General features: G+C 41.8%; 2 protein-coding genes and 1 pseudogene across 2 annotated transcripts; 2 read left to right on the forward strand and 1 right to left on the reverse strand.

The window, feature by feature from the left end:
- The first annotated feature begins 30,806 nt into the window (after positions 1-30,806).
- Positions 30,807-107,095, forward strand: LOC120064758 (synaptotagmin-6-like). Its single transcript, XM_039015369.1, has 9 exons — positions 30,807-31,277; positions 32,535-32,735; positions 45,939-46,101; positions 94,296-94,716; positions 95,431-95,989; positions 96,197-96,317; positions 96,627-96,798; positions 97,429-97,579; positions 106,932-107,095. Exons 1-9 carry the CDS (start codon positions 30,807-30,809, stop codon positions 107,001-107,003), a joined length of 2,331 nt encoding a protein of 776 aa, XP_038871297.1. The 3' UTR covers positions 107,004-107,095.
- Positions 107,096-111,731: 4,636 nt separating this feature from the next.
- Positions 111,732-114,064, reverse strand: LOC120064759 (annotated as a pseudogene).
- A 3,512-nt stretch (positions 114,065-117,576) lies between these two features.
- LOC120064760 (probable G-protein coupled receptor 25) lies at positions 117,577-118,698 on the forward strand. The gene has a single exon (XM_039015370.1). It carries the CDS (start codon positions 117,577-117,579, stop codon positions 118,696-118,698), a length of 1,122 nt encoding a protein of 373 aa, XP_038871298.1.
- The last annotated feature ends 3,198 nt before the right edge of the window (positions 118,699-121,896 follow it).

Below are 121,896 nucleotides of genomic sequence, written 5' to 3' on the forward strand. Positions count from 1 at the left end.
ACAGACCATGAAAGCTCTTACAATATCGATGATTGCATTTCTCTTAAACAGGTTATAGGCTACAGGTGCACCACCAAGTTAGAACAGTAGGTGAAATTAAGAGGTGAAAATAGACCAAATTATTAGGGTGAGGCACATTGAACGCAGTTTGGGTCTTTGTGCGTCAAAAAAGATACATGTCATATAACACTATTTGACGCGTTAATTAAGATTTTAATTTGACACGTCAAATAACACAATTCTATTATAGAATGTGTGTGCTGAATTTGCACGTGCAAGCCAAGCGCCACCACTACTATCAGTAGCACTGTCAAATATGTACAAATAAAGTTAATAAACAAGCACACACCGGCCAGGAACGATGTGTTTACAATGCCGCGTTGGTGAAAATAGACCAAATTATTAGGGTGAGGCACATGGGCTACTAACAGCTTACTACACAACATACACTTAGTATTACTTTCTTAGCTACGGGATACATATCTCTCTGGCATCCTACATAATTTATGAAGCAGCATAAGACATTTTTGGACTGTGATGTGCTTGATGTGCTTTAACAGGAAAGTGGCGCGGCGGTCCTTCGTGGGCAAATTTTGTCATCAAAGAGAAAGATGCCGGATTTACAATTCCGAGTTGAATGACCGTTCAAAACATATTTTCCCAGTTTGCGCTGTTTATTCCCGACTTCCGAGGTGCAATGCTTGCAGTAAGCCAATGTCACCGATTCCTTACGAACCACTCATTGTTGAATTTGCGATCTCCAAATTGTTGTGTAATGTTTATGTCCAATGGCCGATGAGCACCGATACGTTTTATCTATATTTTCTCTTCATTATTTCTCTTCATATGACAAGGATTAAAAAGGATTTGCCAGTAGACTTGTTTCATGATGATGACTGCTAGCTAAGATTGTGAAAGTAAGATGTTGACATGATCAGTCCAATCAAAGCTACTGTACATAGTATAACGTGATTTGACATCATTTCTGTGGCCAATGACCTTGAGCTTTATTGGAAGGGCACTTGTAATATAACTCTATGGCAGGATCCAAAGGGCTGAAATGTTGAATTGTCTACCCTTTCTAAGGATTTAAGCTTGGCGATTGTGCATGGTCCCCATGAGTGACAGAATACTGAGCCAATCCCAGCGCAATGCTCTTATTTTCTGCTGGCCTGCCCCACCACCACAGAAAGCACTGAGCTAGGCTGAAACATCTGCATTTTGAAGCTGCCTTACTTAAGAAAACAGGTTTGTATGCGGTTTGTATGCGGCTTTATTAACTCAATTATCTATATATTTTTTTACATTGTTTGCAAACTGATATGTGACAAGTATTAATGCCAAAATAGCACGCAAAACAGGCACGCCCCCCCCAACAAAAATATACCAGCCCTGAATGACGGGTTGCCACAGCTCCCGACCAAGAGACTTTACCAGGATACATTCTGGACTTGTGTCTAGAGTTTTCCCTGGTCAGGTCTCATGTTCAGGAAAAAACATATGGATATATTTATGGATTGTGGTATAATGAATGAATTAATTAATGTGCTGTGGATACATAAATGCCAGCTGCAGTCTCACCAGCAGATGTTAGTGATTAGCAAAACTCTTTACTCCTCCTACATTTTCTCTGCATCTTTATCCAGTCCACAAAGTGACATCAATCCCAGTGCCCTGACGTCAGGAACCGTGGAGATATGGGAGAAGTCAAAGGCTTCAGGAAGAGGGAAATTGAGTTAGAGAGAGAGAAGGGGGGACAAGCCAAGGACACAGAGACCATGGGAGATAAAGCAGGGTAGATAAGGTTGAAACAACAACTCTGACCTGAGCAGGGAGGACAGCTATGTGTTGATACTCTCTGCACCCCCCTTGTACTGCTGCAGAGTGACATAGAACACAGAACCAGCTCTAGAGAAGAGAGGCAGCTCCTGTTGGCCAAAAATAGTAACTTTCACAGTTATTGGTTGTCTAGGGCCTAGAGGCTTTCCTATCAACGTGACCTGACCACACCCAAAGGGGCCCAGAGTTTTTCCTGGTCAGGCCACGTGGTCAGGAGAGAAAGTGTGGGCCCTAATCATCTCGACTCATTCCCATTACTTAACACTACCTATTTTATACTGAACAAATATATAAACGCAACATGCAACAATTTAAACGATTTTACTGAGTTACAGTTCATATAAGGAAATCAGTCAATTGAAATACATTCATTAGGCGTAATCTATGGATTTCACATGACTGGGCAGGGGCGCAGCCTTGGGTGGGCCTGGGAGGGCATAGGACCACCCACTTGGGAGCCAGGCCCACTTACTGGGGAGCCAGGCCTAGCCAATCCTCCCCACAAAAGGGCTTTATTACAGACAGAAATACTACTCAGTTTCATCAACTGTCTGGGTGGCTGGTCTCAGATGATCCCACAGGTGAAGAAGCCGGATGTGGAGGTCCTGGGCTGGCGTGGTTACACATGGTCTGCGGTTGTCAGGCCAGTTGAACATACTGCCAAATTCTCGAAAACGACGTCCTCCGGTCTCATGGTAGAGAAATTAACATACAATTCTCTTGCAACAGCTCTGGTGGACATTCCTGCATTCAGCATTTCAATTGCAAGCTCCCTCAAAATTGAGACATCTGTGGCATTGTGTTGTGTGACAAAACTGCACATTTAAGAATGGCCTTTTATTGTCCCCAGCACCTCTGTAATCATGATGCTGTTTAATCAGATTCTTGATATGCCACACCTGTGTCACGCCCTGACCATAGTTTGCTTTGTATGTTTGTATGTTTTGTTTGGTCAGGGTGTAATGTGAGTGGGCATTCTATGTTGTTTTGTTCAGTGTTCATTTTGCTTTATTAAAATATGGACACTTACCACGCTACGCATTGGTCCTCCGATCCTTCTTACTACTCCTCCTCAGAAGAGGAGGAGGACGAGCGTTACAGAATCACCCACCACAACCGGACCAAGCAGCGTGGTATTCAGGAGCAGCAGGTTCAAGACTCCTGGACTTTGGAGGAGATCTTGGATGGCAAGGGACCCTGGGTACAGCCGGGAGAATATCGCCGCCCCAAGGCAGAGCTGGAGGCAGCGAAAGCTGAGAGGCGGTGGTATGAGGAGGCAGCACGAAAGCGCGGCTGGAAGCCCGAGAGACAGCCCCAAAAATTTCTTGGGGGGGTCACACGGGGAGTGTGGCTAAGTCAGGTAGAAGACCTGAGCCAAATCCCCGTGCTTACCGTGGAGAGAGAAGGTCCGGGCAGGCACCGTGTTATGCGGAGATGCGCATGGTGTCTCCAGTACGTGTGCATAGCCCGGTGCGGTACATAGCAGCGCCTCGTATCGGCCGGGCTAGAGTGGGCATCGAGCCAGGTGCCATGAAGCCGGCTCTACGCAACTGGTCTGCAGTGCATCTCCTCGGGCGGTGGTACATGGCACCAGCTTACGCATTGTTTCCCCGGTTCACCAGCACAGCCCAGTGCGGCCCAGTCCACCTCGCCGCACTGGCATGGCTACGGGGAGCATTCAGCCAGGTAGGGTTGGGCAGGCTCGGTGCTCGAGACCTGTAGTGCGCCTCCACGGTCCGGTCTATCCGGTGCCTTCTCCACGCACAAGCCCTCCTGTGGCAGCTCCCTGCACTCACCCTGAGGTGGGTGTTCCCAGCCCAGTACCACCAGTTCCGGCACCACGTACCAGGCCTACAGTGCGCCTCCAGGGTCCAGTATGCCCTGTTCTTCCTCCCCGCACTCGCCCTGAGGTGCGTGTCCCCAGCCCGGTACCACCAGTTCCGGCACCACGTACCAGGCCTACAGTGCGCCTCCAGGGTCCAGTATGCCCTGTTCCTCCTCCCTGCACTCGCCCTGAGGTGCGTGTCCCCAGCCCGGTACCACCGGTTCCGGCACCACGCACCAGGCCTACAGTGCGCCTCGGCAGGCCTGAGCCGCCCTCCTGTCTAGCGCCGCCTGAGCCGCCCGCCAGTCAGGAGCTGCCAGAGCCGCCCGCCAGTCAGGAGCTGCCAGAGCCGCCCGCCAGTCAGGAGCTGCCAGAGCCGCCCGCCAGTCAGGAGCTGCCAGAGCCGCCCGCCAGTCCTGAGCTACAGCTCAGTCCTGAGCTACCCCTCAGTCCTGAGCTACCCCTCAGTCCTGAGCCGCCCCTCAACCCTGAGCTGCCCCTCAGTCCGGGGTTGCCCTCAGTCCGGAGCTGCCCCTCAGTCCGGAGCTGCCCTTCAGTCCTGAGCTGCCCTTCAGTCCTGAGCTACCCCTCAGTCCTGAGCTACCTCTCAGTCATGAGCTACCTCTCAGTCATGAGCTACCTCTCAGTCATGAGCTACCCCTCAGTCCTGAGCTGCCCCTCAGTCCGGAGCTGCCCCTTCAGTCCAGAGGCATCCTTCAGTCCAGAGGTGTCCCTCAGTCCTGTGGGCCCATTTGTTAGGGTTCCCAGGCCGGGGTCGGCGGCGAGGGTCGCCGTTCCTAGGAGGTCACAGAAGCGGACTAAAACTATGGTGGGTTGGGGTCCACGTCCAGCGCCAGAGCCGCCACCGCGGACAGATGCCCACCCAGACCCTCCCCTATAGGTTCAGGTTTTGCGGCCGGAGTCCGCACCTTGGGGGGTGGTGCTGTCACGTTCTGATCATAGTTCTTTTGTATTTTCTTTGTTTTAGTGTGGTCAGGGCGTGAGTTGGGTGGGTATGATCTATGTTTTCTGTTTCTATGTAGGGTTTCTCGTTTGGCCTGATATGGTTCTCAATCAGAGGCAGGTGTTTTTTTTTTTTTTTTTTTTTTTTTGGGGTGGATCAGCTTAATATTGCGGAAAGAATGTTGCTTCCAATGTAATTGTCTGCATCATTTCCAATCCCCCATATTTTTTTGGGTAAATATATATATCCATACACGCATGCATACATATATACATATATACATACACATACCTATATAGACATACATACTTTTTTAAAGAATATACCTTTATTATTATTCCCAGCAACCCTACCACCGCTCCCCCAATTGGAGTAAACTAATAAACACTTCTGCTTTTACCTTCAATTTATACATCTTATACCTATTTTACAGACACAGACTACTTTATAATAGTTCTCTCTTGTTTGTTCTTAGTCCTTCCTCTATTTCTGTTGTCCATCCAATTTTATTTCCACTTGTAACTGTGCTATTTCACAAAAGCTCCGCACCTATACACATTTCACAGATCCCGTATGCCCTACATTGTTTATCTTGTTATTAGTCCCACCCTTCAGTTCTACTCAACCCTTCCCATCTATCTTCCAACATCATCCATTTCGGATTTTTATTTGCCATATATTTTTCAACTGTGCTGTGATGCTTCACAAAAGATTTGAACCTTCCTATTCTCATAGCTTCTACAGATTGTAAATTAAAAATAAACATTTTTGCTAAAATAATTATTATATTATTGATTGATTGACTATGGCTTTTCAAATCCCCCAGTATTGCTATCTGTAGCGTTAGTTCTAGGCAAATGTTGCAATTCTTCAGCCATTCCTGGACCTGTGACCAAAAACGAGCTACATATGGACAATACCAAAATAAATGGTCTAATGACTCTGCCTCCTCACAGCAGAATCTACAGAGCTGGGAAGATTGTATACCCCATATATATAACATTCTATTAGTTGCAAGAATTTTGTACAATAATTTAAATTGAAAAATTCGAAGTTTTGAATCCGGCGTTGTTTTGCGTATCAATTCATAAACCATGTGCCATGGAATGGGTACATCGAACATCTCTTCCCAACTATTTTGCAATTTATATGGCACAGCTGTCAGTTTTTTGGTCCTTAAATGAAATTGGTATATGTTTTTATTTATCACACTTTTCTTTAACCATTTATGTTCTTTAATACAGGGCCGACATACAAGTTCCTTACTTTTTTCCCCTTCTACTTGCCTCTTCCATTTTTGTGGTAATGCTGCAATTAATTGGTTGTAATTTTGGGTAGAGCAGACATTTCCATATGTCTGTGTGAGCTGCATGTGTGACATAACTCCACCAGTCCTATTTATGATATCATTCACAAAAATTATACCTTTTTTAAACATTTCTTCGATAAATACAGTTTTTTTATCAATTACTATATTTGAATTTAACCACAATATTTGTTGTACTATTTGTTCCGTCCTTTCAGGTGGATTAAACTGAAATTGCAACCAACTTTCTAAGGCTTGTTTAAAAAATAAGGATATTTTGGAGATTATTTCCTTTTCAAACAACCGAAAGTGAGCAGGTGTAATCTGAATAAAGGGAAAAAGGCCCTTCTTGAACATAGGATGAGACATTCGTACCAATTTACTAGAGAACCAGTTTGGATTTAAGTATAACTTTTGTATGACTGATGCCTTTAGTGAGAGGTCTAATGCTTTAATATTTAATAATTTCTGCCCTCCGAATTCATATTCGTTATATAAATAGGCCCTTTTAATTTTATCTGGCTTGCCGTTCCAAATAAAATGGAATATTTTTTGTTCATATAATTTAAAAAGCAGGTCACTAGGTGTAGGCAAAACCATAAGCAAATAGGTAAACTGTGATATGACTAAAGAGTTAATCAGGGTGATTTTTCCACAAATAGACAAGTATTTTCCTTTCCATGGTAGCAAGATCTTATCTATTTTTGCTAACTTTCTATAAAAATTTATTGGAGTGAGATCATTTCTTTCTTTTGGGATTTTTATACCGAGTATATCCACATCTCCGTCAGACCATTTAATTGGTAAACTACATGGCAATATAAAATGTGTATTTTTTAGTGATCCAATACGTAATATGGTACATTTATCATAATTTGGTTTTAATCCAGAGAGGATAGCAAAGGTATCTAGATCCTCTATGAGGCCGTGGAGAGACTCTAGTTGTGGTTTTAAAAGAAAACATGAATCATCAGCGTACAATGACACCTTAGTTTTTAAGCCACGGATTTCTAATCCATTAATATTAATGTTTGATCTAATTTTAACAGCTAACATTTCGATGGCAATAATAAATAGATATGCCGATAGTGGACAACCTTGTTTTACTCCTCTAGATAGTTTAAAACTTTCTGAGATGTAGCCATTATTTACTATTTTACACCTAGGGTTACTATACATAATTTTAACCCATTTTATAAGAGATTCCCCAAAATTGAAATATTCTAGGCATTTATATATAAACTCCAGTCGTACTTTATCAAAAGCCTTTTCAAAATCAGCTATGAAAACCAGACCTGGTGTCCCCGATATTTCATAGTGTTCTATTGTTTCCAGTACTTGCCTTATATTATCTCCAATGTATCGTCCATGTAAAAAACCTGTCTGATTAGGATGAATAATATCTGACAAAACTTTTTTTATTCTATGCGCCAAGCATTTTGCTAGGATTTTTGCATCACAACACTGAAGTGTAAGAGGTCTCCAATTTTTTAATTGGACTGGATCTTTATATATACCACTTGGGTCCTGTTTCAGTAATAACGATATCAGACCTTCTTGTTGCGTGTCTGATAATCTACCATTTATATAGGAGTGGTTAAAACAAGCTAATAATGGTCCTTTGAGTATATCAAAAAAAGTTTTGTATACTTCCACTGGTATGCCATCCAGCCCTGGAGTTTTCCCATCCTTAAAGGCCCCAATTGCATCAAGCAGTTCCTCCTCTGTAATTTGGCCTTCACATGAGTCTTTCTGTACAGATGTTAATTTTACATTATTAATAGGAAAAAAATCCATACAATTAGTTTCAGTTAGTGGAGATGGAGGAGCCTGAAACGAAAACATATTCTTAAAGTACTTCACTTCCTCTTTCAAAATATCATTTGGTGAATCATGCGTGACTCCATCATTTGTAACAAGTTTTAATACATTTTTTTTGGTAGCATTTCTATATTGAAGATTGAAAAAGAATTTGGTGCATTTTTCCCCATATTCCATCCAGTTCGCTTTATTTTTATAATATATTACACTGGATCTTTCTTGAATAAGTTCCTCCATTTCTTTTTGTTTTTCCTCTAACTTATTCTGTGCCTCTATGGTACTGTTTTTATTGCTATCTAACTGTACTGTTAGTCCTTCAATTTCCTTTGTTAATATGGACTCTTTTGATCTAAATTCCCTTTGTTTTATAGATGAGTACTGAATTGCATGGCCTCTAAAGGCACACTTAAAAGTGTCCCATACAATAAGGGGATCTGCTGTACCTATGTTATGTCTGAAAAAGTCAGTTATAAAATCTTCTGTCCTAGTTCTAAACAATTTATCATCTAGTAGACTTTGATTAAATTTCCAATATCCTCGCCCACGTGGAAATTCTGTAAGAGAAATATATATGCCAATTATGTGATGATCCGACCGCATTCTGTCCCCTATCAACACTTTTTTAACTTTTGGTGCCAGAGAGAATGGTATAAGAAAGTAGTCAAGACGACTAGCTTGATTCAGCCTCCGCCATGTATATCTCACTAAATCAGGGTATTTAAGTCTCCATATATCCACTAATTCCAATATATCCATGACATTCATGATTTCCTTAAGTGCCTGAGGGTGATAGTTTGTAGTGTGATTTCCTTTCCGGTCTATAGAGGTATTTAAGACCGTATTAAAATCTCCCACTATAATAATAGAGTCTAGTGTTGCTTGTAGAGTTGATAAATTCTTATATATATTTTCAAAGAAGCTTGGATCATCATTATTCGGACCGTATAGGTTAACAAGCCATATTTGTTTATTGTCCAATAACATATTTAAAATAATCCATCTACCTTGAGGATCTGTTTGGACAATTTGCACATTTGGATCAAAATTATTGTTAATTAAAACCATCACCCCTTTTGAATTTCTTTGCCCATGGGAGAAATATATTTTGCCCCCCCAGTTCTTTTTCCACAAAACTTCATCTAAAACTGTTGAATGGGTTTCCTGTAAACAATAGATATTATAATCCTTCTCTTTTAGCCAGGTAAATACTGATCGTCTTTTCTTATTATCTGCTAAGCCATTACAATTGTAACTGGCTATACTTATTTCACCACTTACCATAATGAGACACACCTTTCATTCTTTTAATCAGAATATATTTTTGTAAACGTACTATTAAAAAGTAACATAATGATTGAGTGTCTATATAGTTGTACCATGATATTTGCATTTCTACTAAGTAAACCTCCAATTGGTCCCTACTATTCCACCCGCTAAAAGGCCTCATCTCGAGATGGCTTGTCATCCCAATGCCCGGTAGACCACCCTCGACCCCCTGTATCCCATAGCCCTGAACCGACTGGGATCCATTCTTTGAAAAGAGCATACAGTGCCATTTACCGAATTGAAGAAGATCAATTACCATATGCATTTCCATTGCCCTCACCTCGATTTGTATTATATATATCTGTGGATCATCCTCTATTGTCCCTAACATCTTTTACTTCTTCCTTCGCAACAGTTGTGGGATACACACATACACCCACACACACTCAGCCCTTACCCCCACACAACCATAAGCTCACTTTCTCAACAATTGCACCATCCCAGAGCCCAACTCAAGATGGGTCATGATTTACAAATGCACTTGCAGTTGCAGCTGCATGAGAAGGCCTGCAAGACCGCACAAAAAATTAGCAAAAATTGAGAGATTTATTTACCATTGTCATATCCTAGATAATGGAGGTCAAATGTACACCTTATTCCTGAAACACCCACAATACGGCCACCCGTCATGACCATGTCCCCACGCATCTCCATGCAGTCCGACTTTGATTTTGTGCCGCCAGGGCCACAATAATATACCCCCTCTCTGAATGTCCGAGTGTGACCCCCTCCCCATGGGTTACTGCAGCTAGTGTTGCCAGCACTGCCACTGCCTGGGTGGGGGCACCCCACCGGAATCCCCACCGGCTAGGTACAAGGTCGTCAAGGTTCTCATTAGCAGCTTTGAGAATTTCCTTGTATATTATGCTCTCCCTTTATGGGGCTTTGGCTTTGCAGGACCAACCCTGCCAAGCAGGCTCAGAATCTTGAGGGGGCAGTGCTGCTCTTGGTCTCTGACCTCATTTTAGCTGCATACAGACCGCTTACAGCGGGCACATAAAACAGTTAGGGACTTCTCCTTAGTATCTGGGTCATTCAGGTGGGTGTCTAGGGTATAGTGCCATGGACCGTACCATTAAAATAGGATAATAAATAATTAGATATAATTTATAAAAAAATAAATAAAAAATGTAGTTCTCCATGATAGGACAATAAATAAATAAGACGTATAATTCATTATAAAAGTATATCCATCATCTGAACAACATTGAAAGCCCTCTCATACCCGGCTCACAGCAATACATTGGCTCTGGGATATGCAACCATTTCATTACTCACTCACTCAACTTTCCAAACATAACAAATAAAATAAAAAAATAAACACAAACCATACCATCCACACATACTGTGCCTTCTGTTTACTTAGTTTTTATCTTCACTATGTTGAATTAGTGCTTGTGTGTTCAATTAGTTATATGTGAAGATTTATAGAAAAGCTATATTTTTTATTGTATTGTTACAATCAGTAACCGGGCTTGAATTGTGTTTATTTCCCTCGTCTATGAGAACTTTGTAATTTTTAAAATAACCATGGAGTAGTCTTTGTGTCTCTGAACAACTGGTTATCAATATATAGTTTATCAACGACGAGAGCTACTCGTTTCGCTTTTAATCTATTTTCTTTGAAAATTGGATACAGAACTTTGCGCCGTTCTGCAATTTCCTTCGGAAACTGATCATTCATGCCAATTTTGGTCCCAGCAAGTCTTTTACCCAGGCTTTTAACCATTATTTTATCTTTAAATGAAGCAAATTTGGCAACGATTGGGCGTTCGTACCTCTGCCCTCTCTGTCCGAAGCGGTGAACGCGTTCAAGTTGGATTTTGTCGATAACTTCGCGTGGAATCTGAAGCGCTGTAAGGAGGAACTCTCTAACTATAGATTCAGGAACTTCTCCTTCTTTTTCTTGGATACCTGTAAGTACCAAATTCTCTCTCATGGATCTAGTTTGTATGTCTAGTAAGGTTTCCTTCAGAACGGTGTTCTCCTTTTTAATTCCATTCATTTCGGTTTCAATCTTATTGACTGTCCCTTTTAGCGCGTGTGTTTGCTTCTCCAATGTTGCAGCTTTTTCATCACTCATCTCTAGGCTTGCCTTCAACTCTTTTATATCCTTACTAACTAATTCAAGTATACCCAGTTTGTCATTTATTGATTTTAACAGATCGGTTTCGACCTTTACCATTCCGGGTGGTGAGAATATTAAATCATCAGTGTCTGTAGAAGAGTCACGTTTTCGTTTTGTAATCGGTTCCCCTGTCTTACTCTCCGTCATGTTTGGTTGTTGCCTGTTTTCGTAATATTTGTCGATAAATGTCTCTAGTTTTAGGATTTGTTTTGTGTTATTGTCCAGATTGAAGGTTATCACTCACCAGATTAAGTAGTGCTAATATTTTAGTCTAATTTAGCAGATATTTCGAATATTATGTTTTATCTTGAGGTGCTCTACATAAATCCCTTCAGTCCGCCATTACCCTTACGTTACCTTTACGTCATACATAGGCAGGTGTTAGTCATTGTCTCTGATTGGGAACCATATTTAGGTAGCCTGTGTTCTATTGTGTTTTGTGGGTGGTTGTCTTCAGTCTGTGTGTCTGCACCAGATAGAACTGTTTCGGTTTTCACGTTTGTTGTTTTTTTATTTGTAGTGTTCTGTTTTGGATTTATTAAAATAAGATGAACACTAACCACGCTGCGCTTTGGTCCTCTCCTTCTTCCACCGAAGAAAACCGTTACAACCTGTCAGGTGGATGGATTATCTTGGCAAAGGATAAATGCTCACGAACAGCGATGTAAACAGATTTGTGCACAACATTTGAGAGAAATAATATTTTTGTGCTTATGGATAGTTCTTTTATTTCAGCTCATAAAACATGGGACCAACACTTTTAATGTTGTGTTTATATTTTTGTTCAGTATAGTATTCCCCTGTCTCCCTCCAAGTCCCATTGGAATCCATTTATTCAGTTTTCATTCAGCCACATTCATTTAATTGAATATAATCACTTAATGATTAGAATAGGCCATTTCTCCCCCTCAGGGTTCTTACTTGTCCAGCAAAACTAAAACCAGGAGTTGAGAATTGTTCTCAATGCTTTTATACAGACTAAAGTCTCTACATATAATGAAGGTTGCATACTGTGCTGAAACACAGGAATTTTTCCCATTTCTTATAAAATGTCTGTCAATAAATTCAGCCTTTTGGTTGATCTTGGTTAAAGTAATCAGTAGACTGACTTTACTTGTGGCTATGTTAACCAGACTTGCATGGTCATTTTGCGCTTCTGTGGGGGTTGCAACAGAAAAAATGAATTACATTGCATCTTACAGTCCTCCATGAATAAAACTTAATTCAACATTTTGATGGAATCGCTGATTTATTCACTCATACACTTTATATCAGTGACAACCAATAAACAGTCATGCATTCACATAGAGCTGCTAGAAATGGATGTGGATCTAATCCCTATATAACGGATCAGCGTATCACCTGTGAGCATACTCCAGTGGTTGCCTCACACACAGAGACAATAGAATGGTTCTGGACCCGGTTTAACCAACACACAGCCAGCCTGGTCCAACTGGTCCACTTCCCTATGGAGACGTAATGACCTCTGACAGACAGACAGACCGACAGTCAGACAGACAGATGGACAGACAGAAAGACAGACAAATACACAGACAGACAGACAGACAGACAGACAGACAGACAGACACAAAGATGTAAGTCTGAAAAAACTATTTACCTATTGAGAGATAAAGCACACATATGTAAACTAGTACCTACATTACCTGCTTTTGAGTGAGACTGGATTAGTCATCCTCAGAGTGTGAGTAGGGCTGAAGACGTTCACCATGTAAAGAGTAACTACTGGGATATTATCTCAAATAATCACATTGTCCAAAGACATTCTGTATTGACCTCAATTCATCTTATTGTAGCCTCTGTCAAGAGGTTTATGGCACAGGAGATGTCCTTGAAATTAAAGTTAAAGTGTATAGAAGTAGTCTTTGTTTACATTATTATTGTAAATTTCCCCTTGGGGTATGGATAGTAGGCTCCTGAAGGGTATGCCCCTCCAGTGAAATGAGGGATCTCCACATAGGGTGTGTGTTGGTTGATGGACAAGTACGCCAGACGGAACCCGTGTCCAGACCACCAGTAAGCAGGTTACGCCTGGAGGATCTCCTCATGAAACACATGACCACCAGTAAGCAGGGTACGCCTGGAGGATCTCCTCTGGAAACACATGACATAACAGTTAACATACAGTACCAGGTGTAATGGGCCCATCTATGTAGTATACAGACTATAGCGCATCAGTTCTTAGTAAGAATGATAAGAATGTTATGTCTCTACATGGGAACTTCATTTATGATGTCAGGCACTTTCAAGTACATCACATTCATATACATTGCATATTATAGATTGATTATTATTTATGAGTTGAAGTATAGTATATGACAAAATATACAGTATATAAGAAATGTCTATGTTGTTGTTTTGTCAGGTGGACACCAACAGGAAAGCACAAACGAGGCAGGCTAAAAATGACATGGCGACTAACAGTGGTGGCTGAGCTGGAAGAGATGGGTCTCTCATGGGATAGGGTGCAAGCTGTGGCCAAAGACAGACTCCATTGGTAGAAGATTGTTGTGGCTGTCACGCCCTGACCATAGTTTGCTTTGTATGTTTTATGTTTTGGTTGGTCAGGGTGTGATCTGTGTGGGCATTCTATGTTGTATGTCTGGTTTGTCTATTTCTGTGTTTGGCCTGATATGGTTCTCAATCAGAGGCAGGTGTTTTGCGTTGTCTCTGATTGGGAACCATATTTAGGTAGCCTGTTTTGTATTGTGGGTTGTGGGTTATTGTCTATGTCTATATGGTTGCTTGTGTCTGCACTTTCGTTTTATAGCGTCACGTTCGTTTTGTTGTTTTTGTAAGTTTGTTTATTGTTTTTGTCTTCGTTAAATAAATCAAGTATGTATTCATCAAACCACGCTGCGCTTTGATCCGATCCTTACTCCTCCTCAGACGAGGAGGATTACGACGTTCGTGACAGCGGCCTGTAAGTGTCGTGGAGAATCGTCTCAGAAATATAACACTCTTACAAGACCTTGTGAATTCAATATAGACTTTAATACAAATATATCAGAAGCCTAGATGGTCCGCGGAACACACCCTTTCCCAGAGCACTGGCTCTGTATTTATACACACACAGCATATGAGTCCATTCCACATGTTATTGAAGTTACTTCCCTCAGGTCATCTGCCACCATTATCTTTCAGTTCAGGCTTCCTGCTTGTTCATGCCCAATAACGCCTGTATCCGCTCTTGATTAGATTACAATGGTGGCAGGACCCTTTCGTGTCCTAAGAATGATATATGTACTATGTCTATAGTCCATCGGTTGGTCATTTGGCTGGCACCCTCCTTTGTTTGTCCCTCTGACCTCAGTATGTCCAGCTGTCCTATGCACTCATGGCCTTGCTTTGGTTTCCTGTCCTCTACAATAGACAATGCACTTAAATGTCGCCTCTTCCTCTTTACCCTAAGCATGTATGCATTTTATGGCTTTGGCCATTATGTCTGTTAATTCTTGGTTTCCTGTTCCCTCCAGCCTGTGGCCCTTCACTCATGTCTGCTAATCTTTGGTTTCCTGTTCTTTCCAGAATGGCAAATGCACTCAAGTGTCGCCTTCTCCTCTTGTGGTCTAATGTACACCTGTCTTTGCTCAATAGTGTCATATCTGTCTCTATATGTAACAATAACTACCACAAATCCCTCCTCTGGGGCTAATCAGTCCCACACACTATACTAAAAGGATATCAAGATGGTGAAGGTCAATACCAAAGATGGGCAAAAAGATTATCAAATGTGAATAAAGCATACAGGTTAACTGTGAATAAAGCATATAGGTCAACTGGACCAAACATCTCCAAACGTTAATACAGATAGGAGTAAAAGATCCAATTTGAAACATAAAACACTTACAAAACCCAACTAGACCAAACATCTCCAAACAATAACATAGATAGGAGTAAAATATCTAGTCTGTAAAAAATAAAACACTTATAATCAATCATTATATTGTGAAGAAGCAATGAGCATATAGTATGCCCACACATCCAGAAACTATCAGCTATTCCTTAATCCTGATTCTTTAACATTTCAAGATATAATGTTACTTGAGTTATATTACCACATTTACCTTTGTGTTTCACAACCATTCCTTTATCAAATTTACTAACTCCTGCAGTTTCTAACACCCAAATAGTTTATTCAATTAACTATAGTGTTTCCCACATCCATCCCATTATCTCCATAGCTGTAGAAACATTCATTTTTTCTTTTTACAATAGTAAACCTATCATTATGAGGATCATTCAATTCAGTTCTTATGTCATATGTTGCACATTCATGTTCTCCCAACATATTTTTATTTAATTCACTTCTGCCTTTAGCGTTACCTAATGCCAAACTGCATTCTATGTTACACAAAGGAATGTAGTATTTTCTCTGAATACATTGAACATTTTCCATTTAACACATTCTTCAAATGATGCAAGTTCAGGTACTATCAAAAGATCAGACAAAGGTGATTTGCTACAATAAATACAATTGTCCATTCTGTGTTTGTTTGCCGTATACTTAGCCCATTCATACCATTCATTTCCCACTAATTTCTCCAATGAGTTGTCCTTGTATAGTTCTGGGGTTAAAGCATCAGTTGGAGTTACATTGTCATTTTCTCGAGGCAGATTGTTAGTGTTTATCAGAAAGTTCCAAATGTCAGTAAAAAACCCTTCTGGTTCTGATGTCTCAGGTTTCTTTGTGGGTACAGTGGACTGCTTGGTAAGGGCAGTTGATGTTATCTTAGTGGTAGCTACTGTAGTCTTCACAGCAGCTGCCACCATTGTTGTTGTCGTTGTTCTAGTTGTCACAGGTTCTTCCTGTTCAGGTGCAGGGGTGGGATCAATTCTAATGACCGTGCTGCTACTCCCTTCGGTCACTGTTGTTCTTGTTATTTTAACTATATGTTCTTCACCTTCCACTGGTTCAATCTTGTTCATGATGAGCACCCACTCGTCTTTTTCTTTGATTAATGTCAGGTCACATCCTTTCGGGTCCCAAATGACTTCTCCCTTTGTTTGGTGATGTGTCCATCCACAGAGTGCAATCTCCGGTAAGGGTTTGGTCCTTATGATTGAAATAGACTTCAGTTCTCCTGCTTCTGTTATGAGTTGAGGTGGAACAGAGATTCTAACCTTGTCAGTCTTTTTGGATTGTTCGGCTGATTCCTCTCTTCTCTTCCTGCTTACACCATACTTCTTGATTGTGCGCGAGTCTGTTGTTTCTATACTAGAGTTCACTGTTACTTCTGTTATGTCAATGTCATTGTTCTTCTGTGGTTCTAATTTCAATTGTCTGTTAAGGGGACCATCCAAGAGCTGAAAAGTCAATTGTGGGGAAATCCCCATTTTCTTCAGCTTGCGGGACTTTTCCTCCTCTTTGTGGGGTCTCTCCTTCTGTTCCTTGTGAGGCCTCTCCTCCTCTTTCTTCCCCTGAGGCTCCCTCCTCAGGCCGGACTGGGCTTCCATCTGGAAAGGTATTAATTTCAGGGAAGAGATGTTCCCATTCTGTAGGTGGTACTTCGGGGTCCCACTGTGGAGGGTTTCCTTCAAGGAGGTCTGCCACAACAGGTATGTCATCAAGAGTAGCAGGCATGTTACTCCCTCCCATCCCTGGACTCTCTGGCCCCACAGGAGAGAATACTGGTTGTTCGCAGGTTCTCTCTCCAGGGTTGTCTTTCCTTCGTCTTCTTCTGGGTGCCTTAGGCGATGCACCTGTCGTATTTTGGCTTTCACTTGGTCTGCTGTTCTCTTGGCTCCTCCCTGGCGTCTCGATTGCTTTCGCTGTTCCTGCTCCTTCCGGGCTCCTGCCTGGTGGATCAGCATCCTCTGTGTCCTCATCTCTATATGGTTGTGTCCTTCTCTCTGTTGGGACTCGGGTGCAGTGGTTCAGATGGTACCACGTCTGGCTTCCTTTCACTTGGACGGCCGTTCTTGTTGCTTTGGCCACCTCGTATGGTCCTTCTCTCCTCGGTTGATCCCACTTCCTCCGGAACACTCAAATGTACACTAGATCTCCTGGTATCACTGGGAGAGGTCCTTCTGGTCCCCTTGGATCATCAAACGTGGAACTTCGTCCTGGTTCAGGTTTCTGCCTTCTTTCTGTGAGGCATTCAGACTTAGAGACTTATGGCCTCTGTTCTATGATTACACTATACATCCTCTTACTTCCATCACTCATCACACAACAAACTGACATTGCAGCTGAAGCTGGTGAACCCCTCTCCTTCTGGTTTCCTAAACATAAGACTTGGAAAGCAAAAGACAAAACATAACAGTATTAACAATGTTATGTGTTATGCATAAATATTGTGGCAAAGAAGGGGGTCGAGTGATAAATGGCAGATATGTGAGAGCAGAACTAATAAACGGGCTCTGCCCGATCACTAAAATGGCCACCCCGATCAGAACTACAGATCACAAAATGGCCGACTGCCAAAACTACAAGTCCCAGAAGCAAGGGGAACCCTCAGAAGGTGGAGCCGACACACAGATAAAGGGTCAAGAAAAACCAGGAAGAGGGAGAGAGGGGTGGAAGGATCTGTGAACCGTAGAGAAAGAGACAATAGATATTGGCTGGATTTACCGTGTATGAGCTGGACTGTTTTGGACTTACCTGTTGGCGTTTGGACCTGGACATACCGAGAACCCGATTCGTGTACCGAACCCTGCTATCCTTGACCTTGCCTACGACCTGGGTGGACCATGACGGAGAAACAAACACACAGGTACTGTCCTGTTCGAAAGAACTCTCATTCTGGGGTAATTTGGTGACAGTTTCCCACTTAATTTGTGACAAACGCTCATAACCTTGAAGAGGTTTGCCACAATATATTCATGAAAACTGAAATCGGAGACCATGACAATTCCCACTCTCTCTTCACCTGACTCTATGCCTCCAGGATACTTTTCTGCTGGACTTCCACAAAAATAAAAGCCCTAAAAAGCTTCCTCATGCTTCCACCCAGTCTTCCCCTTTCGGCCCCAGGTTCTGAGAGGTGTTCCCAAATCATGTCATTTTTTACTTAGTTTCCCATCTGCTCCATTTCAACTGATAAGCATGTGTATAACCTTAATCAACATTATCTCTTCTTGAAGTAATTCAACACTGTATATGCTTTCACATCAATTCCTTCAACATGTTGTTTAGAGTACAACTACCCGAACATCTATCCTTTTTCACATGATGCATTAACAAATAAAACAAGTAGCCCCCAAACTCAACCCAGTATGTCTACAGTGGAATCTAGTCTCTCTCTCTCTCTCTCTCTCTCTCTCTCTCTCTCTGGTTCCATGTCCTCTGTCATGGTGTTTTCAAGCTCACCCATTATTCAGCTGGACCTTACTTCTTGTGAGAATTATGCACCCACCAAAGAGAGACATGACGATCTTTACCACTGCAGGTGCTGTAAGAAGTATACCCCCAGCCTGGTGTATCTTGATGTACACTCAGTCTCCAGAATTCAGCCCAAGCCCTTCCATTTCTGGCTTATGTGCTGTTTTTTCCTGAGGACATACACACTAACACATGGGTTATTTCCTGACAACAGACTTTCTTCTTATAGCAAGATCACTAATTCTTAATTTTAAATAACAGCCCTATGTAAACATTCTGTCTCAAATACCTGGCCTCCTGCCACATAAATATTCATAATGATAGCCAAATTATGGTCCCTACAGCAACTGCTGTAAGAATAACATGTAATCAGTCAAGTGTCTTCCAGTTGGAAGAATATCCAATCATAACTTTTGCTCTAGTGTTCAAAATGCCACCACTTATTACTTTTACCATAATCTAGGTATGTGTAATGTTTAATTTACTTTAGAATTGTCCCTATGTTTTATATCCCTATATTTTACAAGGGCAACTGTCCTTCCTTTTCTGTGAGTTATCTCCTCTAATAATATACATCGTTTCTAGAAATAACACCCCTTCACTACCATAACCTTCATTTATGAGCCCCCTCATATCCCCAATGTAGTTACAGTTTTTCTAACCCATAACACATGAGTCACTACTCCTAATTTCCTTCCATAGTTTGATACATACTTAAACATTCTCAAATCAATTTTAGTCAATTTATAACAGTCCCTCCTCAGGAACGATATACACACTTATGTTCCTCAAAACAAAAATAAATTGACCAAACAAGAACAAAGAGAAAAATAAATTATAATAACTGCATATTTGCAATAAATTACCACTATTTGTAATGTAACTAAACCTGGGGAAACCGTCCATCCATTTTATTCTATGCCCATGTTATGTTGGTCTCTTTCTTCTTCATCCTTGGGTGTTATCGCACAACAGACTATACCTTTTATTCAATTACTTATATCATTACAATTTATCATTACAATTCCAATGACATTATAAAACAAAAGAAACAAAAACCTTTAATCTAATATTCTGTAAATTCTGTCAATCACCCTGTCTCAGGATTAGTTTCCAGAGCTTCCCTGGCCTAGTAAATTTAAACAGTTCTATATCCAAATCATAACTAAACGTTGTTTATAAATTGTCCAACCCAATATTCAGGATAACAGTCCTTAGTGCTTACTTTAACTCAAATTTGACCTTATCTATTCAATACACATCATCCCTTTTATAATTAACATTTATACTAAAAACTTTTAGTACCAGTAATATCTATTTTCCAAATAGCCCTTTTGTCTCTGTTTTTCTGTCATGAGTGGCCTGGTAATAAAAGGTCAGTACCCCAATCCCCTTTAGTCTTTCTTCTCCCAGCACATATCATTCCAGCATGTCTATTTTAGATACAGTTCACAGGTCATCAGACACAGTTGTCCCTCACTATTCAGCCGGTTAGGGTGGGTTTGAGCTCCACACACACTTGTTGTGGTGATAATCTCTCCCATGCATTAAAGCATTCTGACGTCACCTTCCATGATAACTCCCTTATTCTACTGGCGATCTCTGAGACGAGTTACAGATTATGTAGTTATCAACATAACCCTCGCAGAGACCCACACTTCAATAAACCCTTTGGAGTAACTGTCATCCCTTTTTAACATATATTTCTCTTTTATATGTAGAATGAACAAAGCACATTTGTGTATTTACCCAAAGACCATAACCCCAGGGAACTGATAATTTTATCTATGAACCCATGTTAAATCAAAAAATAAACCTATTTGAGTAACTAGTCAATTTAAGTTTACAACTCTTCATAATTTTCCCAGGGAAATAATAGATTTTCAAAGTAATTATACACTTTGAATAGAGACTGGTGTTTCTTAATCATTTTATAATTAAATCCCACCTGTTCCAACAATTTCTAGTGAAGTGGATCAGTCTTCATGGGAAATTCTTAGGATTTCAGGGCATTTTGACATCATTAAAATGTTTCCACTCCCCTTTCTTTAGAAACAACTTAAATACATTTTCAAAAACATTTCCATCCTTCTGCATACCCAATTTGAAACTGAATTGAAAAAACCCCTTCCAAAATAAATCCACTAACGCATATTCATTCCCAGTATATGGTGTGTACTTACTAGTGAACCATAGGTCAAGAACACACAGGAACTGGCCTCACTTATCCGGAACTCCATTTTTTGCCTTATCCAGATATTTTTATTTTTAAAGCGGCTGACTTTCTCTAACTGCTTTCCCCAGTATCGCAGTCTCCAATAACATTTTGACCAGAGAAAATTAAACCCCTTTTTTCTGGAAAAGAAAGTGTACATTTCGTTAACATTCACAATGTTACCTTTTAATCAGCAAGCCAATAGTATTACTTATATATTGATTTTATTCTATAAGCGTCTTAGCAGTTTCAGAGAATGACAGTATAGAATGTCTAACACAATTAAAATCCCCTTACTTTTACTTTTTTTCTTTATCATGCGATAAAAGTTTTAGCCATGCCACAAAACGCATAGTTTCTTCCTGGTTGGTTATCTGTATCTTACCCTTAGAAATTGTAAACATCAATATGTTACATTTTGCTTTTCCTCCAACTAATTTTACCAAGGTAGGGATTTCTCATATACGTTTATTTTCCGTCTTTTGACGCTAATAACAAATTATCCACGTATTTATCACCACTGAAACTATTGTTTCAATGTAAAATGATTCCAAGTGGGGCTATTTGTAAATCCCATCGGTACTTTACTAGAAGTTAGGTAAAACGTGATCTAATACTTCTTTCATCACATATAAACTGTAATCTCTATGAACCACTCATTGATCGATCAGAGACTATACACCGCCAGGTGAAAATTCCATTCTTACTAACCTCAAAACGATTAGTTGTTTGTTCTTTTGACAAAGATGCAAACGGCATTTCCTGCTACCGCACTAAGTTCCAGTGTCACCTTACACTCATTTTTCCCATACCCGATATTCCCCTTTGATTTGGATATGGGACTATCTTCTTACACTTTAGATATTTTCTATAGCTCTGCTAACCACTCGCACGTCTGCGAGGACGAGCAGAATCATATTTGTCCCCCATCGTAATGTATTTTCTGATGATAGAATGTTGACATCAGAACGCTGGTAAATTAAGCTTCTTATCATGGTTTTATGTGATTGTTCCAATTCCCAATTGCCTCCCTGGGGTGTTTATTTTATTTATCCTGTTTACCGGGTAATGTTGTCCTACATTATCCAGTTTGCTCTTTCATATTCAATCCGAATTCGGTAGAATTAACGTGCGCTTCTTTCAGCGACTCCATGGCTTTATTAAATCCGCTATCTCTCTATACTAAGGAGAAACAGTCCTTTTGTTTCCATGCTGTAACGGTTTTCTTCCATTGGTGAAGGAGAGGACCAAAATGCAGCGCGGCTAGTGTTCAAAATGTTTAATGAACAAAGAGACGATAATGTGAACACTATACAAAATACAAAATAACAAACGTGAAAACCGAGACAGTCCTATCTGGTGCAGAACATAAAGACAGAAGACAACCACCCACAAACCCCAACACAAAACAAGCCACCTAAATATGATTCCCAATCAGAGACAACACAAAACACCTGCCTCTGATTGAGAACCATATTAGGCCAAACATAGAAACAGACAAACTAGACACACAACATAGAATGCCCACCCAGCTCATGTCCTGACCAACACTAAAACAAGCAAAACACACAAGAACTATGGTCAGAACGTGACACATGCCACTATTTATTTTTTCCTAAACACTCCCATCGTATTATACACCTTTTATTTACTAATTTCCAAGGTAGAGCTACCCACTTTCCCAGATAATAATTCATTAGTCACATCACTTAATTTCTTCTATCAAAGCCTACTTTATAATGTCTGCAACTGTATTTCTGAATACTACAGATGACTTAATGTCTTATTCTAGTACATTACCTCAATTATTACTGTGTTTTTCCCTTTCACAGATATCATTACTATTCATTTGATCAGTTTTACTTATTCTATTTAACTTTATTCAGTGTATTAAATCCAATTTAATAAATTTTTCCGGGCCTCCCGGGTGGCGCAGTGGTCTAGGGCACTGCATCGCAGTGCTAACTGCGCCACCAGAGTCTCTGGGTTCGCGCCCAGGCTCTGTCGCAGCCGGCCGCGACCGGGAGGTCCGTGGGGCGACGCACAATTGGCATAGCGTCGTCCGGGTTAGGGAGGGTTTGGCCGGTAGGGATATCCTTGTCTCATCGCGCTCCAGCGACTCCTGTGGCGGGCCGGGCGCAGTGCGCGCCAACCAAGGGGGCCAGGTACACGGTGTTTCCTCCGACACATTGGTGTGGCTGGCTTCCGGGTTGGAGGCGCGCTGTGTTAAGAAGCAGTACGGCTGGTTGGGTTGTGCTTCGGAGGACGCATGGCTTTCGACCTTCGTCTCTCCCGAGCCCGTACGGGAGTTGTAGCGATGAGACAAGGTAGTAATTACTAGCGATTGGATACCACGAAAATTGGGGAGAAAATGGGAAAAAAAAATTAAAAATAAAAAACAACCAAAAAAAACAAAACAAATTAAAAAATTAAAAAATAAATGATATGATATGATATTTTTAATATGTGTTCTAGACTTCTATTTTGGTGTCTCTCATGCAGTTTTGTCACTTTATTCTAGACCGCCTAGATTTATTTTAACCACGTAGTATATTTTAGTTTATCTATATATTTTTAAATTCTTTCTTCCTACTTTGCATCCGTTATATACTATCCGTGCCTTCTTTAATACCTTTTTAATTATTATTATTATTATTATTTATTTTAACACCTATTGTATTCTTTGAACCTGTTATGGCTGCAGGCCGGTGTCGGTACACTTATGACAACAGCCCGTCCAAGTGCAGGGCGCGAAATTCAAAAGATATTTTTTAGAAATATTTAACTTTCACACATTAACAAGTCCAATACAGCAAATGAAAGATAAACATCTTGTGTATCCAGCCAACATGTCTGATTTTTAAAATGTTTTACAGCGAAAACAGCACGTATATTTATGTTAGCTCACCACCAAATACAAAAAAGCACAGACATTTTTCACAGCACAGTTAGCATGCACAAAACCAACCAAACTAACCAAGAACCAACCAAACTAACCAAGAAACAACTTCATCAGATGACAGTCTTATAACATGTTATACAATAAATCTATGTTTTGTTCGAAAAATTTGCATATTTGAGGTATAAATCATAGTTTTACATTGCAGCTACAATCGGAAATAGCACCGAAGCAGCTAGAACAATTACAGAGACCAAATTGAAATACCTAAATACTCATCATAAAACATTTATGAAAAATACATGGTGTACAGCAAATGAAAGACAAACATCTTCTGAATCCAGCCAATATTTCAGATTTTTTTAAAGTGTTTTACAGCGAAAACACAATATAGCATTATATTAGCTTACTACAATAGCCTACCACACTACCGCATTCATTCAATTCAACGTTAGCGATGGCGAATAAACCAGCAAAAGATATTAATTTTTTCACTAACCTTCATAAACTTCATCAGATGACAGTCCTATAACATCATATTACACAATACATATATGGTTTGTTCGAAAATGTGCATATTTAGAGCTGAAATCCGTGGTTATACAATGTGACCATGTAGCAATTATTTTCCAGAATCTCCGTATATGTTTCTGACACTCACCTATTCTGACCAAATAACTATTCATAAACTTTACTAAAAAATACATGTTGTATAGGAAATGATAGATACACTAGTTCTTAATGCAATCGCCGTGTTAGAATTCTAAACATAACTTCAGTACGACATGCAGCTTACGTTATTGCAAGAGAGCGCCCAAAATCTGGGCGCAAACTAAAAGTAAACATGTTCGACAGATATATGAAATAACATCATAAATGGGTCCTACTTTTGATGATCTTCTATCAGAATGTTGTACAAGGGGTCCTTTATCCAGAACAATCGTTGTTTGGTTTTAGAATGGCATTTTTCCCTCTCGAATGAGCAAGCAAAACTAGCCAAGTGGCGCTAAGCTCTCCTTCGTCACCAAACGCAAAGAACGCAACACGCCTAAACTCCCGAAAAAATGTCAATAATCTAATAAAACTATATTGAAAAAACATACTTTACGATGATATTATCACATTTATCAAATAAAATCAAAGCCGGAGATATAAGACGTCTATAACGAATGCTTTTCAGAAGCCAATACTGGTGACCTTTATGCGCTTCCTGAACAAAGGAATTCTGGGGTCATGTCATTCCAAGCTCTCTCTTTTGACCATAGAAATACCTAGAAACCCCATTTCACCTCTCACAGCCTATTGACATCTAGTGGAAGGCGTATGAAGTGCATGTATACTAATAGATATCAAGCACATTTATAGGCAGGCCCTGGAACAGAGCCTCGATTCAAGATTTTTCACTTTCTGACAGGAAGTTTGCTGCAAAATGAGTTCTGTTTTACTCACAGGTTTTAGAAACTTGAGAGTGTTTTCTATCCAATAGTAATAATAATATGCATATTGTACGAGCAAGAATTGAGTACGAGGCCGTTTGAAATGGGCACCTTTTATCCAAGCTACTCAATAGTGCCCCTGCAGCCCAAAAAAGTTAACACATTATCACGTCAATTTTTTATCCTTATTTATAACTTATTTTGCCCAATTTTTATCGATTTCGTTCCCTTTGTCTAGCAATAGTTAAGAGTGCCTCCCCTTAACCTTATTATCCTGTCTGTCACAGAAGAGCTGCGCAGTCCCTCCTCTGGACCCATGGCAAGACACACACAACCTGTTCTTCCTCTGTTCTTTCCGTATGTTCTAGTTTATTCTGATCTACTCATTTCACCACAGAGAATTCTCATTAATTCGTTTATTTTCATTCGTTCATACACACCCTTCGTTTACCTAAAACGACCTATAGTTTTCTCCTACTAAACTTAATTCACTTCCTCAACATAAGCCGGAATTATTCTATAGGATTTTTCACGCACACCCTTCGTTTATTTAAAACAACCTATAGTTTTCTCCTACTAAACTTAATTCACTTCCTCAACATAAGCCAGAATTATTCTATAGGATTTTTCACGGTATGACGAGACTACTGCCTAACCGGGTCAGCCTGTCTTCATACCCTATTCACCCACCCAATACTGGCCTCTATTCCGTATTAGAGCAATATCGTGGCGTGACCTACCGATTTACAGACCCCCGTTTAGCTAGACGGAGCGTTTTATCCGCAGGATTTATTTTGCAGTTGAATGCCGCAAAATCGGGTCAGCGTTCTTCCGCGTCCTATATATTCACCCGAGAAGACCCTCCTGCCATGAATATCCCACCCAAGCAGACCCCTTTCTAATGTTCCTTTTTAAAGGGCGGTATCGTGGACTTTCTAAATACTTATTTATGCAGTCCTCTATTCTTTAGAGCTGTATTCATAAGCAACCTGTCCAAGCTTTCCTTCTACTAATTTTATCGAAGAGGTATTAAAGGATTTTCTACCTACTTTATCTGTTTTGACCGTATGGGCAGACAGCCGCAGCCCCACACCGGGCCAGGCAACTCAGCCAGAGAGCGCAAACAACTGCACCAGTCCGGCAATTTATACAAACTTTCAACTATGTAAGAACAAGCTAACCTTTTTATAGTTGTGTGGCCACATTTGTTTGCAAGATTGTCCAAAGAAACTATCACCAGCCCGGAACGTCACTCCGTGGTCCCTGTCTCTCCTGGCAAAGCTCGCCAAGTTCTGTCGTGGAGAATCGTCTCAGAAATATAACACTCTTACAAGAACTTGTGAATTCAATATAGACTTTAATACAAATATATCAGAAGCCTAGATGGTCCGCGGAACACACCCTTTCCCAGAGCACTGGCTCTGTATTTATACACACACAGCATATGAGTCCATTCCACATGTTAATGAAGTTACTTCCCTCAGGTCATCTGCCACCATTATCTTTCAGTTCAGGCTTCCTGCTTGTTCATGCCCAATAACGCCTGTATCCGCTCTTGATTAGATTACAATGGTGGCAGGACACTTTCGTGTCCTAAGAATGATATATGTACTATGTCTATAGTCCATCTGTTGGTCTTTTGGCTGGCACCCTCCTTTGTGTGTCCCTCTGACCTCAGTATGTCCAGCTGTCCTATGCACTCATGGCCTTGCTTTGGTTTCCTGTCCTCTACAATAGACAATGCACTTAAATGTCGCCTCTTCCTCTTTACCCTAAGCATTTATGCATTTTATGGCTTTGGCCATTATGTCTGTTAATTCTTGGTTTCCTGTTCCCTCCAGCCTGTGGCCCTTCACTCATGTCTGCTAATCTTTGGTTTCCTGTTCTTTCCAGAATGGCAAATGCACTCAAGTGTCGCCTTCTCCTCTTGTGGTCTAATGTACACCTGTCTTTGCTCAATAGTGTCATATCTGTCTCTATATGTAACAATAACTACCACATAAGTAAGTAAGTATGATTGTACTTTACAGAGGCAGCATCTCTCACCCTCATATGATCAGTCTGACAGCCCGTTGATAACAGGCCCACTGCCTGTAGTGGTGAGACGTACAGGACCGCTGTACACACCCGCCTGGTAGTAGAGATTATTCTGAAAGATGTAGATCTGCCAAAATAACAGTGCCTATGTTAGTCAATGTGAATACAACATACACTAATTAATATACAGTAGTAGAGGATCCACTGAACCATGGGCCAAAAAATAGCATTTCTTTGGCTGCATTTGGGCCGTTGTGTCACGACTTCCACCGAAGGTGTCTCCCCTGCCTGTTCGGGCGGCGCTCGGCAGTCGTCGTCGCCGGTCTACTAGCTGCCACTGATCCCCTTTTCCTTTTCTGTTTGTTATGTCTTATTGGTTGCACCTGTTTCTTGTTTGAGTTTTGATTCAGGGCTATTTAAGCCTGTTAGGCCCACCTGCTTTTGTGCGGGCTTGTTCTCTGTTTGTCTAGGTTGGTTGCGTGTTATGTTCACTGACTGTTTGGTGTCCAGTTTTGGGTTGGATATATGTATTTTCGGCTTTCGTTTTTGGCGTTACTTTTGGATTCCGTAATAAAGTTCGGTTTTCCCCATTATCCTCTGCTCTCTGCGCCTGACTCCGCACCCACCACTCCTAGCTGTGTGACAGAAGCCCGCACCATTTCCCATGGAGTCAGCAGGAGCAGCTGCACCCCCTCTCCCATCCATGGAGGAGCGTGTCCTCCATCATACGGCCATTCTCCACCGAATCGGGTCAGCAATGGATCAGATGATGGAGAGAATGGACCGATGGGAGAGGAGTGGTCTCACTACCTCACCCCCAGCTCCTCCTCCGCCTGCTCAACCTACTCCTCCGGCGGTGCCCGGATCCATTCTTGCTACAGCTTGAGCTGTACCTGGCTACCGTTCATCCGACTCCCTCTGGTGAGGAAAGCGTGAGCGTCCTCGTCTCCTGTCTGACGGGTCGAGCCCTGGAGTGGGCCAATGCAGTGTGGAATGGCCCAGACTCTGCTAGGGACCACTACCCAGAGTTCACCCGGCGGGTGAATGGCTGTTTCACCTTAGACAGGAGACGAGGAGCGCGCAGGACTTCTCGCTGGAGTTTCGGACCTTGGCCGCTGGAGCGGGGTGGAACGACAGTGCCCTGATGGACCACTATCAGTGTAACCTCCGGGAGGACGTCCGCAGGGAGCTAGCTTGTCGGGACGCCACCCTCTCCCACGAGTAATTCATTGACATGTCGATCCGACTGGACAACCTGCTGGCTGCCCGCGGGCGTCCAGAACGGGCCCTGTTAGTTCCACCTCCTGGCCCTCCCGCTCCAATCCCTATGGATTCCGCTGGTGCCGATAGATCAACCCTTCCCGTGCACTCCTTAGATAGCCGACCATTAGGGTCAGGGCTGGTCAGGGAGGCCACGGTTCCACTGGACATGGTAACGCAGGGGGATAATAAGGAGCGGATTAGTCTCTTCCTTATTGATTCACCTGCGTTTCCAGTGGTGCTGGGGATTCCCTGGCTGGCTAATCACAATCCTAAGATTTCATGGAAACAGGGGGCTCTCCAGGGGTGGTCAGAGGAGTGTTCAGGTAGGTGCAGGTAGGTGCATACGCAGTATGTCAGTCCAAATAGTTTCCATTTATAGTTAGCATGGATAGAATGATAACTCAGTCAGTTAGCGGCTGGTGACACATATTTGATATTCTTTAAATAGAAGAGATGCATTGTGGCGTTTTCAAGTATTTAAGAGTAAAACACACATACCCCAAAGAGAAACTGTGCCAGATTTTAGATTGGGTGAAATAAGCCCTTCCGGAGCATAAGTGTTTTGATTTGTTTGGCTTAGCTTAGTCCCATCTGAATTAAAACGTCCTGTTAATAGATCAAATATATTTCTTAGAGCAGAATGAAATCAGTCCATGGAGACAAATCAGAAGTATGTTCCCAGTTTTTTCTTTAAATATTCCTCAATAAATGCACTGACTGTTACATTTTAGCTACCAGATGCATGTTGTAAGCCAGCAGAATATACTTCTGGTCTGGTGACACCTGAAACTTTGTGTCCTGCAGATTCTTTCAAAACAAAAAAAGATAAAAATGAAAATAAGAAACGTCAGTAGGAGTGATTATTCTTTCAAATACAAGTTGACACCTGTGGGAGACTGGGGGTATGGATATGTATGATAAAGCATATAAGCCATCCAAGCTACAAGATCCATCAGTCTGTCAATCAATCACTCTAGAGCAGGCCTTTTGTTTGTGGCGTCTGTACTCACTAGGATGCTGCCATCCAGCAGAGAGACGGTTAATGTTTAACTCAGGTTGTGTTTCAGGATGTACCCTTCCCTGGTGCGAAAGGCCACCACATTATCTACAGAGGGTAGATAGAGTAGAAGCCAAGTAGTGTTGAGACTGGCAAATAGACAGAAAACAGTGTTGTGGTTTAAATATGAAAAGCTGGTTTAAGATTAAGCCTAGATGTGGACTTAAAAAGCACTTTTGTTGAAGATTTTTTTTTGAGAATGATGTTTAATCCAGTTATGGAGGTCCAGTCTTAATCTAGGTCCGGGAAAGCGTCCTGATTCTCCTGAAGTAAAATAAAATATAAAGTATCTTATTGTGAATCGGTCAGCATAAGAGTGTCTGCTAAACAAATAAACTGTCAAATGTAATGAGAGGCCATTGAACTTATGACAAATATACATGTTGTTACGGATACAAGTGTTCTGTGTGTATCCTGTGTGTATTTCTTTTCTCTCCTTCTCCCCTACTCACAGGTGACAATAATCATTCCCCAATCAGTCATCAATCAGTCGCTAATCAGAAGACACCTGCTCCTTTTCCCTTACCCAATCACAGTCCATTTCCCTTGGTTTAAAACCCCTGTCAGTTGTTGTCTCCCCAGCTCAGCTCAATCTCTTTTGTAAATGCCTTCTGTCTGTAGATCGCTTGTGTGTTTGCATCTACATGTCACTTTGTCCCCACCTGTGAGTATTGTTTTGGTTATGGTGTTTGAGTGTTTGTTTGATGGTGGGAAAAGGGGGTAACCAGACAAGTTGCCCTTGGGCTACACTACCCGTAGTTAAACATTGTTAAAAACACTAGTTAGAACTGGGCGGACCACCCCCTGTATTTTTGGTTAGTTAGTTAGCTGTTTGTGAAGTAGGCTAGTCTAGCTTAGGGGTGTTTTTGAATTATTATTCTTTCATTCCTTGGGTCCCGCTCAGCCCCTTTTCCTGCTTCCCCACCCCCATTTACCGTGTGTTTATAAATAAACATTTAGTGTTTGACGGTAATTAAGTTGTCTGTGTTATTTGTTCTCACTGTTACGTTTTCACTACTATAATTTGCATGAGTTGTGTTACGGGTCCCATTACCATCCCCCCTAGACTGTCGGGCCAAAGGGATTCGTAACATAAGTGGGGGCTCGTCCAGGATCTGTCTTTATTGACACCCATACCGCTTATGCAAATTGTTGTAGTGGTATAGTTCAGTGTTGAGCGCTGTAGCTGAAGTAGCATTAGTGTTTGCTATTTTGGTTGGCTCTTGTGTGGTAGTTCAAGATGGCTACTTTTGATTTGAAGTCCTTTTTGGATAACCCTTCGTGGGAGGTTTTTGATAGATGTCGTAGGGTAGATTTAATGACCTTGGCTGACCATTATTCGGTATCGATGCCGCCGGGTTTAGTTAAAGCGGAGGTTAAACAACTAGTGTTAAAAGTTTTGTTGGAAGAGCAGGTGCTTGTATTACCGCTGCCTGAGCCTACTACCCCTGTAGGGGATGTTGCTGCTCCTCTAAGCCCAGTGGTGTCTGGGGGCGAGGCTAAAGCACCTGCCACATTGCCCCGTTTTGATCCACTCTCCCCACTTTCAACCGGTGATGCCAGGAGGGATGTCCGTTCCATACAGTTCCAACTTGAGGCAGAACGAGAACAGCGGCAGTTCCAGTTGGAGATGTGTAAACTTGAGGCAGAACGAGAACAGCGGCAGTTCCAGTTGGAGATGTGTAAACTTGAGGCAGAAAAAGAACGAGAACAGCGGCAGTTAGATATGGAGATGGGTAAAATTGAGGCAGAGTTAAAAATGCGCCAGATGGAACTGGAGGCAGAGACAGCGAGGCTAGCCTTCAGGCCTGCAGCGACTGTTAGTGAGGAGTCCTCACCAGCTGTAGCTTCCAACACTTTTGACATTAGTAGGCAGATTGCCTTAGTACCTTTGTTCAGAGAGTCAGAGGTTGACTCCTATTTTTGTGTATTTGAACGTATAGCCGTAGCCTTGAAATGGCCTGAAGAGGTATGGTGCCTATTACTTCAGTGTAAATTAACTGGTAAAGCCCAAGAGGTTTTGTCAGCGCTACCTCTTGAAGACAGTTTAAATTATGAAGTGGTCAAAGCTACTGTTCTTCGTGCCTATGAGCTTGTGCCTGAGGCATACCGACAGAGATTTAGGTCTCATAAGAAGTCTTCTAGTAAGACTTATGTGGAATTTGCTAGAGAGAAGGGAAATCTGTTTGATAAATGGCATGCTGCTAGCAAGGTAACTGATTTTAACTCTCTCCGGGAGTTAATTTTGTTGGAAGAGTTTAAAAATTGCTTACCTGAACGCATTGTAGTGTACCTAAACGAACAGAAAGTATCCTCCCTGTCCGAAGCGTCTGTGTTGGCAGACGAGTTTGTGTTGACGCACAAGAGTGTGTTTTCGGCTCATACTGAGAGTAGAGTTACAGAATTGCCTACTTATAGCCCTAGTCGGCCAGCAGTATATCAAGCACGCCAGAAAAATGAGCGTCCCTGTTTCTATTGTCATAAGGTGGGACATATGATTAATGATTGCTTCCTGCTAAAACGTAAACAAGGGATGCCTCTTCGTGCCAAGCCACCAACAGGTGTTGGTCTAATTCGTACGGTTGTGAGGTCTGAAACGAAACAGGTGCCTAAGGGTAAATGTATTTTGAAAGACCCAGTTCCCGACCGTAGTTATGAACCGTTCATTTTCGAGGGGTTTGTGTCCCTAGCGAATGACGAAGCGTCTCAGCGTCCGGTTAAAATCCTTAGAGATACTGGTGCGGCGCAGTCGTTTATATTGTCTGATGTGTTGCCCTTATCCGACGATACATACTGTGGTTCCAGTGTGTTAGTTCAGGGTATTGAAATGGGTTTTGTTCCAGTGCCATTGCACTTTGTGAAAGTACACTCTGAGTTAATCAGTGGAATATTCAGAGTGGGGGTACGTCCTAGGTTGCCAGTAAAAGGTGTGACCTTTATAATGGGTAACGATATTGCCGGAGGAAAGGTAGTACCCGTTTTGGAGGTAATGGATAAAAGTGACCACTCTCTCTCCAATGAGCTGGCACAGAGTTATCCACATGTGTTCCCCGCTTGTGCTGTCACTCGTGCTCAGGCACGACAAGAGAGTGACGTGATAGATTTGTCGAAAACTGTTCTGTTCAAAGAGGATGACCAAGAGGATGGGTTGTGTGCTATCTCTGGGAAGCTGATCACCTCTGACAAACAGCCCAGGAAAGAAGAGAAGAATGAAGAACTTATTGCTGATGCAATACAGTTACCAGTCACTCGTGAGCAGCTGGTTGCTAACCAAAAGGTTGACACCAAGCTTGCTAAATGTTTTTCTAGTGTTGTCTCATTGGAAGAGGTAAAGGAGAAAAACGTGGCTTACTTCATTGATGGTAATCTCCTCATGCGTAAATGGACATCCCATGATGACGCGGGCGGAGATTGGAATGCTGTTTACCAAATAGTGATTCCTACAGCCTTTCGACAAAATGTGTTATCCCTTGCTCATGATCACCCATGGTCTGGTCATTTAGGAATCACAAAAACATATGATCGGATCCTTCGCCATTTCTTTTGGCCAGGTTTAAAACAAGATGTGGCTCAGTACTGTCGTACATGCCACACATGTCAGATAACAGGAAAACCAAATCAGGTTATTCCTCCCGCTCCTCTTTGTCCAATACCTGTCATAGGTGAACCATTCGAACATGTGGTGGTTGATTGTGTTGGACCGTTACCGAAGACAAAATCGGGTAACCAGTTTCTGTTGACAATTATGTGTATGGCAACAAGATACCCCGAGGCCATTCCTATGCGAAGGATTACAGCCCCGGTAGTGAGTAAAGCCTTAATAAAATTCTTCACGACATTCGGATTACCTATGGTGGTACAAAGTGATCAAGGTACCAATTTCCTATCCAAACTCTTCAAACAGGTGTTAAAATCCTTATCAATTACGCACCGTGTGTCAAGCGCCTATCACCCAGAGTCTCAGGGTGCGCTTGAAAGATGGCATCAGACACTGAAGTCTATGCTACGTAAATATTGTTTAGAATCTGAGAAAGATTGGGATGAGGGAGTTCCTCTAGTTTTGTTTGCTGCTCGTGAAACTGTACAGGAGTCCCTAGGTTTCAGCCCGGCTGAACTAGTGTTTGGTCACACAGTGAGAGGACCAATGAAAGTTCTTAAAGAACAGTTTTTGTCCCAAGAGTTGTGTACAGGAGATGAAAATGTGTTGGACTACGTTAGTCGCTTTCGGGAGCGCCTACACCAAGCCTGTGCTCTTGCAAAGGAAGCTCTGTCTTCCTCCCAAAGGAGCATGAAAAGACACTATGATAAAGAGGCTGTTTCTCGTCCACTACAGCCAGGTGACCAAGTACTGGTGTTATTGCCTGTTCCAGGATCTTCACTGTCAGCTCGTTTCTCTGGTCCTTACTTCATTGAGAAGAAATTGAGTGAAACTGATTATGTGCTTCAAACGCCTGATAGAAAACGCCAATCGCGTGTGTGCCACATTAACATGTTAAAAGCCTACCACACCCGACCCGTCACCCAAGTGGATAGTTCAAAAATAGAGGAAGGTACTGCTGTCTCCTCTGCTTCTACTGCTATAGTAATGGACTGTCATATTGATGATGGTGAGGGAGATGGATTAGAGTTGCGCAATACTCAGCAGCAGTGCGTTAGATTGCCCAACTCAGAAATGCTGCTGTCTATCCAGTCAGGTCTGGTTCATTTAACGGACGGACAGGCCGACGATGTTGTGAGGCTACTACACAGTTTTCCATGTCTCTTTAATGACGTTCCTACTCGCACAAACGTGTTGGAACATGACATTAATGTTGGAAATGCTACACCTATCAAGCAACACCCCTATCGTATCAACGCTTCCAAAAGGAAGATAATGAGGGATGAAGTGACATATTTGTTGGAGAATGACCTGGCTACGCCAAGTTCAAGCCCTTGGAGTTCTCCTTGCATTCTGGTTCCTAAACCTGATGGTACGTCCAGGTTATGTACGGATTATCGAAAGGTTAATTCTGTCACAATGCCAGATTCGTTCCCGTTACCCAGACTGGACGACTGTATCGACACTATTGGTGCTGCTAAGTATGTTACTAAGTTGGACCTCTTAAAAGGTTACTGGCAGGTTCCGTTAACTTCACGTGCTTCGGAGATTTCTGCCTTTGTAACCCCAGACAACTTCCTACAGTACTCAGTCATGGCTTTTGGGATGCGAAATGCACCAGCCACTTTCCAACGACTGGTTAACTCCGTATTAGCTGGAGTACCCAACTGTAGTGCTTATCTTGATGATCTGGTGATTTATTCGTCTGAGTGGTCAGATCATGTTGACTCTCTCAGGGTAGTATGTGAACGGTTGGCAGCTGCTTCGCTAACCCTGAACTTGGCAAAGTGCGAGTTTGGAAAAGCTACTGTTACTTATCTTGGCAAAGAGGTCGGCCATGGACAGGTGCGCCCTGTTGATGCCAAGGTGTTGGCTATAACTGCATTTCCCGCACCTACCACCAGACGACAGCTACGCCGATTCTTAGGGATGGTTGGCTACTACCGTAGTTTCTGTCAAAATTTCTCTGCGGTAGTTGCTCCATTGACCGATTTGCTCAGTCCGGCTAAATCATTTGTGTGGTCTCCGGATTGTAAAATAGCTTTTGAATCTGCGAAAGCCCTCTTGTGTAATACCCCTGTACTTGCTGCTCCGGATTTTGAAAAACCGTTTCAACTTGAGGTAGATGCTAGTGCCAGAGGTGCTGGTGCTGTTCTACTGCAGCAGGACAAGAGTGGAGTGGATCATCCAGTGTGTTATTTTTCTCGGAAGTTTAATAAATGTCAAACAAACTATGCCACAATAGAACAGGAAGCTCTTGCTTTGTTGTTGGCTCTGCAGTACTTTGAGGTGTACATTGGTTCCAGTGCCCTACCCGTGATTGTATATACGGACCACAACCCCTTAGTGTTTCTCCACCGCATGTACAATCAGAACCAGCGCCTAATGCGTTGGGCCCTTATTGTACAGAATTATAATTTGGAGATAAAGCATAAAAAAGGTTCTGAGAATGTGTTGGCAGATGCTTTGTCTCGTGTGTGAGAATTATGATGTTTGTATGTTTTGTAAATACTGTGTTCGCAATCCCCCTAGGGTTGCTCTTTTAAGGGTGGGAGTGTTACGGATACAAGTGTTCTGTGTGTATCCTGTGTGTATTTCTTTTCTCTCCTTCTCCCCTACTCACAGGTGACAATAATCATTCCCCAATCAGTCATCAATCAGTCGCTAATCAGAAGACACCTGCTCCTTTTCCCTTACCCAATCACAGTCCATTTCCCTTGGTTTAAAACCCCTGTCAGTTGTTGTCTCCCCAGCTCAGCTCAATCTCTTTTGTAAATGCCTTCTGTCTGTAGATCGCTTGTGTGTTTGCATCTACATGTCACTTTGTCCCCACCTGTGAGTATTGTTTTGGTTATGGTGTTTGAGTGTTTGTTTGATGGTGGGAAAAGGGGGTAACCAGACAAGTTCGCCCTTGGGCATACACTACCCGTAGTTAAACATTGTTATATAAACACTAGTTAGAACTGGGCGGACCACCCCCTGTATTTTTGGTTAGTTAGTTAGCTGTTTGTGAAGTAGGCTAGTCTAGCTTAGGGGTGTTTTTGAATTATTCTTTCATTCCTTGGGTCCCGCTCAGCCCCTTTTCCTGCTTCCCACCCCCATTACCGTGTGTTTATAAATAAACATTTAGTGTTTGACGGTAATTAAGTTGTCTGTGGTTATTTTGTTCTCACTGTTACGTTTTCACTACTATAATTTGCATGAGTTGTGTTACGGGTCCCATTACCATCCCCCCTAGACTGTCGGGCCAAAGGGATTCGTAACATAAGTGGGGGCTCAGTCCAGGATCTGTCTTTATTGACACCCATACCGCTTATGCAAATTGTTGTAGTGGTATAGTTCAGTGTTGAGCGCTGTAGCTGAAGTAGCATTAGTGTTTGCTATTTTGGTTGGCTCTTGTGTGGTAGTTCAAGATGGCTACTTTTGATTTGAAGTCCTTTTTGGATAACCCTTCGTGGGAGGTTTTTGATAGATGTCGTAGGGTAGATTTAATGACCTTGGCTGACCATTATTCGGTATCGATGCCGCCGGGTTTAGTTAAAGCGGAGGTTAAACAACTAGTGTTAAAAGTTTTGTTGGAAGAGCAGGTGCTTGTATTACCGCTGCCTGAGCCTACTACCCCTGTAGGGGATGTTGCTGCTCCTCTAAGCCCAGTGGTGTCTGGGGGCGAGGCTAAAGCACCTGCCACATTGCCCCGTTTTGATCCACTCTCCCCACTTTCAACCGGTGATGCCAGGAGGGATGTCCGTTCCATACAGTTCCAACTTGAGGCAGAACGAGAACAGCGGCAGTTCCAGTTGGAGATGTGTAAACTTGAGGCAGAACGAGAACAGCGGCAGTTAGATTTGGAGATGGGTAAAATTGAGGCAGAAAAAGAACGAACAGCGGCAGTTAGATTTGGAGATGGGTAAAATTGAGGCAGAGTTAAAAATGCGCCAGATGGAACTGGAGGCAGAGACAGCGAGGCTAGCCTTCAGGCCTGCAGCGACTGTTAGTGAGGAGTCCTCACCAGCTGTAGCTTCCAACACTTTTGACATTAGTAGGCAGATTGCCTTAGTACCTTTGTTCAGAGAGTCAGAGGTTGACTCCTATTTTTGTGTATTTGAACGTATAGCCGTAGCCTTGAAATGGCCTGAAGAGGTATGGTGCCTATTACTTCAGTGTAAATTAACTGGTAAAGCCCAAGAGGTTTTGTCAGCGCTACCTCTTGAAGACAGTTTAAATTATGAAGTGGTCAAAGCTACTGTTCTTCGTGCCTATGAGCTTGTGCCTGAGGCATACCGACAGAGATTTAGGTCTCATAAGAAGTCTTCTAGTAAGACTTATGTGGAATTTGCTAGAGAGAAGGGAAATCTGTTTGATAAATGGCATGCTGCTAGTAAGGTAACTGATTTAACTCTCTCCGGGAGTTAATTTTGTTGGAAGAGTTTAAAAATTGCTTACCTGAACGCATTGTAGTGTACCTAAACGAACAGAAAGTATCCTCCTTGTCAGAAGCGTCTGTGTTGGCAGACGAGTTTGTGTTGACGCACAAGAGTGTGTTTTCGGCTCATACTGAGAGTAGAGTTACAGAATTGCCTACTTATAGCCCTAGTCGGCCAGCAGTATATCAAGCACGCCAGAAAAATGAGCGTCCCTGTTTCTATTGTCATAAGGTGGGACATATGATTAATGATTGCTTCCTGCTAAAACGTAAACAAGGGATGCCTCTTCGTGCCAAGCCACCAACAGGTGTTGGTCTAATTCGTACGGTTGTGAGGTCTGAAACGAAACAGGTGCCTAAGGGTAAATGTATTTTGAAAGACCCAGTTCCCCGACCGTAGTTATGAACCGTTCATTTTCGAGGGTCTTGTGTCCCTAGCGAATGACGACGCGTCTCAGCTTCCGGTTAAAATCCTTAGAGATACTGGTGCGGCGCAGTCGTTTATATTGTCTGATGTGTTGCCCTTATCCGACGATACATACTGTGGTTCCAGTGTGTTAGTTCAGGGTATTGAAATGGGTTTTGTTCCAGTGCCATTGCACTTTGTGAAAGTACACTCTGAGTTAATCAGTGGAATATTCAGAGTGGGGGTACGTCCTATGTTGCCAGTAAAAGGTGTGACCTTTATAATGGGTAACGATATTGCCGGAGGAAAGGTAGTACCCGTTTTGGAAGTATTGGATAAAAGTGACCACTCTCTCTCCAATGAGCTGGCACAGAGTTATCCACATGTGTTCCCCGCTTGTGCTGTCACTCGTGCTCAGGCACGACAAGAGAGTGACGTGATAGATTTGTCGAACACTGTTCTGTTCAAAGAGGATGACCAAGAGGATGGGTTGTGTGCTATCCTCTGGGAAGCTGATCACCTCTGACAAACAGCCCAGGAAAGAAGCGAAGAATGTAGAACTTATTGCTGATGCAATACAGTTACCAGTCACTCGTGAGCAGCTGGTTGCTAACCAAAAGGTTGACACCAAGCTTGCTAAATGTTTTTCTAGTGTTGTCTCATTGGAAGAGGTAAAGGAAGAAAAACGTGGCTTACTTCATTGATGGTAATCTCCTCATGCGTAAATGGACATCCCATGATGACGCAGGGCGGAGATTGGAATGCTGTTTACCAAATAGTGATTCCTACAGCCTTTCGACAAAATGTGTTATCCCTTGCTCATGATCACCCATGGTCTGGTCATTTAGGAATCACAAAAACATATGATCGGATCCTTCGCCATTTCTTTTGGCCAGGTTTAAAACAAGATGTGGCTCAGTACTGTCGTACATGCCACACATGTCAGATAACAGGAAAACCAAATCAGGTTATTCCTCCCGCTCCTCTTTGTCCAATACCTGTCATAGGTGAACCATTCGAACATGTGGTGGTTGATTGTGTTGGACCGTTACCGAAGACAAAATCGGGTAACCAGTTTCTGTTGACAATTATGTGTATGGCAACAAGATACCCCGAGGCCATTCCTCTGCGAAGGATTACAGCCCCAGTAGTGAGTAAAGCCTTAATTAAATTCTTCACGACGTTCGGATTACCTAATGGTGGTACAAAGTGATCAAGGTACCAATTTCCTATCCAAGCTCTTCAAACAGGTGTTAAAATCCTTATCAATTACGCACCGTGTGTCAAGCGCCTATCACCCAGAGTCTCAGGGTGCGCTTGAAAGATGGCATCAGACACTGAAGTCTATGCTACGTAAATATTGTTTAGAATCTGAGAAAGATTGGGATGAGGGAGTTCCTCTAGTTTTGTTTGCTGCTCGTGAAACTGTGCAGGAGTCCCTAGGTTTCAGCCCGGCTGAACTAGTGTTTGGTCACACAGTGAGAGGACCAATGAAAGTTCTTAAAGAACAGTTTTTGTCCCAAGAGTTGTGTACAGGAGATGAGAAGGTGTTGGACTACGTTAGTCGCTTTCGGGAGCGCCTACACCAAGCCTGTGCTCTTGCAAAGGAAGCTCTGTCTTCCTCCCAAAGGAGCATGAAAAGACACTATGATAAAGAGGCTGTTTCTCGTCCACTACAGCCAGGTGACCAAGTACTGGTCTTATTGCCTGTTCCAGGATCTTCACTGTCAGCTCGTTTCTCTGGTCCTTACTTCATTGAGAAGAAATTAAGTGAAACTGATTATGTGCTTCAAACGCCTGATAGAAAACGCCAATCTCGTGTGTGCCACATTAACATGTTAAAAGCATACCACACCCGACCCATCACCCAAGTGGATAGTTCAAAAACTAGAGGAAGGTACTGCTGTCTCCTCTGCTTCTACTGCTATAGATAGTGGACTGTCATATTGATGATGGTGAGGGAGATGGATTAGAGTTGCGCAATACTCAGCAGCAGTGCGTTAGATTGCCCAACTCAGAAATGCTGCTGTCTATCCAGTCAGGTCTGGTTCATTTAACGGACGGACAGGCCGACGATGTTGTGAGGCTACTACACAGTTTTCCATGTCTCTTTAATGACGTTCCTACTCGCACAAACGTGTTGGAACATGACATTAATGTTGGAAATGCTACACCTATCAAGCAACACCCCTATCGTATCAACGCTTCCAAAAGGAAGATAATGAGGGATGAAGTGACATATTTGTTGGAGAATGACCTGGCTACGCCAAGTTCAAGCCCTTGGAGTTCTCCTTGCATTCTGGTTCCTAAACCTGATGGTACGTCCAGGTTATGTACGGATTATCGAAAGGTTAATTCTGTCACAATGCCAGATTCGTTCCCGTTACCCAGACTGGACGACTGTATCGACACTATTGGAGCTGCTAAGTATGTTACTAAGTTGGACCTCTTAAAAGGTTACTGGCAGGTTCCGTTAACTTCACGTGCTTCGGAGATTTCTGCCTTTGTAACCCCAGACAACTTCCTACAGTACTCAGTCATGGCTTTTGGGATGCGAAATGCACCAGCCACTTTCCAACGACTGGTTAACTCCGTATTAGCTGGAGTACCCAACTGTAGTGCATATCTTGATGATCTGGTGATTTATTCGTCTGAGTGGTCAGATCATGTTGACTCTCTCAGGGTAGTATGTGAACGGTTGGCAGCTGCTTCGCTAACCCTGAACTTGGCAAAGTGCGAGTTTGGAAAAGCTACTGTTACTTATCTTGGCAAAGAGGTCGGCCATGGACAGGTGCGCCCTGTTGATGCCAAGGTGTTGGCTATAACTGCATTTCCCGCACCTACCACCAGACGACAGCTACGCCGCTTTTAGGGATGGTTGGCTACTACCGTAGTTTCTGTCAAAATTTCTCTGCGGTAGTTGCTCCATTGACCGATTTGCTCAGTCCGGCTAAATCATTTGTGTGGTCTCCGGATTGTAAAATAGCTTTTGAATCTGCGAAAGCCCTCTTGTGTAATACCCCTGTACTTGCTGCTCCGGATTTTGAAAAACCGTTTCAACTTGAGGTAGATGCTAGTGCCAGAGGTGCTGGTGCTGTTCTACTGCAGCAGGACAAGAGTGGAGTGGATCATCCAGTGTGTTATTTTTCTCGGAAGTTTAATAAATGTCAAACAAACTATGCCACAATAGAACAGGAAGCTCTTGCTTTGTTGTTGGCTCTGCAGCACTTTGAGGTGTACATTGGTTCCAGTGCCCTGCCAGTGATTGTATATACGGACCACAACCCCTTAGTGTTTCTCCACCGCATGTACAATCAGAACCAGCGCCTAATGCGTTGGGCCCTTATTGTACAGAATTATAATTTGGAGATAAAGCATAAAAAAGGTTCTGAGAATGTGTTGGCAGATGCTTTGTCTCGTGTGTGAGAATTATGATGTTTGTATGTTTTGTAAATACTGTGTTCGCAATCCCCCTAGGGTTGCTCTTTTAAGGGTGGGAGTGTTACGGATACAAGTGTTCTGTGTGTATCCTGTGTGTATTTCTTTTCTCTCCTTCTCCCCTACTCACAGGTGACAATAATCATTCCCCAATCAGTCATCAATCAGTCGCTAATCAGAAGACACCTGCTCCTTTTCCCTTACCCAATCACAGTCCATTTCCCTTGGTTTAAAACCCCTGTCAGTTGTCTCCCCAGCTGAGCTCAATCTCTTTTGTAAATGCCTTCTGTCTGTAGATCGCTTGTGTGTTTTGCATCTACATGTCACTTTGTCCCCACCTGTGAGTATTGTTTTGGTTATGGTGTTTGAGTGTTTGTTTGATGGTGGGAAAAGGGGGTAACCAGACAAGTCGCCCTTGGGCATACACTACCCGTAGGTAAACTTTGTTATATAAACACTAGTTAGAACTGGGCGGACCACCCCCTGTATTTTTGGTTAGTTAGTCAGCTGTTTGTGAAGTAGGCTAGTCTAGCTTAGGGGTGTTTTTGGATTATTCTTTCATTCCTTGGGTCCCGCTCAGCCCCTTTTCCTGCTTCCCCACCCCCATTTACCGTGTGTTTATAAATAAACATTTAGTGTTTGACGGTAATTAAGTTGTCTGTGTTATTTGTTCTCACTGTTACGTTTTCACTACTATAATTTGCATGAGTTGTGTTACGGGTCCCATTACCATCCCCCCTAGACTGTCGGGCCAAAGGGATTCGTAACACATGTATTTGATTTATGTGACTAGATTTTTTCATTCACTGAGCAACCTTTTGTCAATGCCTCACATGGTTTTGTTTTGAATTGGAAGCTGTTCTATTATTGAACAGGCATTGGTGGCCGCCTAGGGGGTCCTTAGGCAGGAGTATAGGAAGTCCCCTGAGGGTAGTTCTTTGTTTGTCTAGAGTGCAGCTAAGATGCAGATCAACATGTTAACATCAACATGTATTAATAACAAGAGTACCTACACACACAAACACACACACCCTATGGGCCCTGGTCAAAAGTAGTGCACTATATAGGGAATAGGGTGCCATTTGAGACGTAGCCAGAATGTTCCATAAATCATGCACAACACCTGTCAAGTTACAGTGAAGCCACAGGGTGTACAGTACGCTACACAATGTGGGCAGCCTGTCAAAATAATATCAAACTTTTAAGGCTGGACATGCGTGTTTGTCACTTCGTCGTAAGGAGGAGACCAAGGCGCAGCGTGATGTGAATACATTCTTCTTTAATTAACGAAGAACACTAAACAAACTTACAAAATGAACGTGAAGCTAATCAAACGAGTGCTGACATGCAACAACACATAGACAATAACCCACAAAACCTAAATGGAAAATGGCAACCTAAATAGGATCCCCAATCAAAGACAACGATAAACAGCTGCCTCTGAAAAGGAACCAATTCAGGCCACCATAGACCTACAATAACCTAGACTTACAAAAACCCCATAGATCTACAAAAAACCCTAGACAACACAAAACACGCATACCCACCCACGTCACACCCTGAACAGACCAAAATAATACAGAAAACATATATAACTAAGGTCAGGGCGTGACAGTGTTTGGTAAATTAAATCTCTGACATGGAAGCCTGGTCACATAGGGGTCATGAACTTTAAACACTTTTTTGTCCAGGTCCTTCAGAGTGAGACGGGAGCACTGGAACAGGAGAGACTCATCTGCAACAAAGATGGAGACCGAGAGGGGTGAGTAGCAGGAGGAAAGGGACAAATGTAGGAGGAAATGGTACAAATGTTCATAGTACTACAGTAAACCACGCTGATATGGAAACAGATTCATGCCAAACAAAACCCCCAAAAACTTTACATTAATCTGCTTCTGTACTTAGAATGCATGCCAAATGTATTGCTTTGTTTTAAGTAGTAGGCCTGTGTTTGTGGGGGTATTGGGAGGGACAGTAGTCTCATAATTTTTTAACACCCAAAATGTGTCTGGCATCTGTCTCCGAGCCTAGCTTGTTTTCCTTTTTCCAGAAGTGACCATGATGACAGACAGGATGACCAGTGTTATGGTCATCAGGATCACCATCAACGCTATCCCAATGCCTCTCCAGTTATGTGGAGGACCATGGTAGGCCACACCATTCTGATGGAGAAAACACACATACCGGTATGCAAACTTACACACACACACACACACACACACACACGCACACGCACACATGCACGCACGCACTCACTTATACACACACACATAAACACACACACACCCACTACAGTAGTTAGGTTCTAACTTCAGATGTATGTAGGTCGAGTTACAAAATAAAGTGAAGATTGCACCATAGATGTCATTAGCACAACAGACAACAAATGAAGTCATCAAGGACTTGAACAAAGTTATCAGTGGCACTTCATTAGGTATAGTTCAAATTAGAAGCACTGCTGAGTATAGCATCCATATCAATTAATGTGATTCAAAGTAACGCTTCACTGGATAACCCTGAGACCCTGCCTTGGATAAAGGCAGTCATAGTAGATAAGGAAGAACTGACATAGATCAGATCCCACTGGGAAGTTACAGTCATTCTCACTAATTAAAGTACAGTTATATGCTACAGAGATGGAGGAGGAGAGTTTAAAAGAGGAGAAACACCTTATTGATAACTTACAATGAGCATTAAAAAAAACAGATAAGATTGTTTACAATTTCTCTTGAATTTCTCTTTTTACATTTGATTGGATGCCAGAAATGCATAAGCCTGCCAACAAGTTAAGGTCAATATCACCACAATATCTATGAGGACAAGAAATGAACAGCAGCACATAGACACTTAAATAAAGTATTGTTGTCTACACGCTTAGAAAAAATTGTTCCAAAAGAGTTCTTCAGCTGTCCCCATAGGAGAGCCCTTTTTGGTTCCAGGTAAACCCATTTTTGGTCCCAGGTAGAACTTTTTGGGGTTCCATGTAGAACCCTCTGTGGAAAGGGTTCTTCAAAGGGTTATGCTATGGGGACAGCCGAAGAACCCTTTTAGGTTCTAGAGGGTACCTTTTTTTCTAAGAGTGTATAGATCTATGCACATGGGTAGCGTACAGACCTTTGGAGACAGATTTGAGCAGAAACGTGACTTTAACATGAAAAACACAAGACTAGACAGTAATAACTGAATTGTATACCTCCTGAGGAAATCGATCCTGGATAGTTCTCCTGTATGACTTTTCAATTCAGACAGATGGATGATTCCTATGTACAGTATTTAATAAACAATACTATTGAATAGAAGAATGAATTAAAATGTGTGTAAAGTGACTTTACCATGTCAGAGGGCATGTTTTGCTGAGTGGTGGCGATCATCTTTGCAATAGTTGTCAATAAATCTATATATTCCTAATCTGGACTCCGATTTTATAGGCCTGGCTCAGATTACGGAACACTGAAAATCCAACCTCTGTGGCTGGAGAGCCTCTCTCTTTCTGTCTCTATTTCTCCTTCTTTTTCTCTCTCTAGCTCTCTCTCTCTTTCTTTCTTTCTCTCTCTTTGCTTTCACACTGTATTATGTCACCAGCAGGGTGCAGCATGAGTGGGTTAGCAGCTGTATTTGATATCATTATCAGTCTTGGAAATAAATAGATTACATAATAAAGCAACACCAAATTGATTAATTTGTTTATATATCACATGTGATTCAGCCCATGTACCACAATTCATATGCATATTTCTCTCACACTTAAATAGTCATTTCCATTAATACCCACATTAAAAAATACTATAGTTTACTATAGTATAAATTCTGTAGTAATACTATAGTTAAAAAACTGGCAGTGTTTTTGCGGACTGTACTTTTGGAATAATTTAGAACTAATTTTCATGTGTCACACCTGCATGGTAAAAAATAGACATGTACAGTGTTTGAGTACAGTATTTAAACAGCATTTGAGTTGAATTTCTGAAATACAGCGACTCCTATCATCCCTAGTCAAAGTAACATGTACAGTCTTCTACATTATACACATTTACGTACACATGAGTGAGTGCATAAGATAAATATCTGTAGGAAGACCTCTCTCTCTCTGTCTCTCTCCACCCTCTGTCTCTCTCTCCACCCTCTGTCTCTCTCTCCACCCTCTGTCTCTCTCTCCACCCTCTGTCTCTCTCTCCACCCTCTGTCTCTCTCTCCACCCTCTGTCTCTCTCTCCACCCTCTGCCTCTCTCCACCCTCTGCCTCTGTCCACCCTCTGCCTCTGTCCACCCTCTGCCTCTGTCCACGCTCTGTCTCTCTCCACCCTCTGTCTCTCTCTTTCTAAGCATGGATATGGCATGATGCAACACTCCTGCTCCAGGAATACCTGGGGGGTCCCACTGCTTCATCAAGCCCCCTCCCACACACTCTCTCTTATGCACACACAGACACAAACATTGATACTGACTGGCTGTACATCCAGGAGCCTGAGAGGCAGAGAGAGCGGCAAGTTTTCTATCTGAGTTACAACAAGAGGAGAGCGGCAAGTTGCATACATTTGTTTATGCAGCACCACCACCATCCCTCCGGCACTTTCTCCAGTCCTGGATGAAAGCTAGAGACTGTGTGGGACTCACAGAGGAGGATGAGTTCTGCGGAGGAGAGAAAGGACCATGACATGCACTGTGAGAAGGCGGTGGCCCTCATCATTGACCTCTGTCTGGACGACAGCCCACTGTTGCAGCCCAACACCTGCCAGGACTTCATCACACTGGCCACCAACCCAAACTCTGCATGGTCAGGTATGCTCCACTGCCCAACAGCCTCCCTCTGGTCACCACTGTTTGTTTGTGTTGTGAGTGACTGGGAGCACATGTGTTCTGTTAAAAATGCTAACTTCTATGTTTGTGTGTTGTGAATGACTGGGGTCACATGATGTGTTGAACATGCTAACTGCTATGTTTTTTGTAGTGGTCCAGTACAGGTCATTTATCATTCCTGCCAGATAGGATATTTATTTATTTAACCTTTATTTACCTGGCAAATAAGTTAAGAACAAATTCTTATTTACAATGAGGGCCTAGAAACAGTGGGTTAACTGCCTTGTTCAGGGGCAGAACAACAGAGTTTTACCTTGTCAGCTCGGGGATTTGATCTAGCAACCTTTCGGATACTGAACAACACTCTAACCACTACGCTACCTGCCGCCCCAAAATATGGTGGGCTTGGTTGGCTAATTGAGCAAGTGTACTTTCTTAGACTTAAGTACTTATTTCTGTAACATGGCAGGAAAGAAAATCAAATATGTCGGTTGCTAGGGTGATTTATTTAAAGAAAATGCAAAGTTGTTGAAATCAAAAAGATAGATGCCTTGAATGATAGGCTTTGTTCCTGGAATGAAAAGAGAAAAAAATATTTTTTTCAGGGTGGTGGCAGAAAATATGTGGATTGATAGATCATGTATTCCCCAGGGAAATAGATAACATAAAATAGAATTTTAGCTGATGAAATATGTTTTTTTCTATTATTGTGTTAACCTGTTTGGGCTGCAGGGGCAGTATTGAGTAGCCAGATAAAAGGTGCCCATTTCAAACGGCCTCGTACTCAATTCTTGCTCGTACAATATGCATATTATTATTACTATTGGATAGAAAACACTCTAGTTTCTAAAACCGTTTGAATTATATCTGTGAGTAAAACAGAACTCCTTTTGCAGCAAATTTCCTGACAGGAAGTGGAAAATCTGAAATCGATGCACTCTTCTAGGGGCTGCCTATTAAAGTCCTTGTTATTTATTAGTTTAGATGCACTTCATACGTCTTCCACTAGATGTCGACAAGCAGTGAGAGAAGAAATTGAGTGTGTAACTTGATCTGGCCTCGAATTACAGCTCTTGGCATGACGTGTCACCAGTTTCCTGTTTTCTGGAGAGCGCGAGGAGGCACCTGGATTTGCCTTCTGATAAGCTGACGTTATGGATGACTAATATCTCCGGCTTTGATTTTATTTGATACATGTGACCATATCATCGTAAAGTATGTTTTTTCAATATAGTTTAATCAGATTATTGAAATTTTTTCGGGAGTTTTGCCGTGTTCCGTTCTCTTCCGTTTGTTGACATGGAGAGATTCGTGCCACTTGGCTAGTGTGCTTGCTAAATCGAGAGGGAAAGAGGCCGTTCTAAATCCAAACAACGATTGTTCTTGACAAAGGACCCCTTGTCCAACATTCTGATGAAAGATCAGCAAAAGTAGGAAACATTTTATGATGCTATTTCATATATCTGTCGTACATGTGAACTAGTCGTCGGCGCCCAGCTTTTGGGTACTCTAGCTATAACGAAGCTGTATGTCGCAATGAAGTTATTTTTAGAATTCTAACACGGCGATTTCATTAACCTCTAATTCCTCCCAAACCCGGATCCGGGAGCACCCCCATCAGTAAAAAAGCTGACTAGCATAGCCTAGCATAGCGTCACAAGTAAATACTAGCATCTAAATATCATTAAATCACAAGTCCAAGACACCAGATGAAAGATACACTTCTTGTGAATCTAGCCACCATTTCTGATTTTTAAAATGTTTTACAGGGAAGACACAATATGTAAATCTATTAGCTAACCACGTTAGCAAAAGACACCATTTTTCTTACTCCACTATTTTTTCACTCCATCAGTAGCTATCACCAATTCGACCAAATAAAGATATAAATAGCCACTAACCAAGAAAAAACTTCATCAGATGACAGTCTGATAACATATTTATTGTATAGCATATGTTTTGTTAGAAAAATGTGCATATTTCAGGTATAAATCATAGTTTACCATTGCAGCCACCATCACATCTCGACTAGAATAACTACAGAGAGCAACGTGTATTACCTAATTACTCATCATAAAACATTTCTTAAAAATACACAGCATACAGCAATTGAAAGACACAGATCTTGTGAATCCAGACAATATTTCAGATTTTCTAAGTGTTTTACAGCGAAAACACAATATATCGTTATATTAGCTTACCACAATAGCAAACCAGACAACAGCATTGATTCAAGGCAAAAAGAGCGATAACGTTATCACCACCAAAATATATTAATTTTTTCACTAACCTTCTCAGAATTCTTCAGAAGACACTCCTGTAACATCATATTACAACATACATATAGAGTTTGTTCGAAAATGTGCATATTTAGCCACAAAAATCATGGTTATACAATGAGAAAAGTAGCCAAGCTGGCCAGAAAATGTCGGGCGCCATCTTGGAGAGTCACCTAGTCTAATCAATAAATAATCATAAACTTGACTAAAAAATACAGGGTGGACAGCAATTGAAAGACAAATTAGTTCTTAATGCAATCGCTGAATTACATTTTTAAAATTAACCTTACTGCGCAATACAAGGTGCGCTAAAGCGAAGCTACCCAAAAATTAATGGCCGCTTATGCATTTAACATTTTTCAACAGAACAACGATTTATCAGCATAAATAGTTCTTACTTTTAGATGAACTCGCATCAGAATCTTGGGAAAGGTGTCCTTTGTCCAGAACAATCGTCTTTTGGTCGAAAGATGTCCTCTTGTCCTGTCGAAATGGCCACTAACGTTCGGCATGTACCGGAAAAGTGTCCAACTCTTGAAAGTGCGTCACAAAGAAATGCCAGAAAATCGCAATAAACTGATATAAATTGCTATAAGTCGGTTTAAATTAACTACCTTATGATGTCTTTAACACCTATAACGAATAAAAACATGACCGGGGATATAGAACTGGCTAAACCAAAGCTTGGAAGGAGGCCAGTCCGACGTCTATTCTGCGTCAAGCGCACAGCTGAAAAGAAAGGTACTTCCGCATCAGGGTCTTATATAAAGTCCCAGATTGCGCAATCGACTCCATTCAAATTGTCACCACTTACTGACATCTAGAGGAAGGCGTATGCAGTGTTTGTAGCCCCACAGCGTTCACAGGGACTTATAAACTGACCTGGGAACAGATGCCAAGATTTCTGAAATCTCACTCCCTGGCAGGAAAAGTGCTGCAGAATGAGTTCTGTTTCACTCAGAGACATAATTCAAACGGTTTTAGAAACTAGAGAGTGTTTTCTATCCAATAGTAATAATAATATGCATATTGTACGAGCAAGAATTGAGTACGAGGCAGTTTAATTTGGAGACCAATTTTCACTAAGTCGAAACAGCACCCCCTATATTCTCAAGAGGTGGATCTATCATTTCCTATACAACATGTATTTTTTAGTTATGTTTATGAATAGCTATTTGGTCAGAATATGTGTGTCAGAAAAAGTGTCAGAAAAATATCCGGACGTTGTGGGAAAAAGTAGCTACGATAGCACAATGTATAACCACTGATTTCAGCTCTAAATATGCACATTTTCGAACAAAACATAAGTGTATGTATAACCTGATGTTATAGGACTGTCATCTGATGAAGAATATCAAGGTTAGTCAAAAATTATATATCTTTTACTGGTTTGTTACGATCGCTAACCTTTGCTACTGGGAAATGGCTTGTGTTTCTGGCTATTGTGGTAAGCTAATATAACGCTATATTGTGTTTTCGCTGTAAAACACTTAATAAATCGGAAATATTGGCTGGAATCACAAGATGCCTGTCTTTCATTTGCTGTACACTATGTATTTTTCAGAAATGTTTTATGATGAGTAATTAGGTATTTGACGTTGGTGTCTGTAATTATTATGGCTGCTTTCGGTGCAATTTCTGATTGTAGCTGCAATGTAAACTATGATTTATACCTGAAATATGCACATTTTTCGAACAAAACATAGATTTATTGTATAACATGTTATAAGACTGTCATCTGATTAAGTTGTTTCTTGGTTAGTTTGGTTGGTTCTTGGTTAGTTAGGTTGGCTTTGTGCATGCTACCTGTGCTGTGAAAAATGTCTGTCCTTTTTTGTATTTGGTGGTGAGCTAACATAAATATACGTGCTGTTTTCGCTGTAAAACATTTTAAAAATCTGACATGTTGGCTGGATTCACAAGATGTGTACCTTTCATTTGCTGTATTGGACTTGTTAATGTGTGAAAGTTAAATATTTCAAAAAAATATATTTTGAATTTCGCGCCCTGCACTTGAAGTGGCTGTTGTCATATTGATCCCGACTTAGGGCTTGCAGCCATAAGAAGTTTTTAACTATTGGCTCTCAATAGGACTCCCTTGTCATACTGTTGAACATTCCTCGATTGCAGATGCAGTTTTGAGGACAGCAACCCCTGTTAGTCAAAGGAAAAATGCTGTTTTTCTCTACCATATTCTCATCCCACTTGAGTGTGTTTCTCAGATATGTGAGGGAGGTCATCTGGAAATCCTCTCTGTGCCATAATTGTATCCTGTATCATACAAGAAGATGTTTCCCTGAACTAAGCTTTGGGCCATTTTCTCCTTACAACACACTTTTCCTCCTATTCAACTCAAGGAAGCCTTTAATGATGTGCCAGCCAAGGGGAAACTGACTGACTGACACTACCCCATTAGTCATCATAGGGGTGGCCTTGCCTTTCCCTTTGCAAAGTATCACACAGTATTACTTCACATTGGTCTCCAGTTCCACACACACAGACATCCACTGTCACTCTCTTCTCTCTTTCTGTCAGGTGTGGGCTCCATAGCTCTGCTCCGTCTTTACATTTTAGTCATTTCGCAGACACTCTTATCCAGAGTTACTTACAGGAGCAATTAGGGTTAAGTGCCTTGCTCAAGGGCATATTTTCCCCACTAGTCGGCTCGGGGATTCAAACCAGAAACCTTTCAGTTACTGGCCCAACACTCTTAACCGCTAGGCTACCTGCCGTCTTAACCGTGGGGTTTATTGGCAGGTAATTGAAGTGGCATTAGCTCACACTGATTGTGCTCCAATTAAAGAGCTGTGCTGTGTCTGTCAGAGGGAGCGCCCGCAGCTCGGCCAGGAAGAGACCAGTGTGCACCAGTCCACAGGCAGTAATACCACATGAATAGAAGACTGCCACTGCGTAGAAGTGAAGACTGCCCTGCAGAGCGCTGTACACCGGCTACCAAAAACCAAAGGTCACAGATTTGGAGTGACAGGTTGGGTGACCGTTTGTGCTGAGGCGAATGTCAGAGTTGGATGTGGATGAGTTTCTCGAAACCAAACTGGCTGCTTTGGTTTGTTCTGCCTTTCAGACACACACACACACACACACACACACACACACACACACACACACACTGATAGCATATGGGAGGGGAGTGTAGTTGGTAGTAGAAAGGTTAACAATAACAATGATTATTTGGTGGTTGTTGTAACTCATAGTGAGGTGTTAGTATAGGTAGTTGTTGTAGCTCACAGTGTAGTGTTAGTATAGGTAGTTGTTGTAGCTCATTGTGTAGTATTAGTATAGATAGTTGTTGTAGCTCATAGTGTAGTGTTAGTATACAGATGAAGTCAGAAGTTTATATACACTTAGGTTGGAGTCATTAAAACTCGTTTTTCAACCACTCCACAAATTTCTTGTTAACAAACTATAGTTTTGGCAAGTCGAGTAGGACATCCAAGATGCACATGACACAAGTAATTTTTCAAACAATTGTTTAGAGACAGAGGTAGGTATAGGTAATGTAGTCATTGTAGCTCATTGTGTAGTGTTAGTACAGGTACTGTAGTTGTTGTAGCTCATTGTGTAGTGTTAGTATAGGTAGTAGTTGTTGCTCATAGTGTAGTGTTAGTACAGGTACTGTAGTTGTTGTAGCTCATTGTGTAGTGTTAGTATAGGTAGTAGTTGTTGCTCATAGTGTAGTGTTAGTATAGGTAATGTAGTTGTTGTAGCTCATTGTGTAGTGTTAGTATAGGTACTGTAGTTGTTGTAGCTCATTGTGTAGTATTTGTATAGGTAGTTGTTGTATCTCATAGTGTAGTGTTAGTATAGGTACTGTAGTTGTTGTAACGCATTGTGTAGTGTTAGTATAGGTAGTTGTTGTAGCTAATAGTGTAGTGTTAGAATATGTACTGTAGTTGTTGTATTTCATTGTGTAGTGTTAGTATAGGTAGTAGTTGTTGCTCATAGTGTAGTGTTAGTATAGGTACTGTAGTTGTTGTAGCTCATTGTGTAGTGTCAGTATAGGTGCTGTAGTTGTTGTATCTCATGGTGTAGTGTTAGTATATGTACTGTAGTTGTTGTAGCTCATTGTGTAGTGTTAGTATAGGTATTGTAGTTGTTGTCGCTCATAGTATAGTGTTAGTATCGGTACTGTAGTTGCTGTAGCTCATTGTGTGTAGTTAGAATATGTAGTTGTTGTAGCTCATTGTGTAGTGTCAGTATAGGTACTGTAGTTGTTGTCGCTCATAGTATAGTGTTAGTATAGGTACTGTAGTTGTTGTAGCTCATAGTGTAGTGTTAGCATAGGTACGGTAGTTGTTGTAGCTCATTGTTTAGTATTAGTATAGGTAGTTGTGGTATCTCATAGTGTATTGTTAGTATAGGTAGTTGTTGTAGCTCATAGTGTAGTGTTAGTATAGGTAGTTCTTGTAGCTCATTGGGTAGTGTTAGTATAGGTAGTTGTTGTAGCTCATTATGTAGTGTTAGTATAGGTAGTTGTTGTGGCTCATAGTCTAGTGTTAGTATAGGTGCTGTAGTTGTTGTAGCTCATTGTGTAGTGTTAGTATAGGTAATGTAGTTGTAGCTCATTGTGTAGTGTTAGTATAGGTAATTGTTGTAGCTCATTGTGTAGTGTTAGTATAGGTAGTTGTTGTAGCTTATTTTGTAGTGTTAGTAAAGGTAGTTGTTGTAATTCATAGTGTAGTGTTAGTATCGGTAGTTGTTGTAGCTCATTGTGTAGTGTTAGTATAGGTAGTTGTTGTGGCTCATAGTCTAGTGTTAGTATAGGTACTGTAGTTGCTGTAGCTCATAGTGTAGTGTTAGTATAGGTACTGTAGTTGCTGTAGCTCATAGTGTAGTGTTAGTATAGGTAGTTGTTGTAGCTCATAGTGTAGTGTTAGTATAGGTAATTGTTGTAGCTCATTGTGTAGTGTTAGTATAGGTAGTTGTTGTAGCTTATTTTGTAGTGTTAGTAAAGGTAGTTGTTGTAATTCATAGTGTAGTGTTAGTATCGGTAGTTGTTGTAGCTCATTGTGTAGTGTTAGTATAGGTAGTTGTTGTAATTCATAGTGTAGTGTTAGTATAGGTAGTTGTTGTAGCTCATCGTGTAGTGTTAGCATAGATGTAGTTGTTGTATCTCATGGTGTAGTGTTAGTATAGGTACTGTAGTTGTTTTAGCTCATAGTGTAGTGTTAGTATAGGTTGTTGTTGTAGCTCAAAGTATAGTGTTAGTATAGGTACTGTAGTTAACTCATTGTGTAGTGTTAGTATAGGTAGTTGTTGTTGCTCATAGTGTAGTGTTAGTATAGGTAGCTGTTGTATCTAATTGTGTATTGTTAGAATATGTACTGTAATTGCTGTAGCTCATAGTGTAGTGTTAGTATAGGTACTGTAGTTGTTGTAGCTCAAAGTGTAGTGTTAGTATATGTAGTTGTTGTAGCTCATATTGTAGTGTTAGTATAGGTACTGTAGTTGTTGTAGCTCATTATGTAGTGTTAGCATAGGTAGTTGTTGTGGCTCAATGTGTGGTGTTAGTATAGGTGCTGTAGTTGTTGTAGCTCATGGTGTAGTGTTAGCATAGATGTAGTTGTTGTATCCCATGGTGTAGTGTTAGTATATGTACTGTAGTTGTTGTAGCTCCTCGTGTAGTGTTAGTATAGGTAGTTGTTCTACCTCATCGTGTAGTGTTAGTATAGGTAGGTGTTGTAGCTCATTGTGTAGTGTTAGTATAGGTAGTTGTAGCTCATTGTGTGGTGTTATAGGTACTGTAGTTGTTGTAGCTCATTATGTAGTGTTAGTATAGGTACTGTAGTTGCTGTAGCTCATAGTGTAGTGTTAGTATAGGTAGTTGTTGTAGCTCATAGTGTAGTGTTTGTATAGGTAGTTGTTGTAGCTCATAGTGTAGTGTTAGCATAGGTAGTTGTTGTATGTCATGTTGTAGTGTTAGTATAGATATTGTAGTTGTTGTAGCTCATTATGTACTGTAGTTGTTGTAGCTCCTCGTGTAGTGTTAGTATAGGTAGTTGTTCTACCTCATCGTGTAGTGTTAGTATAGGTAGGTGTTGTAGCTCATTGTGTAGTGTTAGTATAGGTAGTTGTAGCTCATTGTGTGGTGTTATAGGTACTGTAGTTGTTGTAGCTCATTATGTAGTGTTAGTATAGGTACTGTAGTTGCTGTAGCTCATAGTGTAGTGTTAGTATAGGTAGTTGTTGTAGCTCATAGTGTAGTGTTTGTATAGGTAGTTGTTGTAGCTCATAGTGTAGTGTTAGCATAGGTAGTTGTTGTATGTCATGTTGTAGTGTTAGTATAGATATTGTAGTTGTTGTAGCTCATTGTGTAGTGTTAGTATAGGTAGTTGTTGTGGCTCATAGTCTAGTGTTAGTATAGGTACTGTAGTTGCTGTAGCTCATAGTGTAGTGTTAGTATAGGTACTGTAGTTGCTGTAGCTCATAGTGTAGTGTTAGTATAGGTAGTTGTTGTAGCTTATTTTGTAGTGTTAGTAAAGGTAGTTGTTGTAATTCATAGTGTAGTGTTAGTATAGGTAGTTGTTGTAGCTCATATTGTAGTGTTAGTATACGTAGTTGTTGTAGCTATTTGTGTAGTGTTCGTATAGGTACTGTAGTTGTTGTAGCTCATAGTGTAGTGTTTGTATAGGAACTGTAGTTGTAGCTCATTGTTTAGTATTAGTATAGGTAGTTGTTGTAGCTCATAGTGTAGTGTTAGTATAGGTAGTTGTTGTAGCTCATGGTGTAGTGTTAGTATAGGTACTGTAGTTGTTGTTGCTCATTGTGTAGTATTAGTATAGGTAGTTGTTGTATCTCATAGTGTAGTGTTAGTATAGGTAGTTGTTGTAGCTCATCGTGTAGTGTTAGTAAAGGTAATTGTTGTAGCTCATATTGTAGTTTTAGTATAGGTAGTTGTTGTAGCTCATCGTGTAGTGTTAGCATAGAGGTAGATGTTGTATCTCATGGTGTAGTGTTGGTATAGGTACTGTAGTTGTTGTAGCTCATTGGGTAGTGTTAGTATAGGTAGTTGTTGTAGCTCATAGTGTAGTGTTAGTATAGGTAGTTGTTGTAGCTCATGGTGTAGTGTTAGTATAGGTACTGTAGTTGTTGTAACTCATTGTGTAGTGTTAGTATAGGTAGTTGTTGTTGCTCATTGTGAAGTATTAGTATAGGTAGTTGTTGTATCTCATAGTGTAGAGTTAGTATAGGTAGTTGTTGTAGCTCGTAGTGTTAGTATAGGTAATTGTTGTAGCTCATTGTGTAATGGTAGTATAGGTACTGTAGTTGTTGTAGCTCATAGTTTAGTGTTAGTATAGGTACTGTAGTTGTTGTAGCTCATCGTGTAGTGTTAGTATAGGTAGTTGTTGTAGCTCATAGTGTAGTGTTAGTATAGATAGTTGCTGTAGCTCATTGTGTAGTGTTAGTATAGGTAGTTCTTGTAGTTCATTGTGTAGTGTTAGTATAGAAAGATGTTGTAGCTCATATGTAGTGTTAGTATATGTAGTTGTTGTAGCTCATTGTGTGGTGTTAGTATAGGTACTGTAGTTGTTGTAGCTCATTATGTAGTGTCAGTATAGGTAGTTGTTGTAGCTCATTGTGTAGTGTTAGTATAGGTACTGTAGTTGATGTAGCTCATAGTGTAGTGTTAGTATAGGAAGATCTTGTAGCTCATTGTGTAGTGTTAGTATAGGAAGATGTTGTAGCTCATTTGTAGTGTTAGTATATTTAGTTGTTGTAGCTCATAGTGTAGTGTTAGTATAGGTAGTTGTTGTAGCTCATTGTGTAGTGTTAGTATAGGTAGTTCTTGTAGCTCATAGTGTAATGTTAGTATAGGTAGTTGTTGTAGCTCATCGTGTAGTGTTAGCATAGATGTAGTTGTTGTATCTCATGGTGTAGTGTTAGTATAGGTACTGTAGTTGTTGTAGCTCAATGTGTAGTGTTAGTATAGGTAGTTGTTGTAGCTCATCGTGTAGTGTTAGTATAGGTAGTTCTTGTAGCTCATAGTGTAATGTTAGTATAGGTAGTTGTTGTAGCTCATCTTGTAGTGTTAGCATAGATGTAGTTGTTGTATCTCATGGTGTAGTGTTAGTATAGGTACTGTAGTTGTTGTAGCTCATAGTGTAGTGTTAGTATGGGTACTGTAGTTGTTGTAGCTAATTGTGTAGTGTTAGAATAGGTACTGTAGTTGTTGTAGCTCATAGTGTAGTGTTAGTATAGGTAGTAGTTGTTGCTCATAGTGTAGTGTTAGTATAGGTGCTGTAGTTGTTGCAGCTCATTGTGTAGTTATAGTATAGGTACTGTAGTTGTTGTAGCTCATTGTGTAGTGTTAGTATAGGTACTGTAGTTGCTGTAGCTCATAGTGTAGTGTTAGTATAGGTAGTTGTTGTAGCTGACAGTGTAGTGTTAGTATAGGTACTGTAGTTGTTGTAGCTCAATGTGTAGTGTTAGTATAGGTACTGTAGTTGTTGTAGCTCTTTGTGTAGTGTTAGTATAGGTACTGTAGTTGCTTTAGCTCATAGTGTAGTGTTAGTATAGGTACTGTAGTTGTTGTAGCTTATTGTGTAGTGTTAGTATAGGTACTGTAGTTGCTGTAGCTCATAGTGTAGTGTTTGTATAGGTAGTTGCTGTAGCTCATAGTGTAGTGTTAGTATAGGTAGTAGTTGTTGCTCATAGTGTAGTGTTAGTATAGGTGCTGTAGTTGTTGCAGCTCATTGTGTAGTTATAGTATAGGTACTGTAGTTGTTTTAGCTCATTGTGTAGTGTTAGTATAGGTACTGTAGTTGCTGTAGCTCATAGTGTAGTGTTAGTATAGGTAGTTGTTGTAGCTGACAGTGTAGTGTTAGTATAGGTACTGTAGTTGTTGTAGCTCAATGTGTAGTGTTAGTATAGGTACTGTAGTTGTTGTAGCTCTTTGTGTAGTGTTAGTATAGGTACTGTAGTTGCTTTAGCTCATAGTGTAGTGTTAGTATAGGTACTGTAGTTGTTGTAGCTTATTGTGTAGTGTTAGTATAGGTACTGTAGTTGCTGTAGCTCATAGTGTAGTGTTTGTATAGGTAGTTGCTGTAGCTCATAGTGTAGTGTTAGTATAGGTAGTTGTTGTAGCTCATCGTGTAGTGTTAGCATAGGTAGTTGTTGTATCTCATGGTGTAGTGTTAGTATAGATACTGTAGTTGTTGTAGCTCATAGTGTAGTGTTAGTATACGTAGTTGTTGTAGCTATTTGTGTAGTGTTAGAATATGTACTATAGTTGTTGTAGCTCATTGTGAAACTTTAGTATAGGTAGTAGTTGTTGCTCTCAGTGTAGTGTTAGTATAGGTACTGTAGTTGTTGTAGCTCATTGTGTAGTGTTAGTTTAGGTACTGTAGTTGTTGTCGCTCATAGTATAGTGTTAGTATAGGAACTGTAGTTGTTGTAGCTCATTGTTTAGTGTTAGTATAGGGAGATGTTGTAGCTCATTGTGTGGTGTTAGTATAGGTACCGTAGTTGTTGTAGCTCATTGTGTAGTGTTAGTATATGTAGTTATTGTAGCTCATTGTGTAGTGTTAGTATATGTAGTTATTGTGGCTCATTGTGTGGTGTTAGTATAGGTAGGTGTTGTAGCTCATTGTGTAGTGTTAGTATAGGGAGATGTTGTAGCTCATTGTGTAGTGTTAGTATATGTAGTTATTGTGGCTCATTGTGTAGTGTTAGTATATGTACTGCAGTTGTTGTAGCTCCTTGTGTAGTGTTAGTATAGGTAGTTGTTGTAGCTCATGGTGTAGTGTTAGTATAGGTACTAAAGTTGTTGTAGCTTTTGTGTAGTGTTAGTATAGGTAGATATTGTAGCTCATAGTGTAGTGTTAGCATAGGTAGTTGTTGTATCTCATGGTGTAGTGTTAGTATAGGTACTGTAGTTGTTGTTGCTCATTGTGTAGTGTTAGTATAGGTAGTTGTTCTAGCTCATAGTGTAGTGTAAGTATACGTAGTTGTTGTAGCTATTTTTGTAGTGTTAGAATATGTACTATAGTTGTTGTAGCTCATTGTGAAACTTTGGTAAAGGTAGTAGTTGTTGCTCTCAGTGTAGTGTTAGTATAGGTACTGTAGTTGCTTTAGCTCATAGTGTAGTGTTAGTTTAGGTACTGTAGTTGTTGTCGCTCATTGTGTAGTGTTAGTATAGGAACTGTAGTTGTTGTAGCCCATTGTTTAGCATTAGTATAGGTAGTTGTTGTACCTCATCGTGTAGTGTTAGTATAGGTAGGTGTTGTAGCTCATTGTGTTGTGGTCCCGTGTGGCTCAGTTGGTAGAGCATGGCGCTTGCAACGCCAGGTTTGTGGGTTCATTCCCCACGGGGGGACCAGGATGAATATGTATGAACTTTCCAATTTGTAAGTCGCTCTGGATAAGAGCGTCTGCTAAATGACTTAAAATGTAAATTTAAAAAATTGTGTAGTGTTAGTATAGGGAGATGTTGTAGCTCATTGTGTAGTGTTAGTATAGGTAGTTGTTGTAGCTCATAGTGTAGTGTTAGTATAGGGACTGTAGTTGTTGTAGCTCCTCGTGTAGTGTTAGCATAGGTAGTTGTTGTAGCTCATAGTGTAGTGTTAGTATAGGTAGTTGTTGTAGCTCATAGTGTAGTGTTAGCATAGGTACTAAAGTTGTTGTAGCTTTTAGGTAGTGTTAGTATAGGTAGATATTGTAGCTCATAGTGTAGTGTTACTATAGGTAGTTGTTGTAGCTCATAGTGTAGTATTAGTATATGTAGTTGTTGTATCTCATGGTGTGGTGTTCGTATAGGTACTGTAGTTGTTGTAGCTCATTGTTTAGTATTAGTGTCGGTAGTTGTGGTATCTCATAGTGTATTGTTAGTATAGGTAGTTGTTGTAGCTCATAGTGTAGTGTTAGTATAGGTAGTTCTTGTAGCTCATTGTGTAGTGTTAGTATAGGAAGATGTTGTAGCTCATTTGTAGTGTTAGTATATGTAGTTGTTGTAGCTCATTTGTAGTGTTAGTATATGTAGTTGTTGTAGCTCATTGTGTGGTGTTAGTATAGGTACTGTAGTTGTTGTAGCTCATTGTGTAGTGTTAGTATAGGTACTGTAGTTGTTGTAGCTATTTGTGTAGTGTTCGTATAGGTACTGTAGTTGTTGTAGCTCATAGTGTAGTGTTTGTATAGGAACTGTAGTTGTTGTAGCTCATTGTTTAGTATTAGTATAGGTAGTTGTTGTAGCTCATGGTGTAGTGTTAGTATAGGTAGTTGTTGTAGCTCATGGTGTAGTGTTAGTATAGGTACTGTAGTTGTTGTTGCTCATTGTGTAGTATTAGTATAGGTAGTTGTATCTCATAGTGTAGTGTTAGTATAGATAGTTGTTGTAGCTCATCGTGTAGTGTTAGTAAAGGTAGTTGTTGTATCTCATATTGTAGTTTTAGTATAGGTAGTTGTTGTAGCTCATCGTGTAGTGTTAGCATAGAGGTAGTTGTTGTATCTCATGGTGTAGTGTTGGTATAGGTACTGTAGTTGTTGTAGCTCATTGGGTAGTGTTAGTATAGGTAGTTGTTGTAGCTCATAGTGTAGTGTTAGTATAGGTAGTTGTTGTAGCTCATGGTGTAGTGTTAGAATATGTACTATAGTTGTTGTAGCTCATTGTGAAACTTTGGTAAAGGTAGTAGTTGTTGCTCTCAGTGTAGTGTTGGTATAGGTACTGTAGTTGTTGTAGCTCATTGTGTAGTGTTAGTTTAGGTACTGTAGTTGTTGTCGCTCATTGTGTAGTGTTAGTATAGGACCTGTAGTTGTTGTCGCTCTTAGTATAGTGTTAGTATCGCTACTGTAGTTCTTGTAGCTCATGGTGTAGTGTTAGAATATGTAGTTGTTGTCACTCATTGTTTAGTATTAGTATAGGTAGATGTTGTAGCTCATAGTGTAGTGTTAGTATAGGTAGTTGTTGTTGATCATTGTGTGGTGTTAGTATAGGTACTGTAGTTGTTGTAGCTCATTATGTAGTGTTAGTATAGGTACTGTAGTTGCTGTAGCTCATTGTGTCGTGTTAGTATAGGTACTGTAGTTGCTGTAGCTCATTGTGTAGTGTTAGTATATGTACTGTAGTTGCTGTAGCTCATAGTGTAGTGTTAGTATAGGACCTGTCGTTGTTGTAGCTCATTGTGAAGTATTAGTTTAGGTAGTTGTATCTCATAGTGTAGTGTTAGTATAGGTAGTTGTTGTAGCTCATAGTGTAGTGTTAGTATAGGTAATTGTTGTAGCTCATTGTGTAGTGTTAGTATAGGTAGTTGTTGTAGCTTATTTTGTAGTGTTAGTAAAGGTAGTTGTTGTAATTCATAGTGTAGTGTTAGTATAGGTAGTTGTTGTAGCTCATCGTGTAGTGTTAGCATAGATGTAGTTGTTGTATCTCATGGTGTAGTGTTAGCATAGGTAGTTGTTGTGGCTCAATGTGTGGTGTTAGTATAGGTACTGTAATTGTTGTAGCTCATGGTGTAGTGTTAGTATAGGTACTGTAGTTGTTGTAGCTCATTGTGTAGTGTTAGTATAGGTAGTAGTTGTTGCTCATAGTGTAGTGTTAGTATAGATGCTGTAGTTGTTGTAGCTCATTGTGTAGTGTTAGTATAGGTACTGTAGTTGTTGTAGCTCATTGTGTAGTGTTAGTATAGGTACTGTAGTTGCTGTAGCTCATAGTGTAGTGTTAGTATAGGTAGTTGTTGTATCTCATGGTGTAGTGTTAGTATAGATATTGTAGTTGTTGTAGCTCATATTGTAGTGTTAGTATGCGTAGTTGTTGTAGCTATTTGTGTAGTGTTCGTATAGGTACTGTAGTTGTTGTAGCTCATTCTGTAGTGTTAGTATAGGTACTGTAGTTGTTGTAGCTCATTGTTTAGTATTAGTATAGGTAGTTGGTGTAGCTCATTGTGTAGTGTTAGTATAGGTAGTTGTTGTAGCTCATGGTGTAGTGTTAGTATAGGTACTGTAATTGTTGTTGCTCATTGTGTATTATTAGTATAGGTAGTTGTATCTCGTAGTGTTAGTACGCACAGCAAGGATTAAAACATTCCCAAACCAGAAACCGTGCATTGATGGCAGCATTTGCGTGAAACTGAAAGCGCGAACCACTGCTTTTAACCAGGGCAAGGTGACCGGAAACATGACCGAATACAAACAGTGTAGCTATTCCCTCCGCAAGGCAATCAAACAAGCTAAGTCCCAGTATAGAGACAAAATTGAGTCGCAATTCAACAGCTCAGACACAAGAGGTATGTGGCAGGGTCTACAGTCAATCACGGATTACAAAAAGAAAACCAGCCCCGTCGCGGACCAGGATGTCTTGCTCCCAGACAGGCTAAATAACTTTTTTGCTCGCTTTGAGGACAATACAGTGCCACTGACACGGCTACCAAAACCTGCGGGCTCTCCTTCACTGCAGCCGAGGTGAGTAAAACATTTAAACGTGTTAACCCTCGCAAGGCTGCAGGCCCAGACGGCATTCCCAGCCGCGTCCTCAGAGCATGCGCAGACCAGCTGGCTGGTGTGTTTACGGACATATTCAATCAATCCTTATCCCAGTCTGCTGTTCCCACATGCTTCAAGAGGGCCACCATTGTTCCTGTTCCCAAGAAAGCTAAGGTAACTGAGCTAAACGACTACCGCCCCGTAGCACTCACTTCCGTCATCATGAAGTGCTTTGAGAGACTAGTCAAGGACCATATCACCTCCACCCTACCGGACACCCTAGACCCACTCCAATTTGCTTACCGACCCAATAGGTCCACAGACGACGCAATCGCAACCACACTGCACACTGCCCTAACCCATCTGGACAAGAGGAATACCTATGTGAGAATGCTGTTCATCGACTACAGCTCAGCATTTAACACCATAGTACCCTCCAAACTCGTCATCAAGCTCGAGACCCTGGGTCTCGACCCCGCCCTGTGTAACTGGGTCCTGGACTTCCTGACGGGCCGCCCCCAGGTGGTGAGGGTAGGTAACAACATCTCCACCCCGCTGATCCTCAACACTGGGGCCCCACAAGGGTGCGTTCTGAACCCTCTCGTGTACTGTATGTTGCTTGTAACATTTCACAGATCTTTTATTTCGGCTCATGAAACATGGTACCAACACTTTACATGTTGCATTTATGTTTTTTTAAGTATAAATTAGGGCAATTCCAAGCTCACAATGATTCTAAGACTCAGATCTTTAACTTTCACAAAAACCAATGATTGCAAAGTGAAACAAACCATACAACTTTATGCACAATAACTACATTTAACAAGGAAATGTGTTTTTGTAAAAAAAAAAGTGGAAATTGTTAAAAGTCATCTGTGTATATACAGTGCATTCGGATAGTATTCAGACCCCTTGACTCCACGTTTTGTTACGTTAGTCTTATTCTAAAAATGTATTCAGTAGTTTTTCCCCCTCACCAATCTACACACAATACCCCATAATGACAAAGCAAAAACAGGTTTTTATACATTTTTGCAAATTTATAAAAAATAGAAAACTGAAATCACATTTACATAAGTATTCAGACCCTTTACTCAGTACTTTCTTGAAGCACATTTTGTAGCGATTACAGCCTCAAGTCTTCTTGGGTTTGATTCTACAAGCTTGGCACAGCTGTATTTAGGGAGTTTCTCCCATTCTTCTCTGCAGATCCTCTCAAGCTCTGTCAGGTTGGATGGGGAGTGTCGCCGCACAGCTATTTTCAGGTCTCTCCAGAGATGTTCAATCAGGTTCAATCCGGGCTCTGGCTGGGCCACTCAAGGACATTCAGAGACTTGTCCCCCGAAGCCACTCCTGCGTTGTCTTGGAGCTCTACGGACAATTGCTTCGACCTCATGCCCTGGTATTTGCTCTGACATGCACTGTCAACTGTGGGACCTTATATAGACAGGTGTGTGCCTTTCCAAATCATGTCCAATCAATTTAATTTACCACAGATTAAGTTGTAGAAACATCTCAAGGAGGATCAATGGAAACAAGATGCATCTGAGCTCAATTTCGAGTCTCATAGCAAAGGGTCTGAGTACTTGTGTAAATAAGGTATTTCTGTTTTTTAGTTTTAATGAACTTGCAAACATTTCTAAAAATCTGTTTTGCTTTTTCATTTTGGGGTATTGTGTGTAGATTGATGAGGACTTTTTAAAATGTATTTAATCTATATTAGAATAAGGCTGTAACGTAACAAAATGTGGAAAATGTCAATGGGTCTGAATTCTTTCCAAATGCACTGTAGTTGGATCCCAGCTAGCACTTAACATTCTGAGAACTATATGTTTCTTAGAGCTTGGTGAGAGCATGGTTGTCCTATGGTTATATTTTGTACACAACCTTCCCACAACTTTCAGGGAATGGTGCAGGATAGTTGCATGGCTTTGGAACATTCTCAGCACATTTAAGGAACTTGGTATTTCATTACTTGAACAAAACATTTCCTGAAAGTTGATCATGCTCTATGAATGTTATCCAACTGATTCGACATTGGGAATGTTCTCAAATAGTTCAGAGAATGTTAAAGCTTCACTATGCAGAAATTGCTCTGCCATTCCTGGTTGCTAAAACTCTAGTGGAAGCCATAGGAAGTGCAGTTTGCCTAATTTCTGTTTATGTGACAAAACAAGCACGTATAGTGTATAGAATCATTGTACCATCTAAACCGCTGTGAAATATATTTTCCATAACCAAATAATATTTCAGTACTTCGGTATAACGTTTCCTAAAGGTTTCCTCATGGTTCTATTTAAAGTCATGTTCTCAAATTGTTCTGAGAACTTTAAGAAAACTTTCCATAAAAAACACAAGAAAACTTTAGTAGTGTTCAGAGAAAAACGTAAACATTCCTTTCTCAGCATCAACAAAACTCCTCTATCTTGTTAAGTGTGTTCAGGTATGTCGGCCGTGCACCCTAATTGGCCACACCTGATCTTAATAACTTCCCTAGGGTAGGGGGCACTATTTTCACTTCCGGATGAAAAGCGTGCCCAAAGTAAACTGCCTGCTATTCAGACCCAGAAGCTAGGATATGCATATAGATTTGGATAGAAAACACTCTAAAGTTTCAAAAACTATTAAAATAATGTCTGTGAGTATAACAGAACTGATTTGGCAGGCGAAAACCTGAGAAAAATCCATCCAGGAAGTGGAATTCTTTTATGTTTGTAATTTTCTATTGAATGCCATTACAGTATCCATTGACTTAGGACTCAAATTGCACTTCCTATGGCTTCCACTAGATGTCAACAGTCTTTAGAAATTGTTTCAGGCTTGTATTCTGAAAAATGAGAGAGTAAGACCACTCTGAATGAGTGGACACAGCAGTGTCCCAGAGATTTTTCATGCGCGCGACCGAGAGCGCGCCTTTCTTGTTTACCTTTTATATTGACGACGTTATTGTCCGGTTGAAATATTATAGATTATTTAGGCTAAAAACAACCTGAGGATTGATTATAAACATCGTTTGAAATGTTTCTACGAACTTTACGGATACTATTTGGATTTTTCGTCTGCCTGTTGTGACTGCGTTTGAGCCTGTGGATTACTGAACAAAACGCACGAACAAAACGTAGGTTTTTGGATATAAACAGGGACTTTATCGAACAAAACGAATATTTATTGAGTAAATGGGAGTCTTGTGAGTGCAACCATATGAAGATCATCAAAGGTAAGTGATTCATTTTATCTCTATTTCTGACTTGTGTAACTCCTCTACTTGGCTGGTAACTGTTTGTAATGATTTGTCTGCTGGGCGCTGTTCTCAGATTATCGCATGGTATTATCACCGTAAAGCCTTTTGAAATCTGACACCGTGGTTGGATTAACAAGAAGTTCATCTTTAAACCGATGTATAACACCTGTATGCTTAACTGACTTGCCTAGTTAAATAAAAAAAATATCTGGGATACTACTCATTCAAGCTCGTACAATCGGAGACATAAAATTATGCAATTTAAGATTCTACAGAGTATATTATACTCCTGCACGATTGCATAAAACGCATGCATAAATATCCTACTTGTGCTAACAATGTAAGAAACAAAAGGGAACTATTTTACATATGCTCTAGGCCTGTCCAGAGCTATCTTTCTATGTTGTGTATTTCTTTGTATTGGGACGCCATAATATTAGTTATAGCTCGATGTGTAGGAATCTACTTTTTTTCCTTCACATTTTCAAACAGTCCATTTATATTTTCCAACGGGGCTATACATTTGGGTGAGGTTTTTTTCCTCGCCTGAGTAGCCTTGTGTCACTGGCAAAAATAAAATTAAACCATCTAGTGTTCAGCGAAATAACAACACAATGCCAAATACAGGTAGCCTAGTCAAATAATTAACATCCAGTCACATTAACCATTACTCTCTCGTGGGAATTCCACTAGCGGTCCGTATGTAGCCAAACGTAGCTGCTGCTCATGTTGGTATCTGTACTGATGGCGCAAAAGCCATGACAGGGAGACATAGTGGTATCACGGCACAAGGCGGGACCCAAATGCAGACACAGGAGGGAGATAGTTGGAGTCTTACAATGTTTATTAATCCAAAGGGGTAGGCAAGATAATGGTCGTGGACAGGCAAAAAGGTCAAAACCAGATCAGAGTCCAGGAGGTACAGAGTGGCAGACAGGCTCGTGGTCAAGGCAGCCAGAATGGTCAGGCAGGTGGGTACAGAGTCCAGAAACAGGCAAGGGTCAAAACCAGGAGGACTAGAAAAAGGAGAATGCAAACAGCGGGAGAACAGGAAAACCGCTGGATCACTTGGAAACATACATGACGAACTGGCACAGAACTACAGGAAACACAGGGATAAATACACTGGGGAAAACAAGCGCCACCTGGAGGGGGTGGAGACAATAACGAGGACAGGTGAAACTGATCAGGGTGTGACAAGTGGAGTGGTAACGCGTGTGCAAGCAGTTGCTCCCGACGCCACTTGGGTACACTGCAGCATCCACCGAGAGGCTCTTGCTGCCAAGGGAATGCCTGACAGCTTGAAATACATTTTGGAAACTACAACTGGATTCGTTATCCCTTTCATGCCCTGCCTCTTGTCCACTTACCGATATTTGAACAAGAGAGCCTCGTCGAAATTGCAACAAGCGTTTCTGTGAAAATTGAATTTAATCAGAAGCCACTGCCAGATTTCTGGATTGGGCTGCGCTCAGAGTATCCTGCCTTGGCAAATCGCACTGTTAAGACACTGATGCCCTTTGCAACCACGTACCTATGTGTGAGTGGATTCTCGGCCCTCACTAGCATGAACTAAATACAGGCACAGACTGTGTGTGGGAAATTATTTTAGACTGAGACTCTCTCCAATACAACCCGACATTGCAGAGTTATGTGCATCCTTTCAAGCACACCCTTCTCATTAACCTGTGGTGAGTTATTCACAATTTTCGATGAACAAAGTTTTATATGTAAGATGGTTAAATAAAGAGAAAAATTATTGATTATTATATTATTTGTGCCCTGGTTCTATAAGAGCTCTTTGTCACTTCCCAGGAGCTGGGTTGTAACAAAAACTCCCACTCATTCTTATGTTTAATAAATGAATCGTATAGTGTATGTGTGGCAGGCTTACAATGATGACAAAAAACAACATTTGAGAGTGCCCTGACCCTGGTGCTAGAGGGGCTACGCAGTTGGAGGTTGAATGATTGAAGGGGTACGGGGCTATAAAAAGTTTGGGAACCATTGCCCTAGATCGTGTGAATTATAATACTTTATATTAGGCAAACCCAGGATATTTGAATGTATATGGGCAGAATACGTGAGATATGTTCAACATAAAGAGTTTAATGTATGAATTTGTCCCGAAAAATAACTATATGTTTACTAACTGACAATCTATGTAGACGGGTGACTCTGTGCCCGGCCACTCTGGGTGCTTGGTCCGTTCTGGCTCTAGCACACCAGATCCAACTATTTAATCAGAAAACCTTGGACCTGCGTGGTCTGTTGTGCTGGTGTCGGGTTGGATCGGTATGTGGAGTGGACGGGGGGCTCGGAGGTCGGTCTGAGAGGTACTGTCACAGACTAATAAATAACTCTGCAGGTGAGGAAATAAGACGATGATGTGTTTCAGATGGAATTACTTAGGAAAGGATCATGATAAATAACATTAATTAATTAATTGAAATGTACCACTAAATGTACTTCAACTTATTTAATACCAATAATTGAATAATTTAACTTCTATCTTCTTTGTTTGCTTTTATTATAATTATTTGTTTGTTTTTGCTTGGTTTCTTGTGTTATTATTATTTATGTTTATCACTTGCTGTTATGATATGTCTGCTTTTTTTCCCATCCACGGGAAAATATGGGTTGGTGGGAGGGAGAGTGAGGGTATATGGGAAATTGGGTGAGTGGTGGGGTTAAAGGTGGGTGGACAAGAAAATAATTCCTGTAGCATGAATTATTATTCAATTGTATATTACGTTATTGTGCAGGAATAATTGTGAAAACGTAATAAAAATATAAAAATATAAAGTATTTTTGAAACATTCAGTGAAAGTTTTAAGAAAGTTATTCAAAAATATCCAAATAACCTATAATTTTCATTCTCAGAGTGTTAATAAAACCTCCCAAGAAACGTTCAAGGAACTAGAGTAAAATGTACCTACAACCCCAAAAAAACATTCCCAGAAGAGGTGAAATTTTCACTTCTGTTCTCACAACGTTAAAAAAATGTTCAATTTAAAAGTCAGGAAACGTATTGCTTTGTTCCCACAACCAATGTGAAACTAACAACATACGTTCCCACAACTTCCAAGGAACGAAATGTGCTAGCTGGGATGGTTTGTTTAACTTTGCAATCATTGGTTTTTGTTTGGCATACATTTTAAAGTGAATAATCTGAGTCTCAGCATCATTCTGTTACCATGGAATTTCCATTACTAGAAATCATAGAGGGGAGGGCAAACGGAAGACGGGGAGATGTCCAACCGACTGAATGATAGAATAAAAGTAAAGACAGTAGAAATAAAGAATAGTGGAAACTGAGGAGTGTTGGAGAAATGAAAATAATCCTCTCCTGTGGTGTAGTCGATACCCTCCAAATACTGTATCTCTGCACTACCTCCCATCTCTGCGGGAGAGATTTTCTTTATAACATAGACAGTGCTGCTCAGAAATAAAGATCACAGTAACAATGCGGGATCTCTGGGTGCCAATTCAAAGGCACTTCCTCCTCTCATCCGATCGATCAGTATTCTGTGGACATGTTCAGGGCCAAGGCCAAGTGACACTGCTTAAAAATGTAAATCCCATAGCAGTATATTCTTTCTAACAGCCATCTGGATCAACCCAGCATAGGAAAGCCTGGAATATGTAAATGAGTACATGCATAATTACACATTGATTTACATCAAAATAAGCCTTGTTGTACAAGATCCTCTGGGAGGTACAACTACAGCGCAGCACGAGCCATGACCTTCATCTGGCAGATAGCTAGATACTGTAGTTATGCTTCTCTCTCTGTGAGACCGTGAGATTGGCTTTAGGTGCAATGCATCACACTTTCACTCTGCCAGGCAGATATTAGTCACATCACAGCAGCTATCATGTGTCTCACCTCCAGATCTATGTGAGATTAAGGCTAAGGCTTGACATGAGAGACTAACAGCCACAGCTGGGAAGAGAATAGTGAAGCATAAGGTGAATACTTTTTAATCATTTTCCTCAGGGTATAGTCACACGTAATCAGACAGTGTTTCATTACAGTTATACACTTCTGAAGTGAAATGGGCCAAATGCGTTGAGAGAGCAGGAGATGAAGTCTTCCAACCATGTGTCTGACACCATCAGTTCATCTATTATGAATCCCAATGAGTCATGACTCTCTTTCCCCCTTCCAATCTCACTCTACACCCCAATAACTGCTGTGGGTCGGCAGCTGGCTACCCCAAGTCGGTGAACTGTATAAATTTACCACAAATTACACTGTGGCTCTTGAGAAGGCAGAGAAGGGACTTGGAGGCTTCCCTTCCCCCAACACTGGGCACTTCCCCATCTTTAATGCACACTGATGCTAATCTGGCCAGAAGTAGTCTACAAGGGGACAGCCACATCTTCGCTACACAGAGAAAGGCAAGCAGAGGCAAAGCAGGAAAATCGCATGGCAGTGGAATCTACTACTGTACGTAACAATAACTTCAGAAGACTGAGGATGAAGGCAGCTGCTCAGATGCATATTAATGCAATGATACACAATTGTAACAATGTTCAAGACAGAGCAATCCCCTGCTTTCTTGGTGTGAACTGACTCCAAACCTGTCCATGTGTGGAAATATGGGTTGGGAACCATGTGTGGTTAGGCAAAAAGGTGACGTCTGTGGAACAGACTGATAAAAACGCCAGAACACAAAATCACAAAACAAAATATTTGACTGGGACCTTAACAATCAAATCAAAATTAAATAAAATGTTATTGGAAGATGAATGTGCAAGTAGAGATACTGGGGTGCAAAGCAGCAAGATAAATAAATAAATACAGTATGGGGATGAGGGAGATAGATGGGCTGTTTACAGATGGGCTATGTACAGGTGCAGTGATCTGTGAGCTGCTCTGACAGCTGGTGCATAAAGCTAGTGAGGGAGATATGAGTCTCCAACTTCAGTGATTTTTTTGCAGTTCGTTCCAGTGTGTGCAGTGCGCTGGAGATTGCATTGTTTGTGGATCTATTAGGGCGGTAAGCAAATTGAAGTGGGTCCTTAACTATTCTCTCAAAGCAATTCATGGTGACAGAAGTGAGTGCTATGGAGCGATAGTCATTTAGTTCAATTACCTTTGCTTTCTTGAAACAAATGGGGTCAGCAGACTGGACAAGGTAGAGATTGATAGTTACTCATAACCAGGGTTGGGGAGTAACAGATTACAAAAAAAAACAGCAAAAATATTGTAATCAGATTACAGATACTTTTGAAAAACGAGATGATTACTTTGAGGATTCCTTTTCAATTCAGAAAGGATGTTTGCGAAAACAAATCTTTGACACTTCTATGTTTTCTCAATGACATTCAAATCAGCATTGAAAAAAGGCAAAAGTTTAAATTTGTTCCACCTGAGCAAGTCTGACCACAAGTCAGGGACCACTATGATGACACACCAAATGCTTTTGATGGATCGTGGGAAAAGAGCAGGGATAGGCTTTTGTAGGCTACAATCCAAGTTATGTCTTCCAATGGTGCGACTGCTGTCGGCATCCAAAGATTATCTGACTTGAATAAACGCTTGAAGGTAAGGATGACAGCAGTGGTGTAGTCTACTGCGATACAGATATCACTTATTATTGATATCTACATAGCGCATTGATGTGAATCACACTGCTGCTCTCTCATTTAGCTATTTGCGCCTTTCGGATTGTGGTTGTTGTGGATGTCTGTTGACAAATCGAAATGTGTATTTGAACACAATAATGGATTGAATTCAATACATTTAAACTGCCTATTCATCATTGTTTTTGAAATCAGTGGACAGCCAGTGAAAAATGTGTTCTTGCAACAGCTGCACAGTGTGGATCCAAGCCTATGGAATAAAAGTAGGGCTTTTATTGCTCAATCGAAATCATGCTGATAAAAAAAATCCATAAGCCTAATGGACACATGCTCAAACTTGCACACTTTTGATAGACTTAAAGGGGCAATCTGTAGTTGCTACATCCATTTTTGGACTTATAAATTATATATACAGTAGCAGTCAAAAGTTTGGACACACCTCATTCAAGGGTTTTTCTTTAGTTTTACTATTTTCTATGTTGTAGAATAACAGTGAAGATATCAAAACTATGAAATAACACAAGGAATCATGTAGTAACCAAAAAAGTGTTAAAGAAATCAAAATATATGTTATATTTTAGATTCTTCAAAGTAGCCACCCTTTGCCTTGATAATAGCTTTGTACGCTCTTGGCATTCTCTCGGCCAGCATTCTCTCAACCCCTCAGGGGTGCGCGCACAGTCCCCTCCTGTACTCCCTGTTCACTCATGACTGCATGGCCAGGCACGACTCCAACACCATCATCAAGTTTGCCGATGACACAACAGTGGTAGGCCTGATCACCGACAACAATGAGACAGCCTATAGGGAGGAGGTCAGAGACCTGGATGTGCGGTGCCAGGATAACAACCTCTCCCTCAACTTGATCAACAGAAAGGAGATGATTGTGGACTACAGGAAAAGGCAAACCGAGCACACACCCATTCTTATCGACAGTGCTGTAGTGGAACAGGATGAGAGCTTCAAGGTCCTTGGTGTCCACATCACCAACAAACTATCATGGTCCAAACACACCAAGACAGTCGTGAAGGGGGCACTACAAAGCCTATTCCCCCTCAGGAGACTGAAAAGATTTGGCATGGGTCCTCAGATCTTCAAAAGGTTCTACAGCTGCACCATTGAGAACATGCTGACTGGTTGCATCACTGCCTGGTATGGCAACTGCTCAGCCTCCGGCAGAGGGTAGTGCGTACTCCCCAATACATCACTGGGGCCAAGCTTCCTGCCATGCAGGACCTCTATATCAGGCGGTGTCAGAGGAAGGCCCTAAAAATGGTAAAAGACTCCAACCACCCTAGTCATAGACTGTTCTCTCTGCTACCACATGACAAGCAGTACCGGAGCGCCAAGTCAAGGTCCAAAAGGCTTCCAAACAGTTTCTTCCCCCAAGCCGTAAGATTCCTGAACAGCTAATCAAAAGGCTACCTTGACCCCTCTTTTACGCTGCTGCTTTACTCTGTTTATAATCTATGCATTGTCACTTTAACTCTACCTACATGTACATATTACCTCAATTACCTCAACTAACCGGTGCCCCCGCACATTGACTCTGTACCGGTACCCCTGTATATAGCTTCGCTTGTTATTTTACAGCTGCTGTTTAATTATTTATAACTTTTATTTTCTATATTTTCTTTTTTACTTAACACTTATTTAAAAATGTTTTATTAACTTCTTAAAGCTTAAAGCATTGTTGGTTAAGGGCTTGTAAGTAAGCATTTCACTGGTCTGCAGCTGTTGTATTCGGCGCATGTGACAAATATGATTTGATTTGATTTACAATGCTTTTCCAACAGGTTTAAAGGAGTTCCCACATATGCTGAGCACTTGTTGGTTGCTTTTCCTTCACTCTGCTGTCCAACTCATCCCAAACCATCTCAATTGGGTTGAGGTCGGGTGATTGTGGAGGCCAGGTCATCTGATCCAGCACTCCATCACTCTCCTTGGTAAAATAGCCCTTACACAGCCTGGAGGTGTGTTGGGTCATTATCCTGTTGAAAAACAAATGATAGTCCCACTAAGCGCTGTCGTAGAAATATTGGTCCAATAATATTTCTCAGAAACCGGAACTTGTGAATTCAAATAAACTTTATTACAAAGTAACAAGCCGAGCTGATCCATAGATCAACTGTTTTTCCCAGCCTCAGCACACTCCTTTTATACAGTTTAATCTTTACATCACATACATAGTCACTCCTCTCTATGTAAATGATCAACTATTTTTGGCTTCGCGCCACTATTGTTTCCCACCCTAAGTTCTTTCTTTGAGGCAGGCTTTTCCCCGCCTCTACAAATCATGTAACACTCTACAAATCACTGAACCGATTATATTGGTGGGGCAACTGCGACAGTTTGGTTAGAAAATAATAGGGGCCCCTACCAGGCTGCAGTCACAAGTACATTCGTTGTATAGATTATATCAGCACCCACCAGGCTATAGTCATAAGTACATTCATTACATTGATTATGACATTTCTTATCCAGGCATGCAACTGTATTACAATGTTTGTCTCTTTATTTTGTACATTGTCTTTTCTAATGCTCTACAGGTGTGGTTACAGGTTCCATTAAAGATTTTAATGATTATGTTTTATCACAATATGCTACTGAAAAATCCCCATAGCGCAAACCAGATGGGATGGCGTATCGCTGCAGAATGCTGTGGTAACCATGCTGGTTAAGTGTGCCTTGAATTCTAAATAAATCACTGACAGTGTCACCAATCTCATCTTATTATTATTTGTATCCTTTAGCAGTGGTTTCTTTGCAGGAATTTGACTATGAAGGCCTGATTCATGCAGTCTCCTCTGAACAGTTGATGTTGAGATGTGTCTGTTACTTGAACTCTGTAAAGCATTTATTTGGACTGCAATTTCTGAGGCTGATAACTCTGATGAACTTATCCTCTGCAGTAGAGGTATTTATTTGTGTGTTATTTCATAGTTTTGATGTCTTCACTATTATTCTACAATGTAGAAAATAGTAAAAATAAAGAAAAACCCTTGAATGAGTAGGTGTCCAAACTTTTGACTGCTACTGTATATCCATTGATTCTTGAAGAATATAACTTCTACATGCCTCATGAGCTCAGTTCAACTGTCACAATCCATGAGAACCAAAAATATAAGCTTGTTTTTCTCCAATGTTTGTAAACATTGTAAATGTAAACAAACACCATATAGCCTCATAACATGGTTAAAACAATATTTTTACATCATGGATGGTCAGTCCTTGCATCCATAGCTCTGTCTATTAATCTGAGAGTGGGTACATTTCTCCAGGCCCATCCCACAGCTTTTTTCCAAAACAGAGGCGGGTCGACCGTTTTGTTATTGTTTGTGAATTTTCCCTTTAAACAGCTGCATATTATTATCAAGATATCAAAGTGTCACCAACAACAAGTTCAACAATAGGCCTATAGCAAATGCAGATTATTGCATTCATTTTTCACATGTAAATAGCACTTTTCAGTAGTGCTCAAAGCATGCCATTCCATGAGCACAGCATTTATTTTTCAACTCGAATGAATGAGCCTAATCAGTCCAAACAAAATCACAAACAACAGAGTAGGGCTGGCTAATAACTCCTTAGTTTTGGGGTCATGCTCAGGTCAAACAATTTGGCTAATGTATACTTCCATATTTCCAAGTCCTATTCTTGAAGATCAAGGGGTATAGCATTTATTGGAATGACTGGAATTCTGATAGACTTTGCTTTTTAATGTAAAGATATAATTTAATGGTATTATTACATGCAGTAGAAAGCAGTGGGTTAGAAGAATTCTACATATCCAACCCGTAAAGTAAAATTTGACATCCATATATGGCCAGCTATGTAAACTTTAACGCTGATTTATCCTGCAATAGATGCCATTCAATTGGTAACATACATTGTTGTCTTCTTCTAGTGCCTCTTAAGTGGAAAGTAATCTAAAAGTAATCTAATTACGTAACTGAGTTTGGGTAATCCAAAAGTTACATTACTGATTACAATTTTGGACAAGTAACTAGTAACAGATTACATTTAGAAAGTAACCAACTGTACCCAACCCTGGTCATAACTATCCATGGGCTAGAGAATTGTTATTTATTTTTTGTGGAACTGATTTGCAGTATATATTCAGGAACAAATGACCATGTGGTGTTAACCAAATCAACGACACACTTTCTCTGATCCACGAAGAAAAATGGGCAGTTGATGTTTGGTTTAAACCTAAACTTAGAACGCACACTCTCATCAAAGAGAACTACAGCCCTGAACCATATGTTCGCTTGAACCTAACAAAAAGCCAAGGTCAGCTTGTGCACAACTCAGATCCGGCACCCTCTGGCTATAGAGATGGGTAGATTTAACAGAGTGTCGAGAGGAGAGAATTTGCCTTTTGTGTGATCGTGGGGAAATCGAAAACAAATCCATTTAGTGTTTTATTGCCCTCTGTATGACAATCTGAGACCTTTGTTTTTGGTGATAAACCTGATGTGTTCTGGTTACGGGGGGTGAGCAGAGGCTTGAATTTTGTTTCAGACAGAGCGTGTTTGAAATTGCTCAGTTTGTTCACAATGCCTGGAGAAGGAGAAATGTACTGTTTTTGTTGTGTGGCTAGATGGTAGCTGTACTTGCAATGATTATTGTATGCGTATCATTTGTGAAACATTTATTTTGTTTTGTAGTGTCTTGTAAGCCCATTTGGGCTGGGCACCGGTAGGTATATGATACAAATCATGTCAATCATCAGATACACGATTCACAGAACAGACTACATACAGTACATGGACCGCGCACACATTGTCCCCATTGGTCCGTCTGCCCATTACTGATTATATAAGCCTTTGTATACAATTGATAAGGTTCTCTCCTGCTCTCCTCCAAGTTGCTCCCTATTAGGTTCTCTCCTGCTCTCCTCCAAGTATTTGATTATTTCTCCTCCTCCCAGTCTTTTGTATCAGTCCTGGTGTAATATCCAAGGCACCCTTTCACAGATGTGTCTGATATTCATAAACTTATTTCTGTAACGGCAGCCTTCCTTCTCTTCACGAGAAGAGAGGGTGTAACAGGGATCGGACCAACACGCAGCGTAGCCAGTGCTCAACATGTTTAATAAAACGATAAACAGTGAACACGATACAAAATAACAAATGTGGCAAACCGATACAGCCCTATCTGGTGCAGAGAAAACACAAAGACAGGAAACAACCACCCACAAACCCCAACACAAAACAAGCCACCTATATATGATTCCCAATCAGAGACAACACAAAACATCTGCCTCTGATTGAGAACCATATTAGGCCAAACATAGAAACAGACAAACTAGACACACAACATAGAATGCCCACCCAGCTCACGTCCTGACCAACACTAAAACAAGCAAAACACACAAGAACTATGGTCAGAACGTGACAGTACCCCCCTCCTGAGGTGCGGACTCTGAACGCACCCCCTAAACTCAAGGGGAGGGTCTGGGTGGGCATCTGTCCGAGGTGGCAGCTCCGGCGCAGGACGAGGCCACCACTCCACCATTGTCTTTGTCCCCCTCCTTAGCGTCCTTTGAGTGGCGACCCTCGCCCCCCACCTTGGCCTAGGAATCTTCACCAAGGTCCCCACTAGATTGAGGAGACAGCTCAGGACAGAGAGGTAGCTCAGGACAGAGAGGTAGCTCAGGACAGAGAGGTAGCTCAGGACAGAGAGGTAGCTCAGGACAGAGAGGTAGCTCAGGACAGAGAGGTAGCTCAGGACAGAGCGGCAGCTCCGGACTGAAGGGCAGCTCCGGGCTGAGGGGCAGCTCCGGGCTGAGGGGCAGCTCATGACTGGAGGGCGGCTCATGACTGGAGGGCGGCTCATGACTGGCGGGCGGCTCCTGACTGGCGGGCGGCTCTGGCAGCTTCTGACAGACGGGCGGCTCTGGCAGCTTCTGACAGACGGGCGGCTCAGATGGCTCGGGACAGACGGGCGGCTCAGATGGCTCGGGACAGACGGGCGGCTCAGATGGCTCGGGACAGACGGGCGGCTCAGATGGCGCTGGGCAGGCAGGCAGCTCAGATGGCGCTGGGCAGGCAGGCAGCTCCGACGGCGCTGGGCAGGCAGGCAGCTCAGATGGCGCTGGACAGGCAGGCAGCTCAGACGGTGCTGGGCAGGCAGGCAGTGCAGGCGGCGTTGGACAGACGGCCGACTCTGACCTGCTGAGGCGCACAGTAGGCCTGGTGCGTGGTGCCGGAACTGGTGGTACCGGACTGGAGACACGCACCTCAAGGCTAGTGCGGGGAGCAGGAACAGGGCACACTGGACTCTCGAGGCGCACTATAGGCCTGGTGCGTGGTACCGGCACTGGTGGTACCGGGCTGAGGGCACGCACCTCAGGGCGAGTGCGGGGAGAAGGAACAGTGCGTACAGGGCTCTGGATACGCACAGTAGGCTTGGTGCGTGGTGCCGGAACTGGAGGTACTGGGCTGGAGACACGTACCACAGGGAGAGTGCGTGGAGGAGGAACAGGGCTCTGGAGACGCACTGGAAGCCTGGTGCGTGGTGTAGGCACTGGTGGTACTGGGCTGGGGCGGGGAGGTGGCGCCGGATAGACCGGACCGTGAAGGCGTACAGGAGCTCTTAAGCACCGAGCCTGCCCAACCTTACCTGGTTTAATGCTCCCCGTAGCCCAACCAATGCGGGGAGGTGGAATAACCCGCACTGGGCTGTGTTGGCGAACCGGGGACACCATACGTAAGGCTGGTTCCATGTACACCGGCCCGAGGAGACGCACTGGAGACCAGATGTGTTGAGCCGGCTTCATGGCACCTGACTCGATGCCCACTCTAGCCCGGCCGATACGTGGAGCTGGAATGTACCGCACCGGGCTAAGCACACGTACAGGAGACACCGTGCGCTTTTCCGCATAACACGGTGTCTGCCCGTACTCCCGCTCTCCACGGTAAGCACAGGAAGTGGGCGCAGGTTTCCTACCTGACTTCGCCACACTCCTCTTTAGCCCGCCCCCCCCAATAAATTTTTGGGGTTTCTTCTCGGGCTTCCAGCCACGCTTCCGTGCTGCCTCCTCATACCACCGCTCCTGGGCTTTAGCTGCCTCCATCTCTTCACGAGAGCGGCGATATTCTCCAATGTTAGCCCAGTGTCCTTTTCCCTCCAGAATTTCCTCCCATGTCCAGGAGTCCTGTGTAATGGGCCGCTGCTGCTGCTGCCCGTTGCTACGCTGCTTGGTCCGAGATTGGTGGGTGGTTCTGTAACGGCAGCCTTCCTCCTCTTCACGGGAAGAGAGGGTGTAACAGGGATCGGACCAACACGCAGCGTAGCCAGTGCTCAACATGTTTAATAAAACGATAAACAGTGAACACGATACAAAATAACAAATGTGGCAAATCGATACAGCCCTATCTGGTGCAGAGAAAACACAAAGACAGGAAACAACCACCCACAAACCCCAACACAAAACAAGCCACCTATATATGATTCCCAATCAGAGACAACACAAAACATCTGCCTCTGATTGAGAACCATATTAGGCCAAACATAGAAACAGACAAACTAGACACACAACATAGAATGCCCACCCAGCTCACGTCCTGACCAACACTAAAACAAGCAAAACACACAAGAACTATGGTCAGAACGTGACAATTTCATTAATATGCATGCAGTCCAACATGTTCACCCTCCTCCTCTGTTAGCCTCTTTCTCTTTAGGACATAAAAGGAATGAAAATGTATTTTTTCTGTTCGTCACAAAAAAATGTACAGGAGGAGAGACGGAGAACCTTAATAGGCTAATTAATAGGGCTAATAACTGCTAGCGCTGCACACTGGCACACTGGAAGTTAATATTATTATTATTATAAATAAATAAATAAATAAAGGGAGCCGGTCCATATTTAATGGCCTTATGGATCAGCTGTAGGTCTTATTTATAAAAGGCTGGTAACTGCTCTCCAGGCTTGGCTGAAATACCTGCCCCTGGACGTTGCAGTAGGCTATACAGCATCTAGTACTGCACACTGTCTGGATGACTGGCTGGTTGGTTGGCTGACTGGCTGTATGGCTCACAGCTCCATAGAAACGTGGTCCCAGTTGAAAGCTCATTCGGTGTGGAGGCAGGGTAAGGAGAGCATCCTCTGAATGAGAGAGGGAGAGTAAGAGGGGCAGAGAAAAAGAGAGAGAAGCAGAGAGTGAGAGTGATAAAAGAAAGAGAGCTGGAAAAAGAGAAAGAGAGAGCGCTTGTACAGATATTCAAAAAGGGAGAGAGAGGAGAGTGTTCGTCACCGGTGAGTGCTATCACTTTGAATGATATTAGCTGCTTGTTGATGTAATATTATAACAATGTTGATATATTGGGGGCATATAGTAGTACGACTGGTTAAAAATCTGATTTCAAATGGAAACAGGACAATTTGTGACTTAGAAGAAATGCAGAGTTTTAATCTGCCCTTTTCCACTGTTGCCTGTCGTGTGTCGCACCTGTGGGAGTCAGAGCCCTTTATCAATCTTATCTCAGATCTTTAAAAAATATATATTTACTTGAAATGTGAAAACCTAGATAAAGAAACAGGGTAAGGCATTGGTTTTTCAATGTTCCTCCAAAGCTCTTTGGTGTTTTGCTTTGAAACATCTCTAAGCAAAGCCTTTTTGGTGTAGTGTACTGTAAGAAGTCCATTTGATATTATCTTGCATACTGTGTTAGTATTGATCTCACTGTACTGAGCTGTGTCTCAATCCATTACCCTTCAAGCGCATTAAACATATTGCAGTCAGATGAGCAATTCTTACATTCTTGCTCAAGGGCTGTTTAGAACAAGACAATTGCATTTCATGTTTGTGTTTGTGCCGAGTTCATTCACAATTACAGCATTGCAGTCAGTCTGCATGGGTCTGGTTCCAACCCACTCATGAATGAACCTCAAGATAAAAGCCTCAGCCCCAGTGGGATCTATGTGCTGTGAATACACTATCGCAAACAAACCCACAAGAAAAATTCACATTCTCAGTGACTGCAGCTCTACTTGCAGGAGTGTGTGAGTGTTTTTCTGGCACTCAGGCTACACGGTCTGAGTAATAAGGCTGGCCCTGTGACATGTTGCTGGCCGGGATCCCATGGGGGTGGCCTGACTGACTGACATGGCCGTTTGGGCCGTGGTTCTGTTTAGTGTTTCCACACTCAGGGTGCAGCTAGAAACAGCTGCACCCCGATCCCAGGACCTGTGGTTAGTATACTGGCGACGTACTGGAGGCCAGTTCTAAGGGAAAGGTTTCACTGAAATGGGTAGCTAAGGGCAGGCGGGTATAGATAAGATGAGAGAGAGTTGGTTCGCTAACTAGCTTAGACGGCCTGTTGTTTCCTGTAGACACATTGTGGAAGAATGGGATCCAACCCAAAGAACACAGAAAGATACACCAATACCATGTTAGATGGTATTGGTAAGGTAAGGGATATAATAGTAACTATTGTCTCAGAACAGAGAGAGTGCCTCATGGACGAGAGGAATGCTTAAAGAAAGAGACAGACAAAAAGCAGAGTGAATGTATTACAGTGCATTTGTAAAGTATTCAGACCCCTTGACTTTTTCCACATTTTGTTACATTACAGCCTTATTTTAAAATTGATTAAATAGTTTTGCCCCTCATCAATCTACACACAATACCCCATCATTACAAGGCAAAAACAGGTTTTAAGAAATGTTTGCAAATGTATAATTATAATACTAAAAAAACGATTTAAGTATAAGTATTCAGACCCTTTACTCCGTACTTTGTTGAAGCACCTTTGGCAGTAATTACAGCCTCGAGTCTTCTTGAGTATGACGCTACAAGCTTGGCACACCTGTATTTGGGTAGTTTCTCCCATTCTTCTCTGCAGATCCTCTCAAGCTCTGTCAGGTTGGATGGGGTGCATTGCTGCACAGCTATTGCTCTCCAGAGATGTTCGATCAGGGTCAAGTCCAGGCTCTGGCTGGACCTCTCAAGGACATTCAGAGACTTGTCCTGAAGCCACTCCTGTGTTGTCTTGGCTGTGTGCTTAGGGTCGTTGTCCTGTTGGAAGGTGAACCTTCGCTCCAGTCTGAGGTCCTGAGCGTTCTAGAGCAGGTTTTCTTCAAGGATCTCTCTGTACTTTACTCCATTCATCTTTCCCTTTCCCAGTCCCTGCTGCCTAAAAACATCCCCACAGCATGATGCTGCCACCACCATGCTTCACGTCCTCCAGACAAACCAATCTTGGTTTCATCAGACCAGAGAATCTTGTTTCTCATGGTCTGAGAGTGTTTCAGGTGCCTTTTGGCAAACTCCAAGTGGGCTGTCATGTGCCTTTTACTGAGGAATGGCTTCCATCTGGCCACTCTACCATAAAGGCCTGATTGGTGGCATGCTGCAGAGATGGTTGTCCTTCTGGAAGGTTCTCCCATCTCTACAGTGGAACTCTGGAGCTCTGTCAGAGTGACCATCGGGTTCTTGATCACCTCCCAGACCAAGGCCCTTCTCCCCCGATTGCTCAGTTTGGCTGGGCGGCCAGCTCTAGGAAGAGTCTTGGTGGTTCCAAACCATTTAAGAATGATGGAGGCCACTGTTCTTTGGGACCTTCAATGCTGCAGAAATGTTTTGGTACGCTTCCCCAGGTCTGTGCCTCGACACAATCCTGTCTCAGAGCTCTACGAACAATTCCTTTGACCTCATGGCTTGGTTTATGCTCTGACATGCAATGTGAACAGTGGGACCTTATCTAGACAGGTGAGTGCCTTTCCAAATCATGTCCAATCAATTTAATTTATCACAGATGGACTCCAATCAAGTTGTAGAAACATCTCAAGGATGATTAATGGAAACAGGATGCACCGGAGCTCAATTTCGAATCTCATAGCAAAGGGTCTGAATACTTATGTAAATAAGGTATTTCTGTTTTTTATCTTTAATATTTTTGCTAACACCTCTAAAAACCTGTTTTCGCTTTGTTATTATGGGGTGTTGTGTGTAGACTGATGAGGAAAAAAGTAATTTAATCAATTTTAGAATAAGGCTGTAATGTAACAATGTGGAAAAAGTCAAGGGGTCTGAATACTTTCTGAATGCACTGTATATAGTGCTTTGTGGTGTAACATTTTGGAAGACTCCTCATTATGTTTTATGCATACTGATTTGAAGGGCTCCTGCAACTGTTACCATAACAGCATGTTGATATGGTCTGCAGTGACTCGTGAGTCTCCTTTGGACCTGTATGACTGGTGACAGCTACCACTCCAGATAAGGCCCCGGTAACGTCTGATTCATTCAACATTGTGGTCAATGTAATGTAATTAGGATTTCATTGGCGATTTCTTTTTGATGTCGCAGGAAGCACTTTGGGTATTTACGATGGGCACGTAAGTGCATTAACAAAGTGTAACAGAATTTGCCCATGCACGTGAAAATTCTTAAGGTGCAATGAAGGTGCATCTGCACAGCATCAATCAATACCAGGCAACCATTCATTCAACCCATCAGGGCATGAATAGAAATGTGTCAGGAGGTGAGTGTGAGCATCCATTGGTCAGTGCGGAGGTTGGGCCTGTTATACAGTGTGCCTCTATCATACCCCAGGTACTGGACAGAACCACACAGAGTAAGTCTGCATCCCAAATGGCACCCTATCCCCTATATAGAGCAATGATTTTGACCAGGGCCCGATGGGTGCACTGTAGGACTGGACCTATTCTGCATCAAAAACTCAAGCCTGAGCCTTGATCATGTGAGCCATGGACATCTTCATATTCAGGATCCAGTCACCCAAGCAAATCCATTTGACCTCAATCACTTTTTGACAGCATCCCTTTAGATTTAAACAAAACTTTCCATACATGTTTGCCCATGGAAGAAGTGGTTAGAAAGTGACTTTTTGGACCATAAATGATATCAAACTCAACCGTTTATATTTTCCAGTGATGAAGACATGATGTCTCATGGTATGGTGGGGTATGCAAAATGGGTCAACCTTGAGCATCTCTATCTTTTGAATGTTTTGGCATTCAGATCCATACAGTCAATTTCTGAGCACTTTTACCATGGGTAAATATGTATGACAGTTTCAAAATGGGTGCTGTCAAAAAGTGATTGAATTCAAATGGGTTTACCCTTTATTCAAGTCAGCATTTGAGCAACCAAAGCCTTTTTGACAGGAGATTAGCCATAACTGACCAGCTGTGACGGTCATGCAAAATCCTGCATTGTGCCGACCAGAAGAGAACTCGCTATCTGGTGCTCACCCTCAATCTGTCAGTCTTGGGAGATTTTCTTTGCCACTGTTGCCCTTTTCTGGTTCCTCTGAAAGGGAAGGTTGGGCCGTGGTCTTTTGTCTAGCCTCACATGATGCATGACTTTATAAAAAAGCAGCACCCAAATTGATTTGTATTGATTTGGTTGATTCATTTGGAAGTCAGTCCCCCCAAGGGTCCAGGTGTTGACGAATTAGATGTTGATGGCTGATTAATCTATGGCGAAACAGAGGAGATGGAGTAAGAGCTCCATGAGGAGGATTGGCCACTTTTAGCTCTCAGCCACCTAAAACACAAGATTTTTATAAGAGATGTGAATCTATTCACTCTTGTCTAATTAATGTTAGATATCAGGTTTGGTTGTTTTGGCTGCAGGGGATGATCCCTCCATTCATTTATCCACTCAAACTGTCAGTCAATCAGATCCCTGAGAGAGGATAGCATATTGAATGGTGGCTAGCAAATCCTTCTGCTCGGGTCAATTATATATGTATAGTACATCATTTCTTTCATACAGTAACTCACCACTCAATATGTTATCGGTGAGTTCTGTAACATGCAATTTTTTTAAGGTGTAGTAGGGTTTGACAATAAATAAAAAGCACATTACAATTCATCCAAAACTGATCTCTCCATTACTTTTCACAAGAGCATAATGTGAGAGTAGAGGTCACTTTTTATCAAGGCTACTGTAAAAGCTTTATTTTTAAAATGCTCTATTTTTGACCATGCCTGGCATATGTTGTGCAGGCTGTTGGAGTTGGGTTTGGAAATTGCATAAGGCGCTTTAGCACCCAGAGACAAGTCTGCAGAGTCACAGTGTTTACTTCAGAATCTTTCCCTCTGTGTCTTTAGCGGAAGATGGGGTATATTTGGTTGGTTGGACAGGGCATTCATTAGGTAGCATACCATTGTTTGGCCTCTACTAGTTTAATAGTCTTTGGTTTCCAGCTTGGTAAGTGAGACAAGGCTAGCCTAAGGCAATGTTTCAGAGTCCATTCTTGGTTAAATTCACATGGTTTCATTCTCCAACACTCCAACACTAACAGACAGCTGTGAATAACTTGACTTTTCCCAAAATAGGACTTCTTTTTTAAATTTTTTATAACAGTCTTGGTCAGTGTTATGAGAATTTTGTTATCAATGTTCATAAACTTCAATTAATCTACTCAGTCTGCAACCCAGAGTTTGTAAGGTTCTGGTTTAAATGAAACAGACAGATTTCCCAGCTTACAATAGTCAAAATGTTTATTCACGAGAGCACTCCAAAGTCCATTATACAAAGACATCCATTTTATACCTTACTCCTTACTTACGCACATACTTCCACACAAACAGTAGATATCCTACGCACATACATACACACAAACAGTAGGTGAGTTGTATCCTTCTCCAGAGTTCTCACCCCTGTGTATCACTACCCAGCCGACAGTTCCATTCTCCCGAGATTAGAGAAACCTTGAGAAGTACTCCCTGTCCTATCATAAGTTTCTCAGAGTTCTAGCCAGGTCGAGTCAACCACAGTTTAATTGTTCTTCTGTATTTGCTTCGGCACACACATACAAGTTGAAATCCTAAACTACGTCTTCCTCAGACAGTCTGTGTTTTCCCACTACAAAGATACATTGTTTAATCTGCAACATGTTTCATAATTTTCTGCAAGCCTAACAGTTTCTCCCCTCCACGGGTGGAGACAGAATGTCCTGTAAGGAACACAGTAGTACAACTTGTCTGTCGATAGCTCCTCTTATCATTTGTTTCCCACTTGCACCCTGCTTACATACTAAAAAGGAACAAAAGGTCCTAGTTCTAATTCTGACTAAAACTACACACATCATCAGATTATAGTTATATGATTCTAATATATTTCATACAATTATATGGTTTCAGGTTGGAAGATTTTTAGTCATTATCTTAACATTACCTTAAACATATAAATCATTTAGTCATTATCTTAACATTACCTTAAACATATAAATCATATGAATTTCTATCATATCAGTCAGATTTAGGGACATTGGCTCAGCCAAGCGCTCTTATTGGCTACCTCTCGGCAGCTTCTCTACAGAATGACCGGCTATGTCCATCAAAACCTGCAAGCCTGGCCTTTCTCTCTCTTATCTCCCGTCCACACTCTCCTCAGTCTCCAGCTCAACAAATACTAATCTAACCCACTTTCACACACATAAGAAAGGGACAGGATACTCAAGGCATGTTGCGTCATCCCCCTGCCCCTCTGCTTTATCTGCAAGGACACTTGTCTGTTGTGTGTGTGTGTGTGTGTGTGTGTGTGTGTGTGTGTGTGCGTGTGTGTGTGTGTGTGTGTGTGTGTGTGTGTGTGTGTGTGTGTGTGTGCCTCAATGATACTTCTTATTTATGTAAACCAGGGGTTGGTGACAATGCTGTAGGTTGCTGTAGGTTTTCACGTAAGGAGCTGTATTTGTAAAAGGATCCAGTGTGCATTTCCTGCTCAAATCCTACTGACTGAGCTCTCATTTGGTTGGGGCAGCGTTCAAGTCGAGAAACATGTTAATAATGTGTTCACGAATCACGCTGTAGGATTCTCAGCCTCGTTTAATTACTAGCCTCAACAACTCAGCATGATTTTGTCCCACATTATCATCCTCTGGGTGGCTAGACCAATTATAGAAATGAATTGCTGAACACCAACTCTGGAGTTCAACTTATATTCCCTGGTGTAAACTGCTTTTTTGGCGTGTTTAATTTTTATTAAATGTTTTATTCACACAAATCTTTTAAAAAATTCACTAAACGCAACATTATTTCTTAGCATTGTTATTATCAATGTAATTGTAATTGTATTGCATGAAAGTATATAACATTGGCACTCTCAAAAGTGCCCTTTTGAGTTTACTGTTTTGTTTATTCATATGATAATATATTTTGTTCTGTTTGGTCTCTCTATTATAATGATGATACGTTTTGTTTTTGTACCAGAGGTTTCATGGCATTGACTAAATCAATAGGCAGACATAACATTTCTCTCTCTGATACATAACAATTCAGCATTGTGTCTAGACATAGGAAAATAATGTCCATTTTCTACCTTGTTATTTTGTTGAGTCCTATCAAAGTGAGAGTGAAGTGGAGCTCTCTATTTCTCACTCTCTCTGTCTGTCTCTCTTTGTCACTCTCTCTCTGTCAAGTCAAATCAAATCAAATTGTAGTTGTCACATGCGCCGAATACAACAGATCTTACAGTGAAATGCTTACTTACAAGCACTTAACCAACAATGCAGTTTTAATATTTGTTTAAAAAAAATGTATATATAAATTAAAGACAAATAAGGAGAAACAATAAAATAACAATAGCAAGGCTATATACAGGGGGTACCGGTACAGAGTCAATGTGCGGGGGGCACCGGTTAGTCGAGGTAATTGAGGTAATATGTACATGTAGGTAGAGTTAAAGTGACTATGTATAGATAATAAACACAGAGTAGCAGCAGTGTAAAAATGGGGGGTGGAGACAATGCAAATAGTCTGTGTAGCCATTTGATTAGCAGTTCAGGAGTCTTATGGCTTGGGGGTATAAGCTGTGCAGAAGCCTTTCGGACCTAGACTTGGCGCTCCGGTAGCACTTGCCATGCTAGTGCGGCTAGAGTCTTTGGCACATTTTTGGGCCTTCCTCTGACACCGCCTGGTATAGAGGTCCTAGATGGGAGGAAGCTTGGCCCCAGTGATGTACTGGGCCGTAAACACTGTCCTCTGTAGTGCCTTGCGGTCGGAGGCTGAACAGTTGCCATACCAGGCGGTGATGCAACCAGTCAGGATGCACTCGATTGTGCGGCTGTATAACGTTTTGAGGATCTGAGGACCCATGCCCATAGGGGTAATAGGTGTTGTCGTGCCCTCTTCACGACTGTCTTGGTGTGTTTAGACCATGAAAGTTTGTTGGTGATGTGGACACCAAGGAACTGTCTCTCTCTCTTTCTCTCTTTCTCTTTCTCTCCCTCTCTCTGTCTCTCTCTTTCTCTCTCTCTCTCTCTCAATTCAATTCATTTTGCTTTATTGGCATGACATAACAATGTACATATTGCCAAAGCTTATTTTGGATATTTACAATATGAAAAAAAAATAGAATCAAAATTGTCAACGGGACAACAGTAACAACAATAACCAAGGGTCAAAATAACCATACATTGAACAATAACAATAAGCATACAGTAGAGTACATGTGCAGGTTGATTGGTCTGTCAGACACTGTCCCTCAACTTATGGCAGGCAGCAATGTAGTGCGCTGCCAACCCACAGCTCTCTGCGTCCTCCCCCAACAGGACGGGTAGCCTACTCTCATCAGAGAGGTCTTTGAAACCTTGAATACGGGTTTCAAATTTGGGGAAATGACACTCTAATTGTTTTATATTTTTCACATTTTGTCTTTCTCTCTCTCTCTCTTTCTCTCTCTCTCTCTCTCTCTCTCAATTCAATTCAATTCAATTAAATTGACTTTATTGACATGGCAAGTTCATTATTACTTACATTGTCAAAGTATACATATCTCTCTGTCTCTGTCTCTGTCTGTCTGTCTGTCTGTCTGTCTGTCTGTCTGTCTGTCTGTCTGTCTGTCTGTCTGTCTGTCTGTCTGTCTGTCTGTCTGTCTGTCTGTCTGTCTGTCTGTCTGTCTGTCTGTCTGTCTGTCTGTCTGTCTGTCTGTCTGTCTGTCTGTCTGTCTGTCTCTCTTGTTCTCTCTCTCTGTCTCTCTTGTTCTCTCTCTCTGTCTCTCTTGTTCTCTCTCTCTGTCTCTCTCTGTCTCTTTCTCACTATCACTAGCTATTACTAGCTAACAGGGAAGCATGGAGTGTCACTGTGCCAAGCTAGAACAGCTTGTGAAGTTGCTGCAGCAGTTCAGAATCCTCACCGACCAACTTCAAACTGACAGCCAGTTGCTGTCTGATGTGGTGCTGTGTCTTCTCAACCTTGAGGCAAACTACAGTTGGCACAGGTCCTCCTGAAGTCACTGCGTGAGCGCTTCTTATGCATACTGAATCCTTTGCAGCCAACTTCGATCCAACCCCTGCAGCAGCTTGTCTGATGGATCCAAGTGTGTCTCTGGCCATGGAGCAGCAGGACCCCAGGAAGATGCCAGCACAATAAATCTAGCAAGAATCTCGACCACAGTGCTTCAGAAATATAGCTTCCTCGCTTTGAAGATTGTGTCTGAAGTCACTGTCAAGCCAGAGGGTCAACCTGGCAGGGCATTAAGTGCCCCGTGCTGCGGAAATACCTAGAAGAAGTAAATGGGGGCATGTTTACAGAGTCCCCTCTCCAGTTTTGGCAGGCAAGGATGGCTGTTTGTCCAAAGCTGTGCACTGTGGTACTGGATCTGGTTTCTGCCCTGCATCCCAAGTGTTCATGGAGAAACAGAACGGCCACCTCTCTGGAACGAGAAGATGTTTTTGCTGTTGTTGCAGCTGTTTTTATTAAACCTATTTGAAGGGGTTAGTCAGTGATACATGTTTAATATTACATAAACATAACACGCCAAATGTGTCATGACTTCATTTGTTGTTTTTTCCTCTCTCTTTCTGTCAGATAAAGGTACTGTAAAGGTACTTGATTCTTCTTACATCTACTACTGAAGTAAAAAACATGAGCAAGAGAGTTTCATATTTATTGCACCAGTCACATTAGGGTTTATTTATCATTTTAAACCTTACCAAACCTACAGTATGTCCGTTGAATGGAGTCCTCTAGTGGCCTAAAGCCTGTGTTAGCATGGGCAGCACCATTGAGGACTTTTTCCATTTTGATTTAGTCAAATTCATTTGCTGATCTCTCCTGATGACCCAGTTGGCATGACCTGATGACCCGGTTGGAGTCGTGACAGCCGGGGTCATCAGGAGGGATCAGCCAATGAATTTTACTTGTGAAGAAGAAAATGGACTATTTGAAGATGGAGATGGCCTCAATGGCGCTGCCCTTGCTCTCACAGACACCAACATGACAGAGATATAGATATGTTATGTCTATCCAAGTCTATGGTCCTGGCCTATCACCTTACAGCCAGCCCCCTAGTGGCAAGAAGTGAACAAACTATAGGCCTACAACACAAAAATGGCTCCTAGCCTCCCACACATTGGCTACTTTCTGTCCCTAACACTAAAACTAGAACTGAAACTAAATAATATAAAAACTAAATAGAAATGTTTTCATCAAACTGAAACTAAATAAGTCTGAAAACTAACTGAAACTAAATAAGTCTGAAAACTAACTGAAACTAAATAAGTCTGAAAACTAACTGAAACTAAACTATTTTTTTTCACACTTCACACTGAAGAAGTGTGCCTTTCTTTCCTCCATACTATACTGTACACAGGGTCACCAGGGCTGTAGCTTAGGGAAAATGTTGCCTGCAATTTTTCTGATGCACTTAACCTAAATGTCAGTTTATGTGGAGGCTGCGCTGCACAGTTGGGAGGAGCTATAGGATGGAGGCTATACTATAACAGTAAAACATATTTATTTTGTTTTGTCATCCTTTGTAGCTCAGTTGGTAGAGCATGGCTTTTGTAATGCCAGGGTAGTGGGTTTGATTCCCAGGACCACCCATACATAAAATACCTTGAGTGTACAAAACATTAAGAACACCTTCCTAACATTGAGTTGCACCTCCTACCTTTTTTGTTCTCAGAACAGCCTCAATTTGTCAGTGCATGGACTCTATAAGGTGTCAAAAGCATTCAACAGGGATGCTGGCCCATGTTGACGCCAATGCTTCCCACCCACAGTTGTGTCAAGTTGGCTGGATGTCCTTTGGGTGATTGACCATTTTTGATACACTGGAAACTGTTGTGCGTGAAAAACCCAGCAGTGTTTCAGTTCTTGACCCAAACAGGTGTACCTGGCACCTACTACCATACCCCGTTCAAAGGCACTTACATATTTTTTCTTACCCATTCACCCTCTGAATGGCACCCACAAAAATCCTTCTTTAACCCTTCGCACACCCCTTCATCTATACTGATTTTAGTGAATTTAACAAGTGACATCAATAAGAGAACATAGCTTTCAACTGGTCAGTCTATGTCATGGAAAGAGCAGGTGTCCTTGATGTTTTGTACACTCAGTGTATATGCAGATCTGCTTAAAGAAATACTTCAGGATTTGGCAATGAGACCCTTTATCTACTTCCTGTTACGTTCCCACCTGACAAACTCAAAATATCGCTCACAACAAAGGGAACTAACAAAGCAAAAAATCTCTGGCAACCAAAACAAAACAGAAAGGGGTTCAAAAGGGGTTCTGAAAGACACCCACTATGAATGCCCACTAGGTTTGCCTCCGAAAAGACAAACTAAAAGAAAAACCCACAATTTAGGATCGAGAGTAAAAGAATATGGAGCAAAACAAACACCTTCCGACTAACGAGATGGACAAGCTAGCACAGATATACCACATACTTACTAATACACATTTCCTGTGTATTGTCAGCCCTAATCATGTGTTCATTGCAGATGAAGGGATGATCCCATACCGATTTTATTTTTGTCCAATAATAAATTAGTTAACTGGCCGATCCCTCATAAGTATAACCTCTGTGGGTAAATCCCAGGTGCAAAGGATTGAGAGGGGAGAATGATAAAGTGGCCAATGTGTGAGGTGGCTGAGGCCTATAAATAGCCGAGGAGGCTGCTGGGGTAATTGCTTAAAGATTATTTAAGAGGAGCCATCTTGCTGCCACTTGACTCTTGATGAGACACCGCAAATCATCCCAGTCAAGGGTGATGTTGTTATTTTTTGAGCTTTTTATCGCACATCATCCACCAAGACATAGAGAATTAGTGTAAGAACTGGGAAGTTGGGGTGGCAGGTAGCCTAGTGGTTAGAGCATTGTGCCAGTAACCTAAAGGTTGCTAGATCAAATCCCCGAGCTGACAATGTAACGGATTTCCTCCTCCTCTTCATCCGAAGAGGAGGAGCAAGGATTCGACCAAAATGCAGCGTTGGAATAGGACATAATGAATTTATTTAAACAAGACAAAAACGAACTATACTTGAATAACTAACAAAATAACAAACGACGTAGACAGACCTGGACATGCGAACTTACATGTAACGAAGAACTCACGAACAGGAAAATGACTACACAAAAGAACGAACGTACAAACAAACCGAGACAGTCCCGTGTGGCGCGACAAACACAGACACAGGAGACAACCACCCACAACAATCAATGTGAAAACACCTACCTTAATATGGCTCTCAATCAGAGGAAATGAAAACCACCTGCCTCCAATTGAGAGCCATATCAGGTCACCCTTTAAACCAACATAGAAACAGAAAACATAGACTGCCCACCCAAACTCACGCCCTGACCGTCAAACACATACAAAACAACAGAAAACAGGTCAGGAACGTGACAGACAAAGTAAAAATCTGTCATTCTGCTCCTGAACAAGGCAGTTAACCCACTGTTCCTAGGCTGTCATTGTCAATTAGTCCGGAGACACATTTTTCCTTCTTTTTTTTGCATACAATATAGCTCAGTATTTGTATTATTTATTTTCTACAGTCTTTTCTGCTCATCTTTATCAAGAGTGCCTATAATGTTGGACCTGACTGTATATCTGACATGTTGTGTTTGAGACTGCAGCTCTCAGAATTAAGGGGTGGGGAGAGTGGGAGTGGAAATGTCGAATGGCAAGGATTCTTTTGAGACCAGGTTGTATATGAGGGCACTTGACAAGGAGAACAAACCCTGGGGCTTTGGTTTCTCTCTGTGTCTCTGCTACAAAGCAAGGTTTAATTAGATTTATGAGTACCTGAAAAAACTCTACTGGTCTGGTCTCACTGCAGGTTCTTTCTGCCAGAGCAGTGCAGCAGATACATTAAATGTGGTCGTATCCCCCATTTTGCAGACAGTAAGATCCAATTGTACTGCATCATGCCTTTATGTCCAGTCATTTTTCACAAAATACATTTGTTCTTTTTTTTACACAGAAAACATCTCATAAGTTTCAACGATTTTATGATGAATAAAAACTGCAAATACAGTATCATGAACACAGTAGGCTTACTCTCTGACATCTATTGATTTAAAAAGACACCCGCTAGATTCAATTACTGTATGAACACTGAATACCACCTATTACCATCTCTTGGCTTTGGGTTTTGCATGGACAATATGGCTGAGATGTCAAAGGTGTGAGATGTGTAATAATTGTACAAGCTTGCATTGCTCTCACATCAATATTTCATTTGAGGTGTGTGTGTGTGTGCCTAGGAGACCAATTAATGTACATCTCAATAAACTGCTGGTACTTAAAATGTTATTACAGCAATACAACTCTGTATTACAGCAAAAAAACACTAAACATAAATACACTCAAAGGGCAAAATTGTTCTGATGGTTTTTGTTTAGGCTTTTGAGCACTGGCGACGGGAGGCGATACTTAGAAGCCCTTAGCTATATCACTCATTGAAGGTACATTAAACTTCATAGTGGGTTAGTCACCCAACCACCCACTCAAATCATTTCAATATCGCAAAAGATAATCAGGGTGTAAGTAAGCCAAAGAATTTTGAGTGACTGTGAAATTCCAACTTATTATTTTCGAGTATACAGGGATTACCAGTTGTCCTAAATTCTCTCCACCAAGAGGATGCACATATATCACTCCAGTGTAAATTGCTAAATTGTAATTACTTCGCCACTATTGGCCTATTTATTGCCTTACCTCCTTACTTTATTTGCACACACTGTATACAGATTTTTCCATTGTGTTATTGACTGTACGTTTGTTTATCCTATGTGTAACTCTGTGTTGTTGTTGTTGCTTTGCTTAATCTTGGCCAGGTCGCAGTTGTAAATGATAACTTGTTCTCAACTGGTCTACCTGGTTAAATAAAGGTGAAATAAAAAAATAAAAAATAAATACATGTGCTGACTGGACTGTTGAGGGAAAATTTGTCTCCCAAATCCAGGTGTAAGTCCCAAATGGCACCCTATTCCCTATGTAGTACACTACTTTGACCAGGGCCCATCGGGCTCTAGTCCAAAGTAGTGCACTATGCAGAGAATGGGGTACCATTTGGGACACAGCCCAGATCCTGTGCCACAGCAACAGGCTCAGCACACTCCCTTATGATGAACAGAGCTTATTAAACCACCACCAGACCAAGATTCAGCGTTAAAGCTCCACCCTTTGTGCTACTTGCTTTATCTCTGCCTCAGGAAAGAGATACAAGTGCGTGTGAGGGGGGAAAAAATCTTAATTTAAAATCTCACTTCTGAGATTATGGGCAAACAATAATTTTAGATACTATTTGTTCAACTAGGTTTATATAAAAATAGTCTGGTTATGAGTGAAGATAATGCTCCCCTGTGACTCAAATCTAATTTCTGCCTATTTAATCACTATCTGGGTCCTTAACCTGGAAATGTTCAATTAGAAATATAAAATATTATCACCTCCAATAGGGAACAGAACACTTCGGCCTACTGTTTTATCAGCTCTCAGTCTGATTAGTTAGAGTAGCTATTTTCTACAAGGTCCATTTTCTACATAGGCTAAAGCAGGAGACTTTAAATACTGGTTGTGAATTTGACCGCTTTACTAGAAACTTAATGTAAAATTCATGTATTTTCATCATGTATAATTAATTAGACTGGACAGCTGTTTTAGGTAGATAGTAACCTACAGTCTGATGCTTTCCATCTCAACACTCAATTTATGTCCCTACATTTTCCACTGGGGTTGGAATGTCACCCCCCCAATCCATCCAATAGCAATGCCCCAGTCCTTTCATAGACATTAATTACACTCTATCAATATGTTTGTTTGTGACACTCCACTCATTATCCCTATGGAAATGCAGATAAAGACTGAAGCACTTTTTGAATTTGAATTGATGCGTTAACAGTTTTTCCATACTGGCCCCACTCCAATATGTGTTGCCAACTCCCAGAGTTCTATGCAAACACATTTGTAATAATCACAGAAAGAATGGTTATTCTACCTGTGTGGCTTTGCTCCTTGGTAAAATGTATTGTGGGACTGTTTCTGGAATAAGACTGTAATTACATTTAGCTCATTTGCAAGTCAAACAGTGAGCACTTGCACTCTGCGTCTGTGTGTGCGAGAGAGACATAGAGAGAGAGAGATAGATGAAGGCTTATTTCTCATTACTTTAAATTCCTGCATGGATTATTTGTAGTCAAAGACATGTAACTCATTCCAGACTTGTATTATTCAGGGTTCAAGCTGAATCGTGCCAGAGCATGACACCTGAATTAGCACCATTTTAGGACCCTGCCCTTTAGGTGAGCACAGACTTGGCAAAACAAATAGCTCATTTGACCTATCCCCCCCCTTTTCTTTCTTCTCTTCCACCTCCATCCCTTCTTCCATCTCTCCATTGCCTCCTCCAGATATCTCCTTCAGCTTCCTGCTCCTGTTGTTCGTGGCCTGTGGCCTGGCCCTGCTGGGCGTCATCGTCTTTGCCTCCTGGAAGCTGTGCTGGCTGCCCTGGTGCACCAAGGACCTCTCCTCCAGTGCCACCGCCCTTGCCCCCGCCGCCGGCCCCCCCTCCTCTGCCTCTGACAGACCCTACGACAGAGCCTTCTCAGCACATGCCCACAGGCCTACATTCGTACGCGCACACACGCATGTGCACGCCATGGCGTCTGACAACCTGAATCCTTCGGATTTGGCGAGTTTCCTGGAGGCGGCGGTGAAGATCAGCCACACGTCACCTAACATCCCTGCCAAGGTGCAGCTGTCCATGAAAGACCACTTCCTACGCCGCACGCGCATGGCCAGGCAGACCACCGAGCCTGCCTCCTCCAATAGGTCAGGCTCCGGGAGGAAGTTGCCCTTAGACACAGACCTAGGCTGTGTTCCAAACTGCACCCTATTCCTTACATAGTGCACTACTTTTGACCTGGGCCATTTCCAAAACTAGTACAATATACTGTATAGGTAATAGGGTGCCATTTAGGAGGCATCCCTAGTATCAGCTTATTAGTGTATCCTTCCCAAATCCTAACCATTTGGGTGGAGTAACACAAAACTGACCTAATATCCGTGTCTATGGGCATCCTACTTAAATAGGTTAGACAGGGCTCCTCTGAGCTCCAGTTTATGCCCAGGCCATGTATTAGTATTGAGGTAATAGTATGTGATGTTGTCAGGAAGTGGCTATTTATAGTGTATCATAGTGGTACAGAGATATGATTCATTAGGCATCATATCCACCCCTGTAATATCTCCCTTTGTGACCTTTAAGATGAGATAGATAAAAAAGTAATGAGGTTGTCAGTTGAATGCCCCTACTGCCGTCTCGCTCCTATTGCGCTAAATGAAGAAAAATCGAAATCATCTAATATCAGAAAGAAAAAGTGATTCCATTTACTCTAAATTGGAATCTGACAACATTCCTCTGAAGGGATGTGAGTGCACAGATTTCCCAGGCATGCCATATGGTACTAACATTATTTCACTGCTTGAGTGTGTAAATTGTCTATGGCAATGATTCAACTGGCAAAAATGTCTCCATGTCTCCAGGCACAGCTCCTTTAAGAAGCACCTCCCCCGACAAATTCAACATGTCACCAGCCTTGACCGAGGCAGCGACTTCCCCTATGCAGAGGACCAATCCACCAGCCTGGCCAGTTTGGGTCGCATCCAGCCAGAGCTCTACAAACAGAGCCCCCTGGAGGCCGACGAGTCCTCCAAGACCTGTGGCAAGATCAACTTCTCCCTCAAGTACGACTATGAGTCCGAGGCGCTCTTCGTCAACATCCTCAAGGCCTTCGACCTGCCTGCCAAGGACTTATGCGGCAGCTCCGACCCCTACGTCAAAATCTACCTCCTGCCTGACCGCAAGCACAAGTTTCAGACTCGCGTCCATCGCAAGACTCTCAACCCGATGTTTGACGAGTCCTTCCAGTTCACAGTGCCCTACGAGGAGCTGGGCAGCAGGAAGCTGCACCTGAGCATCTTTGACTTTGACCGCTTCTCCAGCCACGACATGATCGGCGAGGTCATCCTAGAGAACCTGTTTGAGGCGTCGGACCTCTCTCGCGAGACGGCCATCTGGAAGGACATTCAGTACGCCACCTCTGTAAGTCAATCAATTATCCAATCAAAAGTTTTTGATAAAGCCCTTTTTACATCAGACTTTGTCCATAGACTGCTTTCAAAGTAATGAAACAAATATATTAACATGTAAATTCATTCAACTATACTTTTAACAATATTAGTGGCATTGTCATGTGTGATAACTGTTACCTTCTGTTCTGATGTGTTTTGTCTGTGGCCCTGAACACAGGAGAGTGTAGACCTGGGGGAGATCATGTTCTCTCTCTGTTACCTGCCAACCGCAGGCCGACTCACCATGACCATCATCAAGTGCAGGAACCTCAAGGCCATGGACATCACAGGATACTCAGGTATAGTTGAGTCAGTGGGTTCACTTTAAAAGGTTTTGTGCTTGTTTTACCTTAAACACGGTTGTTCACTCTTGTTCTACACATTGATTTGGCCATCTCTCTGGTAAAAGAGTATAGGCCTATGCTAAATTACAAGACAAAAATGTAATCTGATTTGGTATCATATATCTAGTTTGGTAACACAAGAGCCATACTTAGCTAATTTACATATCACATAATGTAGCTAGAGTCAGTTAAACTTGATCCTTTAACTGGCGAAGCACTTTTAGTTTTAAAGAAATCAAATCATAATTTCTTGTTTATTGGCAGACCCATATGTCAAAGTCTCCCTGGAGAGTGACGGACGGCGCTTGAAAAAGAAGAAAACCACCATCAAGAGGAACACTTTAAACCCCACCTATAACGAAGCTATCATCTTCGACATCCCCCCTGAGAACATGGACCAAGTCAGCCTGCACATATCCGTCATGGACTATGACTTGTATGCCATTATCATAATATATATATATACTTGTTTGTATTGCCATATCAATTGTATTATTTGCCCTTATTATTATCAAGAATAATTTGTAAGTTCTTGTTACTGATCTGTTTGTTTTAGACCTGGGCTCAAATACATGTCTTTGAGTATTTATGATTTTGAAATACTTTTTCTGTGTATTTCAGTATTTTCAAATACGCAGCCCAAAACAAGTACCTTTATTTGAGAATTTGAATGGTTATTTGTAAAAACCAAATAGTCTTCCAAATTGTATTTGGAAGTATTTTCAAATACTTATGTCAAATACTATTTTCAAATGCCTGGGTTAAATATGGGAGTGTATTTAAGTCAGTGTATTTTAATATTTTTTATTGTATTTCCAAATACATTCCAATATTCAACTACTTTGCTTTCAAATAAAGGTTATCTGAATACTTACTACAGAATGTAGGTGAAAGTAATTTTGATATTGGGAATAGTGTTTGAACCTAGGTCTGGTTTGTTTATGCTACAACCCTGAGATTCCAACTAATACTGTCGGTTCTGCTAATAGTAGAAGAGAAAATGTGAAGTTACATGCCAGATGTGGCTGAAGTGTTAATGGGTGCATTTTGCCTTTTTTCTACACAGGGTGGGACACAATGAGGTCATAGGTGTGAACAGAGTCGGCAGTCATGCAGAGGGGCTGGGTAGAGACCACTGGAACGAGATGTTGGCCTATCCCCGCAAGCCCATCGCTCACTGGCACCCTCTACTGGAGGCCACCAAGTCTCAGAAAGAGGTAGGTCGGTTACTCCGTTTCCCTGATAGCTGCTTTATTAACTTCTTATGGCTGAAGGGGCAGTATTGAGTAACTTGGATGAAAGGTGCACAGAGGTGCCCATATTAAACGGCCTGCTCCTCATTCCCAGTTGCTAATATATGCATATTATTATTCATATTGGATAGAAAACACTCTGAAGTTTCTAAAACTGTTTGAATTATGTCTGTGAGTATAACAGAACTCACATGGCAGGCAAAAACCTGAGAAGTTCCACTTCCTGTTTGTATTTTTTCTGGGGGTGCCAATTTTCAACCAAGCTCTCATTGAAATCACAGCGAGTCATTGATGAGTTTTCACTTCCTACGGCTTCCACTAGATGTCAACAGTCAATAGAACTTTGTCTGATGAATTTAATGTGAAGGGGGGCCGAAGGAGACAGGAATGAGTAATCACTTCCACGGGCTGATCACGCATTCACCATGCGCCTTCACATGAGGATGACCTCCGTTCCACCGCTCTTCTGAAGTCAATTTAATTTTCCAGTTGGAACGTTATTCAAGATGTATGTTAACAACATTCTAAAGATTGATTCAGTACATCGTTTGACATGTTTCTACTGACTGTTACGGATTTTTTGGACATTTCGTCACGTTATAGTGGAGGCGCTTTCTGACTTTGGAATTGTTTACCGGAGGCGCGAACCAAAGTAGCTAATTTGACATAAATAACGGACATTAACGAACAAATCAAGCATTTATTGTGGACCTGGGATTCCTAGGACTGCATTCTGATGAATTCATCAAAGATAAGGAAACATTTATCATGTATTTTCTGGTTTCTGTTGAGTCCAACATGGCGGCTAATTTGGTTATTTATTGCATGGTTTATTTTTCCGTAAAGTTTTTTTGAAATCTAACACAGCGGTTGCATTAAGGAGAGGTATATCTATAATTCCATGTGTATAACTTGTATTATCATCTATATTTATGATGAGTATTTCTGTTGAAACGATGTGGCTATGCAAAGTCACTTGATGTTTTTGCAACTAGTGAATCTAACGCGTCAATGTAAACTCAGATTTTTTGATATAAATATGAACTAAATCAAACAAAACATGCATGTATTGTGTAACATGAAGTCCTATGAGTGTCATCTGATGAAAATAATCAAAGGTTAGTGATTAATTTTATCTCTATTTCTGTTTTTTGTGAAAGCTATCTTTCGCTGGAAAAAAATGGCTGTGCTTATTGTGGTTTTGTGGTGACCTAACATAATCATTTGTAGTGCTTTTGCTGAAAAGCCTATTTGAAATCGGACACTTTGGTGGGATTAACAACAAGATTACCTTTAAATGATATAAGACACATGAATGTCTGAGGAATTTTAATTATGAGATTTCTGTTTTTTGAATTTGGCGCCCTGCACTTTTTTTTTGTCATATCGATCCCGTTACCGGGATTGCAGCCATAATTAAGGAAGGTATTACTTGCAATGACTGTGATGTGGTTGTCTTACCTACCTTAGTTGGATGCACTGGCTGTGTGTCGCTTTGGATAAGAGAATCTGCTAAATTATCAAAATGTAAATGTATGTACACGGAGCAAAAATATCAATGAAACATGTAGAGTGTTGGTCTCATGTTTCATGAGCTCAAATAAAAGATCCCAGAAATGTTCCGTACGCATAAAAAGCTTATTTCTCTCAAATGTTGTGCACAAATTTGTTTACATCCCTGTTAGTGAGCATTTCTCTTTTGCCAAGATAATCCATCCACCTGACAGGTGTGGCATATCAAGAAGTTGATTAAACAGCATGATCATTACACAGGTGCACCTTGTGCAGGGGACAATAAAAGGCTACTCTAGAATGTGCAGTTTTGTCACAGCACAATGCCAAAGATGTCTCAAGTTTTGAGGGAGCGTGCAATTGGCATGCTGACTGCAGGAATGTCCACCAGAGCTGTTGCCAGAGAATTTTATGTTAGTTTCTCTACCATAAGCCACCTCCAACGTCATTTTAGAGAATTTTTCTGTACGTCCAAAAGGCCTCACAACCGGAGACCACGTGTATGGCGTAGTGTGAGTGAGCGGTTGTGAACAGAGTGCCCCATGGTGGCGGTAGGGTTATGGTATGGGCAGGCATAAGGACAACGAACACAATGGCAATTTGAATGCACAGAGATACCGTGATGAGATCCTAAGGCCCATTGGAGTGCCATTCATCCACCTCCATCACCTCATGTTTCAGCATGATAATGTACGGCCCATATCGCAAATTATGTACACAATTCCTGGAAGCTGAAAATGTCCCAGTTCATCCATGATGATCCAAGATGGCGTAGCAGTGTAGGCGTGTTTTGTTTCGTCCTCTCGTGTACTTTTGTATTTTTCGTATTTTTTGTATATATTTTAATTTTGTTTTCTATCTCTTTTCGATTTTTAATTCGATTATACCTTCCGGTAACCTACCTCACCCAATGTGATACGGAATCGGTATTATTTTTTAACTTTGGAACACATTCAAGAACCTCCAGTAGCTAACCAGCTAATCAGCTACAAGCTATTTAGTCATTTTTAGCCACTGCTAGCAGCTTTTACCTTCTGCACAGACACCAGCCCTGTTATTAGCCTGGATATTACTCACCAATTTACCAGCATCGGACTGTCTCTCCACAACAACGCAGGATTCCTGCCGTAATCCCTGAGCCACTACTTCTGATCCTCACAGCTAGCTTGCAGCTAGCGCCACTGCCACGAAGCTAGCACCAGTTAGCAAACAAAATTCTACAATACCTCTTTCGCCATCTGGCTTGGATTCTCTGTCGACACGGCGCCCCGCCGCACCACCACGTCTGGTCTGTCGACGAATACCCCATCCGCTGTGCCCTCAACCGGCCTCCGTCTGAGCAGACCTCCTCCGTCTGAGCAGACCACCCCCGGGCTACTAACTTTAAACGCCGCGTGCTAGCGTAGTGGCGGCTTCCCTGCTCCATCTACGGCTGCCCCCTGGACACTATGATCACTTGGCTACATAGCTGATGCCTGCTGGACTGTCCATTAATTCACGGTACTCCATTCTGTTTATTTGTGTTTTATCTGTTGGCTCTGTGTTTTAACTCAGGCTCTGTGTGTAGTTAATCCGACCCTCTCTGCCTAGTCATCGCCATTTTGCATGCTGTTGCTGTGTTAGCTGACTAGCTGCTGTTATCTCACCTGTTGTTTTAGCTAGCTCTCCCAATCAAGACCTGCAATTACTTTATGCCTTACTGTATGTCTCTCTCAAATATCAATATGCCTTGTATACTGTTGTTCAGGCTAGTTATCATTGTTTTGGTTTGCAATGGAGCCCGTAGTTCCACTCCCCGTACCTCTGATACCTCCTTTGTCCCACCTCCCACACATGCGGTGACCTCACCCATTGTGACCAGCATGTCCAGAGATACAACCTCTCTTATCATCACCCAGTGCCTGGGCTTCCCTCCACTGTACCCGTGCCCCACCATACCCCTGTCTGCACATTATGCCCAGAATCTATTCTACCACGCCCATAAATCTGCTCCTTTTATTCCTTGTCCCCAACGCTCTAGGCGACCAGTTTTGATAGCCTTTAGCCGCACCCTCATCCTACTACTCCTCTGTTCCTCGGGTGATGTGGAGGTAAACCCAGGCCCTGCATGTCCCCAGGCACCCTCATTTGTTGACTTCTGTGATCGAAAAAGCCTTGGTCTCATGCATGTCAACATCAGAAGCCTCCTCCCTAAGTTTGTCTTACTCACCGCTTTAGCACACTCTGCCAACCCTGATGTCCTTGCCGTGTCTGAATCCTGGCTTAGGAAGGCCACCAAAAATTCTGAGATTTCCATACCCAACTATAACACTTTCCGTCAAGATAGAACTGCCAAAGGGGGAGGAGTTGCAATCTACTGCAGAGATAGCCTGCAAAGTTCTGTCATACTTTCCAGGTCTATGCCCAAACAGTTCGAACTTCTAATTTTAAAAATTAATCTCTCCAGAAATAAGTCTCTCACTGTTGCCGCCTGCTACCGACCCCCCTCAGCTCCCAGCTGTGCCCTGGACACCATCTGTGAATTGATCGCCCCCCATCTAGCTTCAGAGTTTGTTCTGTTAGGTGACCTAAACAGAGATATGCTTAACACCCCGGCAGTCCTACAATCTAAGCTAGATGCCCTCAATCTCACACAAATCATCAAGGAACCCACCAGGTACAACCCTAAATCCGTAAACATGGGCACCCTAATAGACATTATCCTGACCAACTTGCCCTCCAAATACACCTCTGCTGTCTTCAATCAAGATCTCAGTGATCACTGCCTCATTGCCTGTATCCGCTACGGGTCCGCGGTCAAACGACCACCCCTCATCACTGTCAAACGCTCCCTAAAACACTTCTGCGAGCAGGCCTTTCTAATCGACCTGGCCCGGGTACCCTTGAAGGATATTGACCTCATCCCGTCAGTTGAGGATGCCTGGTCATTCTTTAAAAGTTACTTCCTCACCATCTTAGACAAGCATGCTCCGTTCAAAAAATGCAGAACTAAGAACAGATATAGCCCTTGGTTCACTCCAGACCTGACTGCCCTCGACCAGCACAAAAACATCCTGTGGCGAACTGCAATAGCATCGAAGAGTCCCCGCGATATGCAACTGTTCAGGGAAGTCAGGAACCAATACACGCAGTCAGTCAGGAAAGCAAAGGCCAGCTTTTTCAAGCAGAAATTTGCTTCCTGTAGCTCTAACTCCAAAAAGTTCTGGGATACTGTAAAGTCCATGGAGAACAAGAGCACCTCCTCCCAGCTGCCCACTGCACTGAGGCTAGGTAACACGGTCACCACCGATAAATCCGTGATAATCGAAAACTTCAACAAGCATTTCTCAACGGCTGGCCATGCCTTCCTCCTGGCGACTCCAACCTTGGCCAACAGCTCCGCCCCCCCCGCTGCTACTCGCCCAAGCCTCCCCAGCTTCTCCTTTACCCAAATTCAGATAGCAGATGTTCTGAAAGAGCTGCAAAACCTGGACCCATACAAATCAGCTGGGCTTGACAATCTGGACCCCCTATTTCTGAAACTGTCCGCCGCCATTGTCGCACCCCCTATTACCAGCCTGTTCAACCTCTCCTTCGTATCATCTGAGATCCCCAAGGATTGGAAAGCTGCCGCGGTCATCCCCCTCTTCAAAGGGGGAGACACCCTGGACCCAAACTGTTACAGACCTATATCCATCCTGCCCTGCCTATCTAAGGTCTTCGAAAGCCAAGTCAACAAACAGATCACTGACCATCTCGAATCCCACCGTACCTACTCCGCTGTGCAATCCGGTTTCCGAGCCGGTCACGGGTGCACCTCAGCCACGCTCAAGGTACTAAACGATATCATAACCGCCATCGATAAAAGACAGTACTGTGCAGCCGTCTTCATCGACCTGGCCAAGGCTTTCGACTCTGTCAATCACCATATTCTTATCGGCAGACTCAGTAGCCTCGGTTTTTCTAATGACTGCCTTGCCTGGTTCACCAACTACTTTGCAGACAGAGTTCAGTGTGTCAAATCGGAGGGCATGTTGTCCGGTCCTCTGGCAGTCTCTATGGGGGTACCACAGGGTTCAATTCTCGGGCCGACTCTTTTCTCTGTATATATCAATGATGTTGCTCTTGCTGCGGGCGATTCCCTGATCCACCTCTACGCAGACGACACCATTCTGTATACTTCTGGCCCTTCCTTGGACACTGTGCTATCTAACCTCCAAACGAGCTTCAATGCCATACAACACTCCTTCCGTGGCCTCCAACTGCTCTTAAACGCTAGTAAAACCAAATGCATGCTTTTCAACCGTTCGCTGCCTGCACCCGCACGCCCGACTAGCATCACCACCCTGGACGGTTCCGACCTAGAATATGTGGACATCTATAAGTACCTAGGTGTCTGGCTAGACTGCAAACTCTCCTTCCAGACTCATATCAAACATCTCCAATCCAAAATCAAATCTAGAGTCGGCTTTCTATTTCGCAACAAAGCCTCCTTCACTCACGCCGCCAAACTTACCCTAGTAAAACTGACTATCCTACCGATCCTCGACTTCGGCGATGTCATCTACAAAATAGCTTCCAATACTCTACTCAGCAAACTGGATGCAGTTTATCACAGTGCCATCCGTTTTGTTACTAAAGCACCTTATACGACCCACCACTGCGACCTGTATGCCCTAGTCGGCTGGCCCTCGCTACATGTTCGTCGTCAGACCCACTGGCTCCAGGTCATCTACAAGGCTATGCTAGGTAAAGTGCCGCCTTATCTCAGTTCACTGGTCACGATGGCTACACCCACCCATAGCACGCGCTCCAGCAGGTGTATCTCACTGATCATCCCTAAAGCCAAAACCTCATTTGGCCGCCTTTCCTTCCAGTTCTCTGCTGCCTGCGACTGGAACGAATTGCAAAAATCTCTGAAGTTGGAGACTTTTATCTCCCTCAACAACTTTAAACATCTGCTATCTGAGCAGCTAACCGATTGCTGCAGCTGTACATAGTCCATCGGTATATAGCCCACCCAATTTACCTACCTCACCCCCATACTGTTTTTATTTATTTAATTTTCTGCTCTTTTGCACACCAGTATCTCTACTTGCACATGATCATCTGATGATTTATCACTCCAGTGTTAATCTGCTAAATTGTAATTATTCGATTTATTGCCTACCTCCTCATGCCTTTTGCACACATTGTATATAGATTCTCTTTTTTTCTACCATGTTATTGACTTGTTTATTGTTTACTCCATGTGTAACTCTGTGTTGTTGTCTGTTCACACTGCTATGCTTTATCTTGGCCAGGTCGCAGTTGCAAATGAGAACTTGTTCTCAACTAGCCTACCTGGTTAAATAAAGGTGAAATAAAAAATAAAAAAAATTAAAATGGCCTGTATACTCACCAGACATGTCACCCATTAAGCATGTTTGGGATGCTCTGGATTGACGTGTACGACAGCGTGTTCCAGTTCCCACCAAAATATACAACAACTTCGCACAGCCATTGAAGAGGAGTGGGACAACATTCCACAGGCCACAATCAACAGCCTGATCAACTCTACGGGAAGCAGTTGTGTTGCGCTGCATGAGGCAAAATGATGGTCACACCAGATACTGACTGGTTTTCTGATCCACGCCCCAACCTTTTATTTTTAAGGTATCTGTGACCACCTGACTGTATTTCCAGTCATGTGAAATCTATAGATTAGGGCCTAATTCATTTATTTCAATCTACTGATTTCCTTATATGAACTGTAACTCAGTAAAACCTTTGAAATTGTTGCTTGTTGCATTTCTATCTTGTTCACTATATACAGTGCATTCTGAAAGTATTCAGACCCCTTCCCTTTTTACACATTTTGTTATGTTACAGCATTATTCTACAATGGATTAAATAAAATGAAAAATCCTCATCAATCTACACACAATAGCCCATAATGACAGAAATCTTTGCAAATTTATTAAAAATAGAAAACAGAAATACCTTATTTACATAAGTATTCTTACCCTTTGCTATGAGACTCAAAATTGAGCTCAGGTGCCTCCTGTTTCCATTGATCATACTTGAGATGTTTCTACAATTTGACTGGAGTCCACCTGTTGTAAATTCAGTTGATTGGACATGATTTGGAAAGGCACGCACCTGTCTACATAAGGTTTACAGTGCATGTCAGAGCAAAAACCAAGCCATGAGGTCGAAAGAATTGTGCCAAAGCAAAGATCTGGGGAAGGGTACCAAAACATTTCTGCAGCATTGAAGGTCCCCAAGAACACAGTGGCCTCCATCTTTCTTAAATGGAAAAAGTTTGGAACCACCAAGATTGTTGCTAGAGCTGGCTGCCCAGCCAAACTGCGCAATCGGGGGAGAAGGATCTTGGTCAGCGAGGTGACCAAGAACCCTATGGTCACTCTGACAGAGCTCTAGAGTTCCTCTGTGGAGATGGGAGAACCTTCCAGAAGGACAACCATCTCTGCAGCACTCCACCTGTAATGGTCTGGGTGTAGCTGGTGCAGAGGAGTCAGGTGCAGGACAGCAGAGATGAGTAACACAAGTAACTTTACTCAAATATTCCAATAACATGTCGTAATACCGAGCCCACAATAACGGACTGAACATACATAAAACAATCACGCACAAAAACCATGGGGAAAACAGAGGGTTAAATAATGAACATGTAATTGGGGAATTGAAACCAGGTGTGTAAAACAAAGACAAAACAAATGGAAAATGAAAAGTGGATCGGCGATGGCTAGAAGGCCGGTGACGTCGATTGCCGAACGCCGCCCGAACAAGGAGAGGGACCGACTTCGGCGGAAGTCATGACACCACCAATCAGGTCTTTATGGTAGAGTGGCCAGACGGAAGCCACTCCTCAGTAAAAGTCTCACGACAGCCCGCTTGGAGTTTGCCAAAAGGCACCTGAAACACTCTCAGACCATGAGAAACAAAATTCTCTGGTCTGATAAAACCAAGATTGAACTCTTTGGCCTGAATGCCAACCGTCACATCGGGAGGAAACCTGGCACCATCCCTACAGTGAAGCATGGTGGTGGCAACATCATGCTGTGGGGATGTTTTTCAGCGGCAGGGACTGGGAGACTAGTCACGATTGAGGGAAAGATGAATGGAGAAAAGTACAAAGATTCTTGATGAAAACCTTCTCCAGAGCACCCAAACCTCCGACTGGAGCGACGGTTCACCTTCCAACAGGACAATAACCCTAAGCACACAGCCAAGACAACTCAGAAGTGGCTTCGGGACAAGTCTCTGAATTTCCTTGAGTGGTCCAGCCAGAGTCCAGACTTGAACCATATTGAACATCTCTGGAGAGACCTGAAAATAGCTGTGCAGCAACGCTCCCTATCCAACCTGACAGCTTGAGGGGATCTGCAGAGAAGAATGGGATAAACTCCCCAAATACAGGTGTGCCAAGCTTGTAGTGTCATACCCAAGAAGACTCAAGGCTGTAATTGCTGCCAAAGGTGCTTCAACGAAGTACTGAGTAAAGGGTCTGAATACTTATATGAATTTAATATTTCCATTTTTTATTTTTAATACATAATTGCAAAAATGTCTAAGTGTTTTTGCTTTGTCATTATGGGGTATTGTGTGTAGATTGATGGGGGGGGGGGACTATTTAATCCATTTTAGAATAAGGCTGTAAAGTAACAAAATGTGGAAAATGTCAAGGGTTCTGAATACCTTCCCAATGCACTGTATATATATCCATCTATGTTTAGGATTTCTGATGGTAGATAAACTCCTAACAGTGACAGCAATTTCCATGTTGGTGCACTAATCTTACCATGTGAAATGTCTCCTACAGTGGAAAACCCGCACTGCAAGCTTTGACAGCCAAGGCTCCTGTCCCTCTCCAAGACTTCTGTCTAGTCCATGAGGGAGGAGCCAGAATGTATTCTACACTACTCTACGAAGCCTGCCCTGCAGCAAGGCCTGAAATATTGGAGTGTCCCAGACCCTGTGCCTCAAAATAAGTGCAGTAAGTTATTCTATAACAGTCGGTTTACACTGGACATTATCTCCCCAGCACACAGACACAGAAATACAGACAAACACACACACACATTTCTCTTGTTCCCTCTTGGACAGCCACTTTGTCATGGAATGTATAGTGTGTACTGGGTCTGGTGGGATCAGTATTATTGCAACAATATTTTTGCAGTTGAGCTCAGCCTGGTGTGTTTATACATCTGAGGTTAACATCTATGTGTATCTGTCTGAAGTGTGGTCAGGGCGTTATGGCAGTCTTGTGAACATACAGTACAACATCATATTAAATAGGTAAAATGTTATAGTTGCTGCTGTTGAGTGCAGGATGTTCTTGAAGTACCCTACGACCCTCTTACAGCAAGTCCAAAACAATCAACAGGGTATTATGAAGTGAACCATTTTATACACATTTGTATTGTTACTTAAATAATTGTTGGTTTACTACAGTGGATGTTCCAGGATGATAAGTGTTTCATCCCTCTACTTTATTTTTATTTGTTTTATGTACACAACATACACCATACCTGGCCATCATATATTTTTGACATCTTAAGTGTAGCTGCATTACGTGCTAAATACGTAGCTAGCATCATTACAAATAATGTGGTTTGGTTTGTGGCGGTACTGTTAAAATTACACTGTAGGTATGGACTTAATGTACAACAGTATATGTATATAATGCCCTTTGATACTGACATCAATAATAGCACTGTATTTAGAATCACATATTTCTTATATTATCCACATGATTATCCCCCTGAACTTACTTTTCTGTTTCAATTTCACAGTGACTACAACTTCACTGCTCTGTTTTCCTATTACCTGTGAAATGTTTGCCAATAGTCTCCTGTTCAGGCAATGTCATGTACTTTGTTGAGGGACTTGGCTTGATCCTTGACTCATTTGCATCATCAGCCTTGTGATAAGAGTTTAAAATAAGGACTCCTGTTTTTTCCAAGCAATTTAGAGTAACTTTCCACTTTTGTATTGAACATTTGTATTTGTAACAACTGTTTCCAGGCATCCCTTGTATTTTAAAGAAATTACAATAAAGTTGTTGATTCTGGTTCTAACATTCCAAATTGAGTGCAGATATACAGTGGGGAGAACAAGTATTTAATACACTGCCGATTTTGCAGGTTTTCCTACTTACAAAGCATGTAAAGGTCTGTAGTTTTTATCACAGGTACACTTCAACTGTACACAAAAATCCAGAAAATCACATTGTATGATTTTTAAGTAATTAATTTGCATTTTATTGCATGACATAAGTATTTGATCACCTACCAACCAGTAAGAATTCCGGCTCTCACAGACCTGTTAGTTTTTCTTTAAGAAGCCCTCCTGTTCTCCACTCATTACCTGTATTAACTGCACCTGTTTGAACTCGTTACCTGTATAAAAGACACCTGTCCACACACTCAATCAAACAGACTCCAACCTCTCCACAATGGCCAAGACCAGAGAGCTGTGTAAGGACATCAGGGATAAAATTGTAGACCTGCACAAGGCTGGGATGGGCTACATGACAATAGGCAAGCAGCTTGGTGAGAAGGCAACAACTGTTGGCGCAATTATTAGACAATGGAAGAAGTTCAAGATGACGGTCAATCACCCTCGGTCTGGGGCTCCATGCAAGATCTCACCTCGTGGGGCATCAATGATCATGAGGAAGGTGAGGGATCAGCCCAGAACTACACGGCAGGACCTGGTCAATGACCTGAAGTGAGCTGGGACCACAGTCTCAAAGAAAACCATTAGTAACACACTACGCCGTCATGGATTAAAATCCTGCAGCGCACGCAAGGTCCCCCTGCTCAAGCCAGCGCATGTCCAGGCCCGTCTGAAGTTTGCCAATGACCAGATGGATGATCCAGAGGAGGAATGGGAGGTCATGTGGTCTGATGAGACAAAAATAGAGCTTTTTGGTCTAAACTCCACTCGCCGTGTTTGGAGGAAGAAGAAGGATGAGTAATATCCCAAGAACACCATCCCAACCGTGAAGCAATGAGGTGGAAACATCATTCTTTGGGGATGCTTTTCTGCAAAGGGGACAGGACGACTGCACCGTATTGAGGGGAGGATGGATGGGGCCATGTGTCGCAAGATCTTGGCCAACAACCTCCTTCCCTCAGTAAGAGCATTGAAGATGGATCGTGGCTGGGTCTTCCAGCATGACAACGACCCGAAACACACAGCCAGGGCAATTAAGGAGTGGCTCCGTAAGAAGCATCTCAAGGTCCTGGAGTGGCCTAGCCAGTCTTCAGACCTGAACCCAATAGAAAATCTTTGGAGGGAGCTGAAAGTCCGTATTGCCAAGCGACAGCCCCGAAACCTGAAGGATCTGGAGAAGGTCTGTATGGAGGAGGGGGCCAAAATCCCTGCTGCAGTGTGTGCAAACCTGGTCAAGAACTACAGGAAACGTATCTCTGTAATTGCAAACAAAGGTTTCTGTACCAAATATTAAGTTCTGCTTTTCTGATGTATCAAATACTTATGTCATGCAATAAAATGCAAATTAATTACTTAAAAATCATACGATGTGATTTGCTGGATTTTTGTTTTAGATTCCGTCTCTCACAGTTGAAGTGTACCTATGATAAAAATGACAGACCTCTACATGCTTTGTAAGTAGGAAAACCTGCAAAATCGGCAGTGTATCAAATACTTGTTCTCCCCACTGTATATCTCACTAGGTCAGGGTATTTAAGTCTCCATATATCCACTAATTCCAATATATCCATAACATTGATGATTTCCTTAAGTGCCTGAGGGTGATAGTTTGTAGTGTGATTTCCTTTCCGGTCCATAGAGGTATTTAAGACCGTATTAAAATCTCCCACTATAATAATAGAGTCTAGTGTTGCTTGTAGAGTTGATAAATTCTTATATATATTTTCAAAGAAGCTTGGATCATCATTATTCGGACCGTATAGGTTAATAAGCCATATCTGTTTATTGTCCAATAACATATTTAAAATAATCCATCTACCTTGAGGATCTGTTTGGACAATTTGCACATTTGGATCAAAATTATTGTTAATTAAAACCATCACCCCTTTTGAATTTCCTTGCCCATATTTCGCCCCCCCCCCCCCAGTTCTTTTTCCACAAAACTTCATCTAAAAGTGTTGAATGGGTTTTGTCGTGGACAATCGGTTCAAATATAACGCTGACAAGAACTTGTGAAATCAAACATGCTTTTAATACAATTGTATAGCAAGCTGGAATGTCCCGCGGAACACACAATTTCCCAGAGCCCTAGCTCTTCTATTTATACACACATAGTATTATGTCCATCCCTTATGCAAATGAAGTTTCTCTTAAGTCATTCACCACCATTATCTTTTAGTTCAAGCTTCCTACTTGTTCACGCCCAATAACGCCCATATCTGCTTTCAATTAGTTTATAATGGTGACCGGACCCTCTATCTTAGTGTGTCAGCAGATTCTGTGTCTCTTCCTGTCATTAATGTGTCAATGTACTCTTTGTTCTGTTCTCCCCTATCCTTAGTGTGTCCAATTGCCCTAGGCGCCTATGTGTCTCCCTGTCTTCTTGTGGTCTGTTTTTAATGTTCAGCTGTCCTATACGTCTATGTGTTATATTTGTGTCTCATTTACTCCTACAGTTTCCTGTAAACAATAGATATTATAATCCTTCTCTTTTAGCCAGGTAAATGATGATCGTCTTTTCTTATTATCTGCTAAGCCATTACAATTGTAACTGGCTATACTTATTTCACCACTTACCATAATGAGACACAACTTTCAATTATTTTTATCAAAATATATAAAATAAAATATTTAGATTCCGTCTCTCACAGTTGAAGTGCACCTATGATAAAAATTACAGACCTCTTCATGCTTTGTAAGTAGGAAAACCTGCAAAATCGGCAGTGTATCAAATACTTGTTCTCCCCACTGTATGTTCCTCTTTTTCTGTAATATGGAAGAAAAATAACTTACACACTTTCATCCAAGTATGTTTTTATTCAACATCAAGGCATAGCCAGTGAAGTTAAAATGTTGTTTTCGAAAGTGCTAAACAGAAAACAAAAATATTATACAACTGTACTGTTTTTACTTCAGATTCTCCGTCCACACGCTCCTAGATCTTTATTATCATATAAATATTTAATAACAAGCAATATCTAAAGTAAATGGATGGTTTTGTCACTGAACTGTTTTTCTGTTAGTAAGACAGGAAGGACTATGACAATGATCTGATTACATTTAGGACTGTTCAAAATCATAACTGCAGATGTAGGATCTTAATTTGAGCCAGTTTGCTACAGCATAAAAATTATTCTGCAGCAACGGGACATGTGGATTATAATAAATTGACAAATTTGTAGGGGTTGATAAATGTGTTCGGGCAAATCAAGTTTAAAGTGGAAATTGGAAGCCTTTCTAACCTCAGATACACTACAAGATTGCATTTCCTGTAGTGCAGGCAAATTCCTGCAACAGCATGATCAAATGCAGACACGGCATCTGTAGTTGAACAAACCTGAATATGACAGTGAAAATGTTTTATTTTCATCTACACAGACATTTCTGGGCTTTTACTCAGTACCGATGATAGAAATCTCAACACTAGGTGGTGCTGCTGAGCTCATACATCCAGTTTCTTCTTCATGGCCAGCTTGTAAAGGATCTGGTAGCCCTCCCAGGCGTAGATCTGCAGCTCCAGTAGATTGTACTTGGGAAAGTACACTAGCGGTGCGTCGTCGTTGGTCACCATATTACTGACATCAAATACACACTGGACACGCGAGGGTCTGGGCTCCGCACTGTTGTAGACCATGTACACCGTGCCTCAGATGAAGGCTCCCTCGGACACGGCGTGTCCCACATCTGTTCAATGTCGAGCGTGTTGTCATCCATTTTGTCCAGAGAGATGTGCCTCTCAGTCTCCTTGGTGGCATACACTTAGATGGCCCAGAGGCCCTCCTCGTCTGCCTCCAGGCCAATGACCGTCTCCAGGCTTAGGCCATATACGGGGACGTGGTCCTGGACAGGGAAGACAGCGTTGTCCGCCACAGGTCGTACTTGATCAGCCGCAGCTCCTTGCTCTCCTTCAGGTAGTACGCGTGGTTGTTGTAAACGGTGTGGCCGCTACCTCGCCAAGGGGATGGCAGCTTCATGGTCTTGGCCATAGATGTGCCCAAGGAGACAGTGAAGTCCCTGATGGAGCCAAACTCATAGAGGGTGTCCTCATCTGTGCCGTTGAAGACGTAGACCTTGCCTGAGCTGCTGCCCACGTCTTTGGGCCTCCAACTCACTTAAAAATCTTCATGGATTTGATGCTGGATATCATGTCCCTGCAGTCTGGGAGAGGAGAAGAGAGGTACATGACCCTTCCTGGTCCCACTTTAAATTTAGTTGGACTAATATGTTTTTTACATGGTAGTTAACATTACACAGCGGGTTCAGTGTAATTACAATGTAGACATTGTTACAGTCCAACTGTGATATCTGTTATACCAATATCATGAGACAAACTACAACATACCATATTAATAACTCAAACAAAAGTGATACTAAGGGACTAAGTAAAGTTCAAGGGATAGTTACATTAAAAAAAATGTTTTAGCTTATTTTCACTCCTTTCACATGATCTGAAGTATGTTCAGATGTTCAACCTGATTGTGTCAGAAGAACCTACCCACTTAGTCGGCAACAGCACTCATCTGATTTCATTACTGGCTAAATTAAAAAACTATTTAATTACAAGTGTGTGGCAATGTTTATTAAGATCACAGGCTATTAAATCTAATTAGTCACTGCCTACTCATTTTTGCTCTAGTGCAACTGAAACCAGATATTACAATTAAATTGGTGCATAATTTAGAGAATGATATTTGAATCAGCATCCCATCTTCAGTCAGTCCTTCATCTATGTGCTTCATCAGCATGCTCTCATACAGGAACTCAGTAACTGTCCTCCCACTTCCTGTACTTCAACAACCAAGTGTAAATAGTTTCCTGAATACCTGCTCTAGATTTATAATTATGCCTGCCAAGAAAACCAGATGGTGTTCTATATGTTATCAACCCTAACCTTAATGTTTTAGAGCAGAACAAGAAGTGTTAAGCACAACATTGAATGAAAGCCACTTAAATTATTTAATAAGGGCCTCTGAGAGTAGAATCCTGATATGAGGGTAGATTGATTTTCTAATTTAGTTACATGACAGTACAGCAGCTGAGACACTTGGCCTGCATACACGTTTATAGACATCTCATACCTGTGGCCCACTATATCTCCACTCATCATGTAGAAGAAGACTTGTTAAGGAAACAAGGCCTCGCATTACCGCTACTGCTGAGTTTACTTCATATATTTGTCCTTTCAGTAGGCCTATGCCAGGCAAATTCAAATATGGACCTCGAAGCTAGTTCCACTGCTGATTTTTATCAATTAATTCTTCCCCTCTAGGGATTTAGACCTGGGAAGCCAGGTGGGTGCAATTAATTACCAGGCTTGCTATGATCCTCTTAGTAAGTAATCATGTGTCTTTGTCCCCTCAGTATGTCTGCCACATCTCACCTGTGGCCTTGTCGCACTTGGCCTTGCTCTTCTCCTTCACCACGGTCACCTGTTGCTCCACCAGCTTGTCGTCAAGGTCCACGCAGGGCTGCGCCCCGTTCTGTGTCTCCAGGTAGTCCATCTCGAGCTCCACGCGCGTCCCCACACGGTTCAGGTCTGTCCTCAGTGTCTCCTTGTCCAGGGTCTCAATCCGGGCAACCATCTGCTGCTTGAACTCCTGCAGCTCTGTGGCATAGCAATTGGTCTGCTCGTACCACACCGAGATATGGTCCTGGTGGGAGAGGTGAGGTGAGAAGAAGACAGTTAGAGCAAGTAGTCCTGGAGGCATATGGGTGCTGTCCCTATTTCACAGGATTAATTAACACCCTGTTCTCTGGGGCCACTGCCACAGTCATCACCAATGGTATGGCTTCTAAAGAACCAATGGTATGGCTTCAGGCTCCACAGGGGGACGAGGCAGGGATGTTTCTCTCCCTTGCTGTTCATTCTGGGCCTGGAACCTTTGGCCATCGCATTAAAGGAGAACAGAGACATTAAAGATGGAATCTGCAGTTTGGGGAAACAGTGCCACTGTCTACCCCACAGCCGGTGTTTTGCTTTGTTGACAAAGCTAGGAGGGTGTGCAGAAAAGTCAGGATTATAGTTGTATTCAAGAGCCGCTGGTGTGGCTAGGAACTAGGAAAAGACAGCTACCAACACCACAGAGAGGGAAGACCAGTGGATATAACACACTGTGTGACAGCGTTGAAGTGATATGCAGCAATGTTTTTCAATTAAAAAATATTCCAAGTCCACAGTATACTGAATTATCACCTGATATATTATTTCAGGTGGATGTATCACATGGGATTGTGTGAAACTTACTCCTCAGCCGGACATGTCCCCACTTGCGCCAGCTAATATCTAGCTTTTCGAGTGGTGCTGGTAAGATGCTTCCAGAGGGTGGTCACATGTGCTAGCAAAGCATAGGTCCCGAGTTCGTGCCAGGTATAGGCCAAATCGGGGGAAATGGTATTTGCTAAGCAAGCAGTGTGACCTCCTTTGCACAGACAGCTGCAGGATGATTAAGGAGTCTCACTAAAACAACATTAATACTCATTGTGTATTTAGTTTTCAATTATTTTTCCATTTTCTCTCTGCATTGTTGGGAAGGGCCCATAACCATTTCATTGTTAGTCTACACATGTTGTTTACGAAGCATGTGACAAATAACCTTTTATTTTATTTGATCAACCTGAATTGGCAAGTGTTTTACCCTTTTTTTTTTTTGAATGACTCACTGGCTGGAAATGAACCGAGAGGTTTCTCTGAGTAGTTACAGTCTCTCAATAAGCAACTTGTTTGGGAGGTATTATTCATGCAGTCAGAGCACAGAGAGGGAGAAGCCAACTATTTTCCATCTGAGAAGCAAGAGGGAGAATGGGATGTGGGTACAAGATATTTGGCAGTGAAGCAGTGGAGTTGTGTTATTGCACATCAACACCTTGAAGTGAGCCAGCTGGTCAGTCTTTTGCAGAGAAATTGTCCAAATAACTCCATGTATAAGGCTTATACCACATTAGGGATGAATATAGGTTACTTTAGGTTGGGAGGCGCTTTTTCTTTTGTTATTATTCGTTTTCTATGTTTTGTAGAGACTGAAATCCATTGAAACATATGGTTGATGACTCGTATCACACTAAAATGCAATGTTTAGGCAAGTTAAAGCAAAATATTGTTTGCACAGTTGTCACTATGTATTAGAAGTTGTCACTCTTGACTAGAAGTTGTCTCTCTTGACTAGAAGTTGTCACTCTTGATTAAAACCTAGTTGTTCACTCCTGTTAGTATTTGATTTTGTTTAATGTGTTTCGAAGTAAACTCTTAAGCATTGATGGGAAGCAAATGCTGGTGCAACGCTGAGAGTGGAGGAAAACCTTTTTGCCAAATAGAAGATCCTTTCTCCCCTCATGTTTTTATTGGAACAGTAACCTTCTCTTACATAACCAACATTCAACTAGCTCAGGCTGAACCTTTTGTCATTGGTTCCCTTTCCTTTTCCTCTAACATAGTATTATATAACTATAGTATTATATACCTATAGTATTATATAACTATAGTATTATATAATTAGTTTCACTCTGTTCTACAACTGTTCATATGATGATTTACATTTCTGACAGAGACCATTGTCCATTGTTCATGTTCACACACTACTATCAGTCAAAAGGAGAAGTGGTTGGTTAAATCAAGCTGTCATTCCACGTATGGTTTTCACAGCCTTTCACATCAAGTTCTCATCAAGTTCACATTACAGTAAGTTTTATCTATAATATGACTCATCTGATGAGACGTCTGATTTATTCATGTGCACGATCATATAGGGTCTGGCAAGTCCCATTTTGATTTCCACATGTAAGCATTTTCGCATAATGTACAGCAGAGGGTGGTACGGGCGGCCCAATACATCACTGGGGCCGACCTCCCTGCCATCCAGGACCTCTATATCAGGTGATGTCAGAGGAAGGCCTGTTCACTCTGCTACCGTCCGGAAAACGGTACCGGAGCATCGGCTCTCTCACCAACAGGCTCCGAGACAGCTTCTACCCCCAAGACTGCTAAATAGCCATAAGACTGCTAAATAGTTAATTAAATGGTTACACGAACTATCTTGCACTGACTATGCACACTCACAAGACTATATACACACTCACACTACACTGACACTCTCACACACAACCCACCCCCACGCACACACACACTTTCACACTTTCACACTCATTATTTGCTGCTGCTACTCTGTTCTTAATTTTACTCTTATTATTATCTATTCTGATGCCAGGTCCTTTGACCCTGCCTTTATGTACATATCTACCTCAAATACCTCATACCCCTGCACATTGATCTGGTACTGGTACTTCCTGTATATAGCTTCATTCTTGTGAATTTTATTTTTATTTTTATTATTATTTTTAACTCTGCATCGTTGGGAAGGGCTCGTAAGAAAGCATTTCCCTGTAAAGTCCACACCGGTTGTATTCGGCGCATGTGACAAATGCAATTTGATAACAGTGTTTGCTGTTTTCACACCTTTCACACAAGAGACTATGAGTAATACGAGTGGCGCAGTGGTCTAAGGCACTGCATCTCAGTGCTAGAGGCATCACTACAGATCCTGGTTTGATTCCAGGCTGTATCACAACCGGCATTGATTGGGAGTCCCATAGGGCAGCGCATAATTGGCCCAGCGTCGTCCGGGTTTGGCCGGGGTAGGCCGTCATTATAAATAAGAATTTGTTCTTAATTGACTTGCCTAGTTTATTTTAAATAAATATATATATAAAGTTGATTTTCAATGTCATGTCTCAGTTCAATTTAATGATTGAAATTACAAATCCACTCTGTGAATGTAGGTTTTTTAATATGTACAAAATCATAATTAAAGTATGCCTACATCAATCCCTTGAATACCATAAACATCCTGTCCCTGTCAAATGCTTTTATTGTTTGATCTGCAACTATAATTCAGTCCTTGGTTGTTTTTTATTATTTTCGTTCAATGCCATTGCCCAGATTGTACATGTACTTTTTCTCTTGATATGTTTTTATGTTTCTTCTTGCTTAACTTTTTGCCTGCATGTAAGGAAGTATCTTAAGTGTTTCTATTTGAAAACTGATATGCAAATAGAGTATATTGTAAAAGATTATCATGAGAAATAGTAGTAATTTGTGTCAGAATTTTGTGCAAGAATATGCCAGATAGAAAACATACAGAGATCATGCTAGAGATCACAGAAGAAAACCTGACAGTTTGTCTGTGGTTTTTAAGAATGTGACGCAGGATAGTATGTCTAGAAGTAATGAGCTTGCCAGCCAGACACACAGAGCGCAAGCAGCTGAGACACTTCTCTCTGACCACAGAATGGAAATGTATGATAACGACAACTACTTCTACAGCGATGACAATGACACTGACCTGCTGTACAATTACAGCTACAATCCAACCAACCTTGGGGAGCACTCCAACTCCAGTCTTCCCCATTCTCACATCTACCTGCCACTGCTTTATTTCTTCATGTTTTTCACAGGCTTCCTGGGAAACCTCTTTGTGATCATGGTCATGGGCAGCAGGGGGAAGAGGGGTGGGCGTCTAGTGGATACATTTGTGGTTAATCTGGCGCTGGCGGACCTGGTGTTTGTCCTCACCCTCCCACTGTGGGCCGTCTCCTCCAGTCAGGAGGGACACTGGCCTTTTGGGAACCTCCTCTGCAAACTCAGCAGCTACATCATCTCCGTCAACCGCTTCTCCAACATCTTCTTCCTGACCTGTATGAGCGTGGACCGTTACCTGGCCGTGGTGCGCCTCATGGACTCCCGCTTCCTGCGCAGCAGCCAGTGTGTGCGTTTCACCTGCGCCGTTGTCTGGCTGCTATCCCTGGCTCTGGGTACCCCCTCCCTGGTGTACCGTAGCGTACGTACCTCCAACGGTGAACCCTTCTGTCTGGAGGACGAAGAGTCGTCCTTCTTCCAGGGTCTGAGCCTGACCACGGTTTTCCTGACCTTCACCCTGCCAGTGTTCATCATCCTCCTCTGCTACAGCTCCCTCCTGGCCCGCCTGCGCCGACACTGTGTTGCCACGGGCAACCCCCATGCGGAAGCCCGCCGCCGCCACTCTCTCAAAATGGTCTTCACCATCATCGTGGCCTTCGTGGTGTCTTGGCTTCCCTTCAACATCTTCAAGACCCTCCTAATTGGTTTCAGGCTGTCTGGGGCCGATCTGAGCAATGAGACCCAGTCTGTCCTGAGTCAGGGCCTCACTCTCTCCTGCTGCTTGGCCTTCCTCAACAGCTGCGTGAACCCGGCCATCTACCTGCTCCTGGACCACCACTTCAGACGGCAGGCGGAAAGCCTGTTTCTGAGCTGCGTGCGGAAGCGTGGGCTGCACCAGGGCTATGCCTCGTCCACCGACTTCTCCTACAACGGCACCTCAGAGAGCTGTGGCACAACAGCCTCCAGAACTCATTTCCAATCGTTCGACCAGAAAGTCTGATAGCAGGGTTCTGCACATTTTATAGCATTTCTGTAGTCCAAAGCCCTAAAGGTTGAAGTGAATAATTTTGTATTATGATTTTAGGTGTTACTGTATGTAATTCTAAAATTCAGTGAAAGCATCCACTATAATATATTTTATGTATAATAGTTATTTCATTATCATTAATAGTTTGAATTGATGTTTGCATTCATATTACTTATTTATTTTGCTTTCTTTTTTTAACTGAACAACCATATTTTGAATATGATTAATTCACCAGTAGCCTGTTAATTATGATTGTTAACATTTGTAAATTCATAGTAATATTAAATAGCAATTTGTTAACAGTAACATTAATTTGTTAGTGGTTCATTTCTGCTGTATGAAAACTATTACAATAATATTCTAAATGGTTTTCCATGTTCATATCATTAGTAAGATGACATTTTAAGCATTATAAATACAAATAATACACTTTTTTGAATAAATTGGGTGTTTATATGATTGCTAATAACTACTTTTTCCCAAACTATGTCATAGTTTACTAAGTCGTTTTGCAGTTTAACAATGGCCATTCAGCTGAAAACATTCCAAATTAGGTTAATATCAACTGTAATGCTTCGATTAGATTTGTGTGTACTTTTTACAATAAAGCAACACAGAAGAATTAAAACAAAGTTCAAATGGTTTAAGCTATATTTTAGGCATATTGAAAGAAAGCATAATAAAAAAAAAAGTAATATATAAAAATTCCTCATAAGTAGTTCCTATAACTTTATTGTATCGAAATGCTTATTTTTATAACATAACTTTACCATTCATAGCTTTTATAGGCATTACATGTTCACGCTACATAGTAACATATTGAGAAGTCAAAACACTTCTCAGTTTATTTCTTCAGTGACTAGGTAACTCATCAAAACAAACTTACCAATCAAAATAGATCCAAAAGCTCAACAATGTTTTCTCTACTTCCTCAAAATGATTGGACTTGCACTCAAATCAGTGGCAAACTGCTGTATTTGCAAGTTAGAGTGCTGGTTGCTGACCAGTGGCAACAAAATAACATCCACTTTGATTGATAAAACAGATACTCTCATAAATGATACAAAATGAAACTTCATTGAGATAAGAAGAGTTCTTCGCATGGGATTTTGTTGGCTGGTTATATGACTTGAAAGTTCAAATGTTCATTCATGCCCACATGTTTTTTCAGTTGCATTTGCACTATGAATCATCCAGTTTCAAATGATCTTGAGAAACTTGGGTTAGATGCCAGTCTGTGGGAACCTAAAGCATAACTGTACTTCAGCCGAAGTTCCCTTCAGACATGTGAAAAAACTGCATTGGATCCCAGACCTGACTTTCTGTTCCACTTAATCAGAATGATGGCAGGTTGTTGAAATGGACAATTAACTTCACAGTTTAATGCTTGCTAGTCATACCAAGTCACTGAAAACTATACTGAATAAAAATATATACGCAACATGGAACAATTTCAACAATTTTACTGAGTTACGGTTCAGATAAGGAAATCAGTGAAATAAATTCGTTAGACCCTAATCTATGGAGTTCACATGACTGGGAATACAGATACTGTAACGGCAGCCTTCCTCCTCTTCGTCTGAAGAGGAGGTGTAGCAGGGGTCGGACCAAGACGCAGCGTAGTTCGTGTTCAACATGTTTAATAAAAGACGATAACGTGAACACTACACAAATACAAAATAACAAATGTGGCAAAACCGAAACAGTCCTATCTGGTGCAGAGAACACACAGACAGAAGACAGAAGACAACCACCCACAAACCCCAACACAAAACAAGCTACCTAAATATGGTTCCCAATCAGAGACAATGACTAACACCTGCCTCTGATTGAGAACCATATCAGGCCATACATAGAAACGGACAAACTAGACACACAACATAGAATGCCCACCCAGCTCACGTCCTGACCAACACTAAAACAAAGAAAACACAAAAGAACTATGGTCAGAACGTGACAGATACGCCTCTGTTGGTCACAGATACCTTCAAAAAAAAAGGAAGGGGCGGATCAGAAAACCAGTCAGTATCTGGTGTGACCACCATTTGTCTCATGCAGCGTGACACATCTCCTTCGCATAGAGTTGATCAGGTTGTTGATTGTGGCCTGATTGTTGCCCCACTCCTCTTCAATAGCTGTGTGAAGTTGCTGGATTTTGGCAGGAACTGAAACACGCTGTCGTACACGTCGATCCAGAGCATCCCAAACATACTCAATGGGTGACATGTCTGGTGAGTATGCAGGCCATGGAAGAACTGGGACATTTTCAGCTTCCAGGATTTGTGTACAGATCCTTGAGACATGGGGCAGTGCATTATCATGCTGAAACATGAAGTGATGCAGCGGATGAATGGCACGAAAATGTGCCTCAGGATCTCGTCGCGGTATCTCTGTGCATTCAAATTGTCATCGATATAATGCAGTTGTGTTTGTTGTTCGTAGCTTATGCTTGCCCATGCCATAACCCCACCGCCACCATGGGGCACTTTGTTCACAACGTTGACATCAGCAAACTGCTCGCCCACACAACGCCATACATGTGGTCTGTGGTTGGGAGGCCGGTTGGACGTACTGCCAAATTCTCTAAAATGACGTTGGAGGCGGGTTATGGTAGAGAAACTAACATTCAATTCTCTGGCAACAGCTCTAGTGAACATTGCTGCAGTCAGCATGACAATTGCGTGCTCCCTCAAAACTTGAGACAACTGTGGCATTGTGTTGTGTGGCAAAACTTCACATTTTAGAGTGTGTGTAATGTGTAATGATCATGCTGTTTAATCAGCCTCTTGACATGCCACACCTGTCAGGTGGATGGATTATCTTGGCAAAGAAACAGGGATATAAACAAATTTGTGCCCAGAATGAGAGAAATAAGATTTTTTTTATTTCAGCTCATGAATCATTGGACAAACACTTTACATGTTGCGTTTATATTTTTGTTCAGTGTAAGTTATTGCAAAGTATCAAGTCACAGTTATTTCAAATTAGCACATACAAAATGCATGCGTCATTGGGAAGGCCCCGTAAATAAGCATTTCACTTTTAGTCAAATACAATTTGATTTGATCACTAATGAAGATGAGATGATTTTGCCTAGCAGAATCCTTATCTTTTGACCAAGAGGTCTCTCTGGCAAGGATGTGGTTCTCTTCTCAAATGGTTCCTTTAGTA

Source organism: Salvelinus namaycush, chromosome 20, assembly GCF_016432855.1.
Source record: "Salvelinus namaycush isolate Seneca chromosome 20, SaNama_1.0, whole genome shotgun sequence".
Taxonomy (NCBI): domain Eukaryota; kingdom Metazoa; phylum Chordata; class Actinopteri; order Salmoniformes; family Salmonidae; genus Salvelinus; species Salvelinus namaycush.

Bases quoted from the DNA above. Each gene is read 5' to 3' on its own strand.
- LOC120064758 (XM_039015369.1), top strand. From the start codon at position 30,807: ATGCCGCCGGGTTTAGTTAAAGCGGAGGTTAAACAACTAGTGTTAAAA. The intron at 32,736-45,938 runs GTTGACACCAAG...TGGGACTCACAG, and splicing joins AGCTGGTTGCTAACCAAAAG to AGGAGGATGAGTTCTGCGGA. The intron at 94,717-95,430 runs GTCAGGCTCCGG...CCATGTCTCCAG, and splicing joins GAGCCTGCCTCCTCCAATAG to GCACAGCTCCTTTAAGAAGC.
- LOC120064760 (XM_039015370.1), top strand. From the start codon at position 117,577: ATGTATGATAACGACAACTACTTCTACAGCGATGACAATGACACTGAC.